The sequence below is a fragment of the Mytilus trossulus genome, chromosome 14 (assembly GCF_036588685.1).
Source record: "Mytilus trossulus isolate FHL-02 chromosome 14, PNRI_Mtr1.1.1.hap1, whole genome shotgun sequence".
Taxonomy (NCBI): Eukaryota; Metazoa; Mollusca; class Bivalvia; order Mytilida; family Mytilidae; genus Mytilus; species Mytilus trossulus.
In genome coordinates, this window is record NC_086386.1 from 43,275,120 (window position 1) to 43,419,298 (window position 144,179).

General features: G+C 32.5%; 7 protein-coding genes and 1 long non-coding RNA gene across 17 annotated transcripts; 5 read left to right on the top strand and 3 right to left on the bottom strand.

The window, feature by feature from the left end:
• Window positions 1-13,507: 13,507 nt before the first annotated feature.
• Window positions 13,508-17,780, top strand: LOC134695729 (ganglioside GM2 activator-like). Of its 3 annotated transcripts, none has more exons than XM_063557120.1 (5): window positions 13,508-13,782; window positions 14,525-14,680; window positions 15,160-15,327; window positions 16,748-16,913; window positions 17,620-17,780. In XM_063557120.1, exons 1-4 carry the CDS (start codon window positions 13,678-13,680, stop codon window positions 16,883-16,885), a joined length of 567 nt encoding a protein of 188 aa, XP_063413190.1. In that variant the 5' UTR covers window positions 13,508-13,677; the 3' UTR covers window positions 16,886-16,913; window positions 17,620-17,780. The 3 variants fall into 3 exon arrangements, with proteins under 3 accessions (XP_063413190.1, XP_063413189.1, XP_063413188.1); XM_063557119.1 differs by having other exon boundaries at window positions 16,748-16,904; XM_063557118.1 differs by having other exon boundaries at window positions 16,748-16,895.
• Window positions 17,781-23,187: 5,407 nt separating this feature from the next.
• On the bottom strand, window positions 23,188-33,505 carry LOC134695730 (WD repeat-containing protein 55-like). Of its 3 annotated transcripts, none has more exons than XM_063557123.1 (8): window positions 33,459-33,505; window positions 30,546-30,655; window positions 28,638-28,826; window positions 27,831-27,903; window positions 26,456-26,562; window positions 25,521-25,620; window positions 24,471-24,649; window positions 23,188-23,548 (listed from the first exon to the last, which is right to left on the bottom strand). In XM_063557123.1, the coding sequence occupies exons 2-8, from the start codon at window positions 30,653-30,655 to the stop codon at window positions 23,206-23,208; spliced, it is 1,101 nt and encodes a 366-aa protein (XP_063413193.1). In that variant the 5' UTR covers window positions 33,459-33,505; the 3' UTR covers window positions 23,188-23,205. The 3 variants fall into 3 exon arrangements, with proteins under 3 accessions (XP_063413193.1, XP_063413192.1, XP_063413191.1); XM_063557122.1 differs by having other exon boundaries at window positions 33,450-33,505; XM_063557121.1 differs by lacking the exon at window positions 33,459-33,505 and adding an exon at window positions 32,024-32,209.
• A 212-nt stretch (window positions 33,506-33,717) lies between these two features.
• LOC134695614 (post-GPI attachment to proteins factor 2-like) lies at window positions 33,718-51,522 on the top strand. Of its 3 annotated transcripts, none has more exons than XM_063556905.1 (6): window positions 33,718-33,945; window positions 40,267-40,531; window positions 45,843-45,927; window positions 45,959-45,980; window positions 48,402-48,510; window positions 49,199-51,522. In XM_063556905.1, exons 1-6 carry the CDS (start codon window positions 33,781-33,783, stop codon window positions 49,414-49,416), a joined length of 864 nt encoding a protein of 287 aa, XP_063412975.1. In that variant the 5' UTR covers window positions 33,718-33,780; the 3' UTR covers window positions 49,417-51,522. The 3 variants fall into 3 exon arrangements, with proteins under 3 accessions (XP_063412975.1, XP_063412976.1, XP_063412974.1); XM_063556906.1 differs by lacking the exon at window positions 45,959-45,980 and adding an exon at window positions 46,180-46,201; XM_063556904.1 differs by lacking the exon at window positions 45,959-45,980 and having other exon boundaries at window positions 45,843-45,949.
• LOC134696173 (uncharacterized) lies at window positions 43,555-45,058 on the bottom strand. The gene is made up of 2 exons (XR_010102908.1): window positions 44,666-45,058; window positions 43,555-43,980 (listed from the first exon to the last, which is right to left on the bottom strand). It is a non-coding gene; the product is annotated as an uncharacterized LOC134696173 (long non-coding RNA).
• A 10,412-nt stretch (window positions 51,523-61,934) lies between the features above and the next one.
• LOC134696981 (autophagy-related protein 13-like) lies at window positions 61,935-71,659 on the bottom strand. The gene is made up of 5 exons (XM_063558948.1): window positions 71,236-71,659; window positions 69,560-70,122; window positions 64,588-64,755; window positions 63,841-64,171; window positions 61,935-63,069 (listed from the first exon to the last, which is right to left on the bottom strand). Exons 1-5 carry the CDS (start codon window positions 71,386-71,388, stop codon window positions 62,860-62,862), a joined length of 1,425 nt encoding a protein of 474 aa, XP_063415018.1. The 5' UTR covers window positions 71,389-71,659; the 3' UTR covers window positions 61,935-62,859.
• Window positions 71,660-71,728: 69 nt separating this feature from the next.
• LOC134696982 (post-GPI attachment to proteins factor 2-like) lies at window positions 71,729-86,625 on the top strand. 4 transcript variants are annotated; one of them, XM_063558950.1, is made up of 7 exons: window positions 71,729-71,928; window positions 75,847-75,858; window positions 77,646-77,904; window positions 78,531-78,646; window positions 79,529-79,637; window positions 82,446-82,594; window positions 85,094-85,273. In XM_063558950.1, exons 1-6 carry the CDS (start codon window positions 71,776-71,778, stop codon window positions 82,592-82,594), a joined length of 798 nt encoding a protein of 265 aa, XP_063415020.1. In that variant the 5' UTR covers window positions 71,729-71,775; the 3' UTR covers window positions 85,094-85,273. The 4 variants fall into 4 exon arrangements, with proteins under 4 accessions (XP_063415020.1, XP_063415019.1, XP_063415023.1 ...); XM_063558949.1 differs by lacking the exon at window positions 82,446-82,594 and having other exon boundaries at window positions 85,094-86,625; XM_063558953.1 differs by lacking the exon at window positions 75,847-75,858 and having other exon boundaries at window positions 71,738-71,928.
• A 4,393-nt stretch (window positions 86,626-91,018) lies between these two features.
• LOC134697789 (coiled-coil domain-containing protein 40-like) lies at window positions 91,019-97,360 on the top strand. Its single transcript, XM_063560074.1, has 3 exons — window positions 91,019-91,093; window positions 91,657-91,748; window positions 96,486-97,360. Exons 2-3 carry the CDS (start codon window positions 91,658-91,660, stop codon window positions 97,358-97,360), a joined length of 966 nt encoding a protein of 321 aa, XP_063416144.1. The 5' UTR covers window positions 91,019-91,093; window position 91,657.
• Window positions 97,361-100,153: 2,793 nt separating this feature from the next.
• LOC134697790 (uncharacterized) lies at window positions 100,154-102,588 on the top strand. The gene is made up of 3 exons (XM_063560075.1): window positions 100,154-100,810; window positions 101,250-101,973; window positions 102,382-102,588. The coding sequence occupies exons 1-3, from the start codon at window positions 100,704-100,706 to the stop codon at window positions 102,586-102,588; spliced, it is 1,038 nt and encodes a 345-aa protein (XP_063416145.1). The 5' UTR covers window positions 100,154-100,703.
• Window positions 102,589-144,179: the final 41,591 nt, after the last annotated feature.

The following is a 144,179-nucleotide window of genomic DNA, read 5'->3' on the forward strand; positions in this document are numbered from 1 at the left end:
ATAGATTTGTATATGTAAAAATAAAACACAGCAAAGATAGCTTACCTACATACAAAATGACAGGAACTATATTCATAGACAACCGATTACGAGCGACCAAACAGGTCATTCTTAAACATATTTTTTCTATTTAGTTCTTCGAGTCTTTCTTTTGCTTTTTCTCTCTCATTTTTTTACGCAAGAGATAACACCTTAACTTTAAGGTTTAAGATATATATACATATATATGTTTCTGTATTGATCATCAATATGAAATATGGGGTAAACGTCAATGAGACAGCAACCTATCAACATAAATAACCAATAGATATGTGTTTGGTTTGAATGGAAGCCAGATATATATGCGAGGTTTTTTTTTTCACTCAACGAGATAGCATCTCAACGCCAAAAATGTATTCAAACGAACTATGCACTCGGCTACTGTTTTTTTCTTTCTTAAACTCTTTTTAAACCTCTTGCTTGCTCTATTCGGTTTGAGAGATGAAAAACAAAACTATCTATCAAACGAAAACTGGATCAGGTGAGAAAAAAGCTTCTTGCATTAGTACAAATTATTGCTTCATTGCTTATTTCAGAGTTCGAAGCTTAGTCCGACTCTCAAAACTATGTTTGACAATTTTTGGCTACTCCAAAACTATGTTTAATAATTTTCCAGCCGAATGTCAGTAGTTTTCCCCTGGTGCACCAGCTTTTTGTCCCCATTATATAGCTGGTCACCATGAAAAAGCAATTAATAATAAAATAGGCTTCAAAGACCAATAATGAATAAATCAATCATTGTATAAATCAGACGTTTTACAAACAGATCTTATCCTTATTGAACAAGAATGTATGCATTTGAAATTGAATTTGACAATAGGAATTTATTCAGCATCGTATAATCGATATGACTGTAATATGTGCCACTGGACATGAACCTTAATCTTTGTAACATTGTTATACCTAAAAGAATGGGAGAAAGTTAAGGCAACTTAGCTTACAACTTTTATCTACCACTGTAGAAGAAAGCTAAGTATTAAGAAAATACCTTAGGGTTGCAAGGGCCAAGCATGATAGAAGGGACCTATTTTTCAAGGTTGATGTGTCCATCATATTACATATGTGGCAACCTTTTGTAAAAGTCTTTTTTCTTCGTTCAACATATAAAGTATTTAAGTTCCGTTGCCAACTATATATGGAAGTGTTTAACGACCTTGACTGGCTTTTCAGCCCTCGCACGGTCGGCTCGGTGCCCGAAGACGATTGGTGAGCATTTAAATATTTTGTGCCGTGGGTCAGGAGCGGGTAGCAAAGGACGCCGAATGGAGGCCGCCATCTTGGTTTTGGTGAGTTGTTTTTGGTTTGTTGACTATTTTGGATTTTACTTCTTCACAACGGCTGCTTTCAGGGCCAGTTTGGTCAGCTTGGCAGCCCGCTAACCTCGATGATGGAGTACTGGTAGATGATCTCGGACGTAGTTCAAAAGATGACAGGAAGCATTATCAGGACCAAAGCCGTGAGGCAGTGAAATGTAGGTCGTATCACCCAACAGCCTAGGATACAGCCCTCGGACGTTAATCGGCATGACACTCCCCATAATATACAATGGTTTTGGAGGCATGTTAACGCGGGTACGCCAACTACTACGTCTATCTGTACGGCATGAATTGATTTCTGTCATCTTAAGTAGTAAGTCGTTGAACATCTAACTGTATACCCTCATCGAAGATAGCGGGTAAAGGAGAGCTGACCCAGCACGTCCGTTCAGCTGTAAGGACTGAGACGTGACTGATGAATGCGTTGCCAACTTAGAGTCGACAACTTATAATGTAGAATATCTTTTTTCAATAGAAAATGGTGTTTTCTATTTTTGACTATTGCAAATTTTTCGAGAATGAATCGAGCAGTCCCTATTCGAATGCAGCATTCACTAGCTTAATAGACATGTTTTTGATAATCTATACCGTGAACCACTGACAGTGTCTTTAAAGATCCAATGTGCAAAAATGTCAAAAAAGGGGGTACAGAGTATTGTCCCCGCTAAACTGAGGTGTGCATGTTTCAGCTCTGGGGTTCCCAGTGAAGACATATTTTTTTTTTAAGTTAAAACATTTGAGGTACACAGTTTGTAGAATGAAACAGGAGTTGAGACGCTGATGTTCTTCTTGGTGTATACTCAAAAATTAACTTAGTCCGAAGTGGTTAGATATGAAATGAAGTCACAAGACGCATGCGAAAATTCGCTGCCTGAAAAGGCAGAGTTGCCCTTCGTACAACTTTGACACGTAGTCCCTCAATGGCTCAATGATCTAAAGCATACTAACATATCATAAAGTTCACTATTAAAGAAATAACATGAATAATACTTTTAGCCATTATAGATTTGTATATGTAAAAATAAAACACAGCAAAGATAGCTTACCTACATACAAAATGACAGGAACTATATTCATAGACAACCGATTACGAGCGACCAAACAGGTCATTCTTAAACATATTTTTTCTATTTAGTTCTTCGAGTCTTTCTTTTGCTTTTTCTCTCTCATTTTTTTACGCAAGAGATAACACCTTAACTTTAAGGTTTAAGATATATATACATATATATGTTTCTGTATTGATCATCAATATGAAATATGGGGTAAACGTCAATGAGACAGCAACCTATCAACATAAATAACCAATAGATATGTGTTTGGTTTGAATGGAAGCCAGATATATATGCGAGGTTTTTTTTTTCACTCAACGAGATAGCATCTCAACGCCAAAAATGTATTCAAACGAACTATGCACTCGGCTACTGTTTTTTTCTTTCTTAAACTCTTTTTAAACCTCTTGCTTGCTCTATTCGGTTTGAGAGATGAAAAACAAAACTATCTATCAAACGAAAACTGGATCAGGTGAGAAAAAAGCTTCTTGCATTAGTACAAATTATTGCTTCATTGCTTATTTCAGAGTTCGAAGCTTAGTCCGACTCTCAAAACTATGTTTGACAATTTTTGGCTACTCCAAAACTATGTTTAATAATTTTCCAGCCGAATGTCAGTAGTTTTCCCCTGGTGCACCAGCTTTTTGTCCCCATTATATAGCTGGTCACCATGAAAAAGCAATTAATAATAAAATAGGCTTCAAAGACCAATAATGAATAAATCAATCATTGTATAAATCAGACGTTTTACAAACAGATCTTATCCTTATTGAACAAGAATGTATGCATTTGAAATTGAATTTGACAATAGGAATTTATTCAGCATCGTATAATCGATATGACTGTAATATGTGCCACTGGACATGAACCTTAATCTTTGTAACATTGTTATACCTAAAAGAATGGGAGAAAGTTAAGGCAACTTAGCTTACAACTTTTATCTACCACTGTAGAAGAAAGCTAAGTATTAAGAAAATACCTTAGGGTTGCAAGGGCCAAGCATGATAGAAGGGACCTATTTTTCAAGGTTGATGTGTCCATCATATTACATATGTGGCAACCTTTTGTAAAAGTCTTTTTTCTTCGTTCAACATATAAAGTATTTAAGTTCCGTTGCCAACTATATATGGAAGTGTTTAACGACCTTGACTGGCTTTTCAGCCCTCGCACGGTCGGCTCGGTGCCCGAAGACGATTGGTGAGCATTTAAATATTTTGTGCCGTGGGTCAGGAGCGGGTAGCAAAGGACGCCGAATGGAGGCCGCCATCTTGGTTTTGGTGAGTTGTTTTTGGTTTGTTGACTATTTTGGATTTTACTTCTTCACAACGGCTGCTTTCAGGGCCAGTTTGGTCAGCTTGGCAGCCCGCTAACCTCGATGATGGAGTACTGGTAGATGATCTCGGACGTAGTTCAAAAGATGACAGGAAGCATTATCAGGACCAAAGCCGTGAGGCAGTGAAATGTAGGTCGTATCACCCAACAGCCTAGGATACAGCCCTCGGACGTTAATCGGCATGACACTCCCCATAATATACAATGGTTTTGGAGGCATGTTAACGCGGGTACGCCAACTACTACGTCTATCTGTACGGCATGAATTGATTTCTGTCATCTTAAGTAGTAAGTCGTTGAACATCTAACTGTATACCCTCATCGAAGATAGCGGGTAAAGGAGAGCTGACCCAGCACGTCCGTTCAGCTGTAAGGACTGAGACGTGACTGATGAATGCGTTGCCAACTTAGAGTCGACAACTTATAATGTAGAATATCTTTTTTCAATAGAAAATGGTGTTTTCTATTTTTGACTATTGCAAATTTTTCGAGAATGAATCGAGCAGTCCCTATTCGAATGCAGCATTCACTAGCTTAATAGACATGTTTTTGATAATCTATACCGTGAACCACTGACAGTGTCTTTAAAGATCCAATGTGCAAAAATGTCAAAAAAGGGGGTACAGAGTATTGTCCCCGCTAAACTGAGGTGTGCATGTTTCAGCTCTGGGGTTCCCAGTGAAGACATATTTTTTTTTTAAGTTAAAACATTTGAGGTACACAGTTTGTAGAATGAAACAGGAGTTGAGACGCTGATGTTCTTCTTGGTGTATACTCAAAAATTAACTTAGTCCGAAGTGGTTAGATATGAAATGAAGTCACAAGACGCATGCGAAAATTCGCTGCCTGAAAAGGCAGAGTTGCCCTTCGTACAACTTTGACACGTAGTCCCTCAATGGCTCAATGATCTAAAGCATACTAACATATCATAAAGTTCACTATTAAAGAAATAACATGAATAATACTTTTAGCCATTATAGATTTGTATATGTAAAAATAAAACACAGCAAAGATAGCTTACCTACATACAAAATGACAGGAACTATATTCATAGACAACCGATTACGAGCGACCAAACAGGTCATTCTTAAACATATTTTTTCTATTTAGTTCTTCGAGTCTTTCTTTTGCTTTTTCTCTCTCATTTTTTTACGCAAGAGATAACACCTTAATTTTAAGGTTTAAGATATATATACATATATATGTTTCTGTATTGATCATCAATATGAAATATGGGGTAAACGTCAATGAGACAGCAACCTATCAACATAAATAACCAATAGATATGTGTTTGGTTTGAATGGAAGCCAGATATATATGCGAGGTTTTTTTTTCACTCAACGAGATAGCATCTCAACGCCAAAAATGTATTCAAACGAACTATGCACTCGGCTACTGTTTTTTTCTTTCTTAAACTCTTTTTAAACCTCTTGCTTGCTCTATTCGGTTTGAGAGATGAAAAACAAAACTATCTATCAAACGAAAACTGGATCAGGTGAGAAAAAAGCTTCTTGCATTAGTACAAATTATTGCTTCATTGCTTATTTCAGAGTTCGAAGCTTAGTCCGACTCTCAAAACTATGTTTGACAATTTTTGGCTACTCCAAAACTATGTTTAATAATTTTCCAGCCGAATGTCAGTAGTTTTCCCCTGGTGCACCAGCTTTTTGTCCCCATTATATAGCTGGTCACCATGAAAAAGCAATTAATAATAAAATAGGCTTCAAAGACCAATAATGAATAAATCAATCATTGTATAAATCAGACGTTTTACAAACAGATCTTATCCTTATTGAACAAGAATGTATGCATTTGAAATTGAATTTGACAATAGGAATTTATTCAGCATCGTATAATCGATATGACTGTAATATGTGCCACTGGACATGAACCTTAATCTTTGTAACATTGTTATACCTAAAAGAATGGGAGAAAGTTAAGGCAACTTAGCTTACAACTTTTATCTACCACTGTAGAAGAAAGCTAAGTATTAAGAAAATACCTTAGGGTTGCAAGGGCCAAGCATGATAGAAGGGACCTATTTTTCAAGGTTGATGTGTCCATCATATTACATATGTGGCAACCTTTTGTAAAAGTCTTTTTTCTTCGTTCAACATATAAAGTATTTAAGTTCCGTTGCCAACTATATATGGAAGTGTTTAACGACCTTGACTGGCTTTTCAGCCCTCGCACGGTCGGCTCGGTGCCCGAAGACGATTGGTGAGCATTTAAATATTTTGTGCCGTGGGTCAGGAGCGGGTAGCAAAGGACGCCGAATGGAGGCCGCCATCTTGGTTTTGGTGAGTTGTTTTTGGTTTGTTGACTATTTTGGATTTTACTTCTTCACAACGGCTGCTTTCAGGGCCAGTTTGGTCAGCTTGGCAGCCCGCTAACCTCGATGATGGAGTACTGGTAGATGATCTCGGACGTAGTTCAAAAGATGACAGGAAGCATTATCAGGACCAAAGCCGTGAGGCAGTGAAATGTAGGTCGTATCACCCAACAGCCTAGGATACAGCCCTCGGACGTTAATCGGCATGACACTCCCCATAATATACAATGGTTTTGGAGGCATGTTAACGCGGGTACGCCAACTACTACGTCTATCTGTACGGCATAAATTGGTTTCTGTCATCTTAAGTAGTAAGTCGTTGAACATCTAACTGTATACCCTCATCGAAGATAGCGGGTAAAGGAGAGCTGACCCAGCACGTCCGTTCAGCTGTAAGGACTGAGACGTGACTGATGAATGCGTTGCCAACTTAGAGTCGACAACTTATAATGTAGAATATCTTTTTTCAATAGAAAATGGTGTTTTCTATTTTTGACTATTGCAAATTTTTCGAGAATGAATCGAGCAGTCCCTATTCGAATGCAGCATTCACTAGCTTAATAGACATGTTTTTGATAATCTATACCGTGAACCACTGACAGTGTCTTTAAAGATCCAATGTGCAAAAATGTCAAAAAAGGGGGTACAGAGTATTGTCCCCGCTAAACTGAGGTGTGCATGTTTCAGCTCTGGGGTTCCCAGTGAAGACATATTTTTTTTTTAAGTTAAAACATTTGAGGTACACAGTTTGTAGAATGAAACAGGAGTTGAGACGCTGATGTTCTTCTTGGTGTATACTCAAAAATTAACTTAGTCCGAAGTGGTTAGATATGAAATGAAGTCACAAGACGCATGCGAAAATTCGCTGCCTGAAAAGGCAGAGTTGCCCTTCGTACAACTTTGACACGTAGTCCCTCAATGGCTCAATGATCTAAAGCATACTAACATATCATAAAGTTCACTATTAAAGAAATAACATGAATAATACTTTTAGCCATTATAGATTTGTATATGTAAAAATAAAACACAGCAAAGATAGCTTACCTACATACAAAATGACAGGAACTATATTCATAGACAACCGATTACGAGCGACCAAACAGGTCATTCTTAAACATATTTTTTCTATTTAGTTCTTCGAGTCTTTCTTTTGCTTTTTCTCTCTCATTTTTTTACGCAAGAGATAACACCTTAACTTTAAGGTTTAAGATATATATACATATATATGTTTCTGTATTGATCATCAATATGAAATATGGGGTAAACGTCAATGAGACAGCAACCTATCAACATAAATAACCAATAGATATGTGTTTGGTTTGAATGGAAGCCAGATATATATGCGAGGTTTTTTTTTCACTCAACGAGATAGCATCTCAACGCCAAAAATGTATTCAAACGAACTATGCACTCGGCTACTGTTTTTTTCTTTCTTAAACTCTTTTTAAACCTCTTGCTTGCTCTATTCGGTTTGAGAGATGAAAAACAAAACTATCTATCAAACGAAAACTGGATCAGGTGAGAAAAAAGCTTCTTGCATTAGTACAAATTATTGCTTCATTGCTTATTTCAGAGTTCGAAGCTTAGTCCGACTCTCAAAACTATGTTTGACAATTTTTGGCTACTCCAAAACTATGTTTAATAATTTTCCAGCCGAATGTCAGTAGTTTTCCCCTGGTGCACCAGCTTTTTGTCCCCATTATATAGCTGGTCACCATGAAAAAGCAATTAATAATAAAATAGGCTTCAAAGACCAATAATGAATAAATCAATCATTGTATAAATCAGACGTTTTACAAACAGATCTTATCCTTATTGAACAAGAATGTATGCATTTGAAATTGAATTTGACAATAGGAATTTATTCAGCATCGTATAATCGATATGACTGTAATATGTGCCACTGGACATGAACCTTAATCTTTGTAACATTGTTATACCTAAAAGAATGGGAGAAAGTTAAGGCAACTTAGCTTACAACTTTTATCTACCACTGTAGAAGAAAGCTAAGTATTAAGAAAATACCTTAGGGTTGCAAGGGCCAAGCATGATAGAAGGGACCTATTTTTCAAGGTTGATGTGTCCATCATATTACATATGTGGCAACCTTTTGTAAAAGTCTTTTTTCTTCGTTCAACATATAAAGTATTTAAGTTCCGTTGCCAACTATATATGGAAGTGTTTAACGACCTTGACTGGCTTTTCAGCCCTCGCACGGTCGGCTCGGTGCCCGAAGACGATTGGTGAGCATTTAAATATTTTGTGCCGTGGGTCAGGAGCGGGTAGCAAAGGACGCCGAATGGAGGCCGCCATCTTGGTTTTGGTGAGTTGTTTTTGGTTTGTTGACTATTTTGGATTTTACTTCTTCACAACGGCTGCTTTCAGGGCCAGTTTGGTCAGCTTGGCAGCCCGCTAACCTCGATGATGGAGTACTGGTAGATGATCTCGGACGTAGTTCAAAAGATGACAGGAAGCATTATCAGGACCAAAGCCGTGAGGCAGTGAAATGTAGGTCGTATCACCCAACAGCCTAGGATACAGCCCTCGGACGTTAATCGGCATGACACTCCCCATAATATACAATGGTTTTGGAGGCATGTTAACGCGGGTACGCCAACTACTACGTCTATCTGTACGGCATAAATTGGTTTCTGTCATCTTAAGTAGTAAGTCGTTGAACATCTAACTGTATACCCTCATCGAAGATAGCGGGTAAAGGAGAGCTGACCCAGCACGTCCGTTCAGCTGTAAGGACTGAGACGTGACTGATGAATGCGTTGCCAACTTAGAGTCGACAACTTATAATGTAGAATATCTTTTTTCAATAGAAAATGGTGTTTTCTATTTTTGACTATTGCAAATTTTTCGAGAATGAATCGAGCAGTCCCTATTCGAATGCAGCATTCACTAGCTTAATAGACATGTTTTTGATAATCTATACCGTGAACCACTGACAGTGTCTTTAAAGATCCAATGTGCAAAAATGTCAAAAAAGGGGGTACAGAGTATTGTCCCCGCTAAACTGAGGTGTGCATGTTTCAGCTCTGGGGTTCCCAGTGAAGACATATTTTTTTTTTAAGTTAAAACATTTGAGGTACACAGTTTGTAGAATGAAACAGGAGTTGAGACGCTGATGTTCTTCTTGGTGTATACTCAAAAATTAACTTAGTCCGAAGTGGTTAGATATGAAATGAAGTCACAAGACGCATGCGAAAATTCGCTGCCTGAAAAGGCAGAGTTGCCCTTCGTACAACTTTGACACGTAGTCCCTCAATGGCTCAATGATCTAAAGCATACTAACATATCATAAAGTTCACTATTAAAGAAATAACATGAATAATACTTTTAGCCATTATAGATTTGTATATGTAAAAATAAAACACAGCAAAGATAGCTTACCTACATACAAAATGACAGGAACTATATTCATAGACAACCGATTACGAGCGACCAAACAGGTCATTCTTAAACATATTTTTTCTATTTAGTTCTTCGAGTCTTTCTTTTGCTTTTTCTCTCTCATTTTTTTACGCAAGAGATAACACCTTAACTTTAAGGTTTAAGATATATATACATATATATGTTTCTGTATTGATCATCAATATGAAATATGGGGTAAACGTCAATGAGACAGCAACCTATCAACATAAATAACCAATAGATATGTGTTTGGTTTGAATGGAAGCCAGATATATATGCGAGGTTTTTTTTTCACTCAACGAGATAGCATCTCAACGCCAAAAATGTATTCAAACGAACTATGCACTCGGCTACTGTTTTTTTCTTTCTTAAACTCTTTTTAAACCTCTTGCTTGCTCTATTCGGTTTGAGAGATGAAAAACAAAACTATCTATCAAACGAAAACTGGATCAGGTGAGAAAAAAGCTTCTTGCATTAGTACAAATTATTGCTTCATTGCTTATTTCAGAGTTCGAAGCTTAGTCCGACTCTCAAAACTATGTTTGACAATTTTTGGCTACTCCAAAACTATGTTTAATAATTTTCCAGCCGAATGTCAGTAGTTTTCCCCTGGTGCACCAGCTTTTTGTCCCCATTATATAGCTGGTCACCATGAAAAAGCAATTAATAATAAAATAGGCTTCAAAGACCAATAATGAATAAATCAATCATTGTATAAATCAGACGTTTTACAAACAGATCTTATCCTTATTGAACAAGAATGTATGCATTTGAAATTGAATTTGACAATAGGAATTTATTCAGCATCGTATAATCGATATGACTGTAATATGTGCCACTGGACATGAACCTTAATCTTTGTAACATTGTTATACCTAAAAGAATGGGAGAAAGTTAAGGCAACTTAGCTTACAACTTTTATCTACCACTGTAGAAGAAAGCTAAGTATTAAGAAAATACCTTAGGGTTGCAAGGGCCAAGCATGATAGAAGGGACCTATTTTTCAAGGTTGATGTGTCCATCATATTACATATGTGGCAACCTTTTGTAAAAGTCTTTTTTCTTCGTTCAACATATAAAGTATTTAAGTTCCGTTGCCAACTATATATGGAAGTGTTTAACGACCTTGACTGGCTTTTCAGCCCTCGCACGGTCGGCTCGGTGCCCGAAGACGATTGGTGAGCATTTAAATATTTTGTGCCGTGGGTCAGGAGCGGGTAGCAAAGGACGCCGAATGGAGGCCGCCATCTTGGTTTTGGTGAGTTGTTTTTGGTTTGTTGACTATTTTGGATTTTACTTCTTCACAACGGCTGCTTTCAGGGCCAGTTTGGTCAGCTTGGCAGCCCGCTAACCTCGATGATGGAGTACTGGTAGATGATCTCGGACGTAGTTCAAAAGATGACAGGAAGCATTATCAGGACCAAAGCCGTGAGGCAGTGAAATGTAGGTCGTATCACCCAACAGCCTAGGATACAGCCCTCGGACGTTAATCGGCATGACACTCCCCATAATATACAATGGTTTTGGAGGCATGTTAACGCGGGTACGCCAACTACTACGTCTATCTGTACGGCATAAATTGGTTTCTGTCATCTTAAGTAGTAAGTCGTTGAACATCTAACTGTATACCCTCATCGAAGATAGCGGGTAAAGGAGAGCTGACCCAGCACGTCCGTTCAGCTGTAAGGACTGAGACGTGACTGATGAATGCGTTGCCAACTTAGAGTCGACAACTTATAATGTAGAATATCTTTTTTCAATAGAAAATGGTGTTTTCTATTTTTGACTATTGCAAATTTTTCGAGAATGAATCGAGCAGTCCCTATTCGAATGCAGCATTCACTAGCTTAATAGACATGTTTTTGATAATCTATACCGTGAACCACTGACAGTGTCTTTAAAGATCCAATGTGCAAAAATGTCAAAAAAGGGGGTACAGAGTATTGTCCCCGCTAAACTGAGGTGTGCATGTTTCAGCTCTGGGGTTCCCAGTGAAGACATATTTTTTTTTTAAGTTAAAACATTTGAGGTACACAGTTTGTAGAATGAAACAGGAGTTGAGACGCTGATGTTCTTCTTGGTGTATACTCAAAAATTAACTTAGTCCGAAGTGGTTAGATATGAAATGAAGTCACAAGACGCATGCGAAAATTCGCTGCCTGAAAAGGCAGAGTTGCCCTTCGTACAACTTTGACACGTAGTCCCTCAATGGCTCAATGATCTAAAGCATACTAACATATCATAAAGTTCACTATTAAAGAAATAACATGAATAATACTTTTAGCCATTATAGATTTGTATATGTAAAAATAAAACACAGCAAAGATAGCTTACCTACATACAAAATGACAGGAACTATATTCATAGACAACCGATTACGAGCGACCAAACAGGTCATTCTTAAACATATTTTTTCTATTTAGTTCTTCGAGTCTTTCTTTTGCTTTTTCTCTCTCATTGTTTTACGCAAGAGATAACACCTTAACTTTAAGGTTTAAGATATATATACATATATATGTTTCTGTATTGATCATCAATATGAAATATGGGGTAAACGTCAATGAGACAGCAACCTATCAACATAAATAACCAATAGATATGTGTTTGGTTTGAATGGAAGCCAGATATATATGCGAGTTTTTTTTGTTCACTCAACGAGATAGCATCTCAACGACAAAAATGTATTCAAACGAACTATGCACTCGGCTACTGTTTTTTTTTCTTTCTTAAACTCTTTTTAAAACCTCTTTCTTGCTCTATTCGGTTTGAGAGATGAAAAACAAAACTATCTATCAAACGAAAACTAGATCAGGTGAGAAAAAAGCTTCTTGCATTAGTACAAATTATTGCTTCATTGCTTATTTCAGAGTTCGAAGCTTGGTCCGACTCTCAAAACTATGTTTGACAATTTTTGGCTACTCCAAAACTATGTTTAACAATTTTCCAGCCGAATGTCAGTAGTTTTCCCCTGGTGCACCAGCTTTTTTCCCCCCATTATATAGCTGGTCGCCATGAAATAGCAACTAAAAGTGGCGTTAAAGACCAATAATGAATAAATCAATCATTGTATATATCAGACGTTTCACACACAGATCTTATCCTTATTGAACAAGAATCTATGCATTTGAAATTGAATTTGACAATAGGAATTTTCCAGCATCGTATAATGATGAATCCCGATATGACTGTAATATGTGCCACTGGACATAAACCTTAATCTTTGTAACATTGTAATACTTAAAGAATGGGAGAAAGTTAAAGCAACTTAGCTTTCAACTTTTATCTACCACTGTAGAAGAAAGCTAAGTATTAAGAAAATACATTAGAGTTTCAAGGGCCAAGCATGATAGAAGGGAACTATTTTGCATCCACAAGTTTTGAATGTAGTACACTAGTCCAATATAGTGTCAAAGTTTTATTTCCAAAAAATTATCAAAACAAATTTAGGATATAATACGGTCAGTTATATATTGCGACAAACGACCCTTACACGTATGAAATCTCCCTGTTATACGGACTCAGCGGATTTTTGTTCCCTGGTTGTAATTGTTAAATTGTATAATGTGTTATTGTCACAATACTTAAAATTGAAAACAAAATTGTCAAAATTCAATAACTCCCGTAAAAACGTCAAATGAAAATGACGGTGTAATTTGGTCAACTATAGTTAATGGAAAGCACTCAAGACAAATGTGTTCAGTTTGTGAAACACCAGTATCAGAAGAGTCGTGTTCACAACGTGTTGTTGCAATACTATTAAACATAATAAAATGTCCATAGCTCCTTGTTCGAACGGACGTACGGACGGACACTGCAAATTTCATGGCGCTTTCACAAAAATGAAATCGGGACGTGCTATTTCTTGCACCAAGAGTGAGGCGATCTATCGTGAGAATTGTTTTTGCAGTAATTCTCATAATGCTTATATAACAAAACTTTATGCAATTCATTTCCAATTCTTAAATAATGTTTCAGCCGTTCCGGAAAGATACGACAGACCTATCCAACAGATCATGTCATAAGACATTCTCGTAAGATATTAAATCATGTGAGCCCAGATTGTCAGGTCATCTAAGTTGATAAAGCTTTATCACAATAATAATAAAAACAAAAATACGATTACACCTCAAGAGTTATATCAGCTCGACAGATTGATACTCGTTCATAAATTTACAACAGAAAAATAATTATGTATATGTTCGTTTTTCTATTAGCTATTTGTGCTACGTTGACTTCAGCAAAAGTTCTGAAGGTTCAGATACAAGATGGGGAGGCTAAAACAGTCCAATTTACCGTAAGTAAACTTAAATACATTATTTTCTCATAGTTTGTTTGGCTTTGGACTAGCTGTCAGTAACTGCAAATATTCTAAGATCCGTATCATTTTTGTTGTGGGGATTTATAAATTTCTACACCGTCCGGTCTGTGTTTTTTTTAGTTGTTTATCTGCTTTGAATAGATCTGGTGAATTTAATTATCTCTTCTCAACTATTTTTTATACTCGTTCTTACATATATGTTGTACTGTTACACTTCTATCCCATGCATATAAAAGGGAGAGTTTGGTGCTAGTAAACTAATTAACCCCGCTACATTCTGTATGTATCTGTTCCAAGTCTGATGCCTGTAATTCAGTGGTTGCTGTTTTTTGCTAAATACATGTATCATATTTGTTTTTCCTTCATTGTTTTATACATAAGTTAGACCGTTAATTTTCTCGTTTGCACAGTTTAACATTTATAATTTCGGGGACTTCTATGGCTATAACTATGTGGTGCTGTTTTTCCCCAATTGTTGAAAGCCATACTGTGACCTATAGTTGTTTACTTCAGTGTCATTTGGTCTAGGATAGAGAATTGTCATATTAGCAATCATACCATATCTTCTTTTTCTTATATCATTCTTTTTAATAGGAATTGGGAGTTGATATTTGATATGGTTTTGAGTACTGCAAAAAATCTCAACTTACATGTATTTGTTTTCGTGTGACACTAAAACCTCTGAATGTTTTTTTCTTTTTATTATTTTCTTTTACAGATGAAGAATGTTGAAAGTTTTACATGGAAGAACTGCGGAGGTCAAGGTGCAGGATTCGCTGATCTGTCACTAACCCCTGATCCTCTTCAATTTCCAGGAACTATACACCTCTCTGCAAAAGCATTCATCAATACTACTGTCCAAGCACCTTTACCGGTAAGTGTCGTGCTTTATTCAAATGGCCAATCGCTGATGATCCAGAAGAACCCTCGGACAATGACGAAGACAAACAGGGACCGTGATTATAAGGAACCGATAATTAATATTGTTCAGCTTCTTCTTTAACTATAAAAGTGAAAATGAAAACTATAATATTTGTACTCAAATTTAGCTTTTTTGAGTTCTCATTCACACGTAATCTTATTAAAAATTTGAAACATTTACAAAATAATTGGCGAAATTATGGCAATAAATACCAATAGCTTTTTCAACCCTACCGAAAAAAAAATATGTTATTATAACACTGAGAAAAACGCGTTCTGTCGCAATCATTTAAAATGTATGGTATATATACATGTACTCGAAAACTGTAATTATATTTTTTAATTAGTAAACATGTATGAGTCCTGTATTTATTTCTTCTTTGCTGAAGTAAAAGTTATACTTGTTAAATCATCTTCAATGTTCTATTGTAGGCTACTCTTCTCATCGAAAAGGAGGTTGCAGGAAAATATATAAAGATTCCATGTATTGATAGTTTTGGTTCATGCACATATGATGACGTATGCGAACTATTAGACGGAGTAACTTGTCCAGACCCTCTTGTTAAGGCTGGTATTCCTTGCCAGTGCCCATTCAAGCCAGTAAGTGGAATATTGTATCAGTTTCTATCTGCATTGAAATCACCACCCTTAAAAGAAACAAACAATCAAACAAAAAAACAATAACCCAAAATGAAATCCAAACGAAAAAATAGTTGTGTTCACATCTGGAGGTAACATAGGTTTAAAACAAAAGGCTGTTACCATATAGCAAAGCGGGTTATTTTCGCGGGGTGTAAATTTTCGCTAATTTTCGCGGATAGAACAAAATCGGTAAAATAAATTCCGCCATTTTAAAAGTGTACATGCAAAGATATTGATAAAAGTTTTGAATTCGCCACAAAAAAAATAACCGCCAAAATATTTCGAATATATACCTTAATGAAAATCGCGAAATTTTGAAACCGCGAAAATTACCCGCTATACGGTATTACAACATCTGTACATATTATAAAAAAAATATACTAAATGTACATGTATACCCCATGATTACAGTAATCATAGAAGTTATGTATACCTTTATTATATTGTAGATGATAAATGTTGTAGTACAAACGTACTTATCATATTTGAATAACCTCAATAATAAGCTGATTTGGCGATTTTATTTTAAACACTATTGATAAATTATGAACTTTGTCAGGCTCCTTCGTACTGATAACCTATAATATATAAACTACATTAACTTGATTAAGGTCAACATATAAACATCTACCGTGTATGGGGTAATATTTTGTTTTGAAATTTAAATCGAATGAGAGTTATGTCATTTTCCCCTAATGTCACAGTCTTTTTTTTTTTGGTGGGGGTTGGGGGGTTGGGGGGGACCGCTTAATTACAAAATGAGGTAAAAATAAAAAGAGAAGCTGTATGCATGATTGCCAATGGCAATGAGACGACTCTCACCAATAGACGACGAAATGACACATAAATTAACAATCATATTTCATTGTACTGCCTTCAACAACGAGCAAATTCCAAACCGCGTTAAGAATATATGATAATGTGGCAGTTTTGAATAAGTAACTTGTGGGAGTTCCAATTCATGTCCAGTCGTCCTGATGTATATCATTATGTCCAACGAATCTGTTAAATTAAATGTGGAATGGTTTCTTATCTCAAATATTAAAAAGACTGCTTTCCCAAAGGATAAAAACACAGGCACTCGTCTCAGATTTGTTTTTTACTATATACCTTTACATAAAGGTATATGGGGGGGGGGGGGGATTCTGAGACGAGTGCCTGTGGGTGAAAAGCAAAAAGTCGCATTGTGGAATATAAAGAGTTATAGGAGGTAGGGACATGGGACAACCGTTCCTCCCCCACATACTAGTAGACTTAAGAAATGGGGATTTTCTGGCATATCATTTTCAGAAATTCCCTAGTCCCCAATTTTCTAGCCTAGTACAGTGCCACTGAATATCTATGTGAAAATATAAAACAATTTCCTTTTTTTTTTTAGGCTCAGTATACTTTACCAACAGCAGATTTTGAAGTTGATACGTCATTTTTCCCATCTGGTGGTTATCACATGAAGGGCAGCATCAGTATGAATGGTCAGATGACAGGCTGTTTGGACATCTACGTTACAGTAAATTAGTCTGCGACAGGCAAGTGAAGTGAGAACGGTTAGCTTACATATACATACATGTACGATAGTTGTTGTGCTGTCCAGAACCATTCTTGTTCAGATTTTCTGAAGAACTGACACATAGAACATCATTTCCCATATATTCACCAGCATTGCGCCAGTTAATAGGTAGTCCAAAGTGTTGTTCTTGTGCTGTATTGGTTCTTTTTGCATATACAGAAGGAATAATAAAGCTAACATCTTCATATGCAGGACAATATTAATAAATTAAAGTACAACAACCATGTGTTTTACGTATTAAGTGTTCACTTCACACACGTTGCAGATGTAATGTAAGATTCTGTTGTTCAATTTACACTTAAAGGGCGTTATGTAGTGTCTCACACCAACTATGAACATGTTAACAAAACTAAGTTTTATTTTTCTCGTTTGAATTGTTTTACATTGTCTTATCGGGGCCTTTTATAGCTGACTATGCGGTATGGGCTTTGCTCATTGTTGAAGGCCGTACGGTGACCGATAGTTGTTAATGTTTGGTCTTTTGTGGATAGTTGTCTCATTGGCAATCATACCACATCTTCTTTTTTTTATATCTATAAAATCGCAATTTATATCACCTATCACAACTAAAAACGCACTGCACTATATTATTGTCCTACGCAATTTGTTTCCTTGTTCATACCTACTTGTATACATCTTACCAAATTGAATCAAACTTACGATAATTTGAAATTATTTTTTAGGTTTTGATCGAGTTCTTAAACGGAGTAACAGAGAAGAAATAGTCCAATGTTCAGTTAAAACAAATGGAAAACATGCCGCATCTATTCAACAAACTATTTACATGATTATTTCAGTGTCATTGCAGTATTATATATTTTTATTATTATATTGCATGCGTATATGTACATGCTAAATTTTATACTGTTGTATTAATATACAACAATAACTCATGTTAGTAATTGCACATGTGTATATTAAAACAAGAGTGCTCACACTGAAATGTTACGCCTGATTTAATGGGGGTGGTGTCTTTAATCATAATTGAATTTACTAGTATATTGAAAGTTATATGAAGGTTTACTACAAGAATCACATTAACTTAAAAATATTAATGATCCATGAAAATGGAGTCACGATCAGATATACCATATGCCAGGCAGACTAGTACGTCTATACACCATTCAACTATAGTGGTCCTTTCTCTTATCGTATTGTACACGAGAAACAGATAAAATTACAAAAACCAATCAATGAAATGAAGTCAAGGTCATATGAAACCTACAAACCCTACCTGTACAACTTGCAATTACCCCATTCACCAAACTTACTTGACTTTATGCTTATAGTATCCAATAATAGGGTACTCTAAATAAAATTCAAAAAATTCAATGAACCATGAAAATAAAGTCAAGGTCAGATAAAACCCTGCCATTTTGACATGTTCACTCAACTTCTACGAGCAATCAAATTGAAGTCAAGGTTAGACGAAATCTGCTAGTTGGACATGTACACCTTTAAATCATTCCATTCACTGAGTATAGTATTATAGATGAAATTGATTACTGATCAATGAAATGAGGTCGAGGTCAGATGACCTGACGGACATCAGTGTTTGCAAGGAACACATTTATCAAAATGAAATATAGTTATCCTATTACCCCTAAAAATAGAGGGTATTTCATTTTTTTTAAAAGACAGATTTTCAAGCAGTCACTGAAAATGAGGTCATGGACAATGGAGTTATGACAGACAGAAACATAAACATAAGGTATAGACATATAAGTTAAGGTATGAAGTATCCAGGTATTCTTCATCCTTCCGAAATATGAAGCTTTATAAAAGTTGTTTACGCCGTTACAACTGAGGGGGCAACTTAATTTCTAAGTGCATTTCTCACCCAGTAGTCGATGTTTTCACTAGGGTGATAGAACTGACGGTTGTCTATGGATTCAGTACATATATCACCCAGTAGTTGGTTCTTTGACACCACTAAGGTGATATCACTGCCGGTTGTCTTTACGAATTCCTTAGTGCATATCTTATCTGGTAGACGGTGCTTTGTCACCATAAGGCTGGCAGCATTGACGGTTGTCTACGAACTCCTTAGTGCATATCTCATCCGTTAGTTGACGCTTTGTTACCACCAGACTGATATCACTGACGGTTGTCTACGAATTTCTTAGTGCATATCTCAGCCGTTAGTTGACGCTTTGTTACCAACAGACTGATATCACTGACGGTTGTCTACGAATTTCTTAGTGCATATCTCATCCGTTAGTTGACGCTTTGTTACCAACAGACTGATATCACTGACGGTTGTCTACGAATTCCTTAGTGCATATCTCAGCCGTTAGTTGACGCTTTGTTACCAACGGACTGATATCACTGACGGTTGTCTACGAATTCCTTAGTGCATATCTCAGAAGTTAGTTTGTGCTTTGTCATCACTAGGCTGATAGCATTGACAATTGTCTCCGAGTTCCTTTGTGCTTATCTCACCCGTTAGTTGACGCTTTGTTACCAACGGACTGATATCACTGACGGTTGTCTACGAATTTCTTAGTGCATATCTCAGAAGTTAGTTGGTGCTTTGTCATCACTAGGCTGATGCATTGACAATTGTCTCCGAGTTCCTTTGTGCTTATCTCAGCCGTTAGTTGACGCTTTGTTACCACCAGACTGATATCATTGACGATTGTCTACGAATTCCTTAGTGCATATCTCACTCGTTAGTTGACGCTTTGTTACCAACAGACTGATATCATTGACGGTTGTCTAAGAACTCCTTAGTGCATATCTCATCCGTTAGTTGACGCTTTGTTACCAACAGACTGATATCATTGACGGTTGTCTAAGAACTCCTTAGTGCTTATCTCATCCTTTAGTTGACGCTTTGTTACCAACAGACTGATATCATTGACGGTTGTCTAAGAACTCCTTAGTGCTTATCTCATCCGTTAGTTGACGCTTGGTTTCCAACAGACTGATATCATTGACGGTTGTCTACGAACTCCTTAGTGCTTATCTCATCCGTTAGTTGACGTTTTGTTACCACCAGACTGATAGGATTGACATTTGTCTCCGAGTTCCTTTGTACATGTATACGGTATCTCACCCAGTTGTTGGTCCATTGTTACCTCTAGGTGAAAGAAATGACGCATGTCTAAGAATTCCTTGGTGCTTGTCCATTGTTTGTTGTTGCTTTGTTACTACTAGGCTACTAGTACTGAGGAACGTCTAAGAACTTCCAAGTGCATATCTTACCCAGTAGTCAGTGCTTTGTAACCACTAGACTGATAGTACTGACGGATGTCTCAGAACTTCCGAGTGCAAATCACACCCAGTAGTCAGTGCTTTATTACCACTGGACTGATAGTATTGACGGATGTCTCAGACCTTCCAAATGCATATCTCACCCAGTAGTCAGTGCTTTGTAATCACTGGACTGATAGTGTACTAATGGATGTCCCTGAACTTCAAATTGCATATCTCATCCAGTAGTCAGTGCATTGTTACCACTGGACTGATAGTATTGACAGATGTCTCAGAACTTCCAAGTGCATATCTCACCCAGTAGTCAGTGCTTTGTATTGTAACCACTAGACTGATAGTACTGACGGATGTCTCACAACTTCCAAGTGCATATTACACCCAGTAGTCAGTGATTTGTAATCACTGGACTGATAGTGTACTAATGGATGTCTCAGACCTTCCAAGTGCATATCTCACCCAGTAGTCAGTGCTTTGTAATCACTGGACTGATAGTGTACTAATGGATGTCTCTGAACTTCCAATTGCATATCTCATCCAGTAGTCAGTGCATTGTTACCACTGGACTGATAGTACTGACAGATGTCTCAGAACTTCCAAGTGCATATCTCACCCAGTAGTCAGTGCTTTGTATTGTAACCACTAGACTGATAGTACTGACGGATGTCTCAGAACTTCCAAGTGCATATCACACCCAGTAGTCAGTGCTTTGCAATCACTGGACTTATAGTGTACTAATGGATGTCTCAGAACTTCCGAGTGCATATCACACCCAGTAGTCAGTGCTTTGTAATCACTGGACTGATAGTGTACTAATGGATGTCGCAGAACTTCCGAGTGCATATCTCACCCAGTAGTCAGTGCTTTGTAATCACTGGACTGATAGTGTACTAATGGATGTCTCAGAACTTCCGAGTGCATATCTCACCCAGTAGTCAGTGCTTTGTAATCACTGGACTGATAGTGTACTAATGGATGTCTCAGAACTTCCGAGTGCATATCTCACCCAGTAGTCAGTGCTTTGTAATCATCGGACTGATAGTGTACTAATGGATGTCTCAGAACTTCCAAGTGCATATCTCACCCAGAAGTCGGTGCATTGTTACCACTGGACTGATAGTATTGGCTGATGTCTCAGAACTTCCAAGTGCATATCTCACCCAGCAGTCAGTGCTTTGTAACCACTAGACTGATAGTACTGACGGATGTCTCAGAACTTCCAAGTGCATATCTCACCCAGAAGTCAGCGCATTGTTAACAATGGAATGATAGTACTGAAGGATGTTCCTGAATTTCTTAGTGCATATCTCACCCAATCGTGGGTGATTAATGTTTTATTACCACAGGGCTGATATAAAAAAAGAAGATATGGTATGATAGTCATACATCAAGTTTTATAGTCTGTTCTTATTTTATACTGTAACACCACTATCCCAGGTTAGGGGAGGGTTGGGATCACACTTGCATATTTGACCTTGCCATATTCTATATGTATGTTGCTGTCCCAAGTAGGAAGCCTGTAATTCATTGTTTTTTGTTAATTTTTTGTACATTAATTAGGCTGTTAGTTTCGTTTGAATTTGTCATTTTGAGGCCTTTTATTGCAGACTATGTGGTATGGGTTTTGCTCATTGTTGAAGTCTGTAAGATGACCAATCGATGTAAATTTCTGTGTCATTTGGTCCCTTGTGAAGATTTGTTTCATTGGCATATAATTTAATTTTGGATGTAACATTTCTTCTGATTAGCTGACATTGTTTTGTTTATCAGTTCATAGATAGGATTATTCAGTGTACAACACATTTTTAATGGTATTTCTTCATAGACCGAAACAATATTACAGTCCTTCCTTATTAATAATATCACATCTTCTTTTTTAAAATTACTTCTCATAACTTGTTTTGTTCTTATTTAAACATAGTAAATGGTTCATTTCCTCATTATAACTTTTGTTGCAGCTTCCTCAAAGGGCTGCTAATTTGACACAGACATAGTAAGTTTACATTTACACATTTTAAGTAAAATAATTACCTCTGGCGAAACAAACTAGAAAACATTCAAAAAACATAGGTAGCTTCTTTTTAGTTATCCCCACACGACTAAAAATTTTGAGGAAATCAATTCAAGCATATTGCGCAGTTAGAGACTGATATGTATAAAATTGTCTTTAATCTGATGGTATAATCCTGCAACTTACCAAAAAGATTTTAAATCAAATGGAGCTTGTATCCACACTTTTGGATGTACCATACAAGTTTCATGATGTTTGAATAAAGCTTTCTCTAGATTAGGTACAATAATGTACTAAAAGTAAAAGCACATAAAAAATATATAACAAGAATGTGTCCATAGTACATGGATGCCCCATCCACACTATCATTAATTTATGTTCAGCGGACCATGAAGATGGGGGAAAATCACTGATTTGGCATTAAATTAGAAACATCATATCATAGGGAACATGTGTACTGAGTGTCAAGTCGATTGGACTTCAACTTCATAATTAACAACCTTGACCAAAAACTTTAACCTGAAGCAGGAATGAACGAACAAACGGACGGACTAATGGACGCAGAGACCAGAAAACATAATGCCCATAAATGGGGCATAAAAACACTTATAGACAAACAAGCCCACAAAAATACTACAAACAGAAAACTTAAGACTTAGCAACAAAAAACCCTACTTAAAGAAGATGTGACCTCAGTTGCTACAAAAATGTCCTACTCCACTGGTACACCCCTTAGAACGATCTGCTAAAACTTATTGATAGATATAAATGGATAAGACATCACACAGTATCAGATTGGTAAATGTTTTTTTTCCTAACAGTTAATCACAGTTCATCAGTGTATGTAAATACTCTAACAATAAAACTTGACCAAAGGATCAGCTCCAATAGTATTGCCTGATTTTTTTACAAATACCCTAATCCCTCATAAAAAAAACAGGTTACTAGCAGTGACAATTACAAGGGGACACATAAATCAATGAATGTTTATAGATTGGCTTTTTACAAAATTATTTGATAAGAATAATTTGTGATAAACTTTTTATTAATTTTCATCACTGTCATCATCCTCACTATCGTCGTCATCATCGCTATCATCATCGTCATCACTAGAAACATTGCTAGCACCAGTTCCTTCAGCGAATCCTGAGAAAAAGTCATCTTTCTTACCAGCTGATGATAAAAGTTTTGATTTATTAGATTTCTTTTTCTTTTTGTCACTCACTCTCTCTTCATCCAAATCATCAATATTCCAGAATTTAATTGTTTGATCATGTGAACAGCTAGCCAGTAATTTTTTATCTTGTGAAAGACTTATGTTCTCCACAGGGAACTTTTCATGGTCACCAACTATACCAATTATTCTGTTTGGTAAAATATTAATAGCTCTGGAAAAGTAAAATTTGTATTCAATGTACATAAATAAATTTCTTTCCCAAAACTTTATTTTGATATAATTTAATTTTGGATGTAACACGTCTTTTGATTGGCTGACGTTATTTTGTTATGAGCCCATAGACATAATTTAGTCATGAGACCGTGATGTCATCAACGTTTTTTCATGGTTTTTTAGGGTTTAAAATGGAATTTAGAATTAAATTATAAGAAAAGACTAATATTTTTTCTGTCTATTTGAAATAACATCTCTGTGCACCACATTTTCAATGTTATTTCTTCATAGACAGAAAAAAAATCACAGTCATTCCTTAAGTAATTTCACTAGTTAAGTCAACTTAATTAACATGTATTTCTGCAGAACTTTTGATGCAATATTCAATTGCTTTGTTTTATTTCAATTATTGTATATGTAATAAATCATATGACATACAAAATATTTTGTGTAAACAAATTTTTATTAAAATTTTAATTGCTTTGCTTTTTTTTTAAAACTTATAGCATCATCTTCTTTGCACCTTCATATTTAAAAACTCAAATAGGTTACCATGGTACAAAATTTATACAAAATTACCTAATTTATGACAGGTGGCTTCAAGGAGTCGGTATCTCTCACCTTGCATTTTGGTCAAAAATAATTTATTTAATGTAACTGGATAGGAGGAAAGTAGATCTTTTTTTCTGATTCTTTTTGCTTTTTTACTTATACAGTTTCTACCTTTCTATCATATTTTTTTTTAGTATTATGGACCAAAGGGCAATAACTCTTTTCAGGAGTCTTCTGAAAATTTTGGTGAACATAGGTAGTAGGTATATCTAGATCTTTACCTATACAACTTGAAGTCCTAAGCCAAATTTATAGAATGCTACATGTTAGGAATTTGCTCAGATAATTGCTCTAAATAAAACACTTACCTGATATTGCCATCATCACATCCACAAACTATAATATCGTCTGTGAGAGCTACCATACAGTCTAAAGAAACAGGTGGTGAGTTTAAGGCAGGGAACATGTCACTCATATTACCCCATTCTCCCCAATTAAACAGGTAAAATACACCATCTCCAGATCCACACACTACTTTCTGATTGTTCTGTAATTAACATGGAATATATCTTATTTACCAGTACATGTTCATGAAAATATTATATGCTTAATAAGCATGATAAGTATATATTATTTTTCTCTGTATGACATAACTAATAATAAATGTATAATATAACTGAAAAATCTTTTTATTTTTATCAGTTCTTTTGTAACTAAATACTTGTTCAAAGAATTGTTATAAAAAAATGGCTTTAAAGGGAGATAATTTCTTAAATAATATCTTTTAACTTTGTATTATAGTACATGTAGTACGAGACTTCAACCCATTGTTATTTTACACATTAATAATCCTATGGAATAAAGTGAGATAAAATATTGTGACAAATCTGAAAGATTTCAAGAGATCTCGAACTTCAGTGTTTTGAAAAGAAGACACCTATACATTTCACTTCTGAAACTAATTCTACCCCATCATTGGTTTATAAAGAAACATTTAAAATTTTCTTCTTATTTTTTTTATATCATGAATGAATATCTAGCTTGAAGCTTTTATAGTCTAGGAGAAATATAAATTAATATAATATATAAAATTGAAGTTTTTTTTTAGGGTGGTACCTAACACTACAGGGAGATAACTCCTTACAATCAGCTTAACGCTTTAATTACATTGTGTTGTAAAGGGAATAATAAGCTTCTCTATGATCAAAATTGGTGCTTGTCAAACTACTGTATAACCAGTGTAATTTTTCTGACAAAACGGTTGTTTCTTTTATATATTGTTGTTAAAGGGTCAAAGTAAATACTTTGTCAAAATTTTGTGAAAATTATACGAGCCAAAATTATTTTAGTGAAAGTGTTGGGTACCACCTTAATTGATCTTTTTGACAAGGTACAACTATGTAACACTATCACTTTACCTTCATTTGAGCTATGGATAAAAATTCTGAATCAAACAGTTCTGACTGCATTTCTAACTTTTTCCGTCTGATATTGTAAGCTGTGAGTGTTCCATCACCACTGAAAATTCAAAATAAACAATATTTTAGATTTATATGTTTACAATAAGATTCCAGCTTTCGTATTTTCTCAGATGTACTAAAATTAAATAAAAGCTTTATTCAATGAACACTGCAACATGAGTACATGAAAGAAATAGAAGACACATCCTTAGTCCTTTAACTCCAGAAAATCATCTATTAAATTTAAAAGGATGTTTAATTTGATAAGTTTTTCCTTCCATGCAGTTGTCATATAAAAATAATGAACTAAATATGTTGTACACATATGTCTAAATTCTGCTAGAAGTTGTCAACTGGGAGGAAACACAAACTTGATCTGCAAGTATTATTATGCACTATTGTACCAAAAATAAGACTTGTGATCTAGTAGCTTGTTGTTCGGTGTGAGCCAAAGCTCTTTATTGTAGACTTTACTTTGACCTGTAATGGTTTACTTTCACAAATTGTTACTAGGATGGAGAGTTGTCTCATCACCACCCATATCACCTCTTTTTAGATCTAATTACAATAAAAACAATTCAGGAATTTTTCTATGTCTAAGTCTAAGGGGTATAATTCAGTATTCCGCCAAAAGTCTGTCAATTGGAATGAAACACAACCTCTATCAAGTCTATCTGTGAGTTATCTTTATACACTAATGTACCAAAACTCCAATCAATTCTGCTGGCATAATGAAATAACTTCAGACATTGTTTTGACCGACATTGCCAAATTTGTTGCTACTTTTTATATATAAATGAAACTATAAATATTGTTATATGATTGTCATTGATTCAGTTTTTACTAAATAAGAACATTATATGTTGGTGCATTCTGTAATTATCTCCCCTTACCTTGTTGCTAGCAGCATTCTTTTGTGTGGATCAATTCCCATGTCACTGATAAAATCTTCATTTTCTTTTATTTCTACAACCTCTTTGTTAATTCTCACATCCCAAATCTGTTCTGAAAATAACATACATGTTTACTAATTACATTAAATTCAAATTTCATTCTACAATAGCTAAAAATATGGTGTTGGTTCTTTTTCCACAAGTACTTATTTTAACTAATTGACAATAAATATGAGTGCATTTAATTTAACAGTTTTTAACAAATTTCAACACATTTATAACTGTTCTGGTCTTTTTTGTATGTCATGTATGTAGTGAATATAAGAAGCTTAGTCTATACTTTTGGTCATAATTCAAAACAGTAATAACTGTTCAATTATTAGTTTCACATATAATTAGCCTTATGCATTACATGTTAGTTTTTACTTTTCTCCTTAAGGTGGTACCTAACACTACAGGGAGATAACTCTGTAAAATCAGCTTAACGTTTTAATTACGTTGTGTTGTAAAGGGAATAATAAGCTTCTCAATTTTCAAAATTGGTGTTTGTCAAACCACTATATAACCAGTGTAATTTTTCTGTCAAAACGGTTGGTTCAAAATTTTTGAAATTTTAGATTTCTGTTAAAGGGTCAAAGTAAATACTTTGTCAAAAATTTTTAAAAATTAAACGAGCCAAATTTATTTTAGTGAAAGTGTTGGGTACCACCTTAACTGGTTTGTTGTATTGAGTAATGGTATCTGTTTAACAATTAAACTGTTCAATTGAATTTATGTCATATCTTTATATATCACTGTGATGTAATGTTACATGCATTTAACATGCATCTTTATTTGATTAAAATAGCATGCCTCATATAGTGCTTGAAAGTAAATACATTTGGCATAGATTACCTTAGATGAATTTTGCAAAATTTTTAGGAATTTTGGTCCTCAATGCTCTTCAACTTCGTACTTTATTTGGCCTTTTTAACTTTTTTGGATTCAAGAGTCACTGATGTGCCTTTTGTAGACGAAATGTGCGTCTGGCGTAATACAAAATTTAGTCCTGGTATCTATGAGGAGTTTATTTTTACATACAATGACATGTTCAGAATTTTTGTATGTAAAACTCTGCAAAATATTTAGTATTTCACAGTCTCAATCATTTTATTTAGACTCTCTAAAAATGGTGTTGATCGTGTGATACAGTTTCTTCAGACATGTTTAACCAAGAGGAATATACAGGAATGAACATAAACAAATAATATTCATTGTTTTAACTGCAGTTTACTAAAATTTATAATTGAAACAGGAAAAACTGTTTGCTCCATAACAAAAATTTGAATGTGTTATACATTTGAGCAAATTATTTTATCAAAATTTTTGACATTACCTTAATCACACCATCATCATCTCCTGTTGCTATAAAGTGTTCCCCAGTCACCAGCATAGAGTAAACAGGACAGCTGCAAATATCAAATATTCACAATTATATAAAATACTGAGTTGCATTTTAGATATAATTTTAAGTAAATGCTGAAAGATATTTTACGTTGCAAAAGAGCAATATAAAAATAATAGAATATATCAACGAGGAGACAACAATCAAACCACATGCAAACCATAGACCACATCAACAGTCCACAGGTCACAGATTGACCTCATTAGTTGATATTAAGCACCAAAAATAATAACTAAAGACAAAGTACACAAGATTCCACATTTTGTTAAAGTTACTGAAAGCTAGATCAAATACCAATCATGGCCTAGTAGGAAACTTAAAGCATATCAATTTAACCAAGTTATTGGTATATCAATAAGGAATGAAAATATACATCTTTTAAACATAATTCTTTTTTTTTAACCAAAATATAAAAATTGGCAATCATTTATCTTTTACTGTGGATTCATTTTTATTCGTGGTATACCAATTTTCGTGGGTTTCGTGGGTCATAGCAAACCACGAATTTAAAAATTCAACGAAGAAAAACCCCGATAAATGTGTATGGAGTTGGATGTTTGTTTTCGTTTATGTTATGCAGTTCTTTTGTTTGTCTTGTTATCAGCGATCCACGAATTTACGTATACCACAAAACGTCTTTTTTTCTCTATCCACGAAAATTGATACCCACGAAAATAAATGAATCCACAGTACATTAAAGTATTTCTACATCTTATTTTATTCTGAAGTTATACTTACTCATGAGCTTTTTTAAACTTGTGTTTTACACCACCAGTATTTAAATCTATAATCTGTATTGATTTGTCTTTTGCTGCTGTGTATAGTTCCTCTCCATTGTTGGAGAACCTCAGACATCGGCAAGCTTTCTTGTGATGTGTTAATGTCATTATCTCACTTGTGTCTCCTCCTGTAGCAGGATAGGAATATCTACAAAATTAGGAAACAATAAAGGAAATGTATACAATAATCCTTACATGTATATTCTTAAGGAATTTGTGTTGATTTATTCTTTTTAATGTTTTTTTTTGCAGTGTGTTTTACTTGTGGTGTAATTTCAGCTATAGATTCTATTTTCAATGACTGTGCCTAATCTTCGATCATTTATCACTGCTTGATTTAGAATATGACTAACATGACGAGTTGTGCTTAAGTTTTCAGGTAAATACATACATGTTTGCACCTGTCCTAAGTCAGGAATCTGATGTACAGTAGTTGTCGTTTGTTTATGTAATATATATGTGTTTCTCGTTACTCGTTTTGTTTATATCGATTAGACATTTTCCCGTTTGAATGGTTTTACACTAGTTATTTTGGGGCCCTTTATAGCTTGTTGTTCGGTGTGAGCCAAGGCTCCGTGTTGAAGGCCGTACTTTAACCTATAATGGTTTACTTTTTAAATTATTACTTGGATGGAGAGTTGTCTCATTGGCACTCACACCACATCTTCCTATATCTATGACATATAATGATATAATCAAAATCAAAAACTATTGCGAAACGTTAAAAGTAGATACAAATGGTTATGATAAAATTGATTGTAACTACCGATACTTACAGTCTAATAACCCTTCTACATATCTCCTGTTCTTAATTATAACACCCATGCTAAAATTGAATCGATTGTAACTTCTAGATCTGATACTTAGTCTAATAACCCTTCTACATATCTCCTGTTCCTAATTATAACACCCATGTTAAAATTGAAGCGATTGTAACTTCTACATGTTCTAGATCGGATACTTAGTCTAATAACCCTTCTCCATATCTCCTGTTCCTAATTATAACAGCACATGCTAAAATTGAAGCGATTGTAACTTTTAGATCTGATACTTAGTCTAATAACCCTTCTACATATCTCCTGTTCCTAATTATAACACCCATGCTAAAATTGAATCGATTGTAACTTCTAGATCTGATACTTAGTCTAATAACCCTTCTCCATATCTCCTGTTCCTAATTATAACACCCATGCTAAAATTTAATCGATTGTATCTTCTAGATCTGATACTTAGTCTAATAACCCTTCTCCATATCTCCTGTTCCTAATTATAACACCCATGCTAAAATTGAATCGATTGTATCTTCTAGATCTGATACTTAGTCTAATAACCCTTCTCCATATCTCCTGTTCCTAATTATAACACCCATGCTAAAATTGAATCGATTGTATCTTCTAGATCTGATACTTAGTCTAATAACCCTTCTCCATATCTCCTGTTCCTAATTATAACACCCATGCTAAAATTGAATCGATTGTATCTTCTAGATCTGATACTTAGTCTAATAACCCTTCTACATATCTCCTGTTCCTAATTATAACACCCATGCTAAAATTGAATCGATTGTATCTTCTAGATCTGATACTTAGTCTAATAACCCTTCTCCATATCTCCTGTTCCTAATTATAACAGCACATGCTAAAATTGAAGTGATTTTAACTTCTAGATTTATTACTTAGTCTAATAACCCTTCTCCATATCTCCTGTTCCTAATTATAACAGCACATGCTAAAATTGAAGTGATTGTAACTTCTAGATTTATTACTTAGTCTAATAACCCTTCTCCATATCTCCTGTTCCTAATTATAACACCCCATGGTAAACATTATCTGAGTATAACTACTGATTCACCACATCTGATACTTACATTCTAATATCCCCCTCCATATCTCCTGTTGCCAACACATCTTTTTTTGGATGAAAACACAAATCTACTGTTACACTGTCTGTTTTAATTGTATTTGGCTTGGAATCCATCTACAAAAAAAAAGGTTACATAGTTGAAAATACACCAAAAACTTTTATACATTGTTATAAACGACAGCTGTCCAGAAAAATTTCATGAAAAATCCATAAGCATCATTTACCAATTGCCATTTAAAACTTCGCTTGCTGTATTTCATTTCGAAATAGAGGATATTTGACAGCTTGCTTTAAATCTACATTTTGTTTATATTTACATTGTAGTTCATAATCTCCAAACTGGGTAATCAAAAGCATACATTTTGAGTTTTTCTTTTACAATGTTTACTAGTGACAGAGACTTATTTTGACTTCTTTTTAATAGAATAATTATATAAGTGAATTTTCCAAGTCTAAGGACCATGCATGACTCTGCACAAAATCATCAGAGCGGAACAAAATTTAAGCTTGATCTGTAACTTGTCATGATAACACTATATATCAATTTTCAAAAGCAATATCTTCAAGCACAAGAAAAAAAATGTGGAATTATTGACCTACAATGGTTTACTTTTTTAAATTGTTATTTGGATGGACAGTTGTCTCATTGGCACTCACGCCACATTTTCCTATATCCATATACGTATGAATGTATGTACTGGTAAATGCCTCCGATATCCGAAGAACCCCTCGAAAGCTGTGAGGGTACAGTGGCATCCATGAACACTCCCAATAGGGATTAATGGAGATGTGTCACAAACATATATTTAAACGAAATTTACTTTTTCCAGGACAATTCAATTCCCCCTGTATGAACTGTGACGCCAGTATATGACACGGAAACCAGGCGTAAAAATCATACTTTATCCTGACAGCATTGCAGTGTTTACAAAATGCATGTCCAGGCCTCAACCAGGCGTAAACTTGGCGTAAATTAGACGTAATATTTAAATGAGTACGCCTGGTACACAAAAATTAGGCATAATATGCAAATGAGTACGCCTGGTCAATAAATAAACCATGCGTAATATCCTTACATAATACTACACTTATTTTAGTTCAGTGTATTGACCTAGCTGTGTACTTTTGTGTATTTGATACAAACTTCTGAACTGTTGTTTTTATTTGTTATTGTTCATGTTGTTTGACAATAAACTTGAAATATTAATAATCGAAGAAGCTAATATAGAAATAAATACATTTTATGCAGACAATGGCTCAAATAAGTTTAAGTTTAAATAAGAATTATGACCATTATTTTTTCTTGAAATAAAAGTAGCATTTTGTTGTTTTTGAAAATAATGGTCTTTTGAACTAAAATATAAATGATAATACTGCAGTTTAACTTAAAGTAAAAGATTTTAATGTTATCCAAGGATAAAGGTCTTGGGATTTCAAAAATTCTGATAGAACATAATACATGTACGTCTTAATTATACTCACATTATTATTATTTACCATGTATTACTACTTTCCTTTTATTTCACAATTTTCATTAATTCATTTGATTAAGTATTTCCAATTTCAGATTCTTCCAAAAAGCACAAAACAAGCAAATTATCCCTGAATATATATAAAGCTGCCATGTGTCCAACTCTTGCAAACTAAAACCAAAGAGCCAAATTTTGAAAAAAAAATCCCATGATCCTTTAAACAAAGCATTATGAGTATTTCTATTTACGCCATACCAACAGTTTTACTCCCGTAAGAAAATTAACGCCTTGCTTATTTCAATTTACGCCTTGTTTATTTCAATTTACGCCAGGTTTACTGCTTTTTTCTACGCCTGTAAGGACTACAAATTTACTTTTCCTGCTCCCTTACACTTGAATCAAGACAGGTAACTACCACTTACGCCTGGTTTACGCCTTATATCCAGGCGTAATACACCTTATAATTTCGTACGGGCGGCACCCAACACAAAGGGAGTGCTAGGACACCGGGAAGTCTGTAATTATGGCGGAGGAAGAGAACCACCGGGCCAGTTGGTGGAAACAGACAAACCAGAGAGATGTCAGAAGATTGATCTCCAGGTCAAAGCAGGGACAAATTTGACCAACCCAGGCCCCCAAAGTACCCATTCTAGTTTAAACTCCGGTCTGGGTACCAGAGATGTGTGTGAGAGCGTGAAAATTACCCTTCTGAGGCCACAATTAAAAATATTTTGGTTTGCCCAAACCCTACCCAAGGTTGAGACAGTGGGTAGGTAGGTAGGCATTTTCTTTTTTTTTTTCAAAAAAAGAAATTTAAGTATCAGATGTTTATTAGTCTTCATGTCTATTTGATTAAAAAAAAACTTCTTCAAATCAGGACAATAAAAGAATTTGAGTAGGCAGCTTTTTTCTGGGTAGGTAGCGTTTGGGCAAACAAACCTATTTTTTATTTTGGCCTGATGGAGGTCTCTTGGGGGGTTCTGATCCCGGATCCCGCTTACACTATGTACATAAGCAATTCTCATTTTTTCGTCATTTCCCAGGTTCCGCTAGACCTCATTCCTGTTTTCACGACACAATAATTTGACTTTCACGTATCACGCTTACAAAAAATAGGCAATCCCGCCTCACGCTTAGACCCCAATGAGACCCACTCTGATGTACTGATATTTTTAGCATCCCGAGTGAGAATCAAAATCGGGACCTTCAGCACTGTAGCCATCGGTCGTAACCACTAGACCACGAAGTCACTTCAAATATGATATAGTCTTATAGCATGTATAGTGATCTCAGATTTATAATCATTGATAATACTAATAGTAAAATTTTATTTATCATGTTTATCAGTTCTTATTATGGTGACTTAAATTATTTGCTTAATTGATATTTTTGAAATTATAAGTCTTTTACGATATGATTATAGGGTCAATATATACTATGTTTACAATTTCCTCCTGGGATCACACGTGCACCTGTTTACGTCTGAAAAATTATATTTTACAAAAAGAAATCATGATCTGAAATCCTTTTATTTTACAGAAAGATAACTTGCAAATTAAATGTTATAAGATTATTGTATTAACAATTTGTAAATGTAGATTAATTACAAGTAAATTAATGTTTACGAATGTTGATATATATTTATTGAAATTCATAAACATTCGTTTTGCATAGAAGTCTGTATTTTGTATTGTCTGACAACCGGTACAACATCCGGTTGATATCGAACGCTCTCACGGTGTTTTTTTTACAGAAATTCTTGCAAAGATGACGCTGCTGAAAGAGTTGCAAGTTGAGGACAATATTCTATTACAAATTAATTTCCTGAAATATGCTATAGTTACAGTTTCATTGCCTGCTATATCTTTACTTTGGTGCTTCGTAACGGGAATTATTTTCCAGTTCGACCAAGTGAATGAAACTGTTTGTAAGGTAAGAGTCTCTGTGAAAACTGTTAAAATATGGAAAAAAAAAGGTTGGCAGGTTGCGGAAGTCGATGGGTCTCTGTGAAAACTGTTAAAATATAGGGAAAAAAAGGTAGGTGAAACTTACACTTTTACATAAATGAAGAGAAAAAAGAACAGATTGATGCCTGATTTATATAATTCTGAGGCCGTCAGTCGGCACAAGAAGCGACGAAGCAGCGCATCTATTTTGGGTGGGCAAATATCCACTTTTTGATATTGGATGAGCTCTGACGTCCATCGGCCCCAGCTTGTCTGTCAAAACAGCCGTTGGACGTCAGAGTAATCTCGGACTAATCACACAGGTTCCTGTAAAATTTTGACGCCACAATGTGACAATGAAAAAGTATTTTTTTTTGTATGACGTCAATAGTTCTAGATTTACAGATTTTCAGGTCAGCCCATTTATACGTGTAATAGCTATATATATATATATACAAATCGTCTAAACATCAACCCAACAATGTTAGATCTGTAAATTTGCTTTCGCAAATTTTTGGTTCTTCCCTCGCCGGGTTTGAACCCATGCTACTGTGATATCGTGACACCAAATTGCCTAGACCGTCCCGCTAGACCACACGACCACCTGGGCTCTACAATACAATGTAATAGAGCTTTCGCTGGCCGTGTGTTACCTTTCCTTGTCAGTTTTAATCTAGCGGCGTACTACAGTACATGATATATAAGGCATGAAGATGTTATTGTCACAGATCAGCTAAATTATCTATAGTAAAGGATCCTACAAATTAATGTAAGATACAGTCACAGAAAATAATTATATTCATAAGTACGTCTGAGTCAATGACAACTCTACAACAGATGTATTCATCAGATCACCATCAGATCACCATCAATGATGGTGATACATGGCTGTGTACATAATGTATATACAACTCGTCTAAACATCAACCCAACAATGTTAGATCTGTAAATTTGCTTTCGCAAATTTTTGGTTCTTCCCTCGCCGGGATTCGAAACTGTGATATCGTGACACCAAATCGCCTGCACTGCAGCTGTCCCGCTAGACCACACGACCACCTGGGCTCGACAATAATAGAGCTTTCGCTGGCCCTGTGTTACCTTTCCTCGTCAGTTTTAATCTAGCGGCGTACTACAGTATATGGACCATAATTTGGTATTCGGCCTTTGGTTTCTTTTTGTATCCTTTTTTATAAGTTCTAAAACTTTAACTTTTATTCTGTGGGTTGTGTTGGTGTTAGAATAGTATGAATGGAACAATTGAGTTTTCGAGAAAAAATTAATACATTTTGATTCACCCTTTACGTGACAGGAAACCAAACAGGAAACCAATCTTTATTTTCTTTATTTTGCACAAAATATTTCAAAAGACATAAATGAACACCATTACAAGTGTTACTTGCTTCATGTTAATATTTAAAATTTATTTTCAATGTTAAATTAAAGTTTTTCTTAAACGTGACAGGAAACCATAAGAAACCGAATGCATTGTTTTAGTTTTATTTTATTGCAAAATCTGCTTAAAATAATCTGAACAGTATACTTTTTCTTAAAATCCGTCTTAAATGTAACAGTATTATAAAACTCCTAAATATGTGCTTGTTTAAAAACAATTAGTACAATTTATTCAGAAATTTCCATATTTTCTTCATTGATACAGGATACCATAATCGTTGTATCTTGATGCTTTAGCCAAAAAAATGTATTTATATTTGGTTTTGATATTCCAGTTAAATACAATTAATTCGAATTCCAAATCATTGGCAATGTAAAAATTCTTTAAGTGAAGAAAAAAACTTTTAACTTGGAATTAGAATCTTTAAAATAGGCACCATGTGATATTTCTGACCTGTACACCATCTACATGGTTTCCACATTTTAACCTACTTTAGTGGGCTTAAATCAATAAAGTACTTCCTTTCAAGTCATGTCTGGTAAAAGTTTACTTTTCCTTTGACAAGTTTATTGTGTTTCTGAAAAGTGTTTGCAGAACATGAATAACAAAAATTAATTAAAAATTTTGACAAAGATACCAACTTTGTACATTCCAAGTGTAACGGTATATTAACATGTATTTTATATTAAATTATCTTTATTCACCTAAAATATCCAGTAATATTTACTGCTGAAGCAGAATCAATCCAACAAACATCGGCACCATGATAAGAGACGTAATTTCGATTGAATTTTCCAAGGACCCTTTACATCGTTATTGGGAAACGAAAAGTGTTTAAACGTCGGTCAAATCTGAAATCGATTTTGTCAAGTCATTGGGCATTTATTTTCACACAAGATCGAATGTAACATTATGCACATATGAAAAACAATAGACCCCCGGCGCAATCTCTTTGAAAATTGTATTTTTCTTTTTTAAACAAGACGAAACAAGTCTACAAATTATGTTTGCTAACATCCCGTTGGAAACAAAAACAATATTTAGACCTAGTATATGGTTTGTCCAGCGGTAAGGGCGAGATCACATGTTAGTCACATGTTTCACGTATGACCGGAAATGATTAGAACTTAACGACAAAATCAATTTTAATAAATAACTGGACTTCTGTTTCGTGTGAAATGTACATGTAACGCATAACGATAACATCATTTTCTAACTTAATTTTTATGAAGATCAAAACAAGAATGTAAATCATCTCTGATTTACCTGTTTGAACATCTCGCGAGAGTTCATATTTGCATATTGTTTTTAAGAATTCTATTACAACAAAGCAGATTACATCATTTAAAATTTGCATTACGAAATCAGACACCAAAGTCACACCAGTGTTCTTACACCTGCTACAGAAATACTTTTAGTTCTCTGTATTTTCTTCTGACTATTCTTTGTTCTTATTAGTCGATGTTCCTTGTTATTTGAAAGCAAAAGTTACGAATTTGCCGGTGACGATTATTTATAAATCAGTCAGTGTTATGCACTTTGGAAGCGTAAGTAACGTGAGAAACGACACAAAAATACGGTTGTATAATCATGATAATCTTTGAAATTTATTAATTTCAATTTTTTTTCTAGGGAAGAGTAGCATACAGTTGTATGTTGATAAAAATAATGGCATCTTTAGATGTAGTTACAACTTTTCTTACAGTAATCATGGTAATTCATAATTTTATCACTTTTCTATAGTTATAGGAAACGAGCCCAATAGCAAATTATGGTCCATATAACAAGTCAAAAAGGGTACAACATCACCATTAAATAACTATAAAATATACAAATATAAGTTATTTCGGATAACAGATATCCTTCTTCAGTAATATCTAATATTTGTATATTTTATAGTTATTTAATGGTGATGTTGTACCCTTTTTGACTTGTTATATATTATATTTTGTAGTGTACATAATCATATTACATGATCCATCGCCCTGTAAGATTGAATGTTGACTATTTATTCGGTCATTTTATATATATATTTTCGGTCATTTTATATATGCACACGTATAAAAATTGCGGTTTTTATCCAACGCAGTCATAGGTTTGAACGTAGTTTTCAATTTAGACTCGTTTATATTTTTTGTTTGGGCATGTATCATATTTTCCCTCCGGTTTATATGATCCGTTCATCCTATATATTGACTCTTAAAATTCAAGAGTTAATCTAAAAATGAGGGTACTTTCTCTAAAAATGAGGGTGCTTTTTATATGGCCTTCCAAATACCGTTTCGATCCCTAACATCACTGAAGAGACATTTATTGTCGAAATCCGGATATGGTGTACTAAAGAAATATTGACACCGAATGTTTGTGGCACAACATCCTGTCCACAAGTTAACAATTTTTTTTTTCTGTGACGTATTAAATTTATAATAAGATCCATTTTGTTACAACCTGTGATCAATTTTATTTGGCAATCGCCAATGGCAGTCAGCAGGGTTAAAGAACATCAGTTGTTCGACCTGTTAGTCGAATGCGTTTTGTTTAAATATACTTTTTCACTCTTTTGGTCTTTTGGAAAATGTTGTTTGTGCTGTTTTTAGACCCTTCTACAACGAAATTTGTTTGACATGCACACGTATAAAAATTGCGGTTTTTATCCAATGCAGTCATAGGTTTGAACGTAGTTTTCAATTTAGACTCGTTTATATATATATATATATATACAACTCGTCTAAACATCAACCCAACAATGTTAGATCTGTAAATTTGCTTTCGCAAATTTTTGGTTCTTCCCTCGCCGGGATTCGAACCCATGCTACTGTGATATCGTGACACCAAATCGCCTGCACTATACACATATAGCAATAAGGTGTATTGAATAAGATTTTAAATATTGTACATGTGTATTACTATTTTTACTGAGGGTGGTAAAGTGTTATTTCATGCAATTTTTTCAGCCTTTTATTTCTCATTATGTCCTGTTTGGCCTGATTTGAGTGCTACATGTACAGGTTTCCCCTTAAATTTGTTTTCCATGTTTTGTATCTGTGCAATTAATTTCTTGTGCATGCTTGTCCATAATTTTGATGAAAATAAACCAGGAATAATCCAGAGTCAGTGGTGTTATAATACCTTCTGAAACTTGCGTAATCTAATAGAATTTGATGAACAGTGAAACCTGACCAAACCGAATCCTGTATAAACCAAACATGTTCGTAAGCACCGTCATATAAAATTATGTGAGTTGTGAACTTGATTTAACTGAACATTGTCCAAAATTGAACACAATCTTAAGTCCTGTAAAGTTTCGGTTTAAACAGGTTTCACTGTATATTGACTTTGTTTTCATTCTCCTGACTTTTGCAATTACAAAGTATAATATGTATGGTAAAATTAATATGAATATTTACAGTTTTTCAAAAAAATGTCTTTTCTTGTGCTTTGTTTTTCCAGATTTGTTTTTTTTTGTCTTTTTTTTTTTTATTATTTCATGTGTTTCTGTGTTCTGACAATAACCCCTTTACCACCTCCTTATGATTGACTTCTGTTGACAAAGAAACGGCAATTCAAAAAACATTTAGGATGTCAGTACTGTTGTTAGTGGTTTTGATTACACATCATTTCAATCAAAACATTATCTACATGTATGCACTGTTTGGAGTGGACCAGTTAAAAATTCTGAATAAACCACAAATGTTGTAGCTCCATAAGGTGGGTAGGTCAACCAGCCTCTCCCCAAAAACACCCGCTTGTAATCATTTATATCTTTGAACATGTTACATGAAAATGAAGAAGATTATTACAGAAACATGAATATAATTGACTTGGTATTGTTATCAGAGATCATCAGATACTGAAATCTGACTGATTGATGAGATGAGTTTTCTCTGAGAACTTATTTTGTGTGCCGTAAAAACATGTTGAATTAGCACTAGCACGATGACTACTAAACTCATTAAAAAATGATTTCAGAATTTATTTTTATTGTTAAGAGCTCTGTCAATTAAAATTCAGAATGGAAATGGGGAATATGTCAAAGAGACAACAACCCAACCTTAGCATGCTTAGAGTAGAAAACAGTTTAAGGCCACCAATGGGTCTGCAATACAGCAAATAAATCCTGCATCCAGAGGTCCCTAATCGAAAATAAATGAAGACCTGTTGGTAACCTTATGCTGTTGTCTGCTCTGTGGAAGGGTTGTTGTCTCTTTAGTATATTCCCCATTTTCATTCTCAATTTTATTCAGTGATACTGTGGATTCATTATTATTTGTTTGATACCAATTTTTAAACCCACAAAATTGAATGTTTAACGAATGGCAGTCAAATTTCCCATAGGCTTGTATGTAGACTTCAGCAAAACCATGAAATAAAATATCCATGAACATGTAAGTTTTCCACTTTCCTCCATAATGACGCCTGTGTAGTTCCTCAGTTGAAACGTCCTGCTTACGAAAAATCTTTTTCAAACTTTACAAATTTATATCTAATATAATAAGGATATTCATGAGAATATATATATATATCTGACTGGAATTTCATTGATGTAATATTCTTTTTGGCAATGCAACTTTAACCTGATGATTTTTTTTTAATTGAAAAAATCCTATGCGAATCAAGTATGTAAAAAAAAAACAATGGAGGAAAGGGTTAATCTAAGAAATTTGGTACACACGAAATAAATTAATCCACAGTAATGGAAGTCATACTAAACTCTGAAATATTTAAACGAAATAAATGAATCCACAGTAATCAGGTAATGGACGTCATACTAAACTCTGAAATAATTAAATGAACTAAAATTTAAAATCTTGCATGTCTTTAAGACTATCAAAGGCTAGACTTTTTTCCATTCTGAATTTTAACTTTTATATGTTTGAATTGTAAAAATGCATTAATGTTTATGTTATTTTTCAGGCTCAAAATATTGTTCCCTCTATCAGTGCTGTAACAGGTATCACACCTGGGGCCTATGTATGGCGGATATGCATAGCTATACACTGTACACCAAGATTTGCAGTTGGATTTGTCCATTACAATCATTATAAAAAGAGAGCTGAATCTATAAGTGAAAAATACAGAGGGCTTTACTTGAAGCTAATTAGCCTTAATTTCTGGATTTACCAAATAGAAAATTCATGTTTGGTAGCTGTCACCTATATTTCCAATAAGGAAAATTATCGTAAGTCTATTGAAATGATTCTTTGAAAACAGGTACACTGTATGATTAGGTTTTGTGATGAGTGCATATGTAATTTATCGGTTTGAAATAATTACAGCCAGTGATGGACATCCATAATTTTTCAAGTTGTGAGGATTGTTTTCAAACCACTGGAAATCAACCCTAACAAAGTGACAATAATGGATGTATTTGTATAATGTTGAATCCTGTCAGGTAAAATGGGGGGGTATGAGGTGTCCTGATCCTGAAATCCCGGGCTTTAAAACACCAGATCCCGAAAACCCGGCCTTAAAATTGCGAAATCCTGAAGTCCCGAAATTCGAATAAAGAATTCCCCGGATCACGAAATGGTATAAATCCTGAAATCCCTAGCTTAAAAACACCCGTTCCGGAGTCCTAATAAAGGTCCTATCCCCCCTCTAATAATATGATTGAGTGCCTACTGCTAAGGATTGTTTTTAACAGTTCATGGTCAGTTTATTCAATATTATCAACTTTTGTCACACTGAAGCCATGATTAAAGTAAGTTTTACAGTATTCATCAATAAAGACAACTTTTGGCTCTATTTCAAATCCTTTGTGTCTAATTAATCTCCGTTTAAACTGCTATAAATATATACACTTATGTCAATAATATTTTAAATATTATAATAAATACCTGTACATTTCCTGCAGGTCAAGTGGTCTGTAATCCTTAGTTCAATCAACCTTAAACATCCTTAAAATAACAGATTTTCATATTACCGTATTCAATGTAAAATCTATTTCACTTTAAAGAACTCTTGAAGCTTTTCCCACCATCATTGAATCAAAGCGCGAAAGCGCTGTAAAGGCAGTTAATTACAGGTTGTGTGTATTTCTAGTCCAGTTATATCATTATCTTCCATAGAACCGAGGTGGTTTGTAGAATTTAAGATTTAGAGTTCTTTTGTACCTTAGTTCACCTATACATGTATCTATAGTCTACTGATTACAGTATATTTTCTGTGCCTCGCCATGAAATGCATTTTTAGCCATGGCCTTGTCAGTTTGCTTTAAATTTATGAGTTTGACTGTCCATTTAGTGTCTTTCGTCCCTCTTCTTTAGACATATAAGAACTTTTCCTTTTTAATATAAATAGACTGTTTTTAATTATTGATTGTCTTCGCATATTCTATGACTCCCATAAAAAAATAGTTCACAAAGATTGACTAGTCTCTGTACTGTGTGTATAGCAAGAACATCAAGTAACATAATGGTAAATGTACATAGTAACATGTCAACTTTTTTGATGACCATACCTGCCAACTGTCAATATTTGCAGAGTTTTTCCCCCATCGAGCTCGAGGCTCCCAAATGGAAATTTTGTAAGAGCAATTTTGTCGACTATTTAAAGAAAACAATTAATTTAACAATGGCTATAAGCTTGTTAATGCAAGAAGAAGCCAAAAACCACATTAGAATATATTTGAAGGGAATCCATGACAATCGCCCCATTAGCAAATAGCCCCACTTTTTCACTAACTCGCCCCACTTTAAAAAAAAAACTGCCCCAACCTGGATTACCAAATCGCCCCACTTGTGAACTGTGTTATATCCCGTTAATATTACTCCTGCCAACTCGCCCCACCTAATAGAAAACGATAATATCTAGATAAATATATTATTAACCAGGAAGAATTTAGTAATGCCAACTCGCCCCACTTATGTAAAAAGATGTTATCCCATTGTATATAAGTTAAATTCTGTTAATATAACTCTTGCCAACTGGTCCCACCTAATGGAAATCGGTGAAATCTAGATAAATATATTATTAACCAGGATGAATTTAGTAATGCCAACTCGCCCCACGTATGGAAAAAGATGTTATCCCATTGAATATAAGTTCAATTCCTTATATTGCATTATGATACAATTAACAGGTTTCTTTTCAATTGTTATGCAAATAACTAAGCTTCAAAACTTACATTTATTCTTCAGTATATATCAATAATAGTAATTAAATTAATTTTCGGTATGTTTGTATTCTGTGTAGATTAGTTTTCATTAAAGTGGTGCGAGTTTTTATTTTGAATTATATATATATATATATTAACCTAAAAATTACCGTTTTTTTATAAGTAGGGCGAGTTGGCAGGAGTAATATTAAACAGGGTTCTCGCTAAGGCGAGTCCATGAGTCCTGGACTCAACAAAATCTGTCTGGACTCACCATATTCAAAACTGGTGAGTCCACAAATACATCAATATTGAAATATTTTGTATAAACTGAACACAGTTACTATGACTCACCGTGGCCAAAAATGACGAGTCCCTGGACTCGCCTTCAAAAATCCTTAGTGAGAACCCTGATTTAAAATGATTTAACCAATTTCACATGTGGGGCGAGTTGGCAGGAGTAATATTAAACATGATTTAACCAATTTCACATGTGGGGTGATTTGATAAATCAGTTTGTGGTGTTTTTTTAAAAAGTGGGCCGATTAGCCAGTGGGGCGACTTGTCCTGCTTCCATTTGAAGGCCCCCTTGAAGGTTTTGTATGACTATATGAACCATCTTTCACGTAAAACACCCATGTGCATTTTGAAAAGTTGGCAGATATGTTTCTTACTCCAGGCAAAATCTACCGGTATGAATGAAATAGAAGTTTTCAATTAAGGCTCTGTGGCCATAACAGCTGTCTCATTAGCATTTTAACCACTTCCCATATTTGCAATTAAAACAATAGAAGAAAATTATTCAACGCAAAAACAAAACTTACTTGTAAATATGAAATTCTCTTTACGGTATGAGTTTTTCTCCTTGTTTGAGATTGTACAGTAGTACCTGTAACTGCTTATACCTATTTCTTATTCACTTTTGCTTGATAAACTCACTAAATATCATATACATTGTACCACATCTCCTTATTTTTATATGCATTCCAATAACATGAACAATTGTAATTCAATTCTATATACCAAAGCAAAATGAACTGCACCACTTTCATTCACTAGTATGCATCTTTTGGCAAAATACAAGACTTTGTTCTTAGATGACACAATTAATATAATATATATTTATTGATAAAAAAATAAAATTTGGTATACAACTCTTTAACGGTATAAAAAAAAGCACAGCTGTGTCATAAATTGTGAAATTTGTGCTGAAAACATAGACATTGATGGTATTTGAGTAATTCCATATGTGAAGCTCAACATTAGCTCGTCAGTTGGTGGTGGACAGTTATAGTTCCTTTCTGCAGGCTAGGATGAATGACTTTTCAGGAAAACCAATTTCACAAATCAAAACTTTCCTCTAGCATGTCTAGATTTCTCCTACAATATTCATCCAGTTTAGTTCTTTCGTTTTAATTGGACACCGTCCTGATTTTTAATTTTGCAAACCATTCAGTCTCTTGCTTGCAAATGGTGCATGAAAATAGGATGGGTATGGCAGTAGACAAGTCTCTTTAAAGTGGGGTTGTGCCCTGAAAAAAAGTTTCATAACTTAAGTTTAATTGAAACTTGTGCAACACATATACCTTAATAACTATATAACATAGAAGAGAGCATCATTCGTGTCCATGTTTTGTTCCTGTTTACATTGTCATTGATATTTTTTCAGAAAGCCTGAGGCATAGCTCATGAATTCCTGTCATTAGACATTACATCCTAAATTAACATAATTACTGCTAGAATGATTATCAGTATGATATACGTACACTATCATTGTACAGCCCAAGTCTTCAGTATATATAATTGTTGCATTCATCCACTCCTGTGTTCAGTCGTTCAAAAATTTCTGAACATCAACAAATGAACTTTAATAACAACAAGAGAACACTAGAAAAGATACGTACATACAACCCGTGTTTAAGTGTATTTGAAAGAGAAATAAACCTGGTTAAACGATTTTAAAAGGAGAAATATATCTGGTTAAACGATGTATAAAGGAGGAAATATTGTAGATATTGCATAACGATGCGTTCTACCTAATAGCACGTGGATATGTGTTTACATATTTAGACTTGACCCATTATGACCCGTACCTTGTAGGTCACCGCCGTCGTTTAAACACTTGACTACAGTCGTGTATAAGCTAGACAATAAAAAGCTTAAGCCTGTACTATTTGTGTGAAGTAAATGTGTTTGTTCTGTTTTAAATTGTTTTACCTGATAGCAAGAACGTATATCTATCCGTTTCCTTCTCAATTCACTTTGTCAAATTCTTTGAGCTTCTTCAAAACATACGTATTACTGCGCCGGAAGTGAAAAAAATATGAGAAATCCTCGTAAAATAATGCTATTTTCAATTTTGTGGAATCCATTTTGTTATATTAATTATACAAAGATAAAAAAAGTTACGATTAATTATGAATTTGCATATCATTATACGGAACGTTTATGGACTATTTTTTAAGTCGGTCATTTTGGCGGTAAATCATGTACACATACACACGTAGATTGGCTGGTACCCGATTGTAATGTTACACATCAAATATATCAAATAGCTAATACCCGGAACGTAGTACCGGGAACCAGGATAATACGTAGATAACATACATAACTAATACGCTTTACGGTTTCTCGTTCATAAACCGAATTCCGATTTGAATTATAGAAGATTACATTTTAATCATGTTCAGTCGACTTTTCATTATTATATCAACGTCTGAACTAATTAAAGAATCTTTAGATGTCAGATAACACTTGAAATTGACCCGACCTCTTTCCACACGGAATATACAACTATTGATAGTTTGTAGTCAGGTTGACTGCTTATAATGCAAAATACACACTAATAACAAGTTCTATAAAACGAATAATACACACTGATCGTTTCTTTAGTCCCCAATGTAAATGAAAGAAACAAAAACCATATCATACCATAAAAAGAAGAGGAGAAATTCGAACATTTCCGGATCTATTTCTGACCAAAAGACCCCCAGCATGGATTGCGTATGAAAAGATGAACCTCATGACTTAAAAGTCAGGCCTTAAAGCACTGCCTTTAAAAAAATCACTTGTACAGCTCTTTGTAATGATGATGTATTAGATTTAGCTCTTCAGTTATGAAAATTACTTATATATAAAAATGTGGGGTATGTGTCGATGAAACAGGAACAAAACAACCTAAAAAAACACAAAAAAACGAAATCTACATGTACCTATTAGGGACGACATCAAAAAAGTGTAATTTGTTAGTTGTAGTTGCAGAAAGTCAAATGTAGTGAAATGTAAAATTAAATGTTTTTTACATTAATTAAAAAAAATTACCCCATCATGCTATAAATAATTCTATTTTCAGCTGATCACAAGAAGATAATTGTAGTAGAACATTTTATTTCAGCTGTTCACGAGAAGATATTTGTAGTGTTTATGATCAGCTGTTGTTGTTACATGTTATTGAACACAATAATCTTCAAATGGTCAAGGTCAAATCCAATGACAGAAAGGGTAAGTAAGGTCTAGTCCAATGACAGAAAGGGTAAATAAGGTCTAGTCCAATGACAGAAAGGGTAAGTAAGGTCTAGTCCAATGACAGAAAGGGTAAATAAGGTCTAGTCCAATGACAGAAAGGGTAATTAAGTAAGGTCTAGTCCAATGACAGAAAGAGTAAGTAAGGTCTAGTCCAATGACAGAAAGGGTAAGTAAGGTCTAGTCCAATGACAGAAAGGGTAAGTAAGGTCTAGTCCAATGACAGAAAGGGTAAGTATGGCTGAGTGTGAAAAACATGATGATACATCTTTAATAAAATTAAGAATGGAAATGGGGAATATATCAAAAAGACAACAACTTGACCAAAGAGCAGACAACTGTCAAAGGCCACCAATGGGTCTTCAACACAACTAGAAAATCCCACACCAACAGGTATTCCTCAGCTGATCCCTTTTAAAATAAAAATGTGTACTAGTTCAGTGAAAATGTACATTTTGTAGGTCATAATAAACTGCAAAACATATAATAAACTAAAATTAAAAATGGATATATTTGATAAATATTAAAACTGTGAAGTTGAGAGTAATATTTATATTTTGATATCTTCAGTGAAGGTTCTTCACACCTTTTTTTTAGTATCAGGTCAATTTTAGATGACATCAGCTGTCTATCAATGAATTGATTGATTTTTGCTTGCTCTTCATCCTCTTTTATTGATTGAAGAATAAAGAATAGCATATTAAGGAGGAGCATGGAACGAAGTTACATTTGACCATAGATGACACACAAATTTGTATTTTAGATTGCATTTGGTAATATTTGAGTTGCATAAAAAAATTTATGAGCCCATCACTATATATTGAAGCAGAATGTAAAATAATCTACACAATTGAAAAATAGATAAAATGTTCAGACCAAATTTTAGAGACTGTAGCTAGGCAACACCTGACTTTTTCAGACACAACATATATCTGTGTTCACACTTTAATTACAGAACTATTTTCTTACAATATATAGAAGTTTAAGTGGGAGTCAGGGGCGGATGCAGGAATTTTAGAAAGGGGGGGGGGGGGGTGCTAACCCAGGGCAAAGGGGGGGGTGCAAAACATATGTCCCGATACAAATGCATTGATCGGCAAAAATAAAGGGGCCCCAAAAATAAAGGGGCCCCAGAACCCCCCCTCTGGATCCGCCACTGGGAGTTGTTTTTATGCCCCACCTACAATACCACCTACGATAGTAGAGGGGCATTATGTTTTCTGGTCTGTGGCTCCGTCCTTTCCTTCATTCGTTCGTCTGTGCGTCTGTTCAGATTAAAGTTTTTGGTTAAGGTAGTTTTTGATGAAGCTGAAGTCCAATCAACTTGAAACTTAGTACACTTGTTGCTTATGGTATGATCTTTCTTATTATAAAGCCAAATCAGACCTTTGACCCCAATTTCACGATCCACTGAACATAGAAAATGAAAGTGGGAGTTTCAGGTTAAAGTTTTTGGTCAAGGTAGTTTTTGATGAAGCTGAAGTCCAATCAACTTGAAACTTAGTACACTTGTTGCTTATGATATGATCTTTCTAATTTTTTCAAAGCCAAATTAGACTTTTGACACCAATTTCAATTTTCACTAAACATAGAAAATGAAAGTGGAAGTTTCAGGTTAAATTTTTTGGTCAAGGTAGTTTTTGATGAAATTGAAGTCCAATCAACTTGAAACTGAGTACAAATGTTCCCTATAGTATACAATCTTTCTAATTTTAATGCCAAATTAGATTATTACCGATTTTCACGGTCCATGGAACATGGAAAAGGATAGTATGAGTGGGGCATCCATGTACTTTGGACACATTCTTGTTTTTTTATGCCACACCTACAATAGTAGAGGGGCATTATGTTTTCTGGTCTGTGCGTCCTTTCATTTGTCCGTCCGTTCGTCTGTCCCGCTTCTGGTTAAAGTTTTTGGTCAAGTTTGTTTTTGATGAAGCCAAAGTCCAATCAACTTGAAACTTAGTACACATGTGCTTTATGATATGATCTTTTTTATTTTAAAGCCAAATTAGACTTTTGCCCTCAATTTTATGGTTCACTGAAGTTTGACTGAACATAGAAAATGAAAGTGTGAGTTTCAAGTCAAAGTTTTTGGTCAAGGTAGTTTTTGATGAAGTTGGAAGTCCAATCGACTTTAATGCCAAATAAGATTTTTTTCCAATTTCACGGTCCATTGAAAACGGAAAATGATTGTGCGAGTGGGGCAACCGTGTACTTTGGACACATTCTTGTTTTGCTTCTAAGCAGACACCTTATATCTAAGACGTGTTCACTGTTCACCCTATTAATTGATAGGAGCTATTTTCCTACAAGATAAAGAAGTTCATGTAGGTATTTTCCTACAAGATAAAGAAGTTCATTTAGGAGGTGATACATTTGCTTTATAGCAGACATAACATATATCTGTGTCCACACTTTTAATTTCCAGGAACTATTCTCCTACAAGATAAAGAAGTATATGTGGGTGTTGATTATGGTATCTACAGCTGGTTTGATCTATAGTTTTATACTACACAGGTTCTATTGTGTACCATTTGGTATGTTATAATTATTTCTTATTTTGTATTGTTCAAATTATTAATTGATTTATTCCATTGATGATTTTGGCTTTGAGCATTACTGAAAAGACATAATTATCAAAATGTATATCTGACACATAAAAACATTGGTACGGGACTCTACAGTAAATGATTTTTTTTTAAATATTGGATTGTATGATCGCCACTGAGACAACTCTCCATTAGAGACCTAATGACAAAGAAATTAACAACCATAGGTCACCATACAGCCATCAAAAATGAGTAAAACCAATGCCAAATAATCAACTATAAAAGGCTCCAAAATGGAAAAATGTAAAACAATTGCAATAAGAAATCTTATGACCTGATTAATGAACAAAATAATGAACGTGAAGCAAATATATTTAATATGCAGCAACAAACAACATACAGAAACTGGAGAGGTTAAACAAGTTTGTTGGCGCCAACTGCCATAGTTTGTTCAATTTGTACATAGTGATCATTATAAGCACGTTTGATATAAATGAAAATATTGAGTGTAAACTGAATTTGCCTATAACATGTTTAAATTATAATTTATCTTCTGAAATCCAAGGTCTCGGTCTTATTATCAAAAACTTTGTGACATAATTAGAATTTGTATTCTAATAGCTATAAACTTTTTCCATATCTGTATTAATTCTTTTAACATTTTATTTAATTTCAGCCTTTAGTTTTTTCTCAGCTTGTGAGTACTTTATAGCATATTCCAACATGGCATACCATGTCAGCGCTTATTTAGAATTCTCGGACCTGAGTGTAGTTTATGGCCGTCTTCATACAGTTCAAATTCCAAACAATACAAATGGTACTTCTATAGGAAATGGAGAGACTAAGTCGATAAGGCGTTTACGTTCCAGGGAAAAGGGAGAAAAAGTCCATTGATGATAGGCCATGGTCTTATGGTTAAAGGATAGATTTCATTTGTATAAATGATAGTACAATGTACACATTTTTCTAATGCTAGAACATATCTTCATTATATGACTTCTCTAATTTCAGTGGTACATATAGTTCAATGTAAATTAAAACTTTTTGTTTGAGCAAAACTGTGATAAAAAGGAATATGTCAGTAAACAATGGTAGTTTTGTTTAATATGAGTAAACTTATAATCAGACAAGAGGATGAGAGGATAAAGATCTAAAATCCACTATTTTTAGTAAGTTTTAAGATGAGTTGATCACTATAGTGTCTTATTTAGTGTCTACAATATTGAAAATTTTCTATTTTTAAAAAGCTTTGTTCAAAGAGTTCCTATATAATGATTTTAAATTTTTGATTTTTGTCCATATTGTATTTTGTATTGTGTTCAATGCCACTGTTAAAAATTATTTCAAAGATACTTGGAGAGAAACTTAAAGTATTGTACTGTTGATTCTTTTATTATGGGGATTAAGCATATTAGGAGAAACTTGTGTTTTGTTGTTTTGACATACAAGCCTATAGGAAATTTGTGGTTTGTTAAATCTTCTAAATAATAGTTTACTAATATACACACCAAATCTCAGAATGTTAAAGTATAATTTATAAATTCACAGTAGTTTATTTATTTTAGATTACTTCCCTTTAGGAAACTCTTTTGGTATATGCTACCATATAATTATAGATTCTACTAAAGAATGGGTGAAAAATAATGTTTACTTGTGAAGGTTAAATTTTTATATTTCAAACCAGTCTTTTGTGGTGGAACAGTGAATTTATTGAAAAGTTTATGTTTAAATATGCTTGAATACTATCTCTTTTGTCAAGAGTTGTGAAGTATAGCTCTGTCTATTTATTTATTTTACAAATCATATCATTTTCTACTGCAAATACAACAGCTATCTTTTGTTTTCGTTTATACATGTACCGTAGTTATTTTATTGCCTGTTACAATGTTGTAATGGGGCGAATTATGTAAATTCTCATTATATTTTCAACAAGATTTTCAGAGTTGAAAAGGAGTGCTGTATATTCAGAAATTTTTGCATGCATTTATAATTGTGATTTTTGAAGATTTAATGAAAATGTTAGTCTAATTATTGTTATTTAGGAAAAGCTAGGTACAGATATGTGTATTTAATATCAGAATCTGAATTCTTATTATTGGGAAAAAAACTAGCAACAACTTCTGAATTAACAGTATCTAGACTATTTGAATACAAATGCAGAAGTTTAGTCTGTTGTTATCATTTTTTCATCTTCATTTAAATGGATTTCCATTCATGCTGTACTAAATGTATTATACTATATTTTATTATATATATTATTTTTATCAGTTAAATTTTTGATATTATTGTTTCACTTGTATTATATTCATTTAAAATTCATCATGTATTGAATTCTATGGGGTAATTTTCTCAAAGTGTATCTTATTTTGTTGTATTGCAACTTGATGCATTGAAGGCTTGTTTGAGAGTACTACTTTATAGAAGCAAACAAAGCGTTGGAATGCTGAAATAACCTTGTTTTTGAAAACTTTAAGTTCCTGGTTAATTTGTAAATCTTTTTATTTGATTTCATTTAAATATAAATACAGAAAACTAAGTAGACAGACAAATGATTTTCATATCAAGATTGTTTAAATATACTGTGTAATCTTTACAAAAGTAAGCATTCTTATTTTTAAAGAAATTTATTCTCAATAAGGGGAGACAATTCTAACACAATATGAAAACTTTTCTAGTTGAGGAAAATAATTCAATGTTAAACAATGCAAATGACATCAAAAAGGTTTTCCTAAATCATTGCATATTCCAAGGCAGATGAAATAAAATCTTCTTTCTTCAAATTTTATGTTATTGCTGTACAAGATATACATTTATAGGATCTTAATTTTAATTGTTAATGCCCCTTGTTCTACTTTGTTGCTACTGAGAACAGGGACATCTACATGAATGAAGTTTTAGAAGATATCAAATTGATTATATTATTTAAAGATATATATAAAACTGATAAAATGTTGAGAAAATTAAGAAATTTACTATTTGCATGGGAAAAACAATAAACATTATAAAATATAAAAGAGATATGTTTCAAATACCCTGCAATATTAAAATTGTTTGTATTTTTCTCGGTGCTTTTTACATATTTATAAGTTGAAAATAATCGTTGTGTGCATTGCCTAGGGTAACTTTTAATGGCATGTGACTATCAATAATCCTTAATAGCTGGTGTAATTAATTTTGCAAAGGTAAACATTTCTTAAATGTACTGTAAATTTTAAAGTAATAAGGAAATTTAGTTTAACATATTCCTTTGAGCAATTTTATGCCATTAACTTTCCATGTGCAATTTAATGCCAATAACTTTTTAAACACTACTGAAGCTACAGTTGAAAGCAATCATTGTCTTTGTAGTAAATCCACTCTGTTTAACTCAAACTCCCCCTAAGCCAGGGCTCGACTATATACTGATGCAGCAGTGCACAGCAAATTTAAGTTTGTTGATCATTAACCCTATTTATCTGATTTTTTCGAAAACCAGAGACTGGATTTTATTAACCTTCTCATTGTCATGGCTGTACAAAGCAATCATTGAGGTTGTAGTTGATCAACACTATTCATCTCAAACTAAATTTTTTATCTGATTTTTTGGTGTTTTCATTTCAAACCTTTTACTCTGCCATTTTGAGAAAAGCGGTAGACAACATGTACAGTTTCTCTATTTTTTGTACTATTTTCACATTTCTTGATTGGTGTGAGAAAAACATTTCTCCTTACTAAAAAAATTCTGTTCTCAGCAAATGATTGGTCAAAATTTAATTTTCTTCCTTTCTTTTGAATTTTCTATTGTGACACCATGAAACCATGCCTGATAACGTCACATACAAAGAACACCAATTTCTACAAATCCATAAAATGAAGGATTAATAATGATGATTCTGTTGTGCATTTACTAGTAGGAATTTACAATATTGATGTCAACTGGAGAACCAGAGTATGAAATTACCACCATTACTCAACAGTTTTTCTACTAATTAATTTCATGAATTTGGCTCTAACAAACATTAAATGTTTGATTCTTGCTTAAAATATTGTGTTCATACAAGTCTAGCTATAACGGGTTAGTTCTCTTCTAGTCATTGTCATTGTGCAATTTAAAGTCTTAAAAATATTAATTTTTGATATTACAGATACAAATTAATTAATTATTTAAGAATTCTTCTTATGTATTTTACAGTTTCTTTCCAACTTATGATATTATATTTCAAAGATTTTGTTTAAGGTATTCCAGTAAAGCACAATGGACACACCAAAACTTGTGAAGTGCTATTTTATTTGCTGGCATTACCATTTCTTATTTGTTTATTTGTTTATTTAAATTTTCATGTACATGTATCAGTTTTCCATAATATTGCATTCCATTAGAAGTAACTAGTCTTTGTAAAACGAGATAAGTTTAAGACTAGTAAAAAAAACTTACCAGTTTGAGGGACCATATGCTGTACAATTTATAAGATAGTATCCAGAAGTAAATTTTGTAAATAAATAAATCCATTTTTTCCATATTTTACTTTTAAATGGACTTAGTTTTTCTGCGGGGAACCATTACATTCACTCTGTGGTTAAAGTTTTTAAAATTTTAATAACTTTCTTAAACTATTCTGGGTTTGTACCAAACTTGGACAGAAGCTTATTTATGATCATAAGATTGTATCCAGAAGTAAAGTTTGTAAAAATATTACTCCGTTTTTTCTGTAATTTACTTTTAAATGGACTTAGATTTTCTTACAATCATAAAATAGTAACAAGAGGAATATTTTTATTGATTTTTTTTCCTCATTGTTGTTGAGCCTGGGATTTACAGCAAAAATAGGCGAGACACTGGGTTCCGTGGAACCCTTACAAATTTTTTACAAATTGTGACTTTGATGGCTAGTTGTTTCATTGGAACTCATACCACATCTTCTTATATCTATGCTATTATATGAAAAAGGTGTTTTTCACTTTAAATTTGAAACAAGTTAATTTTTGTTTACCAGAATTGGTTATGATTACATATTAGAGGAAATATATTTTTGAAACTCACAATTAGAATGTAGAAGTATATACTTCATGTTTGTTGTCTAGTCGGATAGTTTAAAAGTCAACATAATGTATTACAGCGGATTCCCTTGAGTGTGTAGCCAAAGGTAATATCTTAGGTTAGCTTGCTTGTTAGCTGAACCATGAACCCTTCTTTAAGAATAGACTAGTCAAACAGAAAACCAATATATCGGTCTGTTAGAATGTGCTACTTCAAAAGGAGGGTAGTATACCTGACCTAATAATGACTTCACGGTTCAGCTAACAAGCAAGCTAACCAAAGATATTACCTTTCGCTACACACTCAATGGAATCTGCTGTAAAGAAAAGGGCATTCTATGTCAATATCAAATGATAGCTTATGAAAATAGTTTTGCAAATGATATTTGAACTTTTAATTATAAAAATGCAAAAAATCATGCATAGATGATGTAATTTAGTATATATACATGCATTGGTTCAATTTTTTGCCATGTAGTTATAATTTCATGAACTTTTCGCATATGGCTTTAAAACATATATTTTTATTTATATATACAACAATATATTCAGATTTTAATAGGCAGAAACTATTGTGTCTTTACATGTTTGTTAACAAATTTGGTTACAAGTTTTTATTATGTATATGTATTACCAATAAATTTTAAGTACTCTACAATGGTTGTTAGTCTTTTTTCATTTAATTTCAAGGAGGTAAAAGACCAATTTATGCTGATTATTTCTACATAACATTGCTCTTGTGAAAATGGACTGATGTGATGTTTTAGCCATACTAGTCAATTCAATAATTTTCTATTTGTACTATAACAATCAGAAGATATGGTATGGTTGTTGAAGAGACAAATCTCCATCAGAGATCACATGATGTAAAAGTTTGCAACTGTACTGCATTCACAACAATGAGCAAAACCCACACCACAATGCATGCCATAAATAAACCCTAAAAAAAGATGTAAGGGTTTCACGGAACCCAATGTCTTGCATACTTTATATTTATAAGTAAGATACGGAAAAACAGGAAATAAAATTTCCTTCTAGATACTAGTTTATTCCTCAGTATGTAAATATAAAACATCTACAAATAAGGCTTTCTTTAAAATAAAGCATTTCAAGTAAGATTAGTTCAAAATAGTCCAGTGGTTCTTGAAAGACTTTTGTATTGCCTGTGACCAAAGTGGCAAAATAAAAGACTTATAAAATACAATCCAGCTTCAGGAGTGTTAACTATTTGTGTAAAGATTTATATTTCAGAGGGTAGAAGATGCTGCATACTTTAAACATATGCCTTATGTTGAGAAGTATCCTTCTGTATTGTTTCCAATGACTTTAAACTCACTTAAGATTGCTTAAAAAAATATATTTATACCCCCGCTTTAAAAAAGGGGGGGTATACTGTTTAACCTCCGTCCGCCAGTCAGTCCGTCCCACAAAACTTTCGTCACATTTTTCTCAGGAACTACACATCCACCCTTTCTGTAATTTGGTATCAACATTAACATATGTCAGCCATACCGTGTGATGCGTTTTCAGATTCATCACTTGACAACTTCCTGTTTACCGAACACTTGTATGATTTTACACATGATAGCCAAATTGAAAATTTTCGTCACACTTTTCTCAGGAACTACAATACAAGGATTTCTGAAATTTGGTTTCAGGATTTATATAAGTCAGCTTTACCGTGTGATGCGTTTTCAGATTCATCACTACACAACTTCCTGTTTACCGAACACTTGTATGATTTTACACATGATAGCCAAGTTGAAAATTTTCGTCACATTTTTCTAAGGAACTACAATACAAGGATTTCTGAAATTTGGTTTCACGATTTATATAAGTCAGCTTTACCGTGTGATGCGTTTTCAGATTCATCACTAGACAACTTCCTGTTTACCGAACACTTGTATGATTTTACACATGATAGCCAAGTTGAAAATTTTCGTCACATTTTTCTCAGGAACTACAATACAAGGATTTCTGAAATTTGGTTTTACGATTTATATAAGTCAGCTTTACCGTGTGATGCGTTTTCAGATTCATCACTCGACAACTTCCTGCTTACCGAACACTTGTATGATTTTACACATGATAGCCAAGTTGAAAATTTTCGTCACATTTTTCTCAGGATCTACAATACAAGGATTTCTGAAATTTGGTTTCACGATTTATATAAGTCAGCTTTACCGTGTGATGCGTTTTCAGATTCATCACTAGACAACTTCCTGTTTACCGAACACTTGTATGATTTTACACATGATAGCCAAGTTGAAAATTTTCGTCACATTTTTCTCAGGAACTACAATACAAGGATTTCTGAAATTTGGTTTCACGATTTATATAAGTCAGCTTTACCTTGTGATGCGTTTTCAGATTCATCACTCGACAACTTCCTGTTTACCGAACACTTGTATGATTTTACACATGATAGCCAAGTTGAAAATTTTCGTCACATTTTTCTCAGGAACAACAATACAAGGATTTCTGAAATTTGGTTTCACGATTTATATAAGTCAGCTTTACCGTGTGATGCGTTTTCAGATTCATCACTCGACAACTTCCTGTTTACTGAACACTTGCATATTTTTACACTATTAATATTATCCACTTGCGGTGGGGGTATCATCAGTGAGCAGTAGCTCGCAGTTTCACTTGTTTTTTAATGAAAAACAAATTTCTTGCTTATTATGAAAAATAGGATAACATTTTTAGTAAATCAGTTCCTTGCAATGTCTACAGAACATGACATCAGGTTGGGTTCACTTACCTCAACCTCAGTTCACAGATAAGTTATCAGGATTTGAGTTATTTGTTTTAGTTTGTTTCTTCGATACTATAAGTAGTAGGTCAACTATATGGGTTGTATGTAATGATTGCAAGATGTATATGTCAGTCTGGCAGGTTTCATCAGACTGACCTCATTGTAATGGTTCATTGGACAGTTTGGATTTTCAGTGAAAGGTCAACTATTTCTATTGAAGTAGATTGTAGAGAATCTATTTGTAGTTGACCTTGACCTCACATTCTACAAAAGAAATGGCTGTACCAAGTCAGGAATATGACAGTTGTGTTTCATTTGTTTGATGTGTTTGAGCTTTTGGTTACAGACTTTCCAGTGTTCTCCCCAGAGCCTTTTAGCATCATGGTAATGTGATGCTATAACCTTAAATGTGATGCTATCTGAAGTGGGTTTCTTATAGATTTTGTTATGGATGTGATGCTTTATTTTTTAGAAACAAGATGGTGTTTCATTTTCCCCTTTTTACCAGGATTCTTAATAAAATATCTGGGGAGAACACTGCTTTCCGTTTTGAATTGTCCTAGGAGTTCAATATTTGTTATTTTACTTTTTTTCATGGTTTATTTGTCATTTTTTTTCTTTTTCTTGGTTAAGTCTGTTTCTTAGATACTATAAGCACAAATCAACTATATTTACGGTATCAAATAATTGTTAGGTGTGCATGGTGTGTATCAAATAATTGTTAGGTGTGCATGATGTGTATAAAAATAATTGTTAGGTGTGCATGGTGTGTATCAAGTAATTGTTAGGTCTGCATGGTGTGTATCAAATAATTGTTAGGTGTGCATGGTGTGTATCAAATAATTGTTAGGTGTGCATGGTGTGTATCAAATAATTGTTAGGTCTGCATGGTGTGTATCAAATAATTGTTAGGTCTGCATGGTGTGTATCATCTGTCATTGACCTTGTTTTCCTTGATAATCAGTCCATATGATTTGGTTATACTGATGCCATCAAAATTGGAGAGGCAAACTAAAGTTATAGAACGGAAACATAAATTAAGCAATTTTTAGGTTTATTAAGGGGCATAACTCAAGAATGGTAAAAAAGACACCACCTAATTTGAAACTTGATCCGTATTATTAAGTTAAGGCATACTTAAGTTAGAGAATGGAAATGAAAAATTCAGCAGTTTTTTCCATTTGTAAAGGAGCATAACTCTAGAACTGTTATAGTGATGACACAAAAATTCAAATTTAATCTGTGTTTTGTGGTAATAAGCATTGTGTATAAGTTTCATAACATTTGAATGAGACAAACTAAAGTACAAGAACAGAAACCAACTTTTGGAGGTACAAACATTCAGACAGACAAGGGTAAAACTTAATGCCCTCTCCACTATGACAGGGGCAAAACAAAATTTGTCTGAACTTAAGAAAATGCCTATATATGTGTAAAGATAGGCATAACAATTTAGGGTAAGCAGAAAGGCTGGAAACTGAACTCTTTTAGATTTAGGGACAACATCAAAAGATAGATGTAGGATAAAAAACTTAAATCAAATAGTTTGGAGGTGGGGGTTAGAGTGGTCAACATTGCTGTTAGTTTTGTTAATCCAAAAACGATTTTACATATATCCATATAGGTAAATCAATTTTTCCCAAATTAAGTTAAGAGGGGGTCGTGAAAAAACTATGTGAATTAAGTTTTTTATCCTTCATTGAACTTTTGATGTCGTCCCTTATGCCCTATCTCATCTTCAATGACTTCTCAATAATAAATTAAAATACTATCATTAGTATCTTACAGTTTTAATATCTCCTTTATTAATAACAAACACAACATGACAGATGTCATGATTTTAACAAGTGACATTTTGTACATAAAAAGTAACAAACAGTGGTTTAAGTGTCACATTCACTTGCAAAATGACATTTTCAACATCAAGAAAATCACATCCTGGTAGCCTGTATGATTTAGGGTGGTACCTAACACCTTGACTAAAATTAATGTGGCTAAAATAGATTTTCATTAAATTTTGACAAAGTATTTACTGTGACCCTTTGACAAAAAAACAAAAATTTGACAAAAACTTGAACTGCAAACTTTATCGAAAAAAAATATTTGATGTTTAGCAGTTTGACAAACACTCACTTGATCATTGAGAATATCAATATATTTCATTAACAATAAAATGTGAATAAAGAGTTCAGTTGATTTTTTACAGTGTTATCTCCCTTTAGCGTTGTGTACCACCTTTATATGTTCAAATCCTTCAAATTCCATTAATGATGTTAATGTTCTACCATTCTACAGATATTAAAGCACATTTCCCAGTGAATACTATTAGGTTAAAGATTATAACATTCACAAAATAAATTTAGGGTGGGAAAGTACACAAAATCTAGGGCTACTGTTAACAAAACTATACAAAAAATAAAAACCCACCATTAGACAACCTCCTTTCTAAGCAGTAACAACTATTGCATTCAGTATGAAAATGATCACATATAAAAATAAAAAGATGTGATATGATTACAAATGAGAAAACTATTCACTACAGACCAAATGATGTAGTCTGTTCAGTTCCACATGCACCTAAAATTGAACGCAGTGTGCAAAATAGTAACATTTGTAAAATAATTTTACCCAAAAAATTAAAGAAGTGTAGAAAGAATAAGGGTCAATTATTCCTGTTTTTTTTTTTAATCTAAGATCTAAGCAATTTTAACATCAATAGCAAACAATTTTAATATCATCTCTTTTGAAACTAAATATAGAATTGTCTTGATCAAGAAATACTGTAAATTTAGAGCATAACATGCTTTTGTTTTTTGGATGAATCAAATGATTAATATCTCTCAATATCTTGTTGGGAAAATAAGTGACCTGTAGATGTACAGTAGCAAATATTTCAAAAGTTTATATATCTTTACAGGATAGTAATAATAAAAACTTCATTTTAAGGTGGTACCCAACACTTTCACTAAAATTAATTTGGCTTGTTTTATTTTTATAAAATTTTAACAAAGTATTCACTTTGACCCTAAAACAAGTATATAAAATTTTCTAAAATTTTGAACCAACTGTTTTGTCAGAAAAATTACACTGGTTATATAGCAGTTTAACAAACAACAATTTTGATCATTGAGAAGCTTAATATTCCCTTTACAACACAATGTAATTAAAATGATTAGCTGATTTTACAGAGTTATCTCCCTGTAGTGTTAGGTACCACCTTAATTGTGTTTTAAAGTAAATATCTGTATCTGTTATATCGATCGATTGGGTATTTGCTTTACATTGTTTCAGCACAGAAAGGCTATGTCACATCAATCTCATTAGATATTTGTTACTAAAATATAGATATTCAGAAATACATAAAATATAATGTGCAAGTCTTGTCCCAAGAAACAAGGTACAAACTATTCATGTATCTGGACCATGTTTCCTTAAGGTGGTACCCAACACTTGCACTTACATGAATTTGGCTCGTTTAATTTTCATAAAATTTTGTCAAAGTGTAAATTTACTTTGACCCTTTGACAAAAATATAAAACTTCTAAAAAATTTGAACCAACCAGTTTATCAGAAAAATCACACTGGTTATATAGCAGTTTGACAAACACTGCATTTGATCATTGAGAAGCTTGATATTCCCTTAACAACACAACGTAATTAAAACGATTAGCTGATTTTACAGAGTTATCTCCCTGTAGTGTTAGGTACCACCTTTATAAAGAATATAAGGTATTCAAATGAAAATATGCAGTTGTAAATGTACACATAAATGTAAAAGATGCAAACAAACAATTAATGCAGCAAAGTTGCCATTTTTAAGTAATCACATTTAGGCAGTTATCTTAAAATCAATATTCTATTCACTCATTATGACTTACAACAAAAACCCAATTTAAAAAGTTTAAACAATTACTAACAAATGATGCAACAGTTTCACAACTTTTAACCATTTGTTTCTGTTTTAGCTTAATCAGAATATGCCTCCTGGAACTTATATTTTATATTCTGATATCCTTCTTTGTGAGCGTCCTTTTAGTTTAATAATCTTATGTTTTGTCTGCTGAACAACAATTTCATTCAAAATGTGTAAAATCAATTTTTGAATTAATGGTATGCAAACAAACATTTGACAGAGGAATGCTTAAGGTGGTACCCATCACTTTCACTAAAATTAATTTGGCGCGTTTAATTTTCATAAAATTTTGACAAAAATATAAAAAATCAAAAATTTTGAACCAACCACGTTGTCAGAAATATTACACTGGTTATATAGCAATTTGACAAACACTGTTTTTGATCATTGAGAAACTTAATATTCCCTTAAGAACGCAACGTAATTAAAACTTTTAGCTGATATTACAGAGTTATCTCCCTGTAGTGTAAGGTACCACCTTAATAATCTTACGTTTTGTCTGCTGAACAAAAATAACATTCAAAATGTGTAAAATCAATTTTTGCATGCTAACAAACATTTGACAGAGGAATGCTTAATATTGAAAATTCTTTCCTTACAATTTATTCTTTGCAAAATACTAAACAAATCCACAACATCATGTTTAAACTGGCAGTGGCATAAATGTTTATTCTAATTTCATCAAAACCTTTTGTCAAAGGGAGACAATTATAAGCTGAATGGCATTTGGAAAATTATGACTATAGACACTTGGAGCTCAGTCATAAACAAATCCTTTTTTTTTAATTTACAAATAAGTCAAATTATGTATTATGATATAAATGTGTTTACAATTTAGATTTGTGGAATCTAGAAAATGACAAACATGTTGATGTAAACTTTAAATGTATGTTTCATAATGAATCTTGAAGTATAAAAATCAATGTAATAGTAATTATGTGTTTTGCCTAAATCCCATGGGTCCCGAATTTAAATAAAGTGAATTCCATGAAGTTTTTTAGTGTATGCTAGGATTTTTTGTTTTAAACTTATCGAACACATCACTTGTTTCCCAATAAATCAATATTTTTTAAATGAACAATGAAAATTACCTTTCATGAACAAAAGTGTTTTCTTAAAAATATAGGAGTTAATGCACTTCAATAAATATTTTTAAAAATATATAACACATTTATATAGAAAAAAATCTATAAATATGAAAACTGCCCTAATGTTTTTAACATTATTATTTACATGTATATATATATCAGATATCAAAGTTTGAGATGATACATAGAGAGACTGTTTATGTGATTATAAATACATTTCTCTAATTCTATGGAAATTTATCCCTTTTCGAACCCATTGTATAAAAAAAATTAATCAACGTGTGGTTGCTTGTGATCTCAGAAGATCATTGGATGATTTTAAGGGTCATGACCTTTTTGGCTGACTGGATTAACCAAAATATGATAACAGGTGTTAATGAAATTGACAACTTCGTGCAATGTGAAAGGCACTCGAAGGGGATTTTAGGTAAACAAAAAAAGAAAATGTCTTTTTAATCATTAAAGAAACAGATTCTTACATAGTTACTCGTGGATTATCGGATTTATCCAATCTCGATAGTTAAATTATAAATTTTAAAGTACTCGCCGAGGCGGCTCGAACTTTAAAATTGATAATTTAACTATCTCGATTGGATAAATCCGATAATCCACTGGTATCAATGTAAGAATCTATATGTATACAGATTATATGCTGCTAACTTTCAAGGTATCAGTTGTAATGAGTTTGGCTGAACATGCTAAAAATTAACATGATTAACAACAACAAATTTTCTTCCATTGAAAAAATCCTTTTTTTTTGTTTTGTGTGTAATTTGTAGAGTTTGTAAAAACTTATATTTAAAATTCATAGAACTTCAATATAATCAAAGTTAAATTTGAAAATAAACAAGTATTTAAAAGTATGAAACACAAAAAATGAGAATTCATTTTTATACTTAGGATACAAGTTTTCATGGATCTTGTTGGTTTAGGTAAATTACGATTTAAAAAAAAGGTTAGGTAAGTATAAATTTTTCTTAAGGCTTCATGACAATGTAAGCAAACAGAATTTAGAAAAAAAGGAATCTACACTTTTCTATGCATTCTTGTTAAAGCAAAACATCTTAAATTTATCATTTATAAACACCACTCTTTAACACTTTTACAAAATAAAAATCATTACAGAAAATAATGCACTGGGTTCAACCCAAATCATGAATCTCAAACGTAAACAAACTACCAAACAGTTTATATCTTTTACAGTAGACACAAACATTACAAACTGATTCTGCAAAAAATCACAAACATATATCTGGTCCAGCCATACCACAAACATTTTATGTACACCAAAACGATTTTGGTCATTTTAATTGCACAATTCATCAACAACAAAAAATGAAAAAAATATCATTTAACTTCCTTGACGATTCCACAACTTTTTTTTCAAGTCATTCATTCCAGTGATAATTTCAAAACTTCTGCATGCATTGCGGCGAAGATTTGTCAATCTCTGCAATCATCAAATTCATTCAAGTGAAGTTTCAACAACTTCTGCATTCATACTCAGTAAAGATTCCTCAACTTTTGCATTCTTCCGAGTAAAGTTTCAACGACTTCTGCATTCATTCCGGTGAAGATTCCACCACTTCTCCTATGAATGAGTCAAACTCATACACATTAGATTCAAACATGCTTAACTGATCTGTAATTTGTTCTAATGTTTCACCAACTGTAGGTTCTTCTGTGAACATGTTCAGACTAGGGGCTAATGAAAAATCACGGTAGAACTTTCCAAGGTCTGTATTAGGATCTGCACCAGCAAATGGTGTTTTCTAAAACAGATAACAGTCATAATTAGATCCACAACAACAAAAAAAGAAAGAGAGGAGTAAAATTGAAGTTATTTATTATGTAGGTTACTAGGCATTGCTAGGTATAATATAAAACATTTCTTTTTTTCACTTTGCATCTTATCATGTTTGTGTAAAGTTCCAATTTTACATAACTTTAAAAACAAAATCTAAATCAGAATGACAAAAATAAAACATTGAAGGGTATTGAAAAGTAAATAAAAGAATTTATAGTAAATAGTGTTTTCTAAAACAAATAACAGTCATAACCAAATGTAGCTGCCATAATTATACAAACAATAACAAACAGTCAATTAAAACTGAGGTTATTTATAAGTACATATAGGTACATGTAGGTACAAAACGCAGGATAAATTTAAAACAATACAGATATTTTTTACTTGTCATTTATATGTCAAGTATGCGGTGTTAGGGTTCGAGTTTTCATAACTTAATTTTTTTTATCTTAATCAGCATGATGATAAATGACTCAAGAGCATTGCAGAGTAAATGAAAGAATTTTAATGCATAATTTTTAGGTATTTTGGTTTGTAAATTAGTTTCTGTAAAATGCTTGGAGACAATTATCTACCATTGTCTACCAAAGACCAAATGAGAGATGAAGCTATGGAATGTTTTTCTATGTTATTTAGAGTATCTAGGCAATCAACATGACATCTTTAATTAAGTTACCACAAATACATTTACATATATATTGGTGGCAGACAGGAGTTCAATAAACAAGAAACCTACCAATTCAACCATTACAAAATCATCTGGAGGTAATTCTTGACTAATAGAACTATGATTTGACAACACACTCTCATGTAGTTTTTCCCCGTCACCACTAGCGTGACTAGATGACTCTCTCCTGTCACTATCACACGAATCGTTCCGAGATTTTGAAGATTTCGACAGTTCTTTCACATTAAGTACAGTTTTATCATCTATTTTTATATCATCCTGTATGAGGTTAAGAAATGGAATGTCTTCAATGTCTGATTTACTGTCACGATGAATTTTGTTGTCTGCAAATGCTCCAATTTTCTGGTAGCTTGTAAAACTTGTCTGTTTTTCTGGATTGCTACAAATATAAAGAAAAGGGTATCAAAAATGTGATCGAAATAATTTTTATGTCTGACTCTAACCATGCTGATATATTATGTATACAATACATTTACATTGTAAAATAGAAAATGGAGAAGAAAACAAAAATGTTTCTTAAAACTAAATTAAAATAAAATCTAAGTGAATATATATATAGAAAATGTGACAGTAAATCTACGTTTCAGTATGCCAAAGTGTATAAATCAAATACTTTGAAATTTCTCATGCCTGTCTTTCTTAATAAGTTTCATTATGCATTTTTTTTTACAAAAACATCAGCTTCTGCAGGCATTTGTAATCTATGACATTTCTTTTTCTCAATTATAACTGTCATGTACCAGATTGAATTAAAACCCTTTATATATATATATTATAGATATCATTATATCTTACCTGTGTGCTTTTGAATCACGATGGTTTCGTGGTGATGTGTTGTTTATCCCGATCGGCTGTGATCTTGGGATTTGACTGTTCTTTAGAATATTATCCCCTGGACTGTTAGTGAAAGTGAAATCCTGTGTCTCATCAGAACCCTGACATAACTCATCTGCTACACTCTCACTGTAATATAAATAGAATATAAATCATGGATTTTATCTAAAATTGGAATTACTTTACAATATTCTTACAACTTACATGTACAATCTTTTTGTTGATGGGATGTACAAATACCAGCCCATCATGCCCATGCCTACCCTATTTTTTTGCTATATGTTTTGAATTCTATTTGTATCCATCTGATGAGTTGAGCTTTTTCAACTGATTTTTATAGTTAGTTATTTTGTTGTACTGTTGCACCACTATCACAGGTTAGGGGATAACATGTTAACCTCCGCCACATTCTGTATGTATTTGCCTGTCCCATGTCAGGAGCCAGCTGTAATTCAGTGGATGTTGTTTGTTGCTTAGTTACATATTTGTTTTTTGTACATGTACATTATAAATTAGGCAACTGCACAAGTGAAGAGGGAGGGCTGCTCTGTAATATAATCAACAGACATGATCTCTAAGTGACCTCATTTTAAATTACAAATGTTTTAGTGAGAACTTTTGCACAAATGAACAATAGCATAATGAACAATTGGAAATACATGTAGTATGCCCTCTCACATCTCATAGGCGGATCCAGGGGGGCCCCCCCTTTTGTGGGAAAAATTTGGTTGATTATATAGGGAATCACTGAAGCATGACTGGAGCAGCCCCCCCCCCCCCCCCCTGAGGCCAGTCGGGGGTATTAAACCATCTGTGAGATATTTGTTTGAAAATTTAAAATGAAGGATAAAATTAACAAAAGATTCATTAAAACATTAAAACTTTAAAAGACGTGTGTGCAAGTAAAATATTTTGCAAGGTTGCAGTCTGAATTTTCCTTTTCATGTGAATTTCTTTGTCAATAGTTTAATGCTTAAAAAAGTTGTTTAAATCCCTGATTTAAGCAGAGATATTTACATGTATGTCATGTACTTCAACATTTAAAATATTCAATTTGACTGCATTAAATACAGAAATTTAGAAGCTATTTTCTGAAAATTATGATCACAGTAGTGTAGAACTTACCAAACAGTCTCAACAGATAGTTGATCAACATTATGTGGCATTATAATCAAAGTCCAAACTTTATAAATAATTTTCCAATAAATTTGAGATGGCTATTTTTTTAAATCAATAATCTCTTGCAAAAAATATTACATAACTGTCAACTTCAGGTCATAATTTATATTAGTGATTAATTGGGGATTTCCTGATTTTTTTGTGTGTCACATGACAGCATGAACACATGATAAACATGATAAAGGGAAGAAAATAAATAAATTACTAAAACTGAAAGTAAAAGAGGAAGTAAAATCCAATTGGTTCAAACTATAACCTAATATCTGGGTCAACTCTTAAATTAGAATATTATAGCTTTACAGAAAATATATGGTAAACCCTAAAGTTTCAATGGCCATTTTGTACATGTATATATGTGAGATATATATGCATGTGTGCCATTGACATTGTTATCCTTTTCAGATGCATATCATACATGTGTAATAATAAATACTGGTTGCTTGAATTAATTAGAGCTGACTTAAGTCTACAACGTCATGAATGACAGAAAATCCATCTGTTCTGACATGAGTTAGGCAGCAACCATTTGATTTTCTGGGGGGGGGGCTAGGGGCTATGTTTTTTGTTGGAAAAAAAAGTTTGTTTCCATTTTTAGGACTCTGAGAAAAAAAAATTGTTTGTTTCACCCTCAGCTGCCACTATATGTAATGATAATAGTGAAAGAAAAAAATTGTTTTCGGTTTGTCGCTAAAAAAATAGATTGTTCTTCGCCGAAGGCGAAAAAAAAGTTTGCACAGAAAAAAAAATCATAGCCCCCCCCCCCCCCCCACCCAGAAAATCAAATGGCTGCTGCCTTATCTAAATATACAATGTATGTTGAGGGAAGCATTTCAGGTATTTCCTTTAAATCTATAAAAAGCTACATCTAAATATAAATGCAGCTATATGCACAGTCAACGTTCTTATCTCTTATTTGCTGAATCAATCTATTTATTAATAGGAAATATATTGTACAAGTGACATAGATATTTCATCTTTCCTCCAATCAGATTGTATTATATTTTTATATGGTTTTCATGTAGTGTAAATATGAAACCTAGGATAGGAAATCATTCAAATAGTACTACAATGTATTATAATCATGATACATGTGTAATTGTATTTATATCTTTTAATGTTTCTTACAAGGACAAGAAACAATTGTTTCATGTCTCCTAGCAAACAAAAATAGGATAGTAAATCATTTGTAAATAGGTTGATATAAAAATAATAATAACAAGCCAAACTGCCTAAGTTTTTTTTTTAAATATTTTTTTTAATTTTTCATGGAAATGTTCCAGACTATTAAATGTTCTTCTAAAATAAAAATGTTAATATATTGTCCTAGGGTAGGCATGAACAATAATTATAGGTTATTAATCATGGGGGTAGAGAGATAGAGACAAGAAACATGATTGACTGAATTATATTTTTCTTTTGATCCTATTACACCATGTACCCATACTGATACATTTGCAGTCTGTGACAAACAATCTAGGGTTTATCTGACCAAACAAGAAATTTAACGTTTCTACAATTTATTCAACTAACAAATATGTGTACATGTCATGCTTTTGTTTGGAATAATAAATATTTTTATTCTTATTTTACTTATTCTCTCTTATACATGTAAGTTTTGTCTGACATTATGTCGGTCACAGTACACTGACAAGACTGAGTTTGCATTGAGATCCGCTGCATTTGCACACATTTCCCATGTAGATAATTAATGTAACATGAAAGACCAAATAAGACACCTACTGATATTAAATAAAAATGTTAATTTTTTATGTAAAGCCAAAAATACAAAAGAAGTGTACATGTATGTACATCCAAAGAAGTACTGGGTTTCCTCCATATATAATATATATCATGTATATCATCCCTTAGCTTTAATACTTACATCATCATGATAATGTACCACAATTTACTTGATACTCAAGGAATGTTTTTGGTTAAGTACTATTTAAGCATGTAAAGCAAAGATAGTTTTGGTTAAGCACCAATCAAGTCAAGAACATTTCTATATATATTATCTACCGTAACAGGAAAAACAATTCTTAGGGTAACCCCGGTTTTAAATTTAATTCTGTTAATCTCATCATGTTAAAGATAGAAATAATCGATAATAATAAAATCCTTCAAAAAAATTGCCTCACTGGAAACCTCTAAAATTAACCCTACAAAAGCAAATCTTTCTTTCAACACATGCATGGAATATTTTTTTTATTCTTCAAAATTTTTTTTTTTACCTTCACAAGTTGGATTGCTAGGTTATCTACAGGTATACCCTATTTTAATGCCAGGAAACAGAAACAAAGAACACATGTATATAAACATTACAATGTATGTTTTATATAAAATAAAAAACACATACATGTACATGTATATGCTTTTTAAAAAGGTCCCATTTGCATATATGTGACCTTTTTTTAATGTAGCTAGGTCACAACCAACATTTGCACTCAGGCCTGGTAAATATCTGTGATGAAAATGAATAATTCATCAACCGTACTTTATTTTATTAATTACCGTTAGATATTATACATGTTAAACTAGCATTGACATGTAAATACAGGTGACTTTAGAATGTGAAACTAAGAAATTTCAAATCTGACTGAGTGTAGTAAGTTTCAGTAATACACATGTACAAATGTATGAAATATCATTTAAGCTTAAATGTATATATTCAACCCAACAGAACAAGGTTCGAAATTAATCAATGTCCAGTTTCCTGGTTACATCATCATGTTATGATGTATTAACCATTAACCTTAGAAACATCCTGTTTTCTGTCATGGTGTGGCCCTGTTACTAGATCATTTACAATATATATACCATTTATCTCATTCTGTAACTGGTACATTCATTATATCTGAGCATTGTGGTTGCAAAAAATATATTTGATTCTAATTATATCATTAATGACCCAGTTGTACCACCCCCTTTTATAATTTGATTATAAAAACAGGGAAAAAATAAAAAATGTTTCATAATTAATTTTGTCAAAATTGTTTGTAGTCGATTATATATTGATGCCTCTATCATGTCTATACACCTTTGACAGACAAACATTTTTTGTACATGTAAAGATCTAACAAATCAAACAGAAGAACTAAGCCAAGTGATATACATGATGAAATTACACTAAAACTAGAGGGAATCTTCCTTAACTTTGTAATAAACATAATTACTGTCATGGTCATGACTGTGGAAAAATCATGAAAGGTATATTATATTGATAAGATTTTGAACTTGTACATTATAATTAGGGAACTACCATTTGATTTTTATGGGGGAGCTAGGATGAAAAATGTTGTCCTGCATTTTTTTTTAGCTGTAATCTCTGTCCTGTCTTTTTATTTTTCACTCTGTTTGGTCCTGCCTTTTTTTTTTTTTAGTTTATCCTGACTTTTTTTTACCTAAAATGTCATCCTGACTTTTTTTTTTGCAAGTGTCTCATCCTGCCTTTTTTTTTACTCAAAACTCCTGTCCTGCCTATTTTTTTCAAATTTCATCCTAGCCCCCACCCCCACTCCATAAAACCAAATGGTAGCTCCCTAATTACATGTACCTAAATTTAATAATTTGGAATGTTTTTAAGCTACATTTTGTATTTAAAGGATGTATCCTTGATTGTCAAAGATTGTAATGCAATGACTATGTAATCCTTTAAAATAGACAAGCTTGTAACATCTGGCCGTATTTATTTTTATTCTGCCATGTATCTGTCATGTTGTCTGTGACAAATTTGGAAGATAAACTGTGTACTTACTTTCTTTTATATCCCAAGGAACAAGGTTTGGGGGTTGTTGGTCTCTTAGGACTAACATTGTCTTTTTTAAAATGGTCATCTTTAACTTCAAAAGGTATTTCTTTCATAGTTTTCTGTGGTGTTATTAACAGTTTTGTCCTATATGCTAAGTTTATATTGATGGTTCCAACTGGTGTAGGGACAGATCCAACCTTTGCTGTCTTGTAATCATCTCCAAGCATGAAAAACTGAGGTTCTCCATTATAAATCTTGTAGCAGATCACAAAATCGTCAGCCCCTTGCTGTCTTGATAATTTGTAGGCAGGTGTCACACGTGATACACTTAACAATGATTTGAGTGCAATACTCATCCTGTTGTACACAGCATATGAGACTTTGACATTAGGATCACAGCTATCGTGATTAAGGCTGATGAACCATGTTTCTAGAATCATTGTGTCGCCGTCAGCTGTCTTTAAAGATATTTCAACACATACACTTTGTCCTAGTAAAGTTTTCTGTCCAGCCAGTATTTTCTTTGCCTCATTGTGAACTTCCGAGATGTCTTTAATTGCCAAATTAAACTGAAAAAAAAAGATAAAACAAATCATACTCATGTACATTGTATACATACAACTGTTGGTGCATAACAATATACATGTTTTATACAAAAAGGGCTCAAGACAAAAAATCATCTACATGTAGTTTCCATACACTGTCCTCATGTCCTACAATGTCCTAACAACAAGTTTAAAGATCAAATTCAAAATTCAAATAAAGTTCATTGTAATTTTTTATTTCTTAAACATGTCAGACATCCAGTCAATGATATAAATAGGGTGGAAATGGATCTATAGACTTTTTTTTAACCCTTTTCTTATTTGAAAACATGAGCGTAAATTTAAGATTCAATGTGCAGCATCCTTCAAATTTCTGTTACCCTGACTAATACAAATAATTCAAATATATTTTATTACTAATCAAAGTGCCCACAAGGAGCAGAACAATCAACATTAATTATATACAAGTGATTACAAGTGATTCAATATGATTAAGACACAATGTTATAAAAAAAAAAAAAAAAAAAAATATATTTATCAAGACAAATACAAGATTACAACAAGCACAGTGTTTAACAATATAAGGGGGGTCACTGGGCATTTCTATATTTATATATTATTTAAGGAAACTTTCCTAAATGTGGATAAATTTGGCAATAATTCTCCGAATTTCTGGAGTATGAAAGTATCTTCAGAGGACATTAGCCAAATAAATTGTGATTTAATATCTAAACCACTAAAATTTTTAAACCGTTGTTTTATTTCATTTAAAAAGTTGAAACGAATGCATATTCAGGTCCAATCATGCCTTGAAAGGTTTTCAGCTGCACAGGTTTGTCAATTCAGGTACATTCTTAAAGTAGTGAAAACAAGCAGTTAGTAATCATACAGTGTATGAAAACAAGCAGTTAGTAATCACACAGTGTATGAAAACAAGCAGTTAGTAATCATACAGTGTATGAGAACAAGCAGTTAGTAATCATCAAAAATCTGATGGATAACTGGATACCATAAGAAGAAGAAGGCCATAATAACAAAACACTGGTTGTCTCCCTCAAATTCAGGATTTTCGGTCACTTAAAAATTAAAAGCAAGAATGCTAAAATAATTATTTATCTCCATTTCCTAATTTCTTACCCAATCTGCTCCTGTGGCACTAAGCTTAGATTTAGTTGATATTTTTTCTCCAAGTCTGGACTGAACTATGATCTGCAAGCTCTTGTAGATGAGAAACTTTGTAAATTTTTCCAAGTCTTTCCTATCTTGATTACTTAACTTTGACCCTGACATAATGATGTTTGATGTATCAATACCATAAATGACTGTCACTGTCAGTGTCAAGTTGAATTTGAAAGTGTGTCAAACCTTAATTCGACTATTCCCGTCGATTTAAATCAATGACAATATGTCATTTGAACCCTTTATGACCAAGCAACTAATATGCAACAACAATAGGCCGAATTAAATTTGCAAATTAAGCATATTCGCTTAAAATCTAAGCTTTGTTTCCACATTTTCGCTTTGTCGAGTGCCATGTTTACACGTTGAAATTTGAAAGGTCAAGGGCAAAGTTCTTCAAGATCGGGATATCGCAAACGTTTGAAAGAACAAAGTATCTAACCGTAATTTTAAAGAGTATTCAACACCAAGAATAAACAGAATAACCAATAACCGAAAATGGGCTCCCAAGGAAATAATGGATTACTTTTCCAAATCACCATAAATAAACTGGCAAAGATAATGCTTTTTCTTCCATTCTTTGGAGCAGCATTTTGCATTATTTGGTCGATAATCTTCGACTTTGAATCTTCAACTTCTACACATTGCAGGGTCAGTTGAGAAAATTTACAAATTCAACCCTGGATATCATAATCAGTATCACTATCAACATAAAAAAATTACAATAACAACCATTTCGTACCATTATTTTATGAATGCTAGATTTTGGAATGGTTGGGGAAGATCCTCATGTACAATTGTATGCAAATACAATGTACTTGGAATCGCACAAATTCCTGAAAACATTGGCAAAAGTTTAACCCTCTTGCTGCCGACTGTTTTTCAAAGCTGCATTTTATATGCCAGAAAATACGACAACTCGACATCTGTGACGTAACATGCCAAAAAACGCCGTCTTTTGATATGTGTCATCTTGACGTAATGACCATTACATTTGGGACTTCTTGGAGAAAAAAAACACTTTTTAATCTTCAGTCTTTTAATTGAAAGAGATACAGCATTAATGAGAAGCTTTCATAAATTTGATCATGGACATATGTGTCCCTCCGTCAGCAAAAGGGTCAAGGTAGCAATGCACAGTTAGAAGTTTAGTTTCGCATTATGGCCCCTGTGAATTTTTAAATATGAAAGTTTTTGTACAACAAAATAGATATTTAGATAATTGAAGAATAATATAGCCTTCTCAGTGGGTTTATATGAACATTTAGATTGATTTTAACATGTTTTATAGGCCATTTCTATGATTGACAGTCCATATTTTCCTATCCGTACCGTTCATAGGTCCATAAATTATTGTAGTGTTTATCAACAAAGATTTTGCGCTCGATCTTTTCAATTCAATTTTATGGAAAAACGAGCAGGGAAGCATATGATTTTTTTTGGACCACTTGATAGATATAAACCTATGGATTCAGGAAAGGTATCACTGTAATTCATTGAAATTTTCCTTTAGACCAAATTTTGGAGACTTTTGTGACATGTTCACCCCCCCTTTTTTGCTATATTTTGTATCTAAGAAATGCAGATTGTTGCCATGGTTACACTCAAAAGGGATTATATTTCACACTGATGCCCATTAGAAATGAAATCTATGGAAGATTTTCTTTCTACAAGTATATACATGCATAACACACATATAAAGCCTTCTTTGTTAGACAGAAGGGGAAAGAGGGTGTTTAAAAATTATGAGTGTCAATTTTAAGTTTTTTTCCTAACTGTGTATTGCTACCTAAAGACATCACATAAAGCAGGATTTTTGAGTAAAAACAAAAGGCATAATGAGCAACTTGACCAAAAAAAACAGGACCATATTTATGTAAAAAAATGTCAGAATAAATTAATAGATTTTTTTGTCCCTGCGGTTGCAGAAAGGGTATTAAGTTTTACCCTGTCCATCTGTACATACATGTACGTCCTTTGTCCAAAAGTTGGTTTCCTCTAGTTTGCTTCACCAAATATTATGAAACTATACACAATGCTTGATACCACTTATTACAGATCAAGTTTGAATTTAGATGGCATCACTTTTACTATTCTAGAGTTGTGCCCCTTTACAAATGGAAAATTTGCTATATTTTTAAGTTTCTGTTCCCTTACTATGTTACTTTAGTTCGTGTCTAAACCAAATATTTATATGAAACTTATATACAATGCTTATTACCACAATATACAGATCATGTTTGAATTTTGGTGCCTTCACTTTTACTGTTCTAGAGTTATGCCCTAATTTCAAATGGAAAAATTGCTAAATTTTTCAGTTTTTATATAAAAATATCACTCAAAACTAATCAAGTATTATTTAATTTGGACCTTTGTCTATGATTATAGTTTAATCAACGCAATGTTGAATTTTTCCTTCCACTGATATAAAATTAAAAGTAATTTTTACCCTTCATTTCTAAATATATTTTAAAGTCTTCTTTGAAAATTGGAGTTATCTTTCTTTGTCCAGAATGGTAGTTGAATCAACTACAACCAATGCTTACAATGCAAAATTTAATTTTACTTCCTACTGATAAATTAAAGCAGTATTTACCATGCAGTGCCTACAAGCACTTTGATTACTGTCATAGGGTTATGCCCTTTTATGATTACTAATGAAAACTTTGCTGAATTTTTCATCTATTCTCTAACTTGCGTGACAAGTGAGTTTGTCTCAACTAAATGTTACAATGAAATATATATATATATAGCTTTTTACCACAAAACTCTGTGTAAGTTTAATTTTTGGAAGCATCACTTTTACAGTTCTTGAGTTATGTCCCATTATAGCATTATATGCTAGAGGGACCATCATCTATGGAGACATTCACCATTTATTTTTTTAAAGAACATGGAATTGAATTTACATCAAGTCATTAAAGAAAATGCTCAAGTTTAAGGGTTTGGCTCCTGAAGAACTTTTTCATTGACTTTGAAAAATATAAAAATTATCTTGCTTCACTTCTGTTAATTTTTCTAATTCCTGTAACATTTTTATGTACCTCACATCAAAGTAAAAAACTTCAAATGTGAAATTCAATGGTAACTAGTGTAATGAGTAGTAGGTATGAGCCATGCTCCATGATGTACAATGATGTATGAAAAGGGTGAGAAATTAAGGTTAAATATATCATTAGGTTGATATTATCACTTGCTTGTTTGATTATATCCTTAAGTATCTGAAACTAATTGGATGTCAGTATTTATTTTTGATGCAGTTATGTTATATTCACTGATGTTAGTATAGTACTATAAATCTACTTATTTTGACATTTGCACCTAATTAATACATTTTGTATTTGCAGGTTAGTATACCATGTATACATGGTATACATTGCACATGAAACATGATAACAATTATTAACTGAAATTCCATATATGCATATTGTCAGCTTCCTTAAGAGGGAAGCGCAGCCATGGGACTATTTTATATCAGTTCGTATGCCCCAATTGTTTTCATTTTGATGTATAAAAGGTTTCGTAAGTTATTTAAAATGGGAAAATTTAACCATAGGTTTTATTTTTTTGGTTTAATTGGTATATGATAGTGTACATGTGACTAACAAAATATATGAAACAGAGGGGTAACACTTGATATCTCAGCTAATCATCCCTACCAAAGAAAGATTAAAGTGCCAAGCCATTGGGTTTCAATTTTAAACAAATACTAGTATATCATGTTGAGGAGGGGTATTTGGGAAAATGTTAAATTTCGTGTGCCAAAAGGCAAGTGAAATTCATTCTCAAGACTGGTATTTTTCGCAAATACCCCTCAAGAACATGCTATATCTGTTTAAAAACACTGAATGTTATTGTTTAAAAATGCATTGATGATCGTGACGTTACAAGGGTCCAGTCGGATAGAGTATTTTTTGGCAAATACCACATCAGAGAGGGTAATTAAGGCATATCCTTTGGGCAAATACCCTGGCTGCGTTAAAAAATAAATATTGATTACAGTTAAGTGGTGAAAAATACACTAGCTGTCAACCAATCAAAATCCAGGATTCTTACATACATGTAAGGTGTAATTATATTATAAATATGATTTTTTTTTATATAATTTTGATCTGAGATATGTTAATTTGGAAGCAAAACTATAATATGAAGGTTTTTTTTTAATCTTATTTCAATTTTTTGTGCACCATATAGATGTGGGTCCACACTTTAATATCTGTTACAAACAATTAATTGATTTGGGGGAGAGGGGAGGGTCTCAAACAACGAAGACTTACAAATGAACTTTTGAGTTTCAATCATTTATTATTAACAGTTCATAAGTTTGCTCTCATTTTTTATGCATATATATATATGCTTATAACTATAGATCTATGCAATGTGTATGTATATAGTGCCTAGAAAATCAACCTAACAATGTTAGAGTAGATTTGATTCGTAACTTCCTCCCTGGCGCAGGGGCTGGAACCTGTATCATCCTGTATCATATCATGTATATAGACACATGATTATAAAAAAATCTTGTCAATTTCTGAATCATAGCATATTTTTCACTTTTATTTTATTTAGTTCCGCAGCAAGGTAACATTGAAACCAAAACAAGAACAATTACCATGATAATTTTGATATCAGTTTAAACACCCAATGACATTTTCTGAATTCATTTGTGAAAAAAAACAACTCATTGAAAGTTCAAAATTAAAATAACAAGATCCTGTTGTCATGGTTTTTATTCTTTAAAGGAAGTTGTTTACAGCTTTTGAAATTTTTGTATGAAATCAGGTTTTGTGTAATTTAATAAATTCATGGTAATTGTTGTTTTATATTGTGCATGTTAATGTTGCTACAATCAAATAGCTTTTTATATTTAGTATGATTTTACCATGGAAGCTTCACATGATACTAACAATTAAATGGGGTGTATTTTGATAGTTAATTGAGAAAGGCTCTTTTTTTTTATTTCTTACTTAAAGAAAGTTCAAATATATTTTAGCATGTATGGTTAAAAGAAATGTAGTTATCAAGTTATATTGAGGCTTTTTGTCTATAAATCTAAAAATATAATTGTCACTGGTCATATATATGAATAATCCATGGTAAAAATATAGGAGCGTAATGTGTGTCATCAATAATTTCTATGTTTGAAATGATCTGTAGTGTTTCCATCATATGTATATATGTCTAGTCAGTCTGCTAAAAACTATATCCAGCTTTCTTTAAATATATTTTGTGTCCCTCTCCTGTGTAAATGTAATCAACAGATTCAAGCTTAAATCCTTTAGTTTTAAAAAGAATTTTATAAATAATTCTCTTTAATAAATTGAAAGTTATGGCAGACAGTATAATAGATTTGTTATTATTAGTAAAGAAATCTAACTGCATGATATGTTTTACTTTTATCAATCATTTTACCTAATATAGATATTTTCTTTATTACATGCATGCTTTAACTTATCAACCACTGTTTATTATTAGTTATTTAATCTTGCTTGTGCCAATAGTTTTTGTTTCCTATGCAAGGAATGCTTCTTTTTTATTTATATACCTGAGGGATATATAATTCAGAAATTTTTGTGTACATTTATTATTGCCATATTTGAAGAATGAACATTTATATGAAATTAATTATTGCAATTTCAATAAACTTGGTAAATATTCCATGTATTCCTTTAAATAATACCATCAAAATAAAAAAATATTTTGTGACACTTCATTATACATTGCACCTATTCTGATGCATATGCAATAATAGATCATCACAAACAATTTCTGAATTAACAGTGCCAACACCAAGTGTTTTAAGTATTCAATTTTCTGGTGAGGTTGATTTCAGAGTAAGTATTTATGATAGATAATTGATATTTTCTAAGCAGAAGCACTAAAGGGTTCATGCAATTAAGGCTGTACTTCTTTCGTCAGTAAAGAGTTTTCAGTTTAAATTAAGTAGATCTTTTAGGGTAACAGTCTGTTGAGTCATTAATTATTCTTCAGTGATTTGTGTATTATTCAATCTATTGCCATGTTAAATATTATTCATGTTATTTCATTAGATGTTGTGGTTTTTTTTTATGAAAAAGTGTTTATGCAAGAACATTAATGTTTGGAATGCTCAAGTACTAAACTCAATCATGTCAATAATAATTTGTTTTCTGCTATTTTTTGTAAAAATGCAAAACTTTAAATATTGCTTCCAGTATTTGCTTTGAATTTTTGATAACATTTATTTTAATATACTTTAAATTAAAAGAGCAACTCCACACTTCTGTATGTGTTTAAACCCTTTTCACATTAGATTGAAAAAATGTGTTAAAATTACATTGGAGTATATTCATTTGTACATTATGATAAATTTATATTATTGATTTCAGGTCAAGAATTACCTCCCTTCAATAAGTTCAGCTATAGGTGGCTACACACCTCAAAGATATGTATGGAGAATATGTATAGCACTTCACTGTAGTCCACGTTTCTTTATAACAGCCGGATACTACACATTTAACACACAATTCCATGTGGGAACGAGGAACAATATATACAAATTCTTAGCTGGATTGTGTGCTATTTTGAACAGTATAGAAATTTTAGCTTTAGTTGTGTTGACTAATATATCTTCCATAGAAAATTTTAGTAAGTAATTTACATGAATAGTTAAATTTTGTTTATATACTGCCAATTTGTTTTTACAGCTGATCAAAGCATTATGGACATCCAACACATCAAATTGTTAAATTAGACAATTATACAGATATTTGTATTGACTCAAGTCCAAAACTGTCTTTTAGTAGCTAGTATCACTCAACTACAGAAAAAAAAATCATTTTCAAGAGGAAAATAAATATGAAAAAATGTGTCTTCTCACCCATATTTTATGGAGCAAATGCCTGAAGAACTATAGCTAGATTTCAAATTGATATATTCTAACAATGATTTTTGTTTAAGTAAGTAATTTACATGAATATTTAAATTTTTCATATATCCTGCCAATTTTTTTTACAGCTGATCTAAGCATTATGGACATCCAACACATCCAATTGTTAAATTAGACAATTATACAGATATTTGTATTGACTCAAGTCCAAAACTGTCTTTTAGTAGCTAGTATCACTCAACTACAGAAAAAAACTCATTTTCAAGAGGAAAATAAATATGAAAAAATGTGTCTTCTCACCCATATTTTATGGAGCAAATGCCTGAAGAACTATAGCTAGATTTCAAATTGATATATTCTAACAATGATTTTTGTTTACTTGTAGGTATTCATGAGAATTCTTTTATAACTTTCATGGTGACTTCTGAATGTTATATGTTATGTAGCTGTATAGTATTTAAATGGGGGCGTACCAGTAATAATAGACAGATGACTCCAAAAGTAAGTACAAAAAATGCAAATGTGCACCCCAACACATTTCAACATTATTAAGTTCATGCGCGGATCCAGAGGGGGGGTTCCAGGGGTTGGACCCCCCTTTTTTTTGGAGGATCAATGCATTTGAATGGGGACATGTAATTGGAACCCCCCTTTGTCCTGGGTTAGGAACCCCCTTTTTTAAAATGGCTGGATCCGCCCCTGAAGTTACATACATTAAAAGTAAAATCTGAATTTTAAAGGAGAGAAGACTAAAGACAAACACCAAATAGATATATAAGAAAATGTGGTATGTGTCAAGAGTGCTAACAAGAAAACTCTCAATCCAAGTCGCAATTTGTAAAAGTAAACCATTATAGGTCAAAGTATGGCCTTCCACATGTATCCTTGGCTTATCATGAACAGCAAGCTACAAATACCAAGATAACAAAATTTAATCTGTGCTCTTCTTTTCAGGTGGTTTCTCGATATTGCTACAGTTCTACTTCTGTTAGATGTTTATGTATACATTTGTTTTACCTTACCATGCTTACCATCATATTTTAACCAAAGAGAATTTAGTTTTTTACCATTAGTTAGAGAAAGTGCATGGTCATGTATTATAATTTGATTTATAACATGTATATAGACTTTTATTAAAAAAAATATTTAAAAACCAAAGGTATTGCAATTCCTTTTGTAGACAAACATTTTTTTCCATCATTACCATGTGCTTTGTTGTGTAGATACAAGTTATGTCAAATATTTTTTTTTTTTTAGCAATTTAATTCACAAAGATATGAATATATGCTAATTATCAATACATATATTTTTTGAGGTGATGAAAACTTTTCTTTGAATGTTCTAATTATGAATGTACTGTTAACGTTGTATGTTTATTTGTAGGAAAAAAAATCCTTTCATTACAAAATTGCATTATTCCTGTTCAACATCAGTTGTTTCTTCATAGCAATTTACCTTTACCTCCGACATAATAGTTACTGTGAAGCTGGCGGTAAGTAAACTTTGAAGTAGTGATATCTGTCTTGGTATGGGGTAAATTTGTATATTGTATTTATAGATATGATAGATATGTTGTATGGATTTCTTAGCTTTATTTGATTTCTATGATTTAAATATAACAGACTTTTTTTTGTATTAAGGTTGTACCAAACACTTTGACAATGACTTAAATTAATTTGGCTCCTTTTATTTAAAAAAAAAATTGACGCAATATTCATGATATTTACTTTGAACCTTTGTCAAAAAAAAAATCAGAAAAACTTGTGCAACACATTTAATAAAATTTCATTGTATATATAACAGTTTGACAAACACTAATTTGGACCATTGAGAAGCTAAATATTTCCTACACAATAGAACTTTAAAACTTTCAACTGAATTGTTACAGAGTTATCTCCCTGTTGTGTTATGTACTACTTTAAGACTCCTTCATATTAAAATATTGATCTGTGTTCAAGCTTTAATTACATTTAGATCTGTCAACCCTTCATTTTATTTTTCTGCTCTGGTAATTATTCCATCAAATGAAATTTCAGCAATAATTTTTTTGATGATGAGTTTTTTTACAACAAAACCACAGTATCCCCAAACATATGAAGGCATCTAAAACAGAAAGTAATAGAGACTAGAATGTTTTGTGTCCTTGGAAGAAAAGTTTGCATGGTCACAAGATCTAAATTTTAATCAGATTGTTAAGAATTGAAATCATATCTTCAGAGGGGAAAAAAACTATTAAGAATGGGAAGAGAGTAAAGAAATAGTTTCTCACTATTCTGTGAAAGTAGAACAAGTCTTAGATTACTGTAGAATGCTTTCAAAAATCTATTTGATGTAGTTTACTCTGTATTGTAAAATATTGTCATCATTTGTTTTGGTTATTATTATTATTTATAAACATAAGCTTTTCAAAACTCCTTGCCTCAGAAACATTTGTTTACCTGCATTGTCTTCTCTTGTCTAACATGTACATTTTTTATCCAAGGTATATCCTTTTAAACACCTGCTTCCCACATTCAGCTAATGAGCGCTTTCCATACCATTATGCTTTAAAGAATGAATTGTTGGTAATACGAGTTTAAGTTACACCTTTCCAGAGATAATTCATTATTTTTTATTCATATACATGTAAAACAGCATATGACTGCAAGACAATGCTTGCTTGGATAGAGCGTGCTTTTTTAAAAAATTTATATGTTACATATGTAACATAAGGTGTCTGTTGTTTATCCTTGTTGTTATGATAATAAAGGAATCCAGTGGACTTGAAGGCATAAAACTTTGCTCAGTGCTCTGATCACAAAAATCATGCTCGAAACATGAAATACAGCAATTTGATTGGTTGATTTTCGAGTCTTGAGTACAAAAATCATGCTCGAAAGTTTTATGACCATGAGGTGGGTGCCAGCAGTTCTCAGCCCTACTAAGCTTTTATATTTGTAATAGTACTAGGTTTCCTAAGACGTAATATCTTGAAGTGTCCACAAGACATCAAAGCGCAGGCCTATACATCGCTAGTGCGCCCACATCTTGAGTACGCCTCTGCAGTATGGGATCCGTATCGAAAACATCACATAGACTCCCTAGAAATGGTCCAAAGAAGAGCTGCCAGATTTGCGACATCAACATACAGTCGAGAACCAGGGACAGTCACCAACATCATGAAAACCCAAGAATGGCAAACATTAGAAACTAGACGGAAATCCAGTAGACTATGCATGTTCTACAAAGCAACACACGGAAAGGCGGCAGTCAATATACCATCTTACGTGAGAAGACCATCTACCTCAACAAGACAATACCATCCAGAAAAATTCACTCAGATCAGTACTTCCACAGATGCCTACAAATACAGCTACATACCACGCACCATTACGACTGGAACAGTCTGCCTCCTGAAGCCTTCCAAGTCACATCTCTGGAATGCTTCAAGGAGCAACTTCGGAGACTGCAGCTGTAAACAGAAACCACCTGTTTTTATCCAACTTTAATTGCACTTGTAAATACTGAGCACGCAGGTTGACGTTTGCACAGCAGTATCTGCGTTATGGATTTCCACTGCAGATCAATAGTATAGATGTAGATGTAGATGTTGTAAAATGTATTTTAATAAGTTGTCTTTAAAATCTTTTTTTTGCTTCATTTGTTCCAATGATATAAAAAAGAAGATGTGGTATGATCGCCAATAAAACAACTCTCCACAAGAGACCAAAATGACACAGAAATTAACATCTATAGGTTACCTTTTAGCCTTCAACAATGAGCAAAGCCCATACCAAATAGTCAATTCAAAGGAGAATACTTAAATGCGATTTTAATTTTATGATTTTGAGAAAAGTCCTGCTTAATTCAGATGAAATATTACAAAATGCCAGTTTTAAATATTGCATTTACAACTCTGTCGCATGATTCACAATTATTTCTGAATTTACAGTATATAATTTGCTTCAATAAATGTAGAATTTCATTATCAGTATTATCAAGTTTTCTATGTCTTTTAACTCATTTTTATCGTTTTTTTGTTACAATACTGAATGCAACCAAATCCATAATATATAATGTTTGTTCTATTTTTTTCATTTTCAAATATTTAGTAGATAAGCTAATGGTATTAAGTTAGATCACGGATACCTGATAATCGAAAGTAATTAAAACATATTTTCATGCCCTTAAGGAATAGGAAAGGCTTGAATATCTTCCTTGGAATTTACATATTGGTTCCCAATCAGTAAATTGAGCACAAAAAATCCAAAGTTATGCACAAAAAATCCAAAATTATGCACTATGATATATTTTCTTGCAGTGTATTCCTTGTTTTCCGCTTGTGAATACCTTGTTGTATTTACCAATATTGCATTCCATGGCACTACCGTAATTGACTTTGAAGGAACAGTCAATACCATTGCTCCATCACAGTTGGTTGAAGATAAAATTTCAAAGCGATATCTATAGGTAAATCATGCACCAAATGAGGCTCAAGAATGTTTCTTCTAGGTATAAATCTTTTTAGAAAATGCTTTTTATTTAACATAATCTCATCCTTTGTTTATGGATTGTCAGTTGCCATATATTTATTTTTCGTGGAAAGCAATTTTCATGGTTTTGCAAATCTCTGCATTCAAAGCCTAAAGAAAATTTGAATTCATTGTACATTTGAATTCATCATTAACCAGTACCCATGAACCACGAAAATTTTTATCCAACGAATAAAAATTAATCCAAGTATGTTATTTGGCAGATTTTAAATGGTGTCATTCAAAGTCATTGAGAGTTCAAAGTGGTGAAGTTGAACTCATCACTTCGAAAAATTTCACTTATGCGTAAATTGCCATTACAAGTTGGTTGACCATTATGAAATATCTGTTTCCAAGATGATGACCAAAATGTTCCAATTTTTGTTACCGCAATCCTGTCCTCCTTTCCCCCTGTAAATGACCTACATGTATCTAATAAGACTTATAACTTGGTTTGTACTCAAGTGAGCAATTGAGCTTAAGTGAGCAACATGACACCACATGTGGAGCAGGATCTGCTTACCCTTCTGGAGAACCTGCATCATCCAGGTTTTTAATGGAGTTTGTGTTGGATAGTTTTTAGTTTTTGTATGGGACATCAAATAATTGTGTACTTTTAAATTTGTTTTAATCTAAGTGATATTCCACAAATTCATGTTTAACTCAAGTTGATTTCTTAATAGTCAGGGTAACAGCTTCTTCCTGTGTTGCAATGCTGTTCTTTAATAGCATATTTACATACATATCATGATGTTTATGTTTTGTACTCCTTGACTAATTGTTATTTTTTATTTTTCCTTTGGACCCAAGGTTTGTCTTTACAATAAAAAATGTTTTTGATATAGGTCATGTAGGTCAAGGTAAATAAAGTCTTTACATGTATTTCAATGAAGTCAGGTTCATATCTCTTTTTGTTTAGTAAGATCTGAGTAAAAGTTTTAAAACACATCTGTTATACATGATATAAGCATAATTCCTGACCTACATAAAAGATCATGTATTGAAGGTCAAGGATTAATCTTATATCAACTTAAGGTCCATTTGGTGTGATAAAATCATGTCTTTGTCATACATTTATATAGGACTTTAAAGTTAGAGGACCTGGTAATGTTCTCACAAATTAGGTCACAGCTAACAAAGTTTAAATCTAGTGTGACCTAGTTTCACATCAGTTATATTAAGGTTACAGCTTGTAGATTTATATAAATGCAATATTAGAATACCATTCTTGAGCCATAGTGATACTAATTTAAAAAAAAATTAATCCAAATTGTAGCAGGTTTTAGTTTGGATTTAGTGGTGTTTCTTAAATGTTCTTTTTGTCTAAATATATATATTCCTTCTTTATTAACACTTGTTACATATTTGCATTATGTGCAGATAAAGTAACATTTCTTCATATACTAAAAGATATTGCAATGTGTTGACCAAGTGAAGAGTAAAATGTCACAGCCTATTGCTTCCTTAATCCCTCGCTTGAAAACTCACATGGGTGTGCACTCACACAAACACACACCTGCACGCACAGTAATGTTACATTTGATTTATTTAATCTTTTGAACATTTTCTTTCAAATTGGATCAAATAACTACAAACTATACATTGTTGGTGGATTGGTGAATGTAACAGGCTCCCTTTCAATTTTGTAAATTTTCTGGTAGATGTGATTGGACTTAGAACATGTTTATCATATTGAAGGCAATATTTATTCACCCAAGGATATCCTTTTGCAAGTTTTTTCACAGAGTTATTTTAATGACTTATAACTGAATGATTTCTATTTATTCTGACTTATTTTTATAATAATTTAAGTTTTTTTAAGACCAGCATATTAGGAGATAAGGTAATGGTATTATCACACAGAACTACAAGCTATAAAGAGCCCCACTGACACAATTGTTTATTTATTTACATAAATGGTTCTTTACATTTCTTTATATTCTACTTCAAAGTACCTTCCTGGTATATGAAACATGATAAGCTGGTACACAAAATGTTATGTTATTTCATTTATCACAAATAAAATGTTTAAAGTTATTATATACGGTACATTTTTAATGCTGTTGATTTTGAATATCTGCAAAAGAATGAAGATCGATGTATAGCTACTTCAGTTACTAGGTAATGTTCATAAAATCAAAAAGATGTGGTATGAGTGCAAATGAGACAACTCTCCATCCAAGTCTCAATGAATAAAAAGTAAACTATTCATGCTATTATAGGTCAAAGTACACTTTCATCACATAGCCTTGGCTCACACAGAACTACAAGCTATAAAGAGCCCCACAATGACTAGTGTAAAACCATTCAAACAGGAAAAACAACACTTATCTATATTTAAAAAAAAAGAAACAAGCAATACTTATGAACCACATCAACAAAAGACAACCACTGAACAACAGGATCAGTATGTGTAATTATATCTTATCTATTTCAGTTTACAGCCAGTTCGCCTTCATGGAATATCTAGTAGTGTTATCTAACATAGCATATCATTGGACAATGTGCTTAGATTTTGACGACTATGTTTTGGGATTGCGTAAATGCGCTGAAAGCATGGAATTAACTATCATCAAAACTGTGTAGCAGTTAGAACATGTGCAGACTTTTTTTAATCACTCTAACAATAGATGAGCATTATTACTTTCATAGAATGAATCAAATGCCAGAATGGCCAAAGGAAATACTCTTTATATTTGTTTTTGATTTTTTTATGTAATATACTTACAGAAGCAAGAGCTATAGTGATCATTGTATCTTTCATTCATTTTCCCAGACATTGATGATATTTACTTAAGAATGTACTTAGGTTTCGGAATGTGTGTCAGATTTTTCGGACTCCTTCTTTCTCTCCCTATAATTCAGGGTAAAATATTTACCCCATAAGACACATTTTTCTTTTCATATTACTTCATAAACTTATTAAAAAGAAGCTCCGTAACCTATCAATATTTTAAGCTTACTTTGTTTCTTAACTAATATTAATGTTCTTTCGACCTATAGTACTGTATCAGTTTTAAATTTTTGACTTTGAAAATTTCACTTATATTAGTTAATAAGTTCATCCGAATCAAATTAGTTATTCAGACTTATGATATCCCCTCTTACAGAAACTTGGGATATAGGGATCATTTTTTTTTCATTTACTTGTTTCTAATCCACACTTTGTATCCACAAGTCCTAAACCAGTGGCATTTTTTCATTGAAGCATTTAGAAAATCTTTAGTAACTAATGGTAATAGGTAACTCCTAGTTTATATTTTATGCAAGTTATTTAAAGGGTTTCTTATATCAATACAAGTACAACATATACAATATCATTGCTAATAGCCTATAGCAATTTGGGAGCAGTTGTATGAATTTGTAAGCTCCAAAAAAAAAGTTAAATTTTCCAACGATTTCACTGCTGTTTTTTTAATCAAATGTACAAACTACAGATGCTCTTCAGACTTCTCAAAAGATGAAATGGTTGATAACTTATTATATTTTATTTACAAGATATATCTTTAGACTTCTCAAAAGATGAAATGGTTGATAACTTATTATATTTCATTTACAAGATAAATGAATTACATTCCATTGGACAGAAAGGGACCAGTCGCAACTGCCATAACAAACATTTATTGTGATAATTAAACTTTTAAAATCAATTTTGAGTGCTGAATAGAAAGTTTTCATAATAAATGACATGAATGAGTTGAGAAATGGAGAAATTTCAGAAGAATAGCAAAAAATTGCAGTGAACATATGCTTTATACAAAAAATTAACTTCATTTGTAACACAAATCAATAACAATAAAAAATGAAGATAGGACATCAACTTTATGTGAATACTACCGCATTTATTGTGTAAATTACATATATAATTATTGATGTCATTTTAATGTTATGTAAAAACTTGCCTGATTTATATGTATCTATGTTATTGATTAAATCTGTGATATTTTCTTTAATAAAATGTGCAATTAATGTTTTTATTTAACTCACTAGAACTAGGCAATTACCTTATAATAACAATTAAATACCATTGTTAAACATGCACCATTCATTGTAAGGGAGCTAGCTACCATTTGATTTTTATGGGGGGGGGGGGCTAGGATGAAAAATTTTGTCCTGCATTTTTTTTAGTTGTAATCCCTGTCCTGCCTTTTTATTTTTCACCCTATCTGATCCTGCTTTTTTTTAGTTTATCCTGACTTTTTTTTTACATAAATTGTCAGCCTGACTTTTTTTTTGCAAGTGTCTCATCCTGCCTTTTTTTTTTACTCAAAACTCCTGTCCTTTCTATTTTTTCAAATTTCATCTGTCTGTCTGTCTGTCTGTCTGTCTGTCTGTCTGTCTGTCTGTCTGTCTGTCTGTCTGTCTGTCTGTCTGTCCGTCCGTTGTCCGTTGTCCGTCCGTCCATCCATCCATCCATCCATCCATTCATTCATCCATCTATCTGTCCATCCTTCTCATTGTCTGATGTCAAAATCTCAAAAACAGTTGAACCAATTTGCATGAAACTTTGGTGAATTATTCATATCTATTTATGTGTGCTCTATTTAGTTTTTTTTTTATAAATTTTGGATTCATATTTTTTCGAGTTTTTGGGGTTTTTGTTTTTTCATTAAAGAAGAATGATTTTCTAGTTCTTATACAATAACTCAAAAACATTCTCACCAAATTGCCAGAAAGTTTTGTGAATTGTTTATATCTATTGACATAAGCTCCCTTTTGATTTGTATAAATTTAAGATTTTATGTTTCTGAGAATGGGGTTCTATTCATTAAAAGGGGTAGATTTCTCAGTTTTCAAACAATAACTCGAAAATGCTTTCAGCAGTTTTCATGGAAACTTTGGTGAATTGTACATGAGTTCCTTTTGGATTTTTATAAATTTAAGATTTTGTTTCAGAGTTGTGTAATTTTAGTCATATTTAAAAAGGTGGGATTTTCATACAATGCTTTGAGCAGATTAAACTTTGGTGACTGGTTTATATCTATTAAGATAACATCCCTTTAGCTTTTAATGAATGTCTGATATGACATTAAGAAAAGTTATTATACTTTTTCTTTGAATTTAACGATGGTCTTGTCGTGCGCTCATGGTGCAGATGTTAATTGTATGCCGTACATTAATGTATTATCATGAACAAATGTTATTGCCATGGAGATTGCTTGGCCTTTATATCAGTCATGGTTAATTTGTTTTTGTAACTTTGATGATATGACCACGGAACACATTATGATAACCAGAGGAACCATATGTGGTGTTGTTTCAATGATATGCTGTTTATTTTTAAGTACATTATATAGTTCTTCACCCTAAGTCATGGTTCACAAATTATATAAATTTTCCACAATTTTTAAGTGTTTGAGCCTTCTATTCTAATGTCAACATTTGCATAATAGTATGCAGACAAAACAAACTTACAGTCGATTGCATTGCATGTGTATGTAAGGTTAATGTGTTTGGTTAGCTTACTTGCTAGCTGAACCATGAAGTCATTTTTAAGTATGGTATGCTACACAGCTTTCGAAGTAGCCTAGTACTACAGACAGATAGTTTGGTTATCTGTCGAACTAGTCTACTCTTTAAGGAGGGTATTTTACCTAATCTTAACATGACTTCACGGTTCAGCTAGAAAGCAAGATAACCAAAGACATTACCTTTACATAAAAACTCATTTCAATCGACAGTAAACCCGTGTTGAAGACTGTACTTTGACCTATAATTGTTTACTTTTACAAAGTGTGACTTGGATGAGAGAGGTTGTTTCATTGGCACTTATACCACATCTACTTATATCTATTGTAAAAGTAGTTCATTACTGGTTCTGTTTTAATACTTTTATATATATATGGTGAATTTACTCTTGAGATAACTCTTCACTTGTGTGTTGCAATATACCTCGGTCATTTTCTCTGGCATGTTTGTAATGTTTGAAAATAGTAATGCAGACAACCAGCACTTCTTTCCGTACTTACCCATTGCATAGTGATCCATATACGGTATATGAAATTGTGCCACAATGTCTCATAGTTTTACCCATAAAAATAGAGTTGGGAATGATTTGAGGCCTTTCGTATCAAATGTTTATTTCTTGAGAATTTTCAATTTGGGTCGAATTCAGTCTTGAATTCTTTGGTTTCTTTATATGCCTAATATAACTCTATATATTTGTATTTTCGATTTTGTATTTTATTTGGTTGGTCCACATCGAGGTATATGGTCAAAAATAAACTTTGTTTGATTTCATCAAAGATTGAATAAATGCGATTCTTGGACATGCAAAATTTAACCGTGTATTTAGATTTGGTCTCGGTTTCCAATTTGTCCATATCATGGTATTAATACTTTAATAACGAGGTCTAATTTGTTGTAGCCATGCAAGGCCATTAATATTCAGGTGAAGCAGTGGCGGATCCAGAGGGGGGTTCCGGGGGTTTGGACCCCCCTTTTTTGGCCAAAGTCAATGCATTTGAATGGGGACATATTGTTGGAACCCCCCTTTTAAAATGGCTGGGTCCGCCCCTGTGAAGACCCACTCAGAAGAGTTTTTTTTTTAAAGAAATGGAACTCTTTGTTAGAGCAAGTAATACGGGAGAGTTCTCTTTGCGTCAAAAATGCGTCCTTTTGCGCCACAACTTTTTTCTTAAATGCTACGTTTGCGCCACATGTTTAAAATTAATATGGTATCATTTGCGCCAAAAATAAAACACACGATTTCGACAATTACAAGTAAATTACTTCCTTTCTCCTTTATTCGGACTTGGAACCGACAATTTACACGGCAAATGTTTCCTTTTCTGATACATATCTTCTTCATACTGGCGTTCATTATCACTGAACAAGTATATATTTGTTTAGGGGCCAGCTGAAGGACGCCTCCGGGTGCGGGAATTTCTCGCTACATTGAAGACCTGTTGGTGACCTTCTGCTGTTGTTTTTTAATTGGTCGGGTTGTTGTCTCTTTGACACATTCCTCATTTCCATTCTCAATTTTACTTCTTCTTACTGTTGTTGCATGGGTAATCCCCAATTTAATATATATGTTGTAGCTTGTAACTTCAATTTTCTGTCCAAAAATACAAACATTGAAGGATGAAATGCATAAAACAGTTCATAATAATTCCTAATCAATAGTAAATTTAAGCCCATACGCATGGTTGGAACAAAGCACTGTGTCATCAACTAATGTGGCTAAAACATAATCAGCATAAGTATAAAGCTTCCATTGTCATCTCCATTGGTATATCTTTATTAAATGTTCAATTAAACAATAAGTTTTAATCTCTCTCTGTACATCGACTGTCTATAATGCATTTTAAGTCATTTCTCTCCAGATGCTCATATTCTTGGTTAAATATCTCCGAACATATGATACTTTTTAAGCCAAAAAATAAGAATAAATATATATATATGGAAGTGTTAAACGACCTTGACTGGCTTGTTAGCCCTCGCACGGTCGGCAATAAATATATGATAAATTATTAATATTTATGATAGATATGTGAACAGGTAGTTGGCGCAAATGAGTTCCGAAATACTGGCGCAATTGATACATTTGGAAAACAAAATTTGGCGCAAATGATACCCCCGAAAAAAGTAATTGGCGCAAAAGGAATGCTGGCAGTTAATCAGGCCAAATTGGTAAATTTAATTGTTAACGTTTCTATAGACTCATAAAGAGTAATGAATTTGCCTATAATTGTTTTTAGGATTTTATGCATATTATGTACTAGTATGTGTTTTAAATTAAATGTTGGTATGGAGTTTTAAGAAATATTTGTAAAGTTTCACAAAACAGTCGATTGTGGAAGAGGGGCCTTCTTTTTTTTTTGGGTGTATTAAGCATAAATCCCTGCCGAAAAAATCGAAAGAAAGCAAATAGATTGCGGATCTTTTTAATTTTTTTTTTTATTAAAAAGCATTATACTCAAAGGGTGTATGGGGAATAGAGACAATACTCAATAGAAGTATGGTCATCATTGGCTTTCCTCCTGGTATCATAGCTAGGGGCGAGCAAGCAATCAGGGCGAATTGTAAAGATTAATTCTTATAACGGCAAGGTACCAGTCTAAATTATTTCTACAGGAAAAGCATAAAGGTCAACGTCAAATAACGTCATAATACGTGAACTTATCGTCCAATTCTTGCGCTAAATTTTGTAGATTATTTTATTCAAAATTGCATCATTCATTTCAATAAAATCAATTTCTCTCTTCACAAAAGTGACACTGTTAGACAGTAAAGTAAAAACAGTTTTAAAGTCTGTTCATGAATCAAACATAACAGTTGTCGCATGCATTATTTTATTCCTGCGCGTAGAGTAAACTTCTTGCTTCGTCATAGTAGGTCATTCTTCCATATCAGTAGAAGGACATAAAGAATCTTTAGAGTATTTTAGTTTTGCCAAAGATTTTGATTGCTGCAGATCATCATCGTTGTTCAAGTAAGTAAAACATTAGTTTTGATTTACTTGTGTTCCTATACATCATTTTATACGGACTTGTTTCATTGTTTGCAGACTTTAATTTTGGTGTTGCTGTTGAGTCATGAGCAAAATAAAAATTAGCTGTAAGCTCACATAGCTGCGGAACCGTAGCTCTTAGGTCCTTATGTTATTTTTTTGACTATTTGCGGACCATACAGTATGGTCCGCAGTATGGTCCGCAAAATAAAAAAAAATAAAAAAGGACCATAAGAGTTACGGTTCCGCAGCTAAAGCTTACAGAGAACTACCACAGCATCTTAATAAAACATCACCCGTTTAATTTTTTTTTTTATATTAAGCATCAGTTTAAAATCATACAAGTAAATAACTTGTAAGGATGAGATGCTTTCAATCCGATTTCCCGATATTAAATCTGCCGTCTGCTGAGGATAATATTCGTTTTTGATTTTTTTTATCCATTATTGAAGGCAGTCCAAGCAAAGCACTATAATTCGCTGCTTACACAATTTATATAGGTTACGTTTATCACAAAAAGTATTAACATTTTCATAATTTTTCAGAATGAATTCGTCTCCAGGGCGCAAGTCTCGGTCTTTCCGTCGGAGATCATCACCTAAGATTGTAGATGACATGACCCTTGCTCAGGAAAAGGGTGAGTAAATTATCAGTCTGAAACCTAAAATGGTTTGTAATGTTTAAACACAGGCACTCGACGTTCTGTCAATAGTATAAAAATATTGGCAATTGGCCAATGGGAGAAAATAGTTTGCCATACTATTGACAGAACGTCTAGTGCCTGTGGTTTAAATCAAATAATTAGTTCTTACCTAAAAACACCAAGAAGGTCATGAAAGGTATGAACCAACACAGACTAATCAATATTAAGTTAGAATGACACAAGCCAAGGTATGAACCTACACAGACTAATCAATATTAAGTCAGATTGACACAAGCCAAGGTATGAACCTACACAGACTAATCAATATTAAGTTAGAATGACACAAGCCAAGGTATGAACCTACACAGACTAATCAATATTAAGTTAGAATGACACAAGCCAAGGTATGAACCTACACGGACTAATCAATATTAAGTTAGAATGACACAAGCCAAGGTATAAACCTACACAGACTTATCAATATTAAGTTAGAATGACACAAGCCAAGGTATGAACCTACACAGACTAATCAATATTAAGTTAGATTGACACAAGCCAAGGTATGAACCTACACAGACTAATCAATATTTAGTTAGAATGACACAAGCCAAGATATGAACCTACACAGACTTGTCAATATTAAGTTAGAATGACACAAGCCAAGGTATGAACCTACACAGACCAATCAATATTAAGTCAGATTGACACAAGCCAAGGTATGAACCTACACAGACTTATCAATATTAAGTTAGAATGACACAAGCCAAGGTATGAACCTACACAGACTAATCAATATTAAGTTAGATTGACACAAGCCAAGGTATGAACCTACACAGACTAATCAATATTTAGTTAGATTGACACAAGCCAAGGTATGAACCTACACAGACTAATCAATATTAAGTCAGATTGACACAAGCCAAGGTATGAACCTACATAGACTAATCAATATTAAGTTAGATTGACACAAGCCAAGGTATGAATCTACACAGACTAATCAATATTAAGTTAGATTGACACAAGCCAAGGTATGAACCTACACAGACTAATCAATATTAAGTTAAATTGACACAAGCCAAGGTATGAACCTACACAGACTAATCAATATTAAGTCAGATTGACACAAGGTTTGTGAATACATATATGCTTCACAATTAATATAGATTGACACAAGGTATGTGGCTTCACAGACTTAATCAGTAAAGTAAGATTGACACTTGTAAGGTATGTGGCCACAAAGACTACCTAGTCAAGTTAGATTGGCACGGACTAAGGAGGTAAAGTTAGATATACACAAGGTATTTGACTACACAGACTAGGCAGTAAAGTTAGATTGACACAAGGTATGTGACTTCACAGACTAGGAAGTAAAGTAAGAATGACACAAGGTATGTGACTACACAGACTAGGCAGTAAAGTTATTTAGATTGACACAAGGGATGTGACTTCACAGACTAGGCAGTAAAGTTATTTAGATTGACACAAAGTATGTGACTTCACAGACTAGGAAGTAAAGTTATTTAGATTGACACAAAGTATGTGACTTCACAGACTAGGAAGTAAAGTTATTTAGATTGACACAAAGTATGTGACTTCACAGACTTAGCAGTAAAGTTAGATTGACACAAGGTATGATACTACAAAGACTTAGCAGTAAAGTTAGATTGACACTTGTAAGGTATGTGACTTCACAGACTTAGCAGTAAAGTTAGATTGACACAAGGTATGTGACTTCACAGACTTAGCAGTAAAGTAAGATTGACACAAGGTATGTGACTTCACAGACCTAGCAGTAAAGTAAGATTGACACAAGGTATGTGACTCCACAGACTTAGCAGTAAACCTAGATTGACACAAGGTATGTGACTTCACAGACTTAGCAGTAAAGTTAGATTGACACAAGGTATGAGACTACAAAGACTTAGCAGTAAAGTTAGATTGACACTTGTAAGGTATGTGACTTCACAGACTTAGCAGTAAAGTTAGATTGACACAAGGTATGTGACTTCACAGACTTAGCAGCAAAGTTAGATTGACACAAGGTATGTGACTTCACAGACTTAGCAGTAAAGTAAGATTGACACAAGGTATGTGACTTCACAGACCTAGCCAGTAAAGTAAGATTGACACAAGGTATGTGACTCCACAGACTTAGCAGTAAACCTAGATTGACACAAGGTATGTGACTTCACAGACTTAGCAGTAAAGTTAGATTGACACAAGGGATGTGACTTCACAGACTTAGCAGTAAAGTTAGATTGACACAAGGTATGTGACTTCACAGACTTAGCAGTAAAGTTAGATTGACACAAGGTGTGTGACTTCACAGACTAAACAGTACCGGTAAACCTAGATTGACACAAGGTATGTGACTTCACAGACTTAGCAGTAAAGTAAGTTAAATTGACACAAGGTGAGTGACTTCACAGACTTAGCAGTAAAGTTAGATTGACACAAGGTGTGTGACTTCACAGACTTAGCAGTAAAGTTAGATTGACACAAGGTGTGTGACTTCACAGACTTAGCAGTAAAGTTAAATTGACACAAGGGATGTGACTTCACAGACTTAGCAGTAAAGTAAGATTGACACAAGGTATGTGACTTCACAGACTTAGCAGTAAAGTTAGATTGACACAAGGTGTGTGACTTCACAGACTTAGCAGTAAAGTAAGATTGACACAAGGTATGTGACTTTACAGACTTAGCAGTAAAGTTAGATTGACACAAGGTATATATGTATCTTCACAGACTTAGCAGTAAAGTAAGATTGACACAAGGTGTGTGACTTCACAGACTTAGCAGTAAAGTTAGGCCATAATAAATAATAGGTTTGTTTGCCCAAACGCTACCTACCCAGAAAAAAGCTGCCTACTCAAATTCTTTTATTGTCCTGATTTGAAGAAGTCTTTTTTTAATCAAATAGGCATGAAGACAAATAAACATCTGATACTTCAATTTCTTTTTTTGAAAAAAAAAAAAGAAAATGCCTACCTACCTACCCACTGTCTCAACCTTTGGGTAGGGCTTGGGCAAACCAAAACTTTTTTAAGTGTGGCCTTAGATTGACACAAGGTATGTGACTTCACAGACTTAGCAGTAAAGTTAAATTGACACAAGGTGTGTGACTTCACAGACCTAGCAGTAAATTCAGATTGACAAAATGTATGTGACTTCATATACTTAGCAGTAAAGTAAGTTAGATTGACACAAGGTATGTGACTACACAGATTAACCAGTAAAGTAAGATTGACACAAGGTATGTGACTTCACAGACCTAGCAGTAAAGTAAGATTGACACAAGGTATGTGACTTCACAGACCTAGCAGTAAAGTAAGATTGACACAAGGTATGTGACTTCACAGACTTAGCAGTAAAGTAAGATTGACACAAGGTATGTGACTTCACAGACTTAGCAGTAAAGTAAGATTGACACAAGGTATGTGACTTCACAGACCTAGCAGTAAAGTAAGATTGACACAAGGTATGTGACTTCACAGACTTAGCAGTAAAGTAAGATTGACACAAGGTATGTGACTTCACAGACCTAGCAGTAAAGTAAGATTGACACAAGGTATGTGACTTCACAGACTTAGCAGTAAAGTAAGTTAAATTGACACAAGGTGAGTGACTTCATAGACTTAGCAGTAAAGTTAGTTAGATTGACACAAGGTATGTGACTTCACAGACTTAGCAGTAAAGTTAGATTGGCTGACACAAGGTATGTGACTTCACAGACTTAGCAGTAAAGTTAGATTGGCTGACACAAGGTATGTGACTTCACAGACTTAGCAGTAAAGTTAGATTGACACAAGGTGTGTAACTTCACAGACCTAGCAGTAAATTCAGATTGACAAAATGTATGTGACTTCATAGACTTAGCAGTAAAGTAAGTTAGATTGACACAAGGTATGTGACTACACAGATTAACCAGTAAAGTAAGATTGACACAAGGTATGTGACTTCACAGACCTAGCAGTAAAGTAAGATTGACACAAGGTATGTGACTTCACAGACCTAGCAGTAAAGTAAGATTGACACAAGGTATGTGACTTCACAGACTTAGCAGTAAAGTAAGATTGACACAAGGGATGTGACTTCACAGACTAAGCAGTTAACCTAGATTGACACAAGGTATGTGACTTCACAGACTTAGCAGTAAAGTAAGATTGACACAAGGTATGTGACTTCACAGACCTAGCAGTAAAGTAAGATTGACACAAGGTATGTGACTTCACAGACTTAGCAGTAAAGTAAGATTGACACAAGGTATGTGACTTCACAGACTTAGCAGTAAAGTAAGATTGACACACGGTATGTGACTTCACAGACTTAGCAGTAAAGTAAGTTAAATTGACACAAGGTATGTGACTACACACAATAGGCAGTAAAGTAAGATTGACACAAGGTTTTTGACTAAACAGACTAGGCAGTAAAGTAAGATTGACACAAGGTATGTGACTTCACAGACTTAGCAGTAAAGTAAGATTGACACAAGGTATGTGACTACACATAATAGGGAGTAAAGTTAGATAGACACAAGGTATGTGGCGACATAAACTAACCAGTTAAGTTAGATTGTCACAAAGTATGTGTCTACGTATACAAATTAAGCAGTAAAGTTAGATTGATACACCTAGTATTTTGCATCACAAGACATAGAAAAGAGGGCCATACAATTTCCATCAACATCACTTGAAGAGGTAATAAGATATTTTTTTCTCATTATTATAGAGTCTACCAGAACACCAACTCCACCACAACTGAAAGAATTTATAAAATTTTCCCCATCGCCACCACCAAGTGATATTGAAAAAATCCATATTGATGCCACAGAAACTTCATTACCAGAAGTAGATATTGATAACTCAGAAACTTCATTACCAGAGGTAGATATTGAGGCCACAGAAACTTCATTACCAGAGGTAGATATTGAGGCCACAGGAACTTCATTTCCAGAGGTAGATATTGAGGCCACAGAAACTTCATTACCAGAGGTAGATATTGAGGCCACAGAAACTTCATTAACAGAGGTAGATATTGAGGCCACAGGAACTTCATTTCCAGAGGTAGATATTGAGGCCACAGAAACATCATTACCAGAGGTAGATATTGAGGCCACAGAAACTTCATTAACAGAGGTTGATATTGAGGCCACAGAAACCTTATTACAAGAGGTAAATATTGAGGCCACAGAAATCTTATTACCAGAGGTAGATATTGAGGCCACAGAAACTTCATTACCAGAGGTAGATATTGAGGCCACAGAAACTTCATTACCAGAGGTAGATATTGAGGCCACAGAAACTTCATTAACAGAGGTAGACATTGAGGCCACAGACACTTCATTACCAGAAATAGATATTGAGGCCACAGAAACCTTATTACCAGAGGTAGATATTGAGGCCAAAGAAACTTCATTACCAGAGGTAGAAATTGAGGCCACAGACACTTCATTACCAGAGGTAGAAATTGAGGCCACAGAAACTTCATTACAAGAGGTAGAAATTGAGGCCACAGAAACTTCATTACCAGTTGCAGTGCATATTGCTTCACCAAACGTTGGACATGAAGGAGGTAATAATTTTTCCATTTTAAAAAAAAAATAACTTTAATTAAGCATACAAAGAAGACAATCAAAGTAGTTTCTACTGCTATAAGCCAAAATTTGTTTCTGTGAGAGAAAAAATCTAGTGGAACTTGAATCACAGGAAGTATTTTCTATGAGACTTACTTTTTTCACAGATCATTTTTGTTTAATTTGTTCTATCATTATAAAATATGTTCCACACTTTTATAGAAAATAAAAATGTCCAACATATATTTCAATGTCAGACACATCAAATAGTATATGAAACAAAGTTATATAGGAAGATATGTTTAATTGTCATTGTCCTTGGATCCTCACTGTTTGACCTCTGGTCCCTATTTTTACTTCAAAGCTTTAAACAGACAATCATTCATATATTTTGAGTTATCCTCATTAGGCCAAATAAAATGAAATGTGTGTTTCTGTTTTCCTACTACCCTATCCTCTCTATTTTTAGCTTTAAAAAAAGCTTACATTAAAGTTTCTTTGTCACTTTTTCAAAAATAAGCACTGTTAAAGTCAGAATGTCAGATCTCTCAGAAAAGTTTTTATTGCTGCAAACCTTAATAGAAAAAAATAGTATAAATGGAAAGATGTTTTGAATATATTTGTATGTTGCAATGAATTATGTATAACGACTTTTTAAATCAAGCATAAAGATATACAGAAATTTCAGGTCAGTGGAGATTATGCTGTAACTACTATGAAAAAGACTTTTATCATGTTTATGATTTATCATTTAGGCTTTGACATTGTATTTGAAAACAAAAACAAAAAGCAAAGTATGTATTAAGGAAAGGATTTTTTATTAAACTTGTGTGTTGCAATGAATTGGTGTCATCACAATATTCCTATATATCTATATTGCCTTAGTAAAGAATTTCTTGTATTTACATCCAGATGGAGATGTTATCAAAGAGCCTGCATCATTAAATCATTGTGCTTCTGAAGGTTATCGAAATGATAGTTTTAAACACATACTCAAATTTATCTTTTTTAAAGATAGTTCTTGTTTTCAATTTGTACAATTCCAGCAAAGGGGAGATAATTCAGTGTTCAATGTAAGGTATTTTAGATGTTTTCTATTTGATGTTGCATGTTTGTCTTTATTATCTAACATTTCAATTAATGTAATTCAGTTTGTTCTCTCTTTATGCTTCCTCTATCTTACTTTTATTTATGCACTGCACAGTTTTCAATGGGTAGTGGTTGTTTCTGTGTCATTTATAGTTGCTGTTTATACTTTTTTTTTTTAAACAAGTGTGGAAACAGATCAGTGTGGATAGTATGTTTGAATATTTGACATTGTTTTGTAAGACAACTTTAAGAAGTTCTATGTTTTTCCCATATTATTAATTGTGTTGCACAATTTAACAATCAAACTGCTGAGCATAAGGAGAGTTGTTTATTTAATATTTTTATAAGTTTTTAAAAATTTTAATATGTTGTTACTGATGACAAAATGAAGGTCAAGTTATATAATGACGATTTTGACTGATCCCGTTCAGGAGTTATGTTTCTTGAAAGATCGAAAAATTTTGTTTAAAGTCATGTCTGTGCATTTACTCATGAACTGGTCAACCAAAGCTTTTCAAATTTTAATATGTTGTTGCTGATGACCAAATTGAGGTCAAGTTCAATATAATGTTGACTTTGACTTTTACCATTCAGGAGTTATGTTTCTTGAAAGATCGAAAAATTGTGTTTAAAGTCGTGTCTGTTCATTTGCTCATGAACTGGTCAACCAAAGCTTTTCAAATTTTAATATGTTGTTACTGATGACAAAATTGAGGTCAAGTTCAATATAATGTTGACTTTGACTTTTACCGTTCAGGAGTTATGGTTCTTGAAAGATTGAAAAATGGTGTTTCCAGTCGTGTCCATGCATTTACTCATGAAATGTTTAAACAAAGCTTTTCAAATTTAAATATGTTGTTACTGATGACAAAATTGAGATCAAGTGCAATAATGACAATTTTTACTTTTACCGTTCAGGAGTTATGGTTCTTGAAAGATAGAAAAAATAGTGTTTCCAGTGGTGTCCTTGTATTTACTCATGAACTGTTCAACCAAAGCTTTTCAAATTTTAATATCTTGTTACTGATAACAAAATTGAGGTCAACATGGTCAAGTTCAATAATGTCGATTTTGACTTTTACCGTTCATGAATTATGGTTCTTGAAAGATCGAAAAATGACATTTCCATTCATGTTGTTGCATTTACTTGTGAACCATTTAAGGATGTAGACCTAGGTTAAGGGAAATAACTCTTAAAATTATCTGTACGTTTGTCTCAACCATTTTCCTAGATATTTTCTAAGCTTCTAGGTTACATAGATTATTTCCAATCTGTTTCAGGTAAATGCTTAAAATACTTTGATAAAACTTGCCTTTACAAACGCATTACTGATTTAAAGAGTTATCTCCCTGAACCAAGGTCTACCACATTAAGCCAAGCTTTTCAAATTTTAATATGTTGATTCTGATTACAAAATGGAGGTGAAATTGGATATTGACAATTTTCACTTTCACCATTCATCAGTTACAATGTATGGTTCTTCATGTGATATTGCCATGACTCAAATAAATGTTAATAAATCCGGTTTGCTGTCGTTGTGATAGCCTCTTCAGTCACTTGTTGAAACATTCTGTTATTAATTGCATTATATAAATAAGAAAGTAATTTTACTCAATTAATGGCTTTTCATTTTGAATTTATTGAACCATAAAATTCATTTTTGACTCCTCATAGTCATATTGAATAATCTGCAAAGTTTGCAGATTGTGTCAAAAATTAGTTTTATGGTTTGATCAATTTAAAATAAATGATTGCCATTCATTATAAATAAATTTCTTTCAAAAATAAGACTCAAATAACTCTTTATATTATTTAAATTAACAATGACAACGTACAACCATGTTGGCTTATTAATACACAACACCAGAGTGGGCGTGTCACCATAAAAATTGACAACATTGAAAAAGAAATAATACTTTGAACCAATCAGAAGACAGATCAGAAGAAAACTTTTTTTTTCAATACTTTGTGTTTGAAATTTTCATATTTTGTTTGTTGTTATTTTTTTTCATAGCTATATTTGTCATAGAAAAATGAAAAAATGTTCACCCTTACAGATGACACTTTTTAAAGTTGTTTATTTTAAGATGCATAGTTTTATCATATTTTTAAAGTTGTTTTGAAATTAAATCAAAAGTGCATTGCACTTGGAGAAGCAAAATAAATACTTTAACTTTCATTTTTTTCATTCTTTATAGACACTGCACTTGTAGAAGAAATTAACTCAAAATGCATACTTTCATCATCTTTTCAAAAAAATTTGGTGAGCACTAATAGAAAATCTATGCTTTACCTTGTAGTTTTCTTCAAGATTTATACAAATACTCCTACTCCTGATACGACTACACATGCCATTAATTGCCATGATCGACTCAAGAAGAAGGATAAAGTGTAAGTGATGCATTTAAAAAAAAATCATAAATATTTCTTGTGTAATGGTATAATTTTCATATTGTAAGCTATAAAACTTAACTTACCAATTACCATCTGACAGCTCTGACAGTGTATGTATTTGTATAGGCTGACATTAGCTACACTCCTAGTATCAAACTAATATTAGTCACTTGAAGCTGAAGAATTTTGACCATGCACGTGCTCAAGCCTCAGAATAAAACAAAATCTCACAAACACATGATTTTCAGGTGAGATATGAAATTATTTTGTTTTTTTATTGACGATATCTCAGAATTTGAAAATAATAGCTTATTTACAAACAGGAAAATTAAGGAAATTATACCTACGCAACATTATGATGTAGTTTATTAGAATTACTGTTTTATTTTTCTTAACTATTTCCAGTTTATTACTGATTATTACTTCTTGTATTTAGTAGGTTACTGGATATTTTGAAGAAGTATAACCATGAAGATGCTGATATTGTTAAACTCGATAAGGAACTAGATGATGCCATAAACTGCCTCCTGCATAACATTGAGAATGAAATTGATAGCTTGAAAGCACACAAGGCAATGAACCAATATCTGATTAAGAAAATGAAGAACGAGCACACAGTTCTCAGAGATGAGAAGGAAAGCATCCAGAAACAGCTAGAACTGGCTAGTAGAAGTTACAGTGGGCAGAACAGATGCAAGAGCAAAGAGGTTGACCTACTGAACATTGCATATAATAAATTGGATCAGAAGGAGGGAAGCACGAGAAAGCGAATTGCTATTTTGAAAGCTGAGCTCACCCGCATTATTTCAAAGCTAGACATGCCAAAATCTAAGAAGGAAAAGCCTATTGTTCCTCCTCTTTATCTATCAAAACTTGGTGAGTGCAAAGTTTTGCCACCATTGAGGTATGCACCAAAAGCACCAAGAAAAGGTGTAAACATAAATTCTTTGGCCAAGGAAAACGTCACTGACTTAAACACTGGTAATAAGAGGAGAATGAGGGCTTCAGAACCAAAGCTGTCCAACAGCACACCTATCCTGCAGAATCATGCTTTTGTGAGACCAGCTCCTTCTGTAAAAGATAACAGTAAAATATATCCAAATAAAACTGGTGCACTAAATGGTCCAAGGAACCAGCATGATAAAAAGACTGTCAGACAGGTAAGATAAAATATAATGTTGACTGGTGCCATTAATGAAAAGGACAATAAGGTAATTCACCTGATAAGAGGACTGTTAGACAGGTAAGATAAAATATTATATTGACTAGTGCCATTAAAAAAAAGGAACAATAAGGTAATATCACCAAATTAGAGGACAGTAAGACAGATAAAATGAAATATATTATTCCACTGTTTATATACATTGATCATGTTGATGGTTTATAATCTGGAATATATTATAATTTGATTGGTTCAGACTTTCTCATGTGTCATTGAACATTAGGCCTGTTCCACTTTGAAATGTCGTATGTAAATAGTCTGCTGAAAAAATACCAATCGAAAAAGGTGATATGTCAGCAAACTTCTTATTATAATCACATTCATCTATTTACCTTTTTTTTTCTAGGTTATAAACCAAAAAAGGCCAGTTATTACAAGGAAAGATGAGGGCACACAGGCAGATATTCTCAAGCTCCCTGATATTGTCAAAGGTTCTCAAATGATGGATAAATCCAGGATTGTTCCAAAGCAATCCTGTGAATCCAGAAGAACTGCAACAAGGCGTGCAGCTAGGAAACCTACTAACCAGGAGAGACCACCATTTTGTTTTTAGATCAAGTCTACTCCACATTTCTCGGAACTAAAATCACTAAATTGAAATGATTGAACAGTCAGTACAAATGCTAAAAATAGTTTGATCTTTATAGAATGATTTATGTATATGTTTTGGGGAAGTTTTTGTTTTGATATTTTCAGTATATAATTATATCTCAGGGAATCAAATTTACAGTATCCTTATAAATTTATATATCCTGCCCTTTTAACATAGCAGTATTTTTATGCTATGTTGTATTATCATAGCTTTTGATTTTTTCTCTAAATTAAAATTCCCTTCTGCCAAAATTAGGTTACTGGGATCTAACTTTTATTCATGTTAAAATCTGTTAAGGGTCAATTTAAATCCAAAAATAAGTTTATTTATTTAATATGACGTCCATTATCACTGTACTATTATGCATATTTTTAGGGGCCAGCTGAAGGACACCTACGGGTGCGGGAATTCTCGCTACATTGAAGACCCATTGGTTGCCTTCGGCTGTTATCTGCTCTATGGTCGGGTGGTTGTCGCTTTGACATATTCACCATTTCCTTTCTCAATTTTATTATATCTTTCATATTTTATTTTTGTGGGGAAGAAAAAAGACTTTCATAATATTTCTCATTTTTTTTTCTCAATTTACTGGTGGAATACTGCATTGCTCTAAAACCTGTTAAACTCAAATTAAATTTTACCAAAAACAGCACAGAATTTAAATTGTGCATCAGTACTACATGATTTGAAGACAGGGTGCGACCTCTTTTTTGCAAGATAAAGTTGTAAGTCTTCTGATTGCATGATGAGGTCGTAAGTCACTGGCGTGTATGGAATAAGACCGTAAACTTGACCTGCTACAAATCATATAGTTACCATTTTGTCTGGGCTTCAAACTTTTCTTTTTAAAGGGTGGGGTAAGGTATTTTGGTTGGGATTTTAACTATTTTTAAGAGTGAGGGTGTGATCTGGTATTTTGGTCTGGGATTCAAATAAATTCTATTTGAGATCATTTTAGATAGAGTAATGCAGTTTATGCATCATATTGTATTTGTAAATTCAGATTCAAAAGTTTCCAAACTCCTTTTATTTTAAATTGGACTTTTAAATTACAGATCTGTATTCTGTTTTGATAGAAATTTTGCAAATTTACAATTAATTATTTCAAGTTTTTCATATTTTAATGAATATTTTTCCTTTAATTAAAACTGAACTCAAATTTCCAATACATCCTTAATTCCATGATATTTTTCTAAAAGTGCAATTATATTGTTTTGTTAATTAACTTTTTTTTTTTTTTTTAAAGATAATACACTAGTAGTTATTATAAAGGTGACATTGCTATTGATTAAGCTGCATTTAAGTAAGGCTTACAATAATCTGAAATGGATTCTCTTATTATTTTTTTCTAATCTTAAACTTGGAGAACTTTTTTGTTTGTGATAATAACAATTCAATAAAAAAAAAAATTCACGGGATTGCTTTGAAACAAGCAATCCCGTGAATCCAGAAGTACTGCACCAAGGCGTGCAGCTGGGAAACCTGCTATTAACCAGGAGAGACCACCATTTTGTTTTTAGATCAAGTCTACTCCACATTTCCCACACTAAGATCACTAAATTGAAATGATTGAACAGTCAGTACAAATGCTAAAAAATAGTTTGATCTTTATAGAATGATTTATGTATATGTTTTGGGGAAGTTTTTATTTTGATATTTTCAGTATATATTTATATCTCAGGGAATCAAATTTACAGTATTTAAATTTATTTATATATCCTGCCCTTTTAACATAGCAGTATTTTTATGCTTTGTTGTATTATCTCAGCTTTTGAGTTTTTCTTTATATTAAAATTCCCTTCTGCCTAAAGTAGGTTACTGGGATCTAATTGTTATTCATGTTAAAATCTGTTAAGGGTCAATTTAAATCCAAAAAAAGATTATATCTTTCATATTTTTTTTTGTGGGGGAGAAAAAGGACTATCGTAAAATTTCTCATTTTTTCTTAATTTGCTGGTGGAATACTGCATTGCTCTATGACCTATTGAACTAAAATTAAATTTTACCAAAAACAGCACAGAATTTGTATTTTGCATGATTTGAAGACAGGGTGCGATCTCTTTTTTGCAAGATAAAGTTGTAAGTCTTTTGATTGCATGATGAGGTCGTAAGTCACTGGCGTGTATGGAATATGACCGTAAACTTGACCTGCTACAAATCATATAGTTACCATTTTGTCTGGGCTTCAAACTTTTCTTTTTAAAGGGTTTTTTGGTTGGGATTTTAAGTTTTTGTAAGAGTGCGGGTGTGATCTGGTATTTTGGTCTGGGATTCAAAAAATTTCTATTTGAGATCATTTTAGATAAGAGTAATGCAGTTTATGCATCATTGTATTTGTAAATTCAGATTAAAAAAATTTCAAACTCCTTTTATTTTAAATTGGACTTTTAAATTACAGATCTGTATTCTGTTTTGATAGAAATTTTGCAAATTTACAATTAATTATTTAATTTTTTTCATATTTTAATGAATATTTTTATCCTTTACTTAAAACTGAACTCAAATTTCCAATACATGTCCTTAATTCCATGAATTTTTTTCTCAAAGTGCAATTATATTCTTTTGTTGTAATTTACTTTTTTTTCTTCAAGGAAATACACTTGTTTATTATAAAGATGACACTACTATTTATTAAGCTGCATTTTAGTCAGGCTTACAATAATATGAAATGGATTCTCTTATTATTTTTTTCTAATCTTAAACTTGGGGGACTTTTTTGTATGTGATTATAACAATTCAATAAAAAAAAATATTGTCAGCTTGCCCTTTTTTTATGTACTTTTTATGGATTTTTTATACCTCATTTGCTGAATACTGTGCCAAAGAGCAAATAATATTGTTGAATAAAATTATGCAAAAAAATAGAGTCTTGTTTTTATCCAATATATAGGTAGCAATTTAATCCAACAGATATAAACATTGGAAATAAATGTCAATGAGACAGACAGCATAATACAAATATTATCAAAAGAGATATTAAGCAGAGAACTACCTGAAGTCTTTAATGATAGAGTTATTTGAGACACACAAAAACAAACATAACTACTAAACTTTACATTGACCAATGAACCATGAAAATAAGGTCATTTATATGATACCTACCAGGCAGACATGTACAACTAACAACCATAACATACAGGAATAGATTGCCTTAGTTGTATTTGGTAAAACTTTTAGGTCCTAAATGCTCTTCAACTTGCTTCTTTATTTTGGCCTTTAAAACATTTTTTGATTCGAGCGTCACTGATGAGTCTTATGTAGATCAACACGCGTCTAGCGTAAATATAAAATTTAATCCTGGTATCTATGAAGAGTTTATTTTTAAACCACATACAGTTGTCCTATCTAAGAAACAGAATAGACCAGGAAGCCTAACATTTGTTTAATTAATGGACAACAAGAGGGCACACACTGAAATGTCTCGCCTTCTTTACGAATCATTAATATTATGTTGATAGTCCTAAATATTAAGCTTTATTACAACTGTCACACAAATTCAACAAACCAAGAAAACTAAACATTGACCTTTGAACCATGAAAATGAGGTCAAGGTCAGATGAACCAGGCCAGGCAGACATGTACAGCTAACAATTCTTCCATACATCAAATATAGTTGACCTATTGGTTATAGTTTAAGAAAAACAGACTAGAACACAAAAACTTAACACAGAGCTATGAACCGTGAAAATGAGGTCAAGGTCAAATAAAACCTGTGCGACTGACATATAGATCATAAAAAATTTCCATACACCAAATAAAGTTGACATTTTGCATATAATATTAGAAAAAGGCCAAAACTCAAAAACTTAACTTTGACCACTGAACCATGAATATGAGGTTAAGGTCATATGACACCTGTCAGCTAGACATGAACACCTTACAATCATTCAATACACCAAATAAAGTAGACCTATTGCATACAGTATAAGAAAAACAGACCAAAACACAAAAACTTAACTATAATCACTGAACCATGAAAATGAGGTCAAGGTCAGATGACACCTGCCAGTTGGACATGTAAACCTTACAGTCCTTCCATACATCGAATATACTACACCTATTGCTTATAGTATCTGAGATATGGACTTAACCACTAAAACTTAACCTTTTTCACTGATCCATGAAATGAGGTCGAGGTCAAGGGAAAACTGTCTGACGGGCATGAGGACCTTGCAAGGTACGCACATACCAAATATAGTTATCCTTTTACTTATAATAAGAGAGAATTTAACATTACAAAAAATCTTAATTTTTTTTCAAGTATTCACTGAACCATGAAAATGAGGTCAAGGACATTGGACATGTGACTGACAGAAACTTCGTAACATGAGGCATCCACATACAAAGTATGAAGCATCCAGGTCTTCCACCAGCTAAAATATAAAGCTTTTAAGAAGTGAGCTAACACCGCTGCACCCGCCGGATCACTTTCCCTATGTCGAGCTTTCTGCGACAAAAGTCGCAGGCTCGACAATAAAAATGAAGTCACAGTCCGACAAACACTACCAGAAAATATTTTTGCCATACCACGGCCGTAAATTACGTGCAGGCATGTAGTTAGGCAGTTGCCTCCTATTGCGGGCTGACAAAAAAATAAAATAAAGAAATAACCTAAGATTTGTTTTTAAAAAATGGTTAAATCATGCATTATTTTAAAAGCATTGGTTGTTAATTTAACTTGGGCCAACAAGTTGTATATCATAATAGCAGGGTGTGTTCGATGTTTAGATCTGGTAAATTGATTTTGTGGTCTGGCTATATATACATAGAAGTGACAATGTTTGCAACTTGAATGTACTATTAGGTCTATACTGAGAAGTGATAAAGAGATGGAATTCGTTCGATCACAAAACATTGCATAAGTATTTGACAGGTTAACGAACTAAAACTTTCAGTTTACACAAACAGTGCAACGTTATAATAATTTGAATTTGATCAATAAACTTATGAGTTATTACGTTAGCATTTTGAGTTGAAGGTTTGAAAATTGTATCTGTGAAACAAAGTTAATAAAAAGCTCGATTGGGACAGCCAAAAAAAAGAACCCAGGATAAACCACAAAAAATGTTCAACTTCAGGGAGGCCTTTCATTTCAATCTCGCAAATTGTGTCCCTAAAACTTAGTAAAAAAGCATGTGATGAGTAATAAAGCAGAATAAAGCGTTAAATAAGTATTAAGAATACATTATTCAATATATATTCTAGGCGCTTATTTCTTGAAATGTACTTTTAAAAAATCTATTAATTGGTGTCTTCTGGGGAGGTACATTGCATACAGGGAAAAATGCCCCAAAAGATATCATTTTCTGCAAAAAATGGGTCAAACATTTTCGAGGCAATTTACGACCCTTCATACAATCATTCTATGCTCTAAATGTAGTATCGGAGGTTAAGGCTAAACTACGGTAAAAAAGCGGCGTAAGATACATCAGGAATAATCAAACTCACAAGTCGAAAACGAACTCAAATAAAGAAGGCGAAAAAAGACAAACAACAGTATACAGTACAATTTTAAAACTTTTAAATACAATTGAGAATGGAAATGGGGAATATGTCAATGAGACAACAACCCGACCATAGACACAACAACAGCAGACGGTCACCAACAGGTCTTCAATGTAGCGAGAAGTTCCCGCACTCGGAGGCGTCCTTCAGCTGGCCCCTTAACAAAAATATACTAGTTCAGTGATAATGAACACCATACTAATTCCAAATTGTACACAAAAAAATAATATAAGACTAACAAAGGCCAGAGGCTGTTGACTTGGGACAGGTGCAAAAATGCGGCGGGGTTAAACATGTTTATGAGATCTCAACCCTTCATTTATACCTCTATAGTGCCTCACAAGATTTTGTGAGGAAATTCGATGTTTGTTATATTACTTTTCATTTCAACGCATTTTTTGACAATACTACTATACTAATCACAATGAAAATTTTTGCAGTGTTTTAAGAAATGATTTTACTTTGTAGTCACGTATTTTTTGTGAAACAGTTTATGTTTTAAAGGGACGAATTTTCTGTATAAAGTCAATAAATACGTTGACTTTTGAAGCCCAAACTTTGAATTGCTTTACATACATAAATGAAAAATCCAAAAACTATATCAATATAATACGACATGTTTATGAAATGATCGCAAAACTTTAAGTTGACAAATTTTTACTCGTTATTGCAAAAAACTGAACTTTTAATATCTTACATTTTCTCCCTACTTAGTTTACCCCTTTTACTTATGATAATGTGGACCGGTCATTGTTATTGAACATAACGCAATTTGATGGGATTAAGTTATTATTAGTTTACCTTCAAACTGTTTATGCTTTTCATTCTCGACTATTGATTAAATTAGAACGTGCATGAATGTGACAATAACTAAAAATGAACTTCAAACTGGACGCTGGATGAGTCCATGTTATGTTTTATCAATGAAAGTATAGGTATGAAAGGTAAGAATTGCTAATTCTCCTATTTTCACAAACTTTCCCAAAACACAGTTGATGGATCATTTTTTGATAGCCAATTGCGGAGAAAACAGACAAAGTTTACAAATAAGAAATTTTATTCCAATCAACAAGTCATTTTTCGACAAGAAATGCCGAAATAAATTTTACGCCAGGTTAAATCATTCAGTTCCAAAGGAACATACTAATTACAATCAATTACAATCAATCTCAAATCATCAAATAAAGTAAAAATATGTCCGATATACCTATTTTTGGACAAAAAAGTCAATACGATTGTTTAAAAATCAATTTCGTCTACCTCACAAAATCTGGTTAGGCACTATAGCCAATGTAGAAAAGTAAACGCATAACAATACTCACATTTCAAATTCATTTTAAGAGAAGTCAGAGTCTGATGTCAAAACTTGGATCAAACAACAAGAACCCAAGTAAAAGCGGGGAGAATCTATACATTTATAATGAAACCATGAAATTAGGAACATGTACGACGTACAATTATTCCATACACCAAATAAAGATGACCTGCTTATAGTACCTGAGAAGAGAAATAGTTATGATAGCGCTAGTATGAACACTGCTTTCAAACTCTTGATTAAGATTGTGAATATATACTTAACTCTGTATAGGCTTCTAAAAAGAATGAAAGCGGTTAAAGAACTGAAAAAAAAAAATCAATATTCAACAGCCAACATTAAAAACATATCATTTTTTTTTGAATTTATAGTTTCCACTTCTTTCAAATATCATTTGCAACATTCAACATTAGTTTTCATTATTCAAAATGCTTTTAAGCAATAGATTTTAAGCATCATCTTTTAAATATTTACCATTCAACCTCCGTTTTCCATATTCATAGTTTCAAACTTTTTTTGGTGAACATTTGATTTCAACATCCGTTTCTCAATTTTCAACAATTATTTTCCTCATTCAACGTTTATTTCTCTCAATCAGCATTTAAGTTTTAACAATCAACGTTTATTTCCCTCAATCAGCATTCGAGTTTTAACAATCAACGTTTATTTCCCTCAATCAGTATTCCAGTTTTAACATTCAACGTTTATTTCCCTTAATCAGCACTCAAGTTTTAATAATCAACGTTTATTTCCCTCAATCAGCATTCACGTTTTAACATTCAACGTTTATTTCTCAATCAGCATTTAAGTTTTAACATTCAACGTTTATTTCCCTCAATCAGAACTCAAGTTTTAACAATCAACGTTTATTTCCCTCAATCATCATTCACGTTTTAACATTCAACGTTTATTTCTCTCAATCAGCACTCCAGTTTTAACATTCAACGTTTATTTCCCTCAGTCAGCACTCAAGTTTTAACAATCAACGTGTATTTTCCTCAATCATCATTCACGTTTTAACATTCAACGTTTATTTCCATCAATCAGCATTCGAGTTTTAACATTCAACGTTTATTTCCATCAATCAGCATTCGAGTTTTAACATTCAACATTCGATTTCAAAATTCAACATGCATTCAACATTCAACGGTATAATTTGTCTTTCTTTCTTCGATTTCAACATTTAACATTCATTTTTTACTATTCAACATTCGATTTTGACACTCTTAGTTTGGTATTCAATACTGATTTCAACAATCAATATTCGTTTTCATATCCAATATTCGTATTTCAATATTTAAGGTGGTACCTAACACTTTTACTAAAATTAATTTGACTCGTTTAATTTTGATAAAATTTTGACAAAGTATTTACTTTGACCCTTTCACAAAAATATAAAATTTTTCAAAAATTTTGAACCAACCGTTTTGTTAGAAAAATTACACTGGTTATATAGCAGTTTGACAAACACCAATTTTGATCTTTGAGAAGCTTATAATTCCCTTTACAACACAAAGTAATTAAAACGTTTATCTAACTTTACAGAGTTATCTCCCTGTAGTGTTAGGTACCACCTTAACATTTGATTTCATTATTCAACATTCGTTCTATTGTGTACTAGATAACTATGTCTGGTAGACAACTTATGATCGATGTGACGTAGCGACGGTAAACGAGTATATACTAGTAATCCCTTTTCAAACAGTTTAGTATGGCGTTCATTATCACTGAACTAGTATACGTATTTGTCTAGGGGCCAGCTGAGGAACGCTTCCGGGTGCGGAAATTTCCCGCTGCATGGAAGACCTGTTGGTGACCTTCTGCTGTAGTTTGTTCTATGGTCGTGTTGTTGTCTCTTTGACACATTTCCCCTTTCCATTCTCAATTTAATTACTATAATTCAAATCCCGGTCCAAAAGTTGTTCACTCTATTTGTAACGTTCCTTAATTGCTCTGTTTAAAATTTCAGATGTACGTGCATATTCCGATTTTATTAAAATCATGTCATTTATTGTCAAGGAAATGTTCAGGTTTGAAAATCGAATAGGAACGAGTGTTGAGTGTTGAAAATAAATGTTGTGCATGTTTAATATTGAAAACGAATGTTGACTGCTAAACATCGAATGTTGAAAACGAATGTTGAGTGTTGAAAATCGATTGTCGAAAACGAATGTTGAATATTAAAAATTAATATTGAATGTTAAAATATGATGAATGATAAAAAAAGAATGTTCAAAGTTGAAATCGAATGTTGAATGTTAAAAATGAATGTTGCATGTTAAAATATGATGATTGTTGAAAATCGAATGTTTAAAGTTGAAATCGAATGTTGAAAGTTAAAATCAAATGTTGAATGTCCAAAATAGATGTTGAAATTTTTTTTTTTAAAGATTGAATGTTGATAGCTTAAGCGAATTTTGAATGTTGAATAATGGACGAGAATGTTGAATTCTGAAAAGGAATGTCAAATGTTAAAAAAGATTGTTGAATGTTGAAATCGAATGTTGAATATTAAAAACGAATGCTGAATGTTGAAAACGAATGTTGGAAAAGAATATCAAAACACGAATTTTGAAAACAAATGATTATTGTTGAAAAACGATTGTTGAATATTGCTATCGAATGTTATATGTTGAAATCGAATGTTTAATAATAAAAACGAATGTTAAATGTTGAAATCGAATGTTGAAGGTTACAAACGAATGTTAAATGTTGAAATCGAATGTTGAAGGTTACAAACGAATGTTGCATATCATAAAACGAAAGTTGAATGTGCAAAAACGATTATTAAGTTTTGAAATCGAATGTTGAATATTGAAAACGATTGTTGAATGCTGAAAATGTATGTCGAATGTTGAAAACGAAAGTTGAATGTTAAAAATCGAAAGTTGAGTATTGAAAATTGAATGATGAAAAAACGAATGTAGAATGTTGAAAAAGCGAATGTAGAATGTTGAAATATAATGTTGAATATTGAAAAGGAATTCTGAATGTTAAAATCGAATTATTTTTCATGCCTTAAACCACTGTTAAATGTTGAAATCGAATGTTGAATACTGACATACATGTTGAATGTTGAAAATTCAATGTTCAAAACGAATATTGAATGTTGAAAATGACGGTTAAAAATCACGGGAAACCAATATGTATTGTAAAATTATTTGCATATAACATGCTTGGAATAATATAATTGGGTAGTTTGCTGATGGCGTTATTTGGAATTAATTGTATTTTATCGGACCTTAGATGAATTATCACGTTGTGATTGGTTAAACGCCGTCACGTGGTGACCCCCTATGAGACCGTATGGGGTTAGTAAGTTTCATATGGGGTTCGTGACGCGTTAATGGCGACGTCATATATTAATGTTGTTGTGTTTCATTGTTTATTTTTCAACAAAACGCCGCAGAAAAAGTCCAGCGTCCGATAAATTCGTTATACGGTTAACTACTGACCCCCTACGGATCCATAGAGGGTGAATAAAATTCATAGGGAACTCGGCCTCGACCCCCCTATGTATTTTAATAACCCTCTATGGATCCGTATGGGGTCAGTAGCGAACCATATAACTTATAATATACACACATTTTTCATATATGTATCCCTTTACAGATTTATCTTTTCATAATTTGGTAAATAATGTGTCCCAATAAGGCTTTAGTGAAAACTAAATATTTTGAAAAGATATTTTTACCACAAAATTTTCTTTATTAGCACAAAAATCATCAAAAACATTTATGTACAATAACATATTTATAAAGAGAAAATTGTAAAGCTAAGATTATCACATATAAGAAAATGATCAGAATAATACACGCATTTGAAACATTATATTTATAAACAATTATACAAAACAACATAAAAAATTAAAATAACATAAAATTAAAGTACCACATACCGAGGAAAATTCAAAATGGAAAGTCTCTCACCAAATGTCAGAACCAAAAGCCCAAACGCATCAAATAAATGGATAACAACGGTTATATTCCTGCCTTGGTACAGTTATTTCCTCATGCCAACCTGCCAACCTATTAAACTAATCAACCTGTTGACCTATACATTTGTCAACCTGTCGTCATGTCGACCTTTCTAAGTTGTCGACCTTTCAACATATCGACCTTAAACCTAGTCAACCTGTCGATTTTTATACTTGCCGACCTTTCTAATGTCAACCTGTTGCTCTCTCTCAACTAATGTACATATAAACCGATTTACTTTTAAAGTTAAACCAATTTACTTCTCTGTTCTTCCGGTGGAACTACAGTACGATGTATCCTACTTGCCAAAAAATTCAAAACACGGTTTTGTAGGTTTACAATTAATTTAACAGATGACATATATAAAAATTCTTTTGTTGAAAGCTCACAAAAAATATTCATACACTCTTTACTTTTCGTTTCAGTCAAAGTTTTATCTTCATATGATTAATTTTTTATCATAGTATTAAAATTACCCATCACATAAGAATAATTTCCATAACTTTATACCAGGCTATTTGGGATGTAGCCTAAAGTATCAAAATTAAAAAGTCTGTATCCTTTTTACATTATTTTGATATTGTGCAGTACTTGTTAAAAACAATCGGACCAGAAACAAACGGTGTAACATTAGAGATTACGGAAGTAGCAGTACAAAGATATCAGCATAAGACCTATAAATACTATCTTGATCACAATGATTTAGAAATATAACGTTAATTCGATTTTAATGAGAACCTACACTACAATTCGATTTCCACGATATTCTTTACATCCAACGTAGTAAGATTAATCACCTAACCTGTCTGTAATATATTGCAATGTCAACTTAATTTGTTCAAGTTAACAGATAAAGGAAGATAGGCCACGAGTGTCAATGAGACAAGTCAACGTCCAAGTCACAATTTATAAAAACAAACCATTACAGGTCAAAGTACGGTATTTAACACGGAGCTTGCCCGCGATGAACAACATGCTATGAAGAGCAAATAAGAAAACCCCATCCAAATGATCTTATCTATTAGTATATAAAAAAAACTAGAAATGGAAACACTTATGAACCACATCATCAGACGACAACCACTAAACACCAGGTTCCTGACTTAGGGAAGGTACAAACAAAGGCAGGGGTTTAAACGTTTTAAAAAGGTACCAACCTTTACCCTTACATTAAACAATCGTGTTACATCACAGTATAAAAAGACAAGCTATGAAATATCAATTGAAATTGCTGAACTCAATCAAAAGACATATAAGAAAACAGGTTGACATACTCTATTCGAATAAATTGACAAATGCAGTGTAAATATAAAAATTAATAAAACAAGGAGTGGGATGTTAATCAATAACAAAATGACAACCATAACCTTGGACAAAATGCCGCCAAATAAAATAACTTACACGCACATAAAAAAAATATTGCTGTAAGGTATACAGTTATGGAGTACGTACAGTACTATTTTTTCAAAATTACCTTTGTAGGTAATAGAAGTGAAAATTTATAGTCATACCATACACTGGTTTATATTAAAAGTTTTGAGACGAAACATTTAACTAAATAGGTAAACATTAAATAACGAAAATGCATTATAAATTGTATCAACAGGTCAATTAACACGAAAGTACGATTTGAGAGTACTTTTTAAAACAGACTATATCATCTGCTTCCATAATATTGAAAACATAAATTCATTCCATCGTGTGAAAGAAGTACATCATACTAATCAATGAAATAACGGGCCTTGGGAGATGAATATATTGAAAATTATGCTGAGCTGCTATTTGGGAGGACAAGGTTTTATTTAGATTTTATTAAATTATCCTAAATCGAAGAAATTATTGCGCGTCTTTTAATAGGTTCAGTTTTATTTTCAGATTCAATTTCCAAACAAAAGACAATTTTCATTTTGAAACTAATTAAAGTTGAAAAAAAACTTTAACACGCTTTTTACAGAAAACCTGTTTTAAATAATGAAAATCTTTTCAATGTAAAATAACTGCAAACGATAGAAATAAGAAGTTAGTTTACCTTTATTTTTTTGGCGTAATGATTCAAGAATACCATTGAATAATCAAGCTTCTACATCAACTTTATTCGATTCGTTATAGTAAAAAGTTTATTGAACAGGAGTATAATCTCGAACGACACAATGGCTACCATTTTATTATTTTTTCGGTACACAACTAGATTTGAAAAAAATGATGGTTTCAATAGCAATTTAAGGTCTGACAACCTAACATGTTGACATGGAGGTTTGAATAAATTTTATACATATATATATCGAAGCTTTTATTTAAAGTCATATGATACGAGTGACAAGTGAAAAATAATGCTATCTCAATTCTTGAACCAATGCATACAAACATCATAAACTTAGTCTTCTGTGCACGTTTTTATAATTTTTTTCGCATGTATTTCGTATAATTGGCATTTTTTTTTCAATTGGTCAGTGTTGTTGTGGAAATGTGGCAGGTCATCAAAGTTCGTGTTTTGCAACCAAAGTTTAAAGATTGTCACCTGTTTGTCAACAATCAACAAAAAAGCATGGATATTGAGCACAGGTTTAACATGTTCAATCAGATAATAGTTTATTATAAGGACATAAATGCGTATTGCGATCACCTGATTTTTACGAGATGGGTCACGCTGAGATCACTTTGCATACGAAAATTACGTCGGGGAATTGCTTCCTTGTTGAAAGCCGTACGATAACCTGAAGTTGATAATTTTTGTGTCATTTTGGTCTCTTTTGGAGAGTTGTCTCATTAGTAAACATACCAAATCTTCTTTTTTATATGAGTTATCTTGCATAAATTCAAAAACATACAGTTTGAAATTTTACTTCTGAAATTATGTAGATGATTATCCACTACCGGTTAATTAAAGTCCCTGATTCCTCAAATATGTTGTTTCTATGTTATTCCAGTTAAAATAATGAAGATTATGGGTTTAATCGGCTACGTCCGATGTGCACCATACCAAATTTGTAGTCAAATGATATATTTCATTACATTTAAACATTTAATAAAATTAAACAATTATTCAATTTAATAAAATATCACATCTGGTTACAAAATGAAACAAAGAATCTTAAAATGAAGAGTAAGAAAGCATATTTCACTAAATATAATGGTAATTTCTGGGGTTAAGCGATATCCAGAAAAACAGCAAAGCGACTAAAATCCCAAATGGAAAATTAAAATATCCCGTTGAAATTGATGATTTTCAACACCCTAATAATTTCGTGTGCCTAATATCTTTTACGAAGTGCTGCGAAACAAAAGCATCAACATAACATCAGAAATAAAAGTGGCAGAAAAGAAATTTAAAAAAAAACAAAATAAAAACAAAATATCTTTAAATTGATTTTCCCTAATGATGATGTAGATACACATTCACAAAAACAACTGGCTCACACATATTTCTGTTTTCTGTCATCGGAAGTATACAATACATAATAGATTAATTTTCAAGCAAGACAAACACTTTCAAAAGGAAAACAAAATCATATTGAAAATCTGTAGTAAACACTAATAATAAAACTGTGATTCAGTGACTGAATTTCACAAATAATGTGATGATAAATTATCAATATGAGTACGTACTTCCTATAAATCAAATACAACAAGCATTGTGGCTCAATAAACAAAGAGTTAAGAACAGAAGAGCATATAGGTCTTTCATAGAAATGACGAATTTGTACCGAATCCCGTCTTTCAAACAAAATACATTTTCATGAATTTCGAAAATGTTTGCATGTTCACTGCCAATCACTGATTCAAAATAATAAACTTAATCCCACTTCTGCACAGTACCCTACTCTCTTCTTCATTGTATGATGTTGATTGTATGAATTCACCATCGCTGGTTGTCTCTTAACTTCTAATTTAATATAACTAAGTAGCTGCGGTTTTTAAGACAATTTATAACTGAAACAACCAATATAAAATGATGGTTTACGGACATTATAAAGTCGTTTAAAAACAACACCCAATACAAGAAGTCGTCCTCTCGAAACTTTTGCTGTAGAATTTCCATCCGACTTCAATGTTAAATGGTATGTCTGTCACACCATTTGATCCAAACGAGAGAAGTTCACATCTAAAAAGTATAAAATTACTGTAGTTTAATACATACACGTATAATTTCATTTTGAAAAAAAGTAAAATACAAAAAAATAGAAAATAAGAGTTGGAAAGGACGTTTTTAAATTGCATATGATAACAACTGTCATATGTCTGACTTGATGCAGGAATTTCAAAATGTGCATTAAGTCCAGCTAATAATGTTAACCGCATAAAATTCATTATATTGACAACAATTATTAAAAAAAAAAAAAAAAAGGTAAAAAAAACCAAACTGGTATACAACAGTCAACATTGTGTAATAAAATTAATCATCATGAAAACAAACAATTATGCAAGCATAGAAAAACAAAATAGCATATAATCACTCTATAGACAAACCACATAGGTAAAAATGAAAAAACAATCTAAATAAAGACCAATGCACAATACCAAAATGACCGGATTCATAGATACCAAGCCACGCCAAAAGGTAAGGATATTAAAATGGACTAAAGAGTTAAAGTTAAAATTATACAAAGACAAATAAAAAGAATAGCATAACATGTAATTGGGGTGATTATCATCATTGAATTTATACCAGCATTTCCTAATTGTGAAGTTGATACGGAATATCGCTGTATGTATTGGTATCTTCCGATAACTTCTATTCAAAGGAAAATACCTTCCTTGACATTACCTTGGATTTTTAACTTTCCACTCAGATACAGATGACAATTTATAAAGTCTGAGTAGCATCTGTAAGCTCTTGAATACCAAACTACCTGGCAGATGTATATCCCATACATGCAGGTGACGTTGGTATAACTAAACACTGAAAGATTTCTGTTTACTTTCAATGCGAAAATTCAGTATTTGAGGCCTAAGTTCTTTCCTTAGAATGTCCAATTTCAAGTCCTGTTCCAAGTCCTGTTCCAAGTCAGAAATAAGGCATTTGTTATCATATAGTTCGTTCCTATGTATGTTGGTGTTTTTTTGTTAAACTTCAGTGTTCGTGGTGTTTCATTGTTTTCATAGTCGTTTCATGCGTTTCCCTCGGTTTTAGTTTGTATTGAAACACCTCTCTCCAGCGAAAACGTATAACACAAGTAGTACATCGAAACATATTTGGATCTCTACTTTTGTATTGCATAATAACCACATTCCGAGGAAAATAATAATGCGAATTTCGATGTTAATCTTCATTATGACCAAATTATACTACATACATATTCAAAATGTAAACTCTACCACGATTTAAGCTGCTAGTTTTATTTTGGAAATGGTCACAGAGTGATTGCGAATTTATTCAAAAGAATATGTATTTTAGATGCCTGGTAACCTAGAAATGTCATATATTGGTTATATATAATGTGATGACTATTTGGCATGGCTAAATGTTGAATTAAAATAGGAAGAAAAGAAGACAATAATGTGTATTAATATTTTCTTGATTTATTCCGAATTCTGGATTCATATGTTACAATACTAAACAAAAATGTCTTTCTTTAAGACACAATAATATGTTAGTGTAAGGACTTAAAAGTTTTTTAATACTTTTTTTAACACAAACCTGTTTATTGCACTGTTGAAATTAAAACCTGCACACGTATTTGACAGTTGACAGCTCATAGCACACTCTAATGTTGAACATTTAATGTTGTCGACTACAACCATATCAGACTTGTTATTATTCATACTACAGCTGCTAAAGTATCCAGGAACTGTGTCTGAAACTGTACCAAATGTGTTTAATTCATTGATGCGAAATCTTTATTCAAACCCCTTTAGCATATGACGAGGTTTTATTTTCAAAAGTAAATCATGCACTTACAACTGCTTAGAGTCTGAAAAGACCATATGTGGTGCTCGACCAATTTGGTAAATGATAAATATGAGGGTCGAAAGATACCAAAGGGACAGTCAAACAACTCAAACCCCACAAAAATCTAGGGGTGATCTCAGGTGCTCCGGAAGGGTAAGCAGATCCTGCTCCACATGCGGCACCCGGTCCTTGACAAGACTCGACATTATTTAGACAGTAATAAACTTAACTCAACTTTAATCTGGACCGTTTTTCTATGTTGTGATGTTGTGCTATTGTTTCAGAAAATAGGGAGAAGGTTTAGTACCATTAAAACGTTTAATCCCGCTGCAAATGTTTGCACCGGTCCTTAGTCAGGAATCTGATGTACAGTAGTTGTCGTTTGTTTATGTAATTTATATGTGTTTCTCGTTTCTCGTTTTTTTTTAATATAGATTAGACCGTTTGTTTTCTCGTTTGGATGGTTTACACTAGTAATTTTGGGGCCCTTTATAGCTTGTTGTTCGGTGTGAGACAAGGCTGCATGTTGAACGCCGTACATTGACCTATAATGGTTAAAAAAAAATTAATTGTTATTTGGAATGAGAGTTGTCTCATTGGCACTTACACCACATCTTCCTATATCTATTTACTTAATAAGTCTGATTGAAAACTTGATGATCTTGGTGTAGTCTGGCTCGATCAGTCTCGACCAGTCTTAACTTGTCTAGACTCATTCTTGACCTAGAAATGTCTCAATCAGCCCACAATTATTTATTGATGTTACCGAATTCCAGGTTACATTGAAGTTTGCTTCATTGCTGTCAAATTAAAATATTGAATTAAAAGGTAGACAAGGCCAGAATTTTCAGTTTTGAATATATTCAGACAGTAATCTTTAATTATTTATAAAAAAAAATTCAAATCAACTTGGAAGATCACCAACCTCTACAGCTGTCACAATTATACCTTGATCTTACAGAATCCCAGGTAGTTTTGTAGTTTGCTGTCAAATTTAAGGATTTAATAAATAGGTGAAAAAAAGCTAGAATTTTCAGATCAAACTGAAATCGGATAGTCACCTATAAATCTGTTTATTGCTTTTTCAAGTTGCTTAGATTGACATCATTTTTTACTTATTAGAGTTGGTAAGAAAAGGATTTTATTTTCATACTTGTTTTGTAATATATTTATGAAGTACAGAAGCAAAAAGAAAATATAGAAAAAATATTGATCAACCCTCGGTATAAATAAATTTTTTACAATAAACACATTCTCATGGTAAAGAAAAAGTCGAGTAGAATTTACGTCATGACGAGATTTTATGGTAATTAAAAAAAGAATTTCTTATTCAAAGAGTGAAATTTGCAATGTAAGTTGATCGTAAAATCCAAACTGATTTATGAAAAGGAGTAGAGTACAGTTGAAAATATATAAAGTCCTAATGAATGAACGTATATTGGCGAAGCAATCGAAAACGCCAGAATTGTAGGTCAACGTTGAGGAACATAAACATATTATTACATGCGATGATAACACATACCATTAATTTCAATATAGCTGTATGTCATCCCGACAGTCATTTTATATTAACAATACAAATTTCTTTAAACCTTTAAAATATTTAAATTAACACATGTTAAGGATGTACGTAGGTGAGGTTTTGGAAATTGGTGTCAAATGTTCGGACTCCTTATTATTTTCCCATTAATACAGGGTAAAATATTTTGCCCCATAACCCCCATTTTTCTTTGTAAAAAAGACTTCAATATGTCATAAAAGGCCATTTTCCAAAATTTAAGCAATTTCTTAATTTTTGTTCTTTCGATTTGAAACCCAAATAATACCAATGCGAATGTAAGGTAAAAGGCCGATTCAGCCTTTTCCCGCTTTTTAAAAAAAAACTCAAATATCTTGACAACGAAGTTCATGACCTGTCAATATTCTAAGCTTATTTCTCTTACTTAACTGGTGCTTTTTCAAATCACTGGTATAACAGAGATAATCGTAACTGGAATAACGACTATCCCAATATGGCGACCGTAGATATAGGTAAAATCTTTACAGTCAAATTTCTCAAATGTAGCATGTTTTTGTCCATAGTTACCCAGCTGCAAGGTTTTTTATACCATTACATCATGTTTGAATCGTAACGGTGCAATGGAATTGTCTAAGCGCTTTGAAAATTGCCATTGAAAAAATCGGGATGATAATCGTAACTCTAAAAAAGGTAATCGTAAATATGGTATTTAAAAATGAGGAGATAATCGTAACTGGATAGTGTTTTATTGATACTGACACTAACAACATATATCTGACATCATGTGATGAAATTATAGTAATGAATTAATCACGAAAACGTTCCAACATCTTATGACATCTCTTTTTGTGCATATATTATTAATATTTCTAATGAAAACAGTTACATCCATTTTGTACTAGTATATCATAAAATTTGAAGGGTGAACAAGCTTCGGGAAATGGGGAAATGGGGAAACTCGAACTATGTTAAAATACAGAAAACTCCAAGAACTAGGAATGTCACAAAATATGGGAATGCACAAAGAGGCAATTTTAAAGGAAGTTATGATATATAGCAATAATTGTCGGGCGAAATGCATGTGTCACCCTACATCAGATTTGTGACTAAGACTGTTAAAAACATTGCTTTATCCTGAATGAAAACATAGTAAATATAGTAAATATTGTTTTAAATCATTTATTGCAGGTGGCTATATGTGCTGTTTCTGCCCCCGTTAAGCCACTGCTGATTCAATTCTAGCCATGCCCTATTATGCCATAATGAAGCAGGAAAAACGTTAAGTATTCGCAAGAGACAGTTTGACGAGAAATTATGACCTACAGTTTTGCACTTTTTGGATATGGGATATGCTAATTCCACCCTTATCTGCCCCTTAAAAAAACCTTAAATGGGCACACAATATTGAAACTTTGAAACAAATTAAAATATCTACTTACCATAACAGCTGCTTCATTTTCCATATCTTTAACAGGTTCATGTATGTTTTAACAGATTATGCATATTGTTGTCAGGTTTAAGGGCGTTTTTTTTAATAAAAGTGTGAATTTCAGACAAAAAATACGATAAAAAATCAACTTGTCAAAAAATTTATTTTTAGAGTTATTTTGAATACCTCTATTATTGACCTGTTTGTAAATAAAAAGTGCAATCTTAAATCTCTTCAAAATGATATAATTTTTATAGTTTATGTACTGTTTCGTAGGGGACATTTGTCCATATTATTACAAAACGGCTTTTAAACGCACATCTTATTTGGTGGGGTTCGTGTTGCTTATTCTTTAGTTTTCTATGTTGTGGCTTGTGTTGTCAGTTTATTTTCGATTTATGTTCCTCTGGTTTCTTTCATCCCTCTTTTGTTGCATTTTAATGTCTCTTATATACATTCAAGTTGTTTGACTTTAAAAACGAGAAAGATTGCATTTTTTTCTGAATTTAGAACCATTTTGTTTTCGATAAAGATTAGACAGTACTTCACATTTTGATGAGTGTCGTAGTGGACAAAACTGTTGCGTAGTGGACAAAAAGTTTTGTAGTTGACATCAACCCTATTCTTTGTTCATAAAACATACTGAATTTTACATGAAACTAACCCTTGTTATTTGTTTTGCACGAATATGATTGAAAAAAGAGTAAAAAACGACTGCATGGTAGTGGTAGTGTCTACTTCGAAACGATTTTCTCCAATACTGGTTTCGTAGGTGACCGTTTTGTAGTGGACATATTCATATGTTTTATTTCCCCCACAATCCCTATATTGCAATAGTAACAAGAATGATTTTATTCAACAAAGCACGTACTAAGCTGTACATTGATATTTTTTTCATAATTTTAAAACCAGATACTGAAGGAGATTTGAACCGTTTCGTAGTGGACATTAACAAAAATACGGTATCTCTCTTGTCCATTTGATGTGCTATTTTTTTTGGGCCAATAATGTAACTGCCGTGATAAAATCATAAATTCTTTTGTGAGACCCTGATGTTTATGTTCCAGACCGTATGAGTATCTGGACCGTATGCGTACTTTTTTCAAAATACTCCTACGGTCGGACCGTACGCGTACGGTCTGATTAATATTTAAAAAGATGCTCAGGTTTATTAGATACAAATGCAAATAGCAGATTAACATAACTTAACTATCAAATTGATATAAAAAAAAAGTTCAATTGTAATTGAAACAAAAACTATATTTTAACTTTTTTTTTTAAATTCACGCTAATTAAATTTGTTAATCTCTTGTATTTAGCATGTCAATCCGTAATACATTAATTGAGTTATGATCATTGAAATTGAAGATATCGGAGGTTAATATCATGTGGGAGGTCAATTGTTTTGGAATATTTAGCAACTTTACCACAAAATGCAACTACAAAGGAACTGCATACATGAAAATGTAAAAAAATATTACGTTACTTGAATTGTGTCACCTTGGGCGATAGTACCAAAATAGGATTCAGATTTACAATTAAACAAATTGTTCGTTTGTTCATTTTATCTAATTGTAATAAATTATCAATAACAATTTGTAAAACTAAAAATCAGTACTAAAATAAAATTTTTGATAAATGCTTGTTTCAATTTAATTTATTACCCATATGATAAAATACCATGTATGGTCAGCTCGTACCGGACCGTACGCGTATACTCATACGGTCCGACCGTACGCGTATGGTCGGACCGTATGAGTATACGTATACGGTCCGGACCGTACGCGTACGGTTCAAATACTCATATGGTCTGGAACATTTACATCTCTTACAAACATTGATCTTATAAAACTGTCTATTAGCAAAAATTAATGAGTTCGGTTCGTAGTGGACATTTTGTCAGAAATGTCAGGGACACGCCTTTTATATATTCCTTATTATCCGATAAAGAAATTACGATTATCAAACAAGAAAAATGCCATAGAGTTACGATTATCACATCGAATTTTTCAACGGCAATTTTCAAAGCGTTTAGACAATTCCAGTGCAATGTTACGATTCTAATATGATGTAATGGAATAGAAAAACCTTGCAGCTAAATAACTATTGACAAAAACATGCTACATTTGAGAAAAATTACTGTTTATATTTTAACTTTATCTGCGTCGCTATATTGGGATAGTCGTAATTCAAGTTACGGTTATCACTTTAATACCAGTAAAAATATAGTATCAATTTCAATTTCCTTGATTTTTTAAATTTCACTTTAGTACATCCTTAAGACGAAAGAACACGTAATTTTACATTCCATATGTTAACATTGTAGACTATAAACAGAAACTCAAAAATTAAACTCAATAACACAAACAGAAGAAAATATAATCTAAAACACCTAAAATACAATTTACCTTTTTGAATAAACGAAATGTAAATTTTAAAATTACCTTCAACGTGTATTCTCCAATTTCCTAATCTACCCTTGTCTGTCAATACTCCGATACTTTTCACTTCAAAGTGAGGCGTATTTGTCAAATATCCCAAAATGTTTTCACCAACGACAATCCCAGTTCCTAACTTGATGTCTCCATCTGCCCAACTAATCCAGAGTGGAAAATGCACCGTGCAATTCAGTACAATCGGGGTCAGAAATTTAACAAAAATCATACTATCCGAATCTAACGAATCGTCAGCTCGATAGGTAATGAACGTTTTGAAAGTTTTATATCCAATGCTGATCCCGTACAATGGTTCTGACGAGTTTCTGACATCCGAACTTGAAAGAAGAACATGTGCTCGACCACATCTCTTGACTTCAAACACTAAAGACGTTATTCCACTAAGGTCCAGGTTATACCTATTTACGTCTATACTGTAGTTCATGATATCAGGTATGTGCCATACACCCGCAACACCGTTGACCTTGGTTGATATATTGGTTGTTATATGTAAAGCTTCAATATATAAACATATATTATATACAATATTTTCAATGAGGTATTAGTTTTACTATCTACAATTCTGGTTCTAGTATGTATCATAAACCCTGTGGACTTTTATCTATATATTTATTTGACTTTTTTTTCCATTGCTGCCTTTGTATATAACTATAAAAAAATAAAAAAATATATATCACTGAGAAAGTAGATATGACATCATACTCTAAAAACGTTAACACCGGTATACTGAAGCAAAATTTGAGCCGAAGATATTAAGGAAAAAAATCGCTTTATGCAGACACAATAAAGAAAGTATTGTGTCATAACAGACAATTTAACAATATAACAGACAATTTAACAATCAACGAAAAAATAAATTACAGGTTCAAGTCCAACGAACGGTGCAATAAAATGTGTCATGTTTAAACAGTTTGCACCGATGCTTAACTCTCCTCTTTATCGAGGACAGCACCAGAGCAAACTTCTAAACTTAGTTCGACAAATCTTTGCTCATGAGATCCGAAACAAACACATAATAAAAGTGAACAAAAGAACAAACAAACTACCGATCTAAGAGTAAACGCTATTATTGAAAGCTCGTTACCAAATAATTAAATGTTTTTTTTTTATATTAATAGTTCTATTGTCAATTTAAAAGGATTGTTACAGTTTGGTCTTATACTTGTACTGTTACACAAACGCTAACTCATGTTTAACCCTGTCATATTGATCATGTGCTTGTATTAAGGGAGACTGTGTTCAATGTTTGACATTGGTTGATATATGTCTTTATTTGATTTTGATTTAGAACATACCCGGCCGATAATTATCTTTTGAATTGTATGAGATGTCATTTATGAGATTTGTACAGCGTGCTAAACCATCTGTAATTTGTTTTTCGATATATTTGCACTTTGACCTGTAGGTGTTCCAATCTTGTCAAGTTATACATCGTGATAGTTTCTTATTAAGCAATCATGGCATATCCCTCTTTATATTGTTCTTAGTATCATCTTACTAAGAAGAGTTAAAAGTGATACAGATAAAAAAAAATTACCCAATATGCAAAAGAAATATACACCTTCAGTCGCAAAAATGCTCATAACACAAAGAAAGGAAAACTCAAATACAACTTTATATAACATTCAATTAATGATTGTTCCTTAAATGTCACCAAGTTCTCATTAGTCTATATCTCCTTTTTAAGCTTTTAGATGTAAAATAAATGTATAAGAATTACTTCGACATTAAAATTATTTTGTGACCTGGCACTTATAAAAATTTTAGAATCCAAAAGAATATTTATACATGTTATATGAAAACTCAACTTACCGCCCGCTTCAAAAATTAGTACACAGAACAGTAGAATTTTATACAGCTGGTATGTCTTGAAAATAATATTCAACATATTCATCAGTCCCATTAAACTTCTGTACATCTATGGATATTTTATATCAATGATTTTCCTTTATATACTGGATACTAATCTATCATTGATCAGTTTTTTATTCATGTTTGATTTTTAACATGTTTAAAGGCTAACTAATTTGAATTTAATGCGCAGTCACTGTTGTCACGGTGATATCTAGACACAATACATTTATCCTTTCCAAATTTTAAACCAAGGGTAAAAAAACAGCATATTTATAAAGCACATAAACAGCATTCGCATATGAATACAAATTGAACCAAAAGAAGAAGAAAAAAAGCAGAAAAAAGGGATTGACGTAGAAATAAAGATCAACAATTTATAACCTGAGTGAACGGCATTCTCAAAATTTTTTTAAACGATTCTTACAATAAACTTAAAATATTCATATTACTGTCTTACATCTGAAACCATTGGCTTGATGTCGACATATGTTAGGATGATACTTAATTGGTGTAGATTGTCGAAATTACATCGATAATATGCTGCTGATGTGTTTGAACACAAGGCCAAAAGTGTTCTAGTTTAATTTCATGTTGAAATATTGACAAATTTGAAATGAAAATTTTGCAGGATCTTCAGATAAAAGTTTCAAAGTTTTAATGAAAATTTTGAGATGTCAACGGATTCGTTTTATCAACCAGTTTATTGTTTTTATCAACAACAAAAAAAGTTAAAAAATGAAAAAATTTGCTAGAAACAATAGCAATAACAATGCTAATAATAATGTCGCAATTTTATTATAAATAAAAAGTAAAATCACAAAAATACTGAACTCCCAGGAAAATTTAAAAAGGGAAAGTCTCTAATCAAATGTCAAAATCAAATGATGAAACACATCAAACGAATGTACAGCAACTGACACATTCCTGACTTGGTACAGTCATTTCCAAATGTAGAAAATAATGGATTGAACCTGATTTTATAGCGCCAAACCTCTCACTTGTATGTCAGGAAAGTTTAGGTCGTTACACTTACTTATGGAAATTGGTCCCAGAAGTCAGCACATGTGTGTTGACATGATTTAATATTATTATGGTCAATTTAACATTAATAGGATCAATTTAAAGGTTGAGAAGAAGATTAAGGATTTATTACTAAACTTTACAAATTTTCTGATTTATGTTTTCATTGCTACTATCATTTAAAATGTTTTGAAATAGGTCAAGATGATCACGAAATTTATATAAATAACATCGTAAAACTATAACTGGCCAGATGATTTGCAAACATAATTTTAACAGGAACTTAAATGGTGGAGTATGACTTTCAACGATATATTTCAAACGTGGTATATATATCTAACAATCACAGTTTCGAACAAATAAATCGATATTGCCTCATATTTCTTTTGAAGCATCTGGACTATAGTTGATTCATTAAACTAATCTGGTAGCATTTATCGAAACATTGAGTTTTAATTCCCCGCGGGTATCAAGGCCCAGTAGTTACTAAGTTAGCACTTCTGTGATGACATGAAGTATCATTGAAACGGTCATGATTAGAAATGAAATTTGATCTGACTGTCGTAAAGATGGAGGTTTAGCTAGCTTTACACCAGATTTAATGCATAATTTTCTACATAAGAAATTGCCTGTACCAAGTCAGAAACATTACAGTTGTTGTCCATTCGTATGTTGTGTTTCAGCTTTTGATTTTGCCACTTGATAAGAGACTTTCCGTTTTGAATGTTCCTCGGAGTTCAGTATTTTTGTGATTTTACTTTTTACATATATTTCTGGGTTGTTTCTGAGGTATTTTATTTTTTTATCTCAGTAAACAAATTCTTTGTTTATAAGATTCCAAATGTGCTTTGTGTCTAAAAAAATTATATTTGTTAAAATATGCTATCCTTTTTAATTCACTTGAATTACCATTCTTCAAGTATTATAGTAATAAAACAATACAAACTAGAAAAAAAGAACTATGTTTAAGCCCTGAAAAGTCTGAATTTGTACAAACAATGAATTAATCTTAATAATGAAAAGATGGAATGTCTTCAAAAATATTAAATTCTGAATCTGAATCATCCTAACCAATTTCTAATTTAATAACTAAACATTTGAATCAGCTTTTTCCCAGATAAAATTAAGGAGGCTCAAGTTTTATCTCTGCGTAAAAAAATCAAAAAAAATCTAGATAAAGGAAACTATAGACCTGTTAGTATACTAACAAAGATTTGAAAGAAATGTGAGAGGTCTATACCACTCAACTCTTTGAATATTTAAACTCTTTTTCAATATTTTTCTGTGAGCTTTTCGAAAGGAATAGGAATTTCAAACACCTTTATAAAAATTAATTTCAGACTGGAAAAAAGACTAGATCCAAATAAAAGACATTTTATATTTTATTCATTAATGTGAACCTTACAATTATGTAGATGACAACACCCTTTCATACCAAGATAATGATAGATAGAAGATGAAAGCAAAAGTTTGATCAATTGTTTTTCGACAAATAAAAAGAAAAAAATGAAAGCTGACATATGAATATTGATAGCTGTAGAAAAAAAAGGATGACAAGAACCTCAAATTTATTTTAAAAGGTATTGAAATGGTATATATAGACTTTATATTAAATTTCAATGAATAAGTTTCTATAATATGTAAAAAAAAGAATATCATCCAAACAGCTAAATGTATTGTAACGAATTGGCAAACAACTAACTGTTAACACTTGGAAAATTAACAATTTATTATTCATTCATAATGTCCAACTTTAACTACTGCCCACTAGTTTGACACTTTTGTGGCGAGGTAAGTACAAAAAAGATTTATAAAATTCAAGCGAGAGCACTAAGATTTATTTATGAAAACTATTCTGCAAGTGAAAAAGATCTACTCTGCAAATCGAAATTACCATGTTCCTTAAAAATAAGAAGAATGCGATCATTGGTTATTGAAGTTTCCAATCCTTTAATTATGTGGGTGCTAAGGTTTTGAATGAGCTGCCAGATGAGCTACGTAAGCAAATATCTGTAAATCAATCCAAAAACTTGAAAAAGTGTATTTTTCAAGCCACTCATGCAAATTTTTCGCCTGCAAAGCCAGTCAATTCTGTTCATTATTTTTGTTTAAATGCGTTGTTTTCAGCATGGCCAAATTATTTTGTTTTGTTTTATGTAATGCTTCTGCTAATTTGAGCTTAAGTATTGTATTAGCTTTACTATTCTCTATGGACATTTTATGCCGCATAGCATTATGCTTTTGCTTCTTTTTTACCTCACGTGCATACTTCAGTGTGTGTGTGTGTGTTTAAGATGATTTATAGACATTTTGTGTTGCATGTATGCATATTTTAAGATATGAACTCTTGCTTTCTATATTTAATTGAATGTGTGCATGACTTGATATATATCAGAGGTATCGATCTAGTGGTAGCAATAACATTAACGTTACTAATTGTTCTGCATCTTCATATTGTGGTAGTCGGAGATTGGACTTGTCAATCATTAACATATGGACAAACTTATCGTCAAGAATACAACTAATCTAAAACCATTCTACACAATGTAATTTTATCATTTCACAAAGCGTTACACCATTGATATAAATGACAACATTTGTATACATTTTGGAAACAAGAAGACATTAATATTAACATTTCATTTCTTGGATGTTCTTTCTCAAGTCAATGCCATATTTAGTAACAAAGTCTTTTTGATAAATATTGTAAAACAAAATACTATTTATAAAAAGTTATGATATATGTATGCTTTTGATTGAAATATAATACATATCGCTACACTCTTAATCAGGCGGACATTGCATCACTGGAAATAAACCACGCTAATTAGCACTGCAAAAGACACTCAATTCACACAAGCTGTCAAACATGTTAATAAACGGATGTGTTCAATCTCCTGGTCAATGGACACAAAAATAATTTCATGCACCACCACTTATAAATCAAAATAGGACCATGCAATAAACAAAGGCAACAGTAGTATACCACTGTTCGAAATTCATAAATCGATAGAGAAAACCGATCCGAGTTACAAACTAACACTGAGGGAAACTACAAAATATAAGAGAACTACGACACTGTCAACGTATATTTGTTCCACCTTAGTTCCAGTGGAAACAACAGAAACACTATATTAAAATGTTACACACACAGAAACGAACTATAATATAACAATGGCCATATCCTTGACTTGGTACAGGGCATTTTAATATAAAAATAGTGGGTTGAACCTAGTTTTGTGGCATGCAGAACAGTGTGTAATTATAAACATCAACTTACGATCATATGTTGTCCTTTTCAATTGCTCAATTGCCACACTTTTCTTGTTTTCTTTTTCTTTAAGAATATATTCTTTTAATAATGCTATTGAGGAAAACTATTATGTACATACTTCGGGATAAGTACAACATTTAGTGCTTATCCGTGCTGTTTGTACGCTGTATAATTCTGTTAATAATTTCTTATAAAAAAAGAAGATGTGGTATGATTGCCAATGAGAAAACTATCCACAAAAGACCAAAATGACACAAACATTAACAACTATAGCCTATAGGTCACCGTACGGCCTTCAACAATGTGAAAAGCCCATACCGCATAGCTAGCTATAAAAGGCCCCGATAGGACAATGTAAAACAATTCAAACGAGAAAACTAACGGCCTTATTTATGTAAATGAAATCTTAGGTCCGTTTAATATATCCTTCCAGAACTCTTAATAAATTTACCTTGACGCTGCTTCCTATGTCTTATTCTACAACTGTCTGCAATATGGGTAATTTGTCTACAATTCAAACAAAGTGGTAATCGTTTCGTTTCAAAACACCAAATTAGGTCAAATAGTTTACCATTTGACTAAGTTAAAATTGTGCATAGGATTCATTTTGTTAAAAATATGTACTACTTTTTTATTGGTTTTTTTCTGACAATATCCGAATTAGTGGTTTTATTCCTTTAATAGCACAAAACTTGTGATCTTGTTTTCTGGTTTACTTAAATTCCTCATATGGTGTACCTCAAGATGGTACTCAGAATAGAATCCTATACGGCTTCTGATTGGTTGATACAGGATTGGAATTACATTTAATCGAAAGCTTATTCAATTAGGTTTAAAAATTGCCAAAAATCAAATTAACATTTTACGAAGTATAGAAAATATCTTTAATTTCTGCACGTCGGAGCCATTAAAAATATGCCTTTTTCATTAAGCGAAAAAAAATAGACGATTTTTTCAAAAGCATTTTAGGTCAATTTGAGCCGCATGACCCTATATTTTTTTTTGGTTGTAATGCAAAACTGGCATTTCTAGTAACAGGAACTGCCACCCGTTTTTCCCTAGTTTGTGTAGTCTTCGAGAAAAAAAATACGGAACACTAGTGGTATCCTATGGAAAATGCATTACGAATAATTGCGCTCTTGTAACCTATAGAGAAATGACACTTTTTTTTAATAAGGCTTTGAAAAATATCAAAAATTGTCATTTTGCTGGGGAAAAATGTGAAACAGTGAGAAACGGGGTCAAATGGACTTTTCATCGACGGGAATTCATGCTATAGTCTGTTTCCTATTTGTATTTATTTCTATATATAAATCTAGGGTGGGCTCGAATGTCGACAAAGTATGAAAAGAATGCAACGTTTTTGTGGTATCTACTGTTTTTATCGGAAAGAGCATGAATTTATCTTGAATTTGAAGTAAATTTTGGTTTTTAACCTTAACGACCGTGTCTCAGTTGCTGTTCTAGCAAAAAGCTAATTTCGTGAAAATTGGCCAAAAGGGTCCCTAAGCAAATACAAACGATTTAGTTAAATTGCAAAGTAGAAAAAATAATCTTGGCATTGAATATCGTAGTCTAAGAATAGTTTCTCTGGCCAAAGTAGAAATATTATCATATTTTCAACATTTGGAAAAACTATAGTCTGTTTCAAAAACGTGTTTTTTCGAGAAATGGTTTCATATATAGCCATTCTTCAAAATTCGATGTAGCTTTTCTATATCAGAACGGTTTTGTCGACAATATGATTAGTGCTGGATGACCTTCGAAAAATTAGGCCAATAAATTAACATTATCTTCATGTCTCTTTGACCAGTGCCGTATTTGGTGAAAAAATCAGTTCCAATTTTAGGCCTGATCGGCGGGCAAAAACTAATTCTCCAAATTCAGAGAGTGATCAGATAATATTTTGAAGATGTGATATCATCTAGATAGACGCCAGCGCAACTTTTGGCGCGGGCGCTTAATTTTCGGAATTTTTTTTCACTACCGTATAGGTTACAAGAGCGCAATTATTTGTTTACGTTTTACCGGCAAGTTGTTTACCCCAAGATGGTACTCAGAATAGAATCCTATACGGCTTCTGATTGGTTGATACAGGATTGGAATTACATTTAATCGAAAGCTTATTCAATTAGGTTTAAAAATTGCCGAAAATCAAATTAACATTTTACGAAGTATAGAAAATATCTTTAATTTCTGCACGTCGGAGCCATTAAAATATGCCTTTTTCATTAATCGAAAAAAGTAGACGATTTTTTTCAACTGCATTTTAGGTCAATTTGAGCCGCATGACCCTATATTTTTTTTTGGTTGTAATGCAAAACTGGCATTTCTTGTAACAGGAACTGCCACCCGTTTTTCCCTAGTTTGTGTAGTCTTCGAGAGAAAAAAATATACGGAACACTAGGTATCCTATGGAAAATGCATTACGAATAATTGCGCTCTTGTAACCTTTTGTTGAAACAACATATCGATAAATTCAAGATGGAAGACACATTTGCTTTTCTACAAAGAAAACACCATAAGTATTATAGTTCATCAAAATGAAGGATACATGAAGTTGTTTATTTTCTTTTCACTTTGGCTCTTCTTTTTTTTTATATATCTTATAGTTATATTTACGAAATGTAATAGATGATTTAATAAGAAATTTTGTTGTAATCGATTAAAGTAAGATTCCGTTCGTGTAATCAAATTTGATAAATACAGACTACTGTCAATAATTTAGGAACATGTAATCAATTAAAAATTACAATCGAGCATCAGTCTTTAGTTTTCTATGTTGTGTCTATTATTTGTCTATTTGTCTTTTTATTTTTTAGCCATGGCGTTGTCAGTTTTTTCGATCTCTGAGTTTGACTGTTTGTTTAGTATCTTTTGAAACATGAATTGTCTACACTACGTTTATGCTGCTTTAATATGAGCAGACAACAGCAGAAGGCCACCAATGGGTCTTCAATGTAGCGAGAATTCCCGCAACCGTAGGTGTCCTTCAGCTGGCCCCATAAAAAGTATGTATACTAGTACAGTGATAATGGACATCATACTAACATCCGAATTATACAGAAACTTCTTTTAATTTTTTTTTATTAAGAAACTTAAATTAAAAATCATACAAGACTAATAAAGGACAGAGGCTCCTGACTTGGGACAGGCGCAAAATTGCTGCGGGGTTAATAATGTTTATGAGATCTCAACCCTCCCCCTATACCTCTAACCAATGTAGAAATTATACATGTGGCACCTGTCGTGTTGCTTATGAGATAACAAATCCGGTAAATAGTATAATTAGGTAGGTCACATTTATGAAAGGGAAGGGGCTGAAGTTACGGCGTAAGGAACATACCCGATATCATTTGTGAAATAGTCAACCAACTCGTGATGGCGTCCTTAAAATTTACGAAGAAATTTCAATTTCACCATTTGGAACTCTACTATAGCTGTCAGTAGCAACGTGTACTCTCAGATCAATACTAAAGAGTTGTTTGAATATACAAGTACCCTGCCACGTTCAATCTTAGTTTTTGTTATAAGATGTATTTCTATTTGTATCCATCTGATGATTTATGCCTTTTTCAACATTTTTTTTTTATATTACGTTCTTATGTTGTACTGTTACACAACTGTCCTAGATTAAGGATACCGTTAACATGTTAAACCCCGCCACATACTGTATATATGTGCCTGTCCCTGTAGTTTTGTCGTTTGGAAAGCTTTACACTTTTCATTTCGGTGCATTTTATAGCTGACTTTGCGGCGTTGGCTTTGCTCATTGTTGAAGACCGTACGGTGACTACAGTAGTTAATTTCTGTGTTGTTTGGTCTCTTATGGAGAGTTGTCTTATTTGAATTCATATCCCATCTCCTTTTTAATAATTTAAGTTCCTTTTTTTGTGGTTAAATTATTTTTTCAACTCGTCTAGTCTAGTCATTGATAGTTTTTTGATTTTATTTATAATTCCTTGATCATGTTGATCTATTTCAAACCCTTTTAACTGATAGTAGCTTTGAGTGCAATTACTTCAAATTTGTAAAGTTTATAAATGAATCGTTATATTTCATTACTTTTTTTTTGATTGATAGTAGTTTTCGAAAAAAATAATTTCAAAAATTGCAATTTTGCAGTGTGTCATTTTCAAATGGTTGTTACAGCGTTATGTTTTAAACTATCTTTTGTTTGTTATTTTCCCTCATTAAGGCTTTGGATAAAAACAACAAACTGGTTGATTTGTAACGAAGACAGAAATCCAGTGACATCTAAATATTTATTGTATCATTAATATTTTGTCACTTCTAATTTCAAAAATTGCATTGCAGTGCATCATTGTAAAGACGTTCCGTTTTTTCACTTGATTCATATCATTCAAACATTGTCACTTCTATATCCAAATCTCTTAAAATTCATATTTCAAAATTGTCAATATTTCAACCTGAAATTTAAACAAGACCCTTTTGGTATTTTGTTCAAACACATTAGCAGGATTTTGTCGATATAATTTCGGCAATCTACACCAATTAAGTATCATCCTAACATATGTCGACATCAAGCCAGTGGTTTCAGATGTAAGACAGTAATATGAATATTTCAAGCTTATTGTAAGAATCGTTTAAAAGAAAAATTTGACACTGCCCTTCACTCATGCAGATTATAGAATGTTGATCTTTATTTCCGTTTATATCAAATTTTCTTTTCTCAGTGATTTTTGTTTTATTAGTTCAATATTTTTGTTATATCTGTACATTTTACAAGCGGGTGCTGTGTATATGCATTATAAATATGTTGTTTTGTAACCGTTGGTTCTAAATCTCAAATGATAAAACGTAAAATGTTAAAAAATCAAACATTAATTAAAAAAAATGATCAATGATAGATAAGCATCCAGTATATAAAGGCAATCATTGATATAAAGTTTCCATAGATGTTAAGGAAGCTTACTGGGACTAATGAACAACGTGAATATGATTTTCAAGACATATCAGATATTCAAAATTATACTGTCCTGTGTACTGACTCTGAAAGCGGAGGGTAAGTTGATTATTGATTTCACATGTATAAATATTTATTTGGCTTCTAAAATTTCTTTTATGTGCCAGGTCTGATAAATAATTTTAATACCAAAGTAACTCGTACAAAATTTATTTCTAGCATCTAAACTTATGGTCTAGCAAAGCTTTAAAAGGAGAAATAAAACTAATGAGCACTAGTTGACATTCAAGGAATATCATAAAACGAATTTAATGAGAAGCTATCAACAATGTATAACTTGACAAGATTTAAACACCTATAGGTCAAAGTGCAAATATATCGAATAACAAACTATCGACCGGGTATGCTCTAAATCAAAATAAAAGGAAGACATGTATCCGCCAACTTCAAACATTGAGTACAGACTCCTTGCCTAGGTCAAAGTACAAATGTATCGAAGAACAAGTTACCGATTGACGCTCATATCAAAATAGTCATAAAGCATACCAAGTACAAAGTTGAAGAGCATTGACGATCCAAAATTCCAAAAAGTTGTGAAAAATACGGCTAAGGTAATCTATAGTATATACTATATGTTTATACATTGAAGGTTTACATATAACAACCAATGTATCAACCCGGGTCAAAGGTGTTGCTGGTGTATGGTATACACCTGATATCATGAACTGCAGTATTGACATTAATAAGTATAACCTTGACCTTAGTGGAGTAACGTCGTTATTGTTTGAGATAAAAAGATGTGCATGTCGAGCACATGTTATTCTGTCAAGTTCAGATGTCAGAAACTCATCAGAACCATTGTATGGGATAAGCATTGGATATAAAACTTTTAAAACGTTCATTACATATCGAGCTGACGATTCATTAGATTCTGGAAGCAGGAATCATGTTAGTTTTCTGAACCCTGATATACTGAATTGCACTGTGTATCAACCATTATGGGTTAGTTGGTCAGATGGAGACATCAAGTTAGGAGCTGGGATTGTCGTTGGTGAAAACGTTTGGGGATATTTGACGAATACGCCTCATTTTGAAGTGAAAAGTATTGGAGTATTAACAGACAAGGGTAGATTAGGAAATTGGAGAATACAAGTTGAAGGTAATTCAAAAATTTACATTTTATTTGTATTTATAAGAAATTCTTAAAAATCTGTGAATCTGTGCCTTTTTGTATTTTAATTGATTGAAGAAACGTTCTCACATGTTTTCTTTTTTAATCGGTCACAGTTATGTACTCTTTTACTTTAGTTTTTCTCCATTTAAAACGTATCTTTATGTTTGCTGGATCAATGTATTGCATTTCCGTTTACACATTTCAAGATTAATAAGCATGTATATCTCATTCAAATTTCCCGAATGATGTTAAGAAATGTTTATCGGTCTTATCGGTTTCGTCTGACCTTGACCACATTTTCATGGTCAGAAAAAGGAGTAAATACAGTTGTACATATCACAAAATAATACTTTTTACCATTTTGATTACTGCATTTTTGGGTTTAGTGTTGGTCCTACTTTTTTCTCACGAATGCAAATAGCTCCAAAGAAAACTGTAGAACAAAATAAAAGATTGATTGTCGGTTAGTAAAAGTCCAGTGATAAATATTGCATGCATGTTCAGGACGAGAACAAATCCACAATAAATACAATAAGTAGTTCCTGTATTGAATGCCATCTGGAATGCAGGTTGGAGAAATTTGGACTGAAACTTATTACTGGGGGTATATTTGATCGAAATAGCTATTTTGCCAATCAAAACTCCACGGATATCATAAAGAATTTATGCAGCGGTTCTAAACGTCCAGAGTATGTGGCACTTTATTTACACGAGGCTTGGGTTCTAACGTTCCACGTGACAGTATGTGGCTTCTTACTTGCATATCCCATACAGGTAATGGGACGTTCCGCCTTTTCAAGGGTTTAACTTCCGATCGGGAGAAGACAAATAATTACCACATGTTTTCCCAGTTCTGGCACGCTTGGGAATAAATATGTTATTCGTTCATAAAAATATACAAATTGAAATCATAAAACAGATATGATTTAAGTAAAGGCATCAGTATTATACCGTTGTTCAAAACTCTTAAATCTATGGACAAAAAAACAAAATTGGCGTAACAAACTAAAACCGTGGGAAACGCATTAAAATATAAGAGGAGAACAACGACACAACATTAAAATGTAACACATAGAGAAACGTACATTAAAAACACACATTCTTCGTTTTTACATGAATTAGAACATTTTATTTATCTTCTTATTTTCACTAATTAGTTATTTGTTTGAAATTTACAAGGTATAAGAAAGAATTCGTCATACTAGTGTGCAATTTTAATGAAGACATTTTTTTCGTATTTAGCTGAATACTGTATATATTACTTTAACGTGTATTTTTCTACTGAATCAATGTCATCTAGTGTTTTTATTATAAACAATATATTTTCTAGTAGAAGCAATACGCAGTTTTTACTTTGTTTGTTGTTTTCTCACCGATAGCAACAAGAGGTAACCATGGTAACATTCGTGTTTGTGATTTGTTTTTTGTGTAGGTGCTCTTAAAATAGATTCAAGTAAAAAAGAAAAAAAAAAGAAAGAAGAAGTGCTACGTGTGGAATTTAAATTAAATTAAAAGTCATCGTGGGGTATTTTTTTTTAAAAGGAGATGAAAAGTAAAGATTGTTTTTATACTGATGTGCTTTTCGTCTTAACATGTATTAATTTAAAAAAGTAAAATAAAAAAAATACTGAACTCCGAGGAAAACTTAAAACGGAAAGTTCCTAATTAAATGTCAAACTTTATGAATAAGAGGGCATACGAATAAATGTTTTTGAAGGTTAAAGAAATTTGTTTTATTAATACAAAACGACTGTTGGAATGACACACAGCTATTCAAACTAATGTTATCTGTTTTCATCGCATGCAATATTATGTAAATATTCAACGTATACCTCCAATTTATGTGTTTTCGATTGTTTCGCCAATTTACGTTTATTCTTTAGGAATCTTGATATTTTCTTCTTTACTCTATACCTTTTTATAGAATTTATGATAGGCCTAACAACACCCTTATCGAAAATCGTCACTACAAACTGTTCAGAGTCTGAGAAGACCATATTGTGTGCTCGACTAGTACATGTATTACGTTCGAGCACAACCTTTACTCAACAAGACTCGACAGAATCTCGACAGTACGTAACTGTGATTACCTGTACTTAACTCTAGTCCCGATTTACTTAATTAGTCTAATTCAGTACTTGATAATCTTGGTCCGAAATGGTCTCGACAAATGATTGACTAGTCTCAACTCAGTCTCGACATATCTCGACTAGTCTAGACTTAGTCTTGGCCTTTTAATGGGATTGTAAGCTCAATATATAACAGAGATAGCTGTATATAAAAAAAAAGAAGATGTGGTATGACTGCCAATGAGACAACTATCCTCAAAAGACCAAAATGACACAGACATTAACAACTATAGGTCACCGTAAGGCCTTCAACAATGAGCTAAGCCCATACCGCATAATCAGCTATAAAAGGCCCGATAAGACAGTGTAAATCAATTCAAACGAGAAAACGAACGGCCTTATTTATGTAAAAAATTAACGAAAAACAAATATGTGACACATAAACAAACGACAACCACTGAATTTACAGGCTCCTGACTTGGGACAGTCACGGCACATACATAAATAATGTGGTGGGGTTAAACATGTTGGCGGGATCTCAAACCTCCCCCTAATCTAGGACAGTGGTATAACAGTACAACATAAGAACGAACTATACAAATCAGTTGAAAAAGGCTTAACTCAACAGATAGACAAAAATACAAGTGGACGTTACCGGGTACTTATACATCCCGACACAAAAAGACACAATTAACAGATCTGAGAGTACTCGCAGTTATCTGACAGTTAGTTCAAAGCCATTAACAACCAATAAAAAATCATGCATCTAAGACTAAACTATCAATCCGTACACATCCAACATTCAATGAATTTAGTGTAAAGACGTCATAAACAGCAATAGAAAAACATGGCAAGTTACAGGTATCGACATATTGTAGATCCATGAATATGTATATGTATGTAACATACTAGTAATATTTAGTTGGCTTTTAATTCACCGATAACAAAATCAATATTTATACCAATAAAAACAGTATTCAATGATCTTATTACAGTGTTGAATAGGTAACATTTTAAAATAAGTTTATTTAAAGGAGCGACAAGTTTACATTGATCATTTCTAAATTTCTGGGCACGGTTAACATCATTTTCGTAAAAATGAGGATGTGCTATCCCGTTTGAAATAAGTTTTCTACAGGTACAACCAAACTTCAATATCAAGTCTCTATATCTATGGGAAAATTTAGTAAAGGTTTTAAGTAGTTTATGGTAACGATATCCCTGGTTTAATAATTTACCAGTAATACATAGGTTGCGTTCGTTAAAATCAAAAACGTCACAACCGTCGTATAGTTTTATGACAATCTCAGTAAGTTCGAACTGAAAATTCTAGCTTTTTCTTAACCTATTAATTAATTCCTTAAATATGACAGCAGATAACAAGACTACATTGCTATGAAATCAACGGATTTAATTAAAAGGTAGAAAAAGCCAGAATTTTCAATTTTGATTTAATTCAGACAGTAACATGAATAATCTTTAATTATTTCTATAACTTTTTTCAAATTAACTTGGATTTTCATCAAACCCTAGGCCTACGGCTGTTAAAATTACACATTGATCTTCGATTCTGTCTTTTTCTACCTTTTGATTATATCCTTCAATCTGACAGCAATGATTCAAACTACAAAATAATTTGAATTCGGTAACATCAATATATAATTGAGTTAGATGGGTTCATTTAGACAAGTCTAGACTAAATTTAGTGGCGAAGACAGAGTCTAGACAGAATTAGACTGGTCGAGACTGATCGAGCCTTTGTCGAGATCATTTCAGACTTCACCAAGATCATCAGGTACTCAATCAGACTTATTAAGAAAAGTCGAGATTAAAGTAAAATAACGTCAAGTACTGTCGAGATAATATCAAGTCTTGTCAAGTACAATATATGTTTTACCAAATTGGTCGAGCACTGATATTGTCTTTTCAGACTATGAGCAGTTTGTAGTGAATCGGAAATTTGAAAATAAAACTTTTTCATATGCTTCTGGAATTGGAATAAAGCTTTCGCATCAAGGAATTAAACACATTTAACGGAATTTAATGCGACTGTCATACAAGTGAGAGGTTTAGCGCTATAAAACCAGGTTCAATCTACCGTTTTCTACATTTGAAAGTGGCTGTACCAAGCCAGGAATATGACAGTTGTTATCCATTCGTTTGATGTGTTTTATCATTTGATTTTGCCATTTGATTGGGAATTTTTCATTTTGAATTTTCCTCTGAATCCAGCATTTTAGTGATTTTACTTTTTGATACAGTTTCAGACAAACTTCCTGGATATTTTGACAGCTGTAGTCTGAATATTACCAAAGGTGATCTGTTTGTAGTCGACGACATTAAATGTTCAAAACAGGAATGTGCTATGACCTGTCAACTGTCAAATACTTGTGTGGGTTTTAATTTCAACAATGCAATAAGCAGGTTTGTTTTAAAAAAAGAATTAAAAAAATTGTCCTTCCTTACAATTACACATTATTATGTCTTAAAAGACATTTTTTAAGTGTTGTTACTCATGAATACATAATTCTGCATGTATCGAGGAATATCAATACATATTCTTGTTTCTGTTTTCCTCCTTGGCTATAACTGGTTATACCTTGAACGTATGATATTTGAATAGCTAGAATTCCACCCTTTTGTAGTTGAAAACAGAAAATAACGAAAACTCTTCATGTGTTAGCAATCCAACACAATTATAAAAAAAAACCAAGAAAAATCTTTAATCAATCAAGGAATTTTAAGAACATGTACATTTAAAATATATGACAAATGTTGTTAACAAGGGTAAAAACTAGTCTAAAGTGTAAACAGAACTCCATATTTTAATTCAACAAATTGAAACTAGTATATAAACACGCGCATAAAAACAATCAGCCACCACAATCACTTGAATACTGTAACATAAAAAAACAACAGTTACATACATAGTTGAATTGTATCGTACTAAAGAATACCTGACAATACCTGTGATGCCATTTTCCCTTCAGCTGAATTAATCAAAATACTAATTTAAAAATCGTACTTTCTTACACCCCTATTAATGCAAATGCAGTAGGTTATATATAAAATAAGGGCTTGAATGAGATTTCAGATGAAATGGTCCGTTCATTTTCCCCACCCCCGTCCCCCTCCCCCCCAAAAAAATAATATTAAAATTAAAAGAAGAGACAGTACATGCTGATATTATGATTAATAAATGTCCAAGTGTGAAAGATAGAACCTTGATGAATTTCACATGAGCAGCCTGCTTATGTAGATTTATAATGCAAATGTCATAGTCATTATAAAATAAGAAGATGTGGTATGATTTTCCAACGAGACAAGAGATTAAATGACACAGAAGTCAACAACTATAGGTCACCCTACGGCCTTCGACAATAAGCAATGCCCACACAGTAGTGTCAGCTATAAAAGGCCCGAAAAGACAATGTAAAACAATTCAAACGAGAAAATAAACGGTATAATGTATGTACAAACATTGAAATAAAAACACATATGTAACACACAAACAAACGACAACCACTAAATTTAAGGCTCCTGACTTGGGACAGGCACATACATACCCAATGTGGTGGGGTTAAACATGTTAGCGGAGTTCCAACCCACCCCTAACCTGGCAAAGTGGTATAACAATACAACATAAGAACGAACTATGAAAAGGCGTTACCCCTTCAGATGGATACAAATACAAATACTACAAATACAAGTGGACGTGGACGGGTACTTGTACATCCCAACAATAAAAAGACACTAGGTACAGATCTGAGAGAACTCGCATTTAGTTAGGATAATTCAACACTAAGGTATGCATATTAGTCATCACATTATATAATTCCAATATATGACATTTTTATGTAACCAGGTATCTTAAATGCATATTCTTATGTATAAATTCGCAATCACTATGTGACCATTTAGAAAATCAAACTAGGAGCTAAAATCGTGGTAGTGATTATATTTGAAAACTTATGTAGTACAGCTTGGTAATATTGAAGACTAAAATCGAATTTCGTATTATTCTTTTCCTCGGAATGTGGTAATTATATATGCATTACAAAAGTAGAGATCCATTTATGTTTTGATGTACTAAATCAATTATTTAAATAATTGTATTAGACGTTTTCGTTGGAAAGAGGTGTTAATACAAACATAAGGTCAAAATTGTGTGATAAACATGCGAAATATTGTTTCGTAATTCCTTTAAAATTGTTCTGCGGTTTTCATATTTTGTCGATTATTGTGTTATTTATGTGTGTTATGAATGCATTTGCGCGTGTTTGTGATATATTTCTGGCAAGTAGTGTTTAGCAATGATTTTCAATATTGTTAAAAAAAAAAAGGGAGGTTTGGCAAGCCACAGCATTAAGTTAAAACAGGTTCCACCCAACATTTGTTATTAATGTCATGTACCAAGTCCGGAATGTGGTAGTTATTATCAAATAGTTCGTTTGTTGGCGTATGTTTTGTTGCACTTCGGTGTTCCTGTTGTGCCTTTATTTTCCTCTTATATTTCATGTGTTTCCCTCGGTTTTGGTTTGAGCCTAATTTTGTTCTATCAAATGATAAATGAATGAAAACCATTATTGTAATCAATCATCTTATCTTATGCTATGATTGCAATGCTATTGATTGAATAAAGGCAAGAGTACTATACAGGTGTTCAAAAGTCATAAATCTGGGTTTCAAACTAAAAATGAGGGAAACACATGAAACAACTATAAAAACAAAGAAAAATATGAGCACTGAGGCGGAATATAAACAAACACCAACATACATAGAAACGAACTATTTGATAACAAATGCTATATTCCTGACTTAGAACAGGACTCGGAACAGGACATTTTATGGAAAGAAACGCAGTGCGTAAGCTTCAAATACTGAAATTTGGAATTTAAAGTAAATGGAAATTTAACTACAAATTAATAGGTTACTAGTTATACCAACTTCATCTGCATATATGGGATTTACATTTAAAAAATAACTTATTCGGTATTCAAGAGCTTACAGATGCTACTCACACTTTATGAACTGCCATCCGTATCTGCGGAGAAAGTTAATAAACCAAGTTAATGTCAAGGAACGTCTTGTCCTTTAAACAAAAGTTATCGGACGATACCAATACATTGTAAAAGATATTCCG

What these genes read in the sequence shown, in the direction of transcription:
- LOC134695614 (XM_063556904.1), top strand. Translation starts at nt 33,781, where the DNA reads ATGACGCTGCTGAAAGAGTTGCAAGTTGAGGACAATATTCTATTACAA. An exon ending in TGAATGAAACTGTTTGTAAG is followed by an intron (nt 33,946 to 40,266) that starts GTAAGAGTCTCT and finishes GTTATTTTTCAG; the next exon opens with GCTCAAAATATTGTTCCCTC. An exon ending in CAAATCCAATGACAGAAAGG is followed by an intron (nt 45,950 to 48,401) that starts GTAAGTAAGGTC and finishes TTTAATTTCCAG; the next exon opens with GAACTATTCTCCTACAAGAT.
- LOC134695730 (XM_063557121.1), bottom strand. An exon ending in ATGATGATGGTGTGATTAAG is followed by an intron (nt 26,563 to 27,830) that starts GTAATGTCAAAA and finishes TTTTCAGAACAG; the next exon opens with ATTTGGGATGTGAGAATTAA. An exon ending in TATCCATAGCTCAAATGAAG is followed by an intron (nt 24,650 to 25,520) that starts GTAAAGTGATAG and finishes TGTTAATTACAG; the next exon opens with AACAATCAGAAAGTAGTGTG.
- LOC134696982 (XM_063558949.1), top strand. Translation starts at nt 71,776, where the DNA reads ATGGGCTCCCAAGGAAATAATGGATTACTTTTCCAAATCACCATAAAT. An exon ending in ATCTTCCATAGAAAATTTTA is followed by an intron (nt 77,905 to 78,530) that starts GTAAGTAATTTA and finishes GTTTACTTGTAG; the next exon opens with GTATTCATGAGAATTCTTTT. An exon ending in ATAGACAGATGACTCCAAAA is followed by an intron (nt 78,647 to 79,528) that starts GTAAGTACAAAA and finishes GTTTATTTGTAG; the next exon opens with GAAAAAAAATCCTTTCATTA.
- LOC134696981 (XM_063558948.1), bottom strand. Translation starts at nt 71,388, where the DNA reads ATGTCAGGGTCAAAGTTAAGTAATCAAGATAGGAAAGACTTGGAAAAA. An exon ending in TCCTTGGGATATAAAAGAAA is followed by an intron (nt 64,756 to 69,559) that starts GTAAGTACACAG and finishes TTTATATTACAG; the next exon opens with TGAGAGTGTAGCAGATGAGT. An exon ending in ATTTTGTAATGGTTGAATTG is followed by an intron (nt 63,070 to 63,840) that starts GTAGGTTTCTTG and finishes TATCTGTTTTAG; the next exon opens with AAAACACCATTTGCTGGTGC.
- LOC134695729 (XM_063557120.1), top strand. Translation starts at nt 13,678, where the DNA reads ATGTATATGTTCGTTTTTCTATTAGCTATTTGTGCTACGTTGACTTCA. An exon ending in CTAAAACAGTCCAATTTACC is followed by an intron (nt 13,783 to 14,524) that starts GTAAGTAAACTT and finishes TTTCTTTTACAG; the next exon opens with ATGAAGAATGTTGAAAGTTT. An exon ending in CTGTCCAAGCACCTTTACCG is followed by an intron (nt 14,681 to 15,159) that starts GTAAGTGTCGTG and finishes GTTCTATTGTAG; the next exon opens with GCTACTCTTCTCATCGAAAA.
- LOC134697789 (XM_063560074.1), top strand. Translation starts at nt 91,658, where the DNA reads ATGAATTCGTCTCCAGGGCGCAAGTCTCGGTCTTTCCGTCGGAGATCA. An exon ending in GACCCTTGCTCAGGAAAAGG is followed by an intron (nt 91,749 to 96,485) that starts GTGAGTAAATTA and finishes TCATTATTATAG; the next exon opens with AGTCTACCAGAACACCAACT.
- LOC134697790 (XM_063560075.1), top strand. Translation starts at nt 100,704, where the DNA reads ATGCTTTACCTTGTAGTTTTCTTCAAGATTTATACAAATACTCCTACT. An exon ending in CTCAAGAAGAAGGATAAAGT is followed by an intron (nt 100,811 to 101,249) that starts GTAAGTGATGCA and finishes TCTTGTATTTAG; the next exon opens with TAGGTTACTGGATATTTTGA. An exon ending in ATAAAAAGACTGTCAGACAG is followed by an intron (nt 101,974 to 102,381) that starts GTAAGATAAAAT and finishes TTTTTTTTCTAG; the next exon opens with GTTATAAACCAAAAAAGGCC.